This window comes from Pectinophora gossypiella, chromosome 8 (genome assembly GCF_024362695.1).
Source record: "Pectinophora gossypiella chromosome 8, ilPecGoss1.1, whole genome shotgun sequence".
Lineage (NCBI taxonomy): Eukaryota > Metazoa > Arthropoda > Insecta > Lepidoptera > Gelechiidae > Pectinophora > Pectinophora gossypiella.
The window spans coordinates 17,072,902-17,187,009 of NC_065411.1; the positions used below are offsets into that span (position 1 = coordinate 17,072,902).

At 37.0% G+C, this 114,108-nt stretch overlaps 4 protein-coding genes and 1 long non-coding RNA gene across 5 annotated transcripts; 4 read left to right on the plus strand and 1 right to left on the minus strand.

The window, feature by feature from the left end:
• The first annotated feature begins 14,945 nt into the window (after nt 1-14,945).
• On the plus strand, nt 14,946-60,603 carry LOC126369165 (uncharacterized). The gene is made up of 22 exons (XM_050013460.1): nt 14,946-15,060; nt 29,865-30,000; nt 31,480-31,682; nt 46,663-46,826; nt 47,248-47,385; nt 47,672-47,874; nt 47,970-48,105; nt 48,319-48,411; nt 48,497-48,718; nt 48,965-49,065; nt 49,207-49,375; nt 49,581-49,744; nt 53,495-53,700; nt 54,893-55,056; nt 55,170-55,307; nt 55,525-55,727; nt 56,254-56,389; nt 56,480-56,575; nt 57,094-57,315; nt 58,110-58,210; nt 59,443-59,611; nt 60,153-60,603. The coding sequence occupies exons 3-22, from the start codon at nt 31,480-31,482 to the stop codon at nt 60,317-60,319; spliced, it is 3,195 nt and encodes a 1,064-aa protein (XP_049869417.1). The 5' UTR covers nt 14,946-15,060; nt 29,865-30,000; the 3' UTR covers nt 60,320-60,603.
• Nucleotides 15,061-24,033, plus strand: LOC126369230 (cytochrome P450 9e2-like). Its single transcript, XM_050013568.1, has 11 exons — nt 15,061-15,201; nt 19,860-20,062; nt 20,450-20,613; nt 21,282-21,419; nt 21,538-21,740; nt 21,847-21,982; nt 22,102-22,194; nt 22,313-22,534; nt 22,864-22,964; nt 23,046-23,214; nt 23,422-24,033. Exons 2-11 carry the CDS (start codon nt 19,860-19,862, stop codon nt 23,586-23,588), a joined length of 1,596 nt encoding a protein of 531 aa, XP_049869525.1. The 5' UTR covers nt 15,061-15,201; the 3' UTR covers nt 23,589-24,033.
• Nucleotides 60,604-69,167: 8,564 nt separating the features above from the next.
• On the plus strand, nt 69,168-87,011 carry LOC126369166 (uncharacterized). Its single transcript, XM_050013461.1, has 21 exons — nt 69,168-69,291; nt 70,350-70,552; nt 70,734-70,897; nt 71,011-71,148; nt 71,606-71,808; nt 72,124-72,259; nt 72,353-72,448; nt 73,231-73,452; nt 74,004-74,104; nt 74,193-74,361; nt 74,569-74,732; nt 76,634-76,836; nt 78,097-78,260; nt 78,432-78,569; nt 78,657-78,859; nt 79,314-79,449; nt 82,662-82,757; nt 85,544-85,765; nt 85,992-86,092; nt 86,366-86,534; nt 86,739-87,011. Exons 2-21 carry the CDS (start codon nt 70,353-70,355, stop codon nt 86,903-86,905), a joined length of 3,192 nt encoding a protein of 1,063 aa, XP_049869418.1. The 5' UTR covers nt 69,168-69,291; nt 70,350-70,352; the 3' UTR covers nt 86,906-87,011.
• A 2,193-nt stretch (nt 87,012-89,204) lies between these two features.
• Nucleotides 89,205-89,970, plus strand: LOC126369304 (uncharacterized). The gene is made up of 3 exons (XR_007566683.1): nt 89,205-89,273; nt 89,377-89,501; nt 89,866-89,970. It is a non-coding gene; the product is annotated as an uncharacterized LOC126369304 (long non-coding RNA).
• A 1,780-nt stretch (nt 89,971-91,750) lies between these two features.
• Nucleotides 91,751-113,848, minus strand: LOC126369247 (DNA-binding protein D-ETS-4-like). Its single transcript, XM_050013592.1, has 2 exons — nt 112,875-113,848; nt 91,751-94,251 (listed from the first exon to the last, which is right to left on the minus strand). The coding sequence occupies exons 1-2, from the start codon at nt 113,789-113,791 to the stop codon at nt 94,014-94,016; spliced, it is 1,155 nt and encodes a 384-aa protein (XP_049869549.1). The 5' UTR covers nt 113,792-113,848; the 3' UTR covers nt 91,751-94,013.
• Between the last annotated feature and the right edge of the window lie 260 nt (nt 113,849-114,108).

Sequence of the window (114,108 nt, forward strand, 5' to 3'; positions counted from 1 at the left end):
TGGATTTATGCTATTATCCTGATTCCAAACAACAATCCACAGTTTGGGTCTTCCAAAACGAGTCAAAGCCGACTAAAGTTGTTCGCTCTCGAAGCACTTCAAAGAAGATGGTGGCTACCTTCGTGGAGAAAATCGGTCATGTTGCGACAATTGCACTTGAAGATCGTAGGACGGTTAATGCGGATTGGTATACCACAATTTGTTTACCACAAGTCATCGCCGAACTTCGAAAATCTAACCCAAAGCCACGCATGATGATGCGCAGGAGTGCAGGATGCTGCACCATGACAATGCAAGCTCACACACCGCTCGTCAAACGATTATTTGAAGCAGGAAAACGTAGAAATTCTTGACCATCCTCCATACAGTCCTGACCTAAGCTCCAATGATTTCTTTACATTTCCTAAAATTAAAAAAGAAACTCTTCGCGGTCAAAGGTTCCAGTGTGGTGAAGAAGCGGCCAACGCTTTCAAGTCAGCCATTTTGAACACCTCTACTTTGGAGTGGAATAAATGTTAAATAATACCTGGTTCGAGCAAATGGAAAAGTGTATTAAACTTCGTGGTAAATACTCTGAAAAACAATAAGGGGAATTATTGAGGAATTAGAAATTATTGAGGAATTAAAAAGATTTGACCCTTCCAGAGACTTGACTCGACTTAGAGCCACGTATGCTTGTCCTAATTCAAACAATTTTGAGCCCAAATATACTACTGCATGGTCGACTGTGCTGCCCTGCATATGTTATGTTATGTTAGTGTGCTCTGTTTTCCGCATTTAGACTCTAAGGTGGCCCAATATGCGTGTAATTGTTGACTACGTAAGCCAACCTATCTCCTTCCAGAAGCTCAGAAGCCTCCTGGGGATTTCACAGGCTTCGCGGAGCGACCCCATTCCTTTGAGGATTTTTACCCGTTGTGCTGACACTCCCGTGCATTCCAGGATTACATGGGGGGCAGTTTCTTCTGCGTCCAGACAGCCTCTGCAAAGTGGGCTGTCCGTTATCCCTAAGTTAAATAGGTGCTTGTTGAGTGGGCAGTGACCCGTTATACTGCCCACTACTATTCGGAGGTCATTGCGGTTTAAGCTAAGCAGTCGGCGAGTGAATTGGATATCATAGACATGATATCCTTCGACTGTCTGCATGTGGGCAGCTCTGCTCATCTGTCGTTGTGTAGTTGCTGGGTATAGTCCCGTACCCACGAGCGTAACTGACTGAAAGGTATCGGCAGGATTGGTTCGGGTCCATATACCCTGGTGTCTGATCCTCTCCTTGCCAGTTCGTCAGGTTGTACGCTATTATTTATATTTTATGATACTTTATTTCTGGCACTTCAGTATTTTAATAGCTATTTTTATAAATCAATTGAAGTAATAAGTAATTTAAGGAGGTATTAAGAATAATTATTTGTCTCTTACGTCTTTTTACCCATGTAAGATATTACAAAAACTTACTTTAAAGAATCTTTGGTGAACTGACATAATCAATCGATCACTTTTTAGGCAATTTTCACATAATGAAAGCAGATGTGTAAAAGTCGTTACAGTAACTTTTACTCCGCTAACATTACAGTATTATTATATTTAAAGAAATATTGTCGTTCTCGTATGCATTGTCGTAAGAGCTGTAAGTAATTTTGCTTCCAAATAATATTTTAACCAGATGGCGGTTAAGTAAATTTGCTTTACTGTAAACTGAAGTCATTTTTACGTAAGCGCCACTATATCCTAAAATAGCAATCCAACTGTTATGATATGTATTGCTGGACATAGAAAATTAAAAAACAATGTAACCTTTCATTGACATCATCTAAATTGGATAATTGGGTAAAAAGTTATGATAAAAAAACGAAAAAATGAAACTTTAAACGGCTTTTTCTCGAAATGGCCTTTTGGCGCTTACGTAATTTTGCCTTTCCAGTGACGATATGTTTTTATCCCTTTCAGTATATTTAAAATGCAGGAGCGTAGCTACCGCCATATCTGCCGCTAATATCAATTATATGGGGTTTCCTACTTAAGTGGGTTTCCTACTTTAGACGTATCGTCGAATTTTGTTTCTTCGAAAACCTTTCATCGACCTCACCATACCATGGGGCCCCCTAACGTGCATATAAGTCAAACTTAAACAGAACTTTCTATTTTTTCTTTTTTTTTTCCATTTCTTTTGTGAGAAATCTTTACGCTTCCTAAGGGCCCCCGCGCAAAGTCACGCTACGCTTTTGATAAAGTGCCTACTCACATTATCAATTAATAATATAACAACCTATAAATAACTTAAGTATATCAGTGAACTTGACCGTATTATTGTAAACATGACTCGTATCATCACAATAGATAGTATGAAATGTATTATGCTGTAGGTATCTATTTTCCTGATAATTATCTACTTAGGAATGATTCGTGATATTATACATTTATAGGAACTATTTAATAATATAATAGTTACATTTCCATTGTGGTCAGAATATGATATAAGACGTTCGACGAAATTAAAACGCAAAGGTTTCACAGTTTCCGAATCAGCCGTCATTGGAACAACAAATTGCCGGATCAGGGGTGGGGGAGCCCTACCGAGTAAGACGTTGTATTTTTCTTAAATCAAAAATCTAAATATATAAAAGGAGAAACTGACTAACTGACATATCAACGCACAGCCTAAACGGCTAAACGTAGGCACTTGAAATTTGGAAGGGACGTAGCTTAGGTACCGTAGAGGTGCACTAAGAAAGGAATTACCGGAATTCCTACGGGAACGGGAATTAGCGGGAAAAATCCTTCCACGCGGACAAAGTCGCAGGCAAAAGCTAGTAGTTCATAAAAAAATAAACTTATTTTTAAAAGTATATTTTGCCTGATGTGTAGATTTTGTGAACTTAGGGAGTGTAGAGTTGGAAGCTGGCTCCAAGTGAGATCTGATAACTTTTTGACATTGCGATCGATATGATCTAGTCTTGGCTATATTTAACACGAAAATGTTTTTCGTGGGATTTAATTGATCACATTTGTCGTTTCCTTAGTTTAATTTTCCATGGTGACTCCCAATTATTATTAGTCTGACGCTGTCAAATGTGATGAAATAAATCAGCTGTAAGTATTTTTTTATAAATAAATCTTCTTCTCTTCCTAAGCCTTGTCCCGCTTATACAGGGTCGGCTCTCCTTATCCTATTTCTATAGGTTGCTCGATTTTTTTATAAATAAATCACTGTATTAATTACAAAGTGCAGTCAGTGTAGTGAATGTAAGTCACGGATACGTATAGAGCTGTGAAATAACGATCCTCTTCAGCGATATGGGTTCGTTAGCAGCCTCTTATCTCCCAGCGCCGACTGTAATCAATTTGCTGCTTCCAACTACAACATTTCAATTCGTATCAAATTTGAAGTGCTCAAATAAAACAATCTTCTGTAATATTACGTCACGTCGAAAAAAATATGTAGAACAGAATAGAATAGAATAGAATAGAAACTTTATTTGCGTCAAAATAAGGTGACAAGTGGGTATTAGAGGTAAGTACAATACATCGAAATATATATATGTGTCGAAATATCGGGAGTCTCATATCCCCATTTAAACGCGATAAGAACCCGTTATTTTGTGCTTCAATTATGATAATAACCGCGTAAACTTAAAAATTAGAAAGGAAAGAATCTCTCATTCTGCTTATTAACGTTCTGGTTATGTATTTATTTAACATAAACAGACGAGTACGTCCCAGTGCTGATCTCAATCAACCGGAGGGGGTATGTCGCATACTCCACCACCCTGGTCAACTAAAGGTATTGTAGAGGCATTTGGGTTAGCAGCCCGGGACCATCGGCTTAACGTGTGTACGTGTTCCGAAGCACGGAATCATCTTTCTTTATCGGACAACCAGGTGATTCAGCCGGCAATGACCTTGACAAACAATGGACAGTCTCAAGAAATGATTTTCGACAATGTCTCCATCAGGAATCGAACCCGGGCCCCCAGATCGTGAGCTCAATATCATTATTTATTTACTTACAAACTACACACTATTAAAACAGGCAGATATCACCCAAATCAGTAGTGTAGCACTAACTAGAATTAGATTCCACTTGGATTGAAGGTAATGTGTTAAAAGCAATGATTTTCGGATTAATTTTTGGATCATAAATCACAAGGATGACATCGTGAGTAAACCCACATTCTGACTTGAGGTGTTTGACCTAACCTGTATTGGGCTGGTTTTCCCTTCGCGGATTGAAAGGTCAGGCAGGCGGCCGCTTTTTTAAAAAAATCGGGTCTGTCAAAATCTTCAGGCTGGGTAAGGGACCTCGTAACAGCGGTAGAAGCCTTGGTTGATGGAAATTAACAAACCTGACTGATGATTAATGAAAAAAAAGCTCCCCCTTTTACCTGCTTGCTCTTATTGATTCAAAGCGAGTATAATACCAATACAATGGATAGTACGTGGAACAAATTCCTTGTCTCGAATTCATATCCAAATGAGGGCTTCGATTAAAAATAGCTGTATTTGTCGAAGATAACGCAAAGCCTCCACTGCCGTTCCCGTCACAAGCCTGAAGATTGGTACAAGGTGTAAGCTCAAGCTGATCTTCTGCTATCACGTGGGTTGTGACGTGAATTACCAACGGGATTTTTGTGATATATCCCCAACGGGACTCGAATCCGGGGTCTGGACCACAGAGACCATTATTTTTGACGTTATTGCTGCTTATATTGTTAACGTTTAATTATTATGAGTCCCCGGAAGAAATAGCGTGTCTATTATCTATGCCAACCGCGTAGATTGGTGGCAGTTTGCTGAAGATCGTGAAACGTGGAGAGATGAAGGGGAGGCTTTGGCCAGAAATCAGAATCATTTATTCAACGTAATTATCATGGATAAACTTGTTGAAGGTCAATGTAACATTTTTGAATTTACGTCATTTCGCAAGATTTTATGGCTGAGGAGAAGAAATGACAAGAAACTGCAACAGCAACACATCTTTTAAAAACCAATGAGGGTATACATTATTAATAACTAGAGGAACACATTAAATACCAGACATTTTTATCATTTTTTGACTTGCATGCGATGCGGTTGTCACACCGCCAGACGCGGTCCGCTGTGGGCTGCCTACCTCTTGGTACTGTCCCATTGCATCATGTAGTAGCCATACCTACTTCATCATCATCAGCCGTACGACGCCCACTGCTGGGCATAGGCCTCCCCCAAGGATCTCCACGACGATCGGTCCTGCGCTGCCCGCATCCAGCGGCTTCCCGCAACCTTCACCAGATCGTCGGTCCACCTTGTCCATACCTACTTACCTATCAGGTATGCGTCAGCCTTTATTATTTGTCAATTATTTCTATTCTCCGTGTTGCTATGCTCCCTCCTATGTCTTCCACAACCGCCTGGCTTTAGGCGCGTCGCGCTGAAGTTGATAAATGACACAAGCGTAATCCCGTCGTAATCTCCGCCGATGCGTCGCGCAATTTTTCACCTTTTTCTATCTTTTAATCCTGCGTCACGCGTAATGAACGCTAGTTGACTTGCTAATGAAGTTTATCCAGGGAATACCTAATGCCTGCTGTACCTTGGAGGCTCAGTTTAGCAAGTAATCTTTTAATATCGCTACTTTTTACCTGACTACGTGGAAGCAAAAAGGAAGGTTTTGTGTTTGACCGTTATGTAGGTATGTATGTGTGTATGCACGTCTGTTCCAACCTAACTTCTAAACCACCAGTCAGAATTTATCTACTGAGATGTACTAGAACCGTCTTGATTGTCCGGTGGTTATAGGCTATGTGACATTACGCTAAATTCAATGTAGCGCCCTCTAGAAACATTTTTTTTTTATTCAATTGGTTTTGTATTGGGTATCAAATGAAAGGACTCGATAATTACGTTGAACTGATAAAATAACTGCTCTAGACATGTTCCGAATAGGTTTTATCTAAAAATCTTGCTTAAAACAAGTTATCTTAATGAATAAGACCCCAAAAAATATATAAAATAAAGTAAAAGAATAAGTATGAAACAATAAAATAGGCATATTTCTCTAAAATCCTTACGAATAGTGATGTTTACAAGATACCGGTGGTCGTATGCCGTGTAAGCCAACTCTTAGAATAGACTGGCCTTATACGACCAGAATCTTTTTTCTTGTTTCATACTGTTTAGAGAGTGATTTTTCCGCAGTCGGGTTTTTTTAGCCTTTAAACTTTTATTTTTTCCTATTTTTGGACTGAGTATTTTCCTCAATTAATTATAATTTAGCTATTTAATTGGAACGCTACAGGTGCTTAGTGAACTTTTTTTAGCAATTAATCAGATGAGCTATATTTGTATTTAATTTTATACACGAATATTTGTAATTTGTGGTTTAGTTTGTAATAAAGAACTCAAGCGCCTAATAAAATTACAATAGCAACTCGCAGTTACACATTTTTATTAATAAAACATCAGGCGCTTTACACGAACGACTAGTCTAACTAGCGGTGCGACTGTCCAAACTCTCGCTAATGAGAAGGCAGCTATCAATCTAATTTGCCAACACTCAGTTGGAGACTGCGGTCAACTTTAACTAGTAAACTTCACTAACAGGGTTGCTTGTACGAAACTTCCCTCGCCTCCAGCGGTTAAAAGGGCGTACCACGGCGTTATTTGGCGTAGCAACCCTGATCGATTTATATTGTACAGTAAAAAGTAGGACAAAAATGACATAATTATGTAAGGAAAACAATTTGGACAAAATTATTCGTGTGGGCTGGGTAGTATGCTCTCCAGCGAAGCCACTTTAAATAGTTGTTTTCTTTCTAATTATAGCACGTACGTATAAAATCTTTTCACGTACACTATGTACGTAGTACGTACATCAATCTATACTTCAATTTACACGAAGAAAACATCTTGAAGTATGCAAACTGAGTGGCTCCGCTGGGGAGTATGCTCTCCAGCGAAGCCACTTTAATTTGTTGTTTTCTTTCTAATTATAGCACGTACACATAAAATCTTTTCACGTACACTATATACATGGTACGTACAGTAATCTATATCGATTTCAACTGAATTGGAGGTGGTGGCCCCGCGACAGAGCATCACACAATTATTCAAGGAAAAAGTACGAACGTTTGTTTCTCTCCCAAAAATGGTCAGTTAGGTGTTAAAAGGTTAGAATTGTCTCTCTGATTCTGAACGGATTCTGAATTTCTTTTGTAATTATATGATTTTATTTTGGTGCAATAAAGTATATTTGAATCACTGAGTTTTCATAAGCTGTGGCAATTATAATGAGGAAAATAGACAGATCGGCCCAATTTATTTTTTATTTTTTTCGGAGAACATGTAGCTTGTCACTAGTTCGAACCTAGCCATAGAGGCAGCCAATCAGCTCGCGACACCAAACACTTCAGGTCCCCGATATCGACCCCGCCGGCGTGGTCGACGATTTCCCTCATTCAGCGCTTATCGCTATCAACCCACTAGGGTCGATTAATTCTTTCAAATATTTTTCCTCTCAGACGACGCCCTGAGCCGAGGTACGCGCCCAACTGGACACCCTCAGGCCTGTTGTCTTAAACGTTGTACCGGGTGAGAGCCTTCAGCGCTCCCCATTTGTCCGGCCAAGTAGTTAATGCCATCTGCGGCAAATCTACAATAAGTCACGTCAAAAAAAAAACTAGTTCGAATCCCGGGCTACCATTAAATCCGTCTGTCTTCAAAGTTTTTGTTATGCTAAGTTATTATCTGAAGGAAAACACCATCGTGAGTCAAGCTGGACCTGTGTAAAACGGAATATACTAGAGATATGTTGTTGATCGCAGCAAAATTATAGACGGAATTTGCCTTTGGACGATCTTTATACTAAATACATTTCTGCTACTATTTGAGGCAGGTGAGGTATACACTTGCAGCGAGATTATATTATAAATAAAAAAAATATTTTTTATTTTTAAACTACAGTTTATCTCCTCTTTCCTATTATTTTGACGTGACTGATTATAGGTTTGCCGCAGATGGCATTAACTATTTGGCCGGACAAATCGCGATCGCTGCAGGCCCTCACCCGGTACAACGGGCCTGGGGGGGCCCAGTTGGGCGCGAACCTCTGCTCAGGGCGTCATCTGAGAGGAAAAATATTTCAAACAATTAATCGACCCTCGAGGGTCGATAGCGATAAGCGCTGATGAAGGGAAATCGCCGACCATGCCGGCGGGGTCGGTGTCGGGGAACACGTACAGCACACTTCTACTCGTCGCACGCACTTTTTGACACTTTACTTATGACAAATCTGCTCATAGTAAACAGAAAAAAATATTGCTGATTACAGATTAAGCCAGGGAAAAAAATGAAATATTATTATATTTTTTTCCCCTGGCTTAACACGAACCTTCATGTACATCGGCAGAAGGGAACGCATGCGCTTGGCAACTTCCGTCTTTAATTTCTCTAAAGTGTTGATGATGCTACTTTTCATCATCATCATCAATTTAAGAGCCACGCTCTTGTCGGTGCAGCATTTTCCTACTTTTTAGGAAAAAAAAGGGCAGTGGTTTCCCTCTTGCCTTCCGCCCCGTAGTACTCTGTCTGACGCAAGTGGGATGGCGCCCAGAGTAGTCTATTACAAAGCCATACTAGCACTCCTATCCTCTGCCTTTGAATAGTACTGACAGTTACTGCTGCCCTCTGTCAGGTTCCAGGTTACAGTCCCTGTGACTTGCCCTGCATTGCCGTACCGATGGCTCCCATCTTCGCCTCTGCAACCGTTGAGGTCTTCACCCGTATCCCTGGGCAAGGGTTTTACGTTATACCCCGTAGGTCTGGGTCCCTATTCGAACTCAGCCACCATCTCACTCCGGCCTACTGAAGTAAGAGGCGCCCACCCCCGCGGCAAGGACCCGCCGAACAGGAATTGCCCCAGTGGAGGGCAGAGAAGATGACTGTCCCCCCTGGGACCGGGTTAATGGTGTTGTATGGAACCAAGACCAAAGCCTAAATGATGATGCTATTTTTACTTATCATTAATTGCGAGTTTTCGTTGGTTTGTAGATAAACTATCAGTTAAGTCTGGATGCCTGCTACTGCTGAATCATTGTCAATAATGTAAATATGAATACTCATACTCATCGTGAATCAACATTAATACGTCTGATATCGGTTACAATCAACTGTTTCAATTCTATAAGTATTGTACCTAGTTATTGGGTATTTATTAAAATTTTCATGTATACAGGGTGTTAGTACATCGTAACGAATACTGAGGGGGATGATTCAGACCATGATTTTGACTTAATATCCAGTGGAATTTTCCGTCGCAAAATTCATTAAATGTTTGTGTCTTTTTTTTAATTATTTCAATACTTTACTTTTGCGATGGAATATTCCACTTGATATTAACCCAGAATAATGAGCTGAATCATCCCTCTCAATATTCGGTGCAATGTCACTAACACCCTGTATACATACATTGTTTTAAGTTTACGCGGTTATTATCATAATTAAAACACATAATAACGGGTTCTTACCGCGTTTAAAATAGAGATATGCGACTTCCGATATTTCGACACTATTGCAAGTGTCAGTCATCCTGTGATCATGGCACTCGCAACAGTGTCGAAATATCGGGAGTCTCATATCCCTATTTTAAACGCGGTAAGAACCCGTTATTATGTGTTTTTACCCTGTATTTACAGTCCTCTTTGATTTGTCCCGCGCTTTCGATCTCGTCGATCACGAGCTCATCTCAGCAAAGCTAGACCATTATGGCGTGCGAGGTGTGGGGCTTGATATCATCAAATCCTTCCTGACAAATCGGTACCAAGCAACGCAGGTCGGAAGCTTATGCTCTGAGGAGGGCGCTATAGGAAACAGATCGGTCCCCCAAGGCTCCAATGTTGGTAACACGGTTTTTGACATACTAATGAATGATTTGCCTTTTCATTCTTCATTCGCAGAGTTTGTGATGTATGCTGATGACATTTGTGCCATAGTTAAGGCACCTGACGAGCAAACATTGCACAAAAATGTTTTATATGTTTTGCGCAGACTATCCGGCTGGTTTTCAGCAAATGGTATGCAGCTAAATGTCGAAAAGACGAATTTGATCAAATTCTCGCTGAGATCGTGTACTGAGCTGGTTGTCACAGCAGGCAATGTTGAAATAAAATCGACTGAATGTGCTCGATTTGTTGGCTTCACCTTGGATAGAGGACTGCAGTGGGCGAGTCATATTGACACATTATGCTCCAAATTGAACTCGGCTTACTACGCCATCTCTCGACTCTCGCGCACACTTTCAAAGTGTAATTTACTTACCACTTATTATGGGTACTTTCATTCCCATCTATCGTATGGAATCGACTTGTGGGGACTCGCGGCTGACAGGGACCGTCCGTTTATTTTGCAAAAGAAAGCGGTTCGGATGATGTCCCGCGTGCCCCCGGATGAGCCAGCTCGACAGCTATTCATAGATCTGGGCATAATGACCGTCCCGTCACTGTTTGTGTTTGTGGTGGCCAAATATGTGCGGAGAAATATGTCGGAGTTTATTGTCGCGCCTCGGCAGTCTGACAGGAGAGGATGTCAACTTGTAACCCCAATACATAGGCTGGAACGCACTGCTCACTCATTGCGTGTTATGGGGCCGCGCATCTACAATAAGTTACCGAAGGATCTGAAGGATGTACCTACTGATGCAAGTTTCATTGGTAAATTAAAAGTGCTACTCACACGAAAAGCTTACTATAGCGTTAAGGAGTTCATTGATGAATGAATAGTGAAGTGTTCTGATCTAGTTCTTATTAAATATTAACTACTTATTGTTACACAAAATATCTTGAATTAAGTATATAATTTAAATTGTTTTTTTTTTATAAAATAATGATGTTCAACTAAACTTAATGTTAATAATGTATGATAGACAAATAATGACAATGTATGATAAATACAAATAAATATATGAATATGAATATGAATACTATTCTCTCCAAAGAAGTTCTAGCGGCACTACTACTACTCTAATGCTTAGTCGTGTCTATACTTATAATATGTCTGGACTATGGTTATTATTTATTATGGATTTATTATTAATATTTAACTACCTATATGTGAGGTAAGTATTATCTCATTTCTTGTTAAGTCATTGCTTATTGTTTTGAAGCAATGTGGTGTAATCATTCTCCCTTATCTGTACTCGGAATTGAGCAGAACAGTAACAATAATTGTAATAATAATAAAAACACTGACAATTGACAATTATTTTTGTCTTATAAAACATAAACTCATGACTATAACCCAATGGATTAGTCAGAGGTACACCCATCGTCAGATGAACTAAGAAATACAGATTTTACATAAATAAGTTGTTACTCAGCCGACGTCTTAGTGACAGTGGAGTAGTGTTGAATAAATCAACATCCAACTCTTTTGATAACTTATTGAATCTGCTACCCGCTCGCCATAGGAAAGAATTATGACGATAATTACTAGAAGCAGATGGAAGAGAAAAAGGCGTTGGAAACCGCAGTGACCTAGCAGGTACCATAATATTAATAGCCAATGGAAGTTCAGAGCAGTCTATAGACGATGAGGCAATTTTGAGGAGAAAAACTAAGTCTGCAATTTCCCATCGAGTGCTTAGCGGCAACAGATGGTATTTTTTACATAGGGAAATATAATTAACAGAGTCATAGTGATCACGCATTTTAAAACACAAGTATTTAAGAAACCTTTTTTGAATACGTTCTATTCGGTTGATATAACAATCGTAACGGGGGTTCCAAACTTGAGACGCATATTCTAAATTACTGCGCACATAGGTACAATATAGTATTTTAAAAGTTTGGCGTTTTTAAAGCCCTTACAATTTCTCATAATTAACCCGAGCGCCTTAGATGCTTTGTTTACTATATGATCTATGTGAGCATCAAAGACTAACTTAGAGTCGTGAACGACACCAAGGTCTCGCACAGCGGATTCCCTAGGAATAGATTGGTTACCAAGTTTATAATTAAACATAATTTAATTACGTTTACGGCTGAAAGTGATGACATTACATTTTGCAGGGTTAAGGTCCAAGCAATTTGCCATGCAATACTCATAGCCTTCGGAGGTCACACTGCAGTGCTCTGGCGTCATCTATGGACGAGATGGTGGCAAAGATTTTCATGTCATCAGCGAAGCACAACAGACGGGAAGTCCAAAAGCAAAACTCGATGTCATTAACAAAAATAAGAAATAGCAATGGTCCAAGCAATGAGCCCTGCGGGACTCCACTAGGGACAGGAACCCAACTAGATATGTAATTATTTGTTACTACTGCTTGAGAGCGGTTGTCTATATAAGAGGAGAACCATCTGAGGAGATCGCCGCTTATACCAATTTTATAAAGCTTTTGTAGCAGCATAAAATGCGGAATTTTATCAAACGCTTTTCTGTAGTCGGTGTACACTACATCGACTTGCCGGCCATGATCCATTGCGTTTCCGTTAAGCAGATCTCTATAAACAAAATAATTTTATCTATTTACATTATTTATTTAGAGATACCTTCATAATTATCTTTCATTTTCTTTATTTCACAATGTAAAGAGACATGGCGTAAAGATTTCACAAGGTGGGTGTCGTCCGATAAAGTAAAGTTATGTATTCACTACAGTCGCACCCCGGACACTTCATAAAAAACACCTCGTTTTACACAGACACTACACATTGACGTTATCGTACACGCGCATCTGTGTGTGTAACGTGTGACGCCCATACGGATGAAGTCTAAAGAAAGACCGAGGGGGTGAGGTAAACCTAGCTCAGCCGCTGGTGGGGAGAGGAGAGTTGCCGTTCTGTACGTTTTAAACTTACTACGTACTATTCCTTCAAAAACACGTCAGTCTAAAGAGGCATTGCCCTCTGCACTTTTTCAAGATGTGAAATCTTTTTCACATCAAAAGTGTTTTTATTGTGAAATATGTTTTTCCTGTTATCGTGATTCCAGCCTCTACAATACAATATGATTGTTATCAAACCAAACAACTACCTGCACCAATAAATTATTTGATATAATAATATGGTAACAAGAGTCGCCCCTATTATATGGGACTTAAGTATAAGTGGTGAGAAGGGAGCATATACATAAGTGTAATGCTATATTATGCTTAAAATTAAAAAAGCAAATTTTATTTTATTTTCAAAAAAATAATTTAAACTTTGATATATAATTTATCCGTTTATGTGAAATTCAGCCTGATGTGATATATTGTATCTGGTATTGAATTGGCTCAAATCGGAGCAGACAGTGCGTGAAGGAAAGAAAGAAAAAAAAACAATAAATCCTAAATTAACAAGAAAAATATTATTGTTTGGTGCAACTAACAACGTGTGTATACTCATATGCGCACATTCACACCACACGCACATAAACCACATACACTTCCACACTACCTACTTATTTTTTTAATACTTTAATACCGTAGTGTTTAATTAGTCTATAAGTACATAGATTGTGAAGGCACTATCTCCCAAGACACAGCTTCGCCTAGTTTGGGAGACAGGGTTTCAATGCATAATGTAAAAACTTATTTCAATGAACGTAATTATTACGTTATTATATTTGTATTGATTTATCCACATATCATGTGTATTTAATATTTCTCACAATACTTCGTTCACAAGATCGTCCACTTTGCGGTCAACTTCAGTGTTTTGAGTCGTCCTAAGTGTATATTTTGTCAGATAAATTATGAAAACGGCGACCGAGGAAAAATTACAATGAAAAATGTTTATCTCCATAATCTTTGATATTTTCAACTGCACTATAATTTAAACTTACAAGGCAATAAAAAACTACTATGTATTTATGCAAAGTATAAGGTCGACTTCCTGGAAGATTTATGACTAAACAGGAAAATAAATTTTTACTTAAGTAATAAGTATCTACCGAGTTGCACCTTAACAGTTCTTGATGTTGCATAAGGTCACATTCACTTTTTTTTGTTAAATAAAACTGAAGTCTCCCGAAATATCAAATAGGTAGATCTTCGTTTTATTTAAAACATCATAGAAAAGAAGCTACAAGGAAAGAGAGGAAGGGGAAGACCAAGAAGAGCATACGTGAAACAGATTAAAGAGAAAGTGAACATCGTGTCTTGTAAGGAAATGAAGGAATTGGCCTTTGATAGAAAAGAATGGAGAACGCTACACCGACAAGAGCGTGGCTCTTAAATTAGTGATGATGAGACTTCGAGCATCGGTAGTCAATCTCATTACCGTTAACGCAAAAATATCCTAGAATCTTTAGTATTTTTGCAAATATCCAATAGAGCTTATGTAAGTTGGCCACATACATAAGTTCTAACTGGATATTTCTAGGTATTTTGCGCGCGCTCCTATGCGCCTCTCCTACTCATTAAACTTACAAGACCGAAAATCCAAACCACATTGTTTACTATTGTCTGGAAAATTCGGTGATTATATTAAAGGATATCAGAAGGTAAGTATACAGGGTGTTAGTATCATCGTAACGAATACTCAGGCGGATGATTCAGACCATGATTCTGAGTTAATATCAAGTGAAATTTTCCGTCGCAAATTTCATATTTTTTATTTTTAAATTATTTTCAGTTTTATACTTTTGCGACGGAAAATTCCACTTGATATCAACTCGGAATCATGGTCTCAATCATCCCTCAAAATTTTCGTTACGATGTCACTAACAACCTGTATAGGTAAAACATAATTTTGCCTTTCAATATACCGTAGGATCTATTGAAAATACTTTTACTTACTAGCAAATTTTTTGACTATCATTTGCCTATTAAATATAAATAATACAACATAGAATTAAAAGAACAAGCTCTTATTTATATAAACACAATAGGATTTTAAAAAGCCCGCAATAATTTAGGACAAAAATTAAAAATAATTTGCCCGAAATTAAAACTGAGATATCTAGTTTGACAAGCGAAATATCTGATGGTAGCACGTGATAACCACTGCATATAAGAACCGGTCGAATATTATAATATTAAGCTATTGTGACTCGTCTGTCAAGGACTGTAGTAATATCATTTAAAACATCAAATACATAGTGTCAGTGTAGTCCAGTCCACGCCGCCGGGCGGTCGTGTTCGGTAAAACCAGCGTTGGTGTCTGACGCAACAAGTAGCGACATACTTTTTTTTTAATTTACATAACGTATTTTTTTACTGATTTGGCCAGCTGACTGTTATACACAGTGAGTTGGTTTTTTTTTTTTTTTGTTATGTTATTGTTCAGTTGATGTTTTAATAAGATATGGAATATTTCTAAATAATTAAAAGAATCTTCATTTAATTATTTATCTGCCTACCTTATCTACCCTAACATATTATTTTTTTTTTTATTTGGGTCAACAAAGAGTATTCACAATAAGAACTTACAAAAAAGGAATTGTGTAACATGATAATGGTTATCTTACGATAAAAATCTAATTCTATACAGCGTTATAAATGTATTATATACCTAAAAGCTACATAGATATAATATAATATGTTTTATTTTTCTTTGATGGTTTTTATTGTCTATTGTTATGTGTTATAATAGCCCTTTGAAAAGTACACCGCTGCACTTTTCTCCGGGTTTACCTCGATTCTCCATTTGCGAAACCACTTGCCCGAGGCATTGGCCGCGCGTTGGAGAATTCCGGTCATCATAACTCAACAACGGCACAAAGAATATAATAGATGGCTGTATCATCCGCGAATAAAGCTAGTTCGGTATTAGAGGGTTTATTGTCTCTCTTTAAGTTCAAATGTTCATACTTCCCCTCTGTAGCCTTTACGGAGAGGGGAGGGTAGTGACCTGTAATACGGGTTCCAAACCCAACACCGACACTTTCTCTCAAAAGTTACCTATGCCAAATTAGTTAAATGTAATTATTATAATAAAATTGACCAAAATAAAACAGCAGTGGTGTAAAAACAAATATGAGCTTATGTCAAATATCAATCTAAAACAATGTATAAATAGCAATCTTCTACAGCCAACCCTGAATGGTGTAAATGGCGATGCCCCGTGCTTTGTACATAATATCTTCTAAAGGCATGTATTTAACGCGGCGACAAACTAATGTGATTTAGGGTTTTACGAATAATTAAAATGGGTAGCAAAAATAATAGGTTGGCAGATAGATAGATAGATAAAATACTACAGCTACAATGAAGTAGCATTTTAAGCATAAAATAGCAGCTTTATATTAAGTTATGAGGTTTATTTAAATTTAAATTGGCAGCGATTTTTTTGTGTAGCAACTGAATTTATTGTTAGGCGACAACTTGACGGGGGATAAAATATAAAAAATAGGCTTTTATAACTTATAAAATGAGATCGTTTATAAAATTAAATAGGGTGTTAAAAAATATGCACAAGATCATATAAAACATACTATGTGCGACATTTTATGAGGTCTAAATAAAGCAAATTTTGTCATGCAAAAAAATATTATTGGTTTATAATAATACTTGTATGGCTACGGTTACCTATCTTAAGTTCGATTTTTTTTTCTGCCGAATTTAATTTTATTTTTTTTCATTTCATTTCCACAGCTTTTCGACTATTTTCGTTTCGGTTTTTTTCACTTCGCCGAAATCACATTAACCTAAGTTTCGTTTGACTTAATAACAATTCGTTATTTTTCGTTACTCCGACGTTTCATTTGTACGAAAAACTATTTTCCGAAGTTGGGGTTGGCCGAAATACATTTTGTCCAAAATATCATGATGCCGAACATTTACACTACTGTTAATAAACCTTCAAAATCATTGACCTTAAAAGGTCTTCACCGCCGCCTCGCGGCCCTTCGGGCAGGTCAGGTCACAAGCAACCCCCGTAACCTATATTTGCAGTGTCGGGGTGCCGCGAATTTCCGTGCTCGCTTCGCTCGCACCTGTTACCGCAGTCGTCTCGAAGCAGCTTTCGGGCCTCGATCACACAAGCGAGCTCCATAGAAAAAAATAAAAATATATTTTCAAAATTACATAACATAGTATTCGGTAAATTGTCGTTTTGATGCAGTAAAAATATGTCAAATAGATCATATAGGGAATGAAAAAAACTTCAAAAGAAACTTCGGCCAATAGTAAAAATTGTTTTTAAAAATAGTTGAAACATTGTTCGGTATAATGACACTTATGTGAAAATATTACAAGTAAACAATAACAAGCAATCGTTTCATCTCGTGACAACCGCCCGCCGCTTGCCATTGGCTAATAAAACCCTACACCAACCCCCGCGCCGCGGCCCGCACACTGCTAAGTGTGCGCGGTTGTCGCCGTTTTCATTAAATTTTGATTCACAAATAAAAAAAATAGAATCCAAATACTTAATTACAGTACCCGTTTTATTTTTTTAGGTGCTTGCAAATCGCAGCCCAAAAGTGTATTTTTATATGAAAGCCTATATTTGCCAATAAAATATTTTTGGTTCTCCTGTGTTAATATTAGTCGCCAAGACATTATTTATAATACCTCACCTATAATTTCATTGGCCCTGTTAAAGTTTTTGCTACCTTAAAGTAGCAGCCATTATTGAGTTTTTATAAATCCTTGCATTTCGAAGCTCATCTAATATAATTGTCGCAATAATATTTAATCGCTGCCAAGTAATTATTTCTAACAAAACAGTTAGTCGCTCTTTAAGTTTTTAGGCGCCTCGACAATAATAAGCCTCTTCTAAATATATAAAAGGAGAAACTGACTGACTGACTGACTTTTTTTTACTGACATATCAACGCACAGCCTAAACGGCAAAATGTAGGCACTTGAAATTTGGAAGGGACGTAGCTTAAGTACCGTAGAGGTGCACCGAGAAAGGAATTTCCGAAATTTCCACGGAAACGGGAATTAGCGGGAAAATCCTTTTGTATGAAAAATCTAAACCACTCAAGTTAGACGCTTGAAATTTAGCATGCAGGTACCTTAGTAAACCTAAAGCTTAGTTGCAACAGGATATTGCAAAATTCCCACGGGAACGGGAGTTAGCAGGAAAAAACATTTGTATGACAAAATCTAAACCGCGTAAGATACGAGTAGATGTTTTCAATCTAGCATGCATACTTTAGTAAATATAAAGTTTAGTAATGGCTGTATTTTGAAAAAAATTTTGTATCGAAAAAATAAGTTAGATGCTTGAAATTTGACATGCACTCCCACACACACAAAGATCTCTATTTTACAACACGCCACGCGGACGAAGTCGCGGGCAAAAGCTAGTAGTAAATAAATCAGCATAAACTTATAATAATAAAATATAAACACACATTATCCGCCAACAACCTAACACTAGCGTACCTATAATCATGCAGGAAAACCACTCGTTGAATAGTAGTTTAGGTATCGCAGCTATTTTTTACAAATTTTGTATCCTTTGTAGTGACATAAAATAATCATCTCAATAAAACCATCATACGTAACAGAATACAAGCTATGTACAAGCTAAACACTAGATAATTATATTGTACTGTATAATTCACACGTTTTTATAAGGGGACACCCCGCTGAAACAAAATAATATTATCAAAAACATAATACATAAAATGATAAAAAACAAAAAAAAAACCTACTGTCGGAAAAACGTCGCTTATGGAAGTCCACAGAAAAATCTGTGCAATGAGAATATAAATCACTTGGTACTTGACTTGATGTTATTGTTTTGTTTTAGCGGGGCGTCCCCTCATAAAAAACGTGTGAATTATACAATACAATATAAATATCTAGTGTTTATCTTTTTTATAGATATATGGCTTGTATTCTGTTACATATGATGGTGTTATTAATTCATAATATATTAGTTACTAAAACAGCCTATCGCCCATTAGAAAAGTCCACCAGTTCAGAGGATATCTCTTATTTATGGAATATTTGTGACATAAAAAGGATTAACGGCTGTTTTTTAAATAAAAATATTTCATTCATTTTTATCTCTATCAATTGATATAACTAATAAAAGTCATTACAACACCTTGGATACTGTTTATGAAATTGCTACCTTAGCTATAAGGCCGCCTTTTGTATGTTGGTTTAATTTGTATTCCTGTGTTATATATTGCTTATGTGCAATAATTGCCTCAATTATTGAGGGCTGTATTTTATGACTATATAAAATACATATGCATGCAATAGATTATATTTTTATTTTGTGACAAACATAGCTGGCTTTATAACTACATTTTGCCTACTCCTCTGGGATACAGGCGTGTTTCTATGTTGTTATATTGTGATATCTGTGGTAGGTATAAGAACGTTGCAGTGCGAATGGTGTAATTGAAGAATTGACCTAAAGTTACTATGATTGAGCGAGTCCTTGATACGTTGGGAATTAGGTCGTGTAGGCTAAGTGACGTCACATAAACACACGTCAGGAATATGAGAGTCCCGATTACACAACCTCGTAAACCTCATCATCATCATCAGCCGTACGACGCCCACTGCTGGGCATAGGCCTCCCCCGCGTAAACCTCAAACAATGTCTAAATATGCAAACTGATTACTAGTATTTTCATAAAAGGCGAGATACATAGAAAGTTGATAAAATTGGATTGATTGTCAATGCTGCTACAAACCTTCTTCACTGCAAGATAGCATATAATGAAAAAAATACCTTTATTGACCATATTGGCGAAATAAAGTTACACGAGATAATTTGGATTAAAATCATTTATTTGAACATCACAATTTAAAAACAACAAACATTTTTAATGCCTTTTCGAATGCGTCACATCCAGCCAAAATTGCCAACAGGCTAGCAGCGTTTCCCCTCTGAATGACTAAACTGACTTCGGCAAAAATAGTTGCCAGATCAAAATAGCAATGAAAGACAAAGTTAATAAGGTCAATTTTAACCCAGATTGAATTCCAGATGATCCTGTACCTGATATGGGGCGCGGTGCTGGTGGTGGCGGTGCTACTATATTTCCGTCAAGCGTACACGCACTTCAAGAAGCGAGGAGTCAAGACCGACTCCATAGTGCCTTTCTTCGGGTCCATGTTACCAACCTTAATTTTTAAAGAACATTTGGCTGAAAACATCAACAGACTGTATAAAGCATTTCCAAATGAGAGGTATTTTTTATTGTTCTGATCGATAGTTCACAATTCATTCATTTCGATAGTTACAGTACTTAACACAATAGCTGCAAGATTTTTCGAAAAACACACATCATTCGTTTTTTAGTGTTTTCTACAAATTGATTTCATTCCATTCTTTTTTCAATCCATTCCAATTCATTTCTGCTTACCAGCAACTTGCACTTTGCTCAGTCAATGACAATGAATATCAAGTTCAGCGAAACCCTATAAGAAATAAGCGTAATCATACTGCATTCCACAACAATGGTAATCTTGTATCTATTCAAAATAAATAAAATAAATTGACACAAGATGAATAAAACAAAACGCATTGATAAAGTGCAATTTCAGCAGCGAATACAATGTTCTGTTGGTTTACAGATTTGTTGGCAGATTCGAGTTCACCAAGCCAATATTGATTGTTCGAGACCTGGAGTTAGTCAAGAAAATAACCATCAAAGACTTTGAACACTTCCTCGACCATCGAGTTTTCATTGATGACAAAAAAGACCCGCTGTTTGGAAGGAACCTTCTCTCTTTAAAAGGTATCAAGTTAATTAAAACCGCTATAGTTTAGTTAAATAAAGACTTATTACAACATTATACGTCCCAGTGCCACCTACGGTTATTTTAATTATTCCAACAAAATCACTTTTGATAAAAAATTCATCACTCTGATACACAGGGTGTTAGTGACATCGTAAAGAAAACTTTGGGGGATGATTAAGACCATGATTCTGAGTTGCTATAAAATTGAATTCTCTGTCGAAAAAGTATGGAACTGAAGATAACTAAAAAATACATTAAAATTGTTATAAACTTTGCGACAGAAAATTCCATTTGAGAAGAACTCAGACTCACGTAACGATGTCACTAACACCCTGAAGACTATATGATAACTGAAATGAAAGTTTTCTTGTTCTATAACGAAAGTATGCCGGTTGCTCCCTTTATAGTGACACCACCCATGGGGTGAAGCATCTAAACATCCGACTGTGAACAGCACGGTTGAAACTCCACCTATAAATGTAGTCATACGATCAAATAAATCCCTTTCAACGTTGCTGTGCCCTACAGGGTCCATGTTATATTTCCTATACCTATGTAGCACCCCATTATATTACATGGAATGCAATAAATAATTGAGAATTAAATTGAAATAAACAAATATCGATTGAATGTACACAACGAGATAATAAATATTTCACCTCAGGTCAAGAATGGAAGGACATGCGGTCGACCTTGAGTCCAGCGTTCACCAGCTCCAAGATGAAGCTGATGCTGCCCTTCATGGTGGAAGTCGGAGACCAGATGGTGTTCAACCTCAAAAAAAGTATAAAAGAAAGTAAAAGTAAGTACTGATATTTCTTGGAAATTACGAATGAGACATTTTTTTTAAATATACTCTTGGATATACGTAGCCCTACTGCATTTTCACTTCCTGCTGTTATTTTTTTTCTATTCCCCAGCTCCACACCTGGACGTGGATGCAAAGGATCTGACAACTCGCTTCGCCAATGACGTCATCGCCACATGTGCGTTTGGTCTAAAGGTGAACTCCCACTCGGAAAGAGACAATCAGTTCTATGCACAGGGACTGATCGCCTCTACCTTCAAGTTTAAACAACTAGTATTGGTCTTCTTATCTTCTGCGTTCCCTAAGTTTATGAAAGTGAGTATCTAAATATTTATTAGTTCATACTGCAGCTAAGTTGTAGCGATAACAAAGGTACTGGACGATATAGATTAATTTATTTATCATTCTTTGTCATTAACAGTATTTCAACCTGAAACTGTTCTCGGAGAAAACAAGCAACTTTTTCATAAGTTTAGTGATGGACACGATGAAGGACCGTGATGCGCGTAACATTCTGAGACCAGACATGATCCAACTACTCATTGAAGCTAAGAAAGGTAAGAAAACTAGACTTGCAAGTGATTATCATAAGAGACCATGAAATATTAAATTGATAATGTCGAAGGGCAATGAGAAAACAGAAATATTAAAATAATGTATATTTTGTGATAAATAGGAAAGGTGTCCCACGAAGAAAATGCTGTCGACCCTGACGCAGGCTTCGCCACGGTTGACGAATCTGATGTCGGCAAGAAAGATGTCAATAAAAGTAAGACAACCATTCTTAAAATGATGTATATAAAATTTAGCTAATATATCTTTGTGATGATCTGTTTAATATGCTGAACTCCTCCGAATCCTAAAAGCCTTTTTTATTTTCTTTCCAGTGTGGTCAGATACAGACCTGGTGGCTCAAGCCATATTGTTCTTCGTTGCTGGCTTTGAGACTGTCTCTTCTGCACTGACCTTCCTTCTGTACGAGCTGGCTGTCAACCCTGATGTACAGGATAAACTTGCAAAAGAGATCAAAGAATTCCATGCTAAAAATGGAGGGAAATTTGACTACAATGATATTCAGCGTATGACGTACATGGACATGGTGGTTTCTGGTAAGATCCATTACGGTTGAGACAACAGAGATTTAAATATTTTGATTCAGTAATGTTATTCTCTTCACATTATATTTTTAATGTTTAATCTTTACCTAGTATTTTGAAACAAACTTTTATTCGCAAAATGAAGCACATGCGTCTTGTGTTATTTTTACTTAATGAGCTACATGCCACCGCATACATTGGTGGCAGTAGACGACCGTGAAGAGTAGGCATATGAACGCCAAGCTCTTGACCAATAGAATACGAGTAGGACTTGATAGGAGATGGATGTTCAGTTCAAGGTTACAACACTTTAAAATCATAAAGTAAACGATTCGTTACAGAACTTTTAAGAATGTGGGTTCCTACTATCGTTTTGGACCGCCTCTGCATTAAGGACTACAACCTGGGGAAACCGAACGATGAGGCCAAAGAAGATTTCATTGTAAGTTTATATTCAACGACTGATCGATGTCGTTTCGTATATAATTTCTGTCAGCTTATGCCCGTATACTTCTGTGCGCAGATTCGCAAAGGCGAAGGTCTCCAGATTCCGGCGATGGCGATCCAACGCGACCCTGAGTACTTCCCCAACCCTGACAAGTTCGACCCTGAGAGATTCTCAGAGGAAAACAAGCACAACATCAAGCCGTTCTCTTACTCGCCTTTCGGACTCGGCCCGAGGAACTGCATCGGTAAGATGGTTATTATAATTAGTCAGCATAAATAAATTAATTTATCAATTACAACTTCAAAATTTCTATAAATACAAAAAAATAACAAGTCTAGCGTAGAATTTCACAAAATAACAATATAAGAATCTTTTGAGTCAAAATAGTGACTGAAACAATACTTCAATTCCATTGCAGACACATTTATGTGTATTTTTAAATATTCTTCAGGGTCACGGTTCGCACTGTGTGAAGTGAAGGTGATGGTATACCAGCTGCTGCTCCACATGGAGCTTTCTCCAGGTCCCAAAACGCCCATCCCTGTGAAACTGGCCACAGATTCCTTCAACCTCAGGATAAAAGGTGGCCATTGGCTGAGGTTCAAAATTAGAGAATAAAAAAAAACAAAATAAATATAATGCATCTATAGAAGACTGGAGACAAGCAAAAATACCAAAGTAGAGACTATTATGTTCACGATAAACGAGTGTCGACTGTAATATTAGTAGTACTTGTATTATGTAATATATAATAATTATACCTTTGACTCATTGGTTTCAGCCCATGCCGGCAATACTAAAAGCCTATTTAAAAACACTAAAATACTTAATAACTGATTTATTTTATGTGTCTAGGATTTTTTTTAAACTTAAGCTAAAACTGTAAAACATATAAGATTATTCCTAAGAGATAATTATTATAAAACTCAAATGACTAGCAAAAATATGAATATTATTTATTAATAATATGAATATTATAATATATATAAGTAGCAGTTTTACTTATGTTTGTTATTAAAAAAAATACAAAATGCTTTGTATTTCTATGACCCTGTTGTAAATATTTGTGCTCTACGTATTTCATTTGTATACATTATTATTTTTGTAAATATTATAATTCGTATGCGCATGGATTGAGTGAATATACGTACTATTTTATAGAAATGTAAGCTAAAAATATATTTTTCTTTATTTTTCCCTCTTAATCCATGAACATAAATATAGCGAGTTAAGTTTAAATACTTACTATTTATTTTGATTTATACGTAAGTACGTACACTTGCACGTATATCAATCACGTTATAAACAAGATTCTATTCACAAGAACTTAAAGCTACTTGTTATACGTATTTATTAGGTACATAATATCTTTCGACAGAACTAACAAGCATCAATAGTTCAAGTGGTTCATGTACGCATTCGGGTATAGCAACTCAAAACCATGGTGTAAATCATCCCTCATATTTAATAATATAATAGCTACATTTCCATTGTGGTCAGAAATTTTATAAGATACGAGTATTCGACCAAATTAATTTTGGATTTGTCAGTTTCTGAATCAGCCGTCATTGGAACAACCAAACTGTCCGAAGGGGTGGGGTTGCCCTACCGAGTAAGACGTTGTATTTTTCTTAAATCGAAAATAGTTCATAAAAAATTAACTTATTTTTAAAAGTATGCAAATAGTTACCCAAGGCCTTTTTATTTTTTGAACGTGACTATATTTTGCCTAATGTGTAAAGTTTGTGATCTTAGAGTTTGTATAATTAGGGAGTGTAGAGTTGGAAGCTGGCTCCAAGTGAGATCTGATAACTTTTTGACATTGCGATCGATATGATCTAGTTTTGGCTATATTTTATCATCATCATCATCACCAGCCCATTAACGTCCCCACTGCTGGGGCACGGGCCTTCCCTATGGATGGATAGGGAGATAGAGTACCGTACCGATGGCTCCCGTTTTCGCCTCTGCAACCGTTGAGGTCTTTATCCGTATCCCTGGACAAGGGTTTTACGTAATACCCCGTAGGTCTGAGTCCCTATTCGAACTCAGCCACCATCTCACTCCGGCCTACAGAAGTAAGAGGCGCCCACCCCCGCGGCAAGGACGCGCCGAACAGGAATTGCCCCAGTGGAGGGCAGAGAAGATGACTGTCCCCCCTGGGACCGGGTTTATGGTCTTGTATGGAACCAAGACCAAAGCCTAAATGATGATGCTATTTTTACTTATCATTAATTGCGAATTCTCGTTGGTTTGTAGATAAACTATCAGTTAAGTCTGGATGCCTGCTACTGCTGAATCATTGTCAATAATGTAAATATGAATACTCATACTCATCATGAATCAACATAATACGTCTGATATCGGTTACAATCAACTGTTTCAATTCTATAAATATTGTACCTACTTATTGGATATTTATTATTATTTTCATGTATACAGGGTGTTAGTACATCGTAACGAATACTGAGGGGGATGATTCAGACCATGATTCTGAGTTAATATTCAGTGGAATTGTCCGTCGCAAAATTCATGTAATTTTTGTGTTATTTTTTTAATTATTATCAATACCATACTTTTGCGACTATTGGGGCGGAAGGCAAGACCCTATTTTCCCCTAAAAAGTAGCATGGAAAATGCTACACTGACAAGAGCGTGGCCCTTAAATTACTGATGATGATCCCTATTTTAAACGCGGTAAGAACCCGTTATTACGTGTTTTAACCCTGTATTTACTATTCTCTCCAAAAAGGTTCTAGCGGCACGAGCCGTAGCCAAGTGCTACTACTACTCTACTACTTAGTCGTGTCTATACTTATAATATGTTTGGACTATGGTTATTATTTATTATGAGGTAAGTATTATCTCATTTCTTGTTAAGTCATTGCTTATTGTTTTGAAGCAATGTGGTGTAATCACTCTCTCTTATCTGTACTCGGAATTGGGCAGAACAGTAACAATAATTGTAGAAACACTGACAATTGACAATTATTATTGTCTTATAAAACATAAGCTCATGACTATAACCCAATGGATTAGTCAGAGGTACATCCATCGTCAGATGAACTGAGTACCCACACGCACATATACACACACCACACCACAGGCACGTTAAGCCGTTGGTCCTGGTTACTACTTACTGATGTAAGTATGTAGTTACGTTGCCGGGATTCGAACCGGTGCTCCCCGTTTGAATAGCAAGCCAGTGCACTACAGGATCACAGTGATTCAGTATGTACATGCATGGTTCACCGAGAGAAGGAAGGTTTTCTGGCCACGTCTTTCCCTCAGCGTTACAGATTCCGATGTGGTAGTAGTTTTACGGCTAGTTACATAATATGTAATTTAATTTTTTTTGACGTTCAAAAAGCGCTAACTTTGTAAGCCAGTTTTGAAAAAAAAATATTTTTGAATTTTTGAAAGAAATGAGTTATTACCAACCAGTGTGTAGTTTGACTCAAACTTAGATACATGTTTTCTTTACTACATATCAGCTAAGCGATTCTTTAAAAAGCAAGTTCATTTGCGAATCTTTAAAGACGAACTAATGACTATGTTTTCACAGTAAGCTGTCAAAACAGTTCGCCTTTTAAAGTACTATTTATATAGGTATATTGTTTATTTGTGTATGTATTTATAAATGTATTAATATTATGTAAGTACCTACTTATTCATTCCCTCTTGCCTTCCGCCCCGCAGTATTCTGTCAGACGCAATTGGGATGGCGCCCAGAGTAGTCTATTACAAAGCTCCTGTCCTCCGCCTCTGAATAGTACTGACAGTTACTGGTGCCCTCTGTCAGGTTCCAGATTGTCAGGTCCTATTTTTCTCTAAAAAAAGTAGCATGGAAAATGCTGCACCGACAAGAGCGTGGCTCTTAAATTGATGATAACGATTTATTCATTATTGCGCATGTATTTATTGATAAGTTGTATTTGTAATAGTAGTTACTAATAGTAATGGCGATATGGTTCATTATCTATCACGTTGGTCTAACAAAAAGCCCGGTGGAGTGTGGGTACTTAGTTCATCTTGTTATGGATGTACCTCTGACTACCCCAATTGGGATTTAGTCGTAAGCTTATGTAGTACTTTTCTTTAGATCACACGTCCATCGGCTGATTGCGATAATATTCAGTCGCATCCGCCACCACATATTTTTGACAATAAGCAAAACAGTCGATTAGACCACTCGTTCTTATCATAACATTTATAAGAACGATTATTTTATCATAATTCTGTTTCCGTTAAGCAAATCTCTATAAACAAAATAATTTTATCTATTTACATCATTTATTTAGTGATACTTTCATAATTATCTTTCATTTTCTTTATTTCACAATGTAAAGAGACATGGCGTAAAGATTTCACAAGGTGGGTGTCGTCCGATAAAGTAAAGTTATGTATTCACTACAGTCGCACCCCGGACACTTCATACAAAACACCTCGTTTTACACAGACACTACACATTGACGTTATCGTACACGCGCATCTGTGTGTGTAACGTGTGACGCCCATACGGATGAAGACTAAAGAAAGACCGAGGGGGTGAGGTAAACCTAGCTCAGTCGCTGGTGGGGAGAGGAGTTGCCGTTCTGTACGTTTTTCACTATAGTCAGAAATCATTTATTCTACGTAATTATCATGTATAAACTTGTTGAAGGTCAATAAGTAGTAGGTATACGTACGTACTATTCCTTCAATAAATACAATAAATACGTCAGTCTAAAGGGGCCTCTGCACTTTTTCAAGATGTGAAATCTTTTTGAATAATATGAAATATGTTTTTCCTGTTATCGTGATTCCAGCCTCTACAATACAATATGATTGTTATCAAACCAAACAACTACCTGCACCAATAAATTATTTGATAATAATAATATGGTAATAAGGGTCGCCCCTATTACATGGGACTTAAACATATTCAAATTCAAAATTATCTTTATTCAGTAGGTAACATAGTTACACTTTGAATCGTGAAGTCATAAGTGGTGAGGAGTGAGCATATACATATGTGTAATGCTATATTATGCTTAAAATTAAAAAAAGTCTATAAGGTCAATTTATTGAGATTTAATTCTGTAGCAAATTGAAATGTGTAAAGCGTAGTTTAAGCGTAGCGTATGGAGTAATGGCGATTACTCCACCGACAAGAGCGCAGCTCTTAAATAAAGAGAGAAAGCGTAGTTTGCAATATCCAACCCAAATAAGGGGTAATTTCTCAATAATCAGTTAGTGTCTATTTATAGAATAAAGACGTGTTCCAAGTTTGAATATTTTCAAAAAAAAATATTTAAACTTTGACATATAATTTATCCGTTTATGGGAAATTCAGCCTAATATATTGTATCTGGTATTGAGTTGGCTCAAATCGGAGCAGACAAGAAAGAAAAAATATAAGATTTATCCACAGATCATGTGTATTTATCACAATACTTCGTTCACAAGATCGTCCAATTTGCGGTCAACTTAAGTGTCTTGAGTCTTGAGTCGTCCTAAATATATTATTTTGTCTGTCAAATTATGAAAATGCCGACCGGGGTAAATTAAAATGACAAATTTTTATCTCCATAATCAAACCCAGTCACCTAAACTTTGATATTTTCTACTGCACTATAATTTAACTTACAAGGTAATAAAAATCTACTATGTATTTATGCAAAGTATAAGGTTGACTTCCTGGTAGATTTATGACTAAACAGGAAAATTAATTTACCTACCGAGTTACACCTTAACAGTTCTTACAGTAAGATCACGAGCACGTCACATAAACTGTTTTTGTTAAATAGAACTGAAGTCTCCCGAAATATCAAATTAGTAGATCCTCGTTTTATAAAAAAAAAACATCATGGAAAGGAAGCTACAAGGAAAGAGAGAAAAGGGAAGACCAAGAAGAGCATACGTGAAACAGATTAAAGAGAAGGTGAACATCGTGTCTTATAAGGAAGTGAAGGAATTGGCCTTTGATAGACAAGAATGGAGAATGCTTCACAGACAAGAGCGTGGATCTTAAATTAGTGATGATGAGATCTTCGAACATCGGCAGTCAATCTCATTACCGTTAACGCAAAAATATCCTAGAGTCTTTAGTATTTTTGCAAATATCCAATAGAGCTTATGTAAGTTGGCCACATACATAAATTCTAACTGTATATTTGCAAAAAGACAAAAGATTCTAGGTATTTTGCGCGCGCTCCTATGCGCCTCCCCTACTCATTAAACTTACAAGACCGAATGTCCTTTTAAAATCCAAACCACATTGTTTACTATTGTGTCTAGAAAACTCGGTGATTATATTATAGGATATCAGAAGGTAAGTATACAGAGTGTTAGTATCATCGTAACGAATACTCAGGGGGATGATTCAGACCATGATTCTGAGTTAATATCAAGTAAAATTTTCCGTCGCAAAATTCATGTTTTTTATATTTTTAAATTATTTTCAGTTCTATACTTTTGCGACGGAAAATTCCACTTCATATCAACTCAGAATCATGGTCTCAATAATCCCTCAAAGTTTTCGTTACGATGTCACTAACAACCTGTATAGGTAAAACATAATTTTGCTTTTCAATATACCGTAGGATCTATTGATAATATTTTTACTTACCAGCAAATTTTTTAACTATCATTAACATAGAATAATAGAACAAGATCTTTTCTATATAAACACTAGGATTTTAAAAAGCCCGCAATAATATAAGACAAAAATTCTAAATTATTTGCCCGAAATTAAAACTGAGATATCTAGTTTGTCAAGCGAATGCATCTGATGGTAGCACGTGATAACCACTGCATATAAGAACCGGTAGATTATTATAATATTAAGCTATTGTGACTCGACTGTCAAGGACTGTAGTAATATTATTTACAACATCAAATACATAGTGTCAGGTGTAGTCCTGTCCACGCCGCTGGGCGGTCGTGCTCGGTAAAACCAGTGTTGGTGTCTGACGCAACAAGTAGCGACATACTTTTTTTTACATAACGTGTTTTTTTTTCTGATTTGGCCAGCTGACTGTTATACACAGTGAGTTGTTTTTTTTTTTGTTGTGTTATTTCTTCAGTTTATGTTTTTAATGAAATATGGACTATTTCTAAATAATTAAATCTTCTTCTATCGTGTGGGTTGTGAGGTAAATTATCAACCTCATCAACAAATAAAATATAAAGTGAAAAAATAGCATTAAAAAAAAAAAAATAATGAAAAAATAATAAATGATAATAATAATATACCTACCTAATTTATCTACCCTAACATTTTATTTTATTTTTATTTCGGTCAACAAACAGTGTAACTATGAATTGTGTAACATTATAATGGTTATCTTATGATAAAAATCTAATTCTATACAGTGTTATAAATTTATTAAATACCTATCTACATAGAGATAATACAATATGTTTTATTTTTCTTTGGTTTTTATTGTCTGTTGTGATGTGTTATAATAGCCCTTTGAAAAGTACACCGCTGCACTTTTTTCCGGGTTTACCTCGATTCTCCATTTGCGAAACCACTTGCCCAAGGCATTGGCCGCGCGTTGGAGAATTCCGGTCATCATAACTCGACGACGGCATGAAGAATAGATGGCTGTACCATCCGCGAATAAAGCTATCAATCAATCAATCAAATTCAAAAATTCAAATGTAGTACAATGGGGTGTTACATAGGCATAGGAACTAAAACATGGACCCTGTAGGGCACAGCAACGTTGACTTCAAAAAGGGGAGCGCTGAAGGCTCTCACCCGGGATACATATTCATGCAGTACATTTAATTTTTATTTTAGACACCTTGCCTACTCCTCTGGGATACAGGCGTGTTTCTATGTTGTTATTTTGTGATATCTGTGGCAGGTATACGAACGTCGCAGTGCAAATGGTGCAATTGAAGAATTGACCATTTAAAGTTACTATGAGTGAGCGAGTCCTTGAAACGTTGGGAGTTAGGTCGTGTAGGCGAAGTGACGTCACATAAACACACGTGCGGGTACACGTGACTTCGTTTAAAAACCAATCAATCAAGAGTGTGTTAAGTGCGATTGAGTCACTTATGCAATTAAAACACAAAATACCAGGTTATTACCGCGTTAAATCAGGGATATGAGACTCCCGATTTTACACGGTAAGAACCCGGTATTGTGTTTCAATTCTGATAACAACCGCGTAAACCTCAAACAATGTATAAAATGGAAACTGATTACTAGTATTTTGATAAAAGGCGAGATACATACAAGGTTGATAAAATTGGATAAATTCATGCTGTTGATGAGGTTGGTACAGTCATGAGCAATATAATATACCCACTTAATAAAAAATATTTGAACATCACAATTTAAAAACATTTTAATGCCTCCTCGAATGCATCACAGCGAGCCAAAGTTGCCAACAGGCTAGCAGCGTTTCCCCTCTGAATGACTAAACTGACTTTGGCAAAAATAGTTGCTAGATCAAAATAACAATAGAAGACAAAGGTGATAACGTAAATTTTAACCCAGGTTGAATTCCAGATGATCCTGTACCTGATATGGGGCGCGGTGTTTGTCGTGGCGGTGTTACTATACTTCCGTCAAGCTTACGCGCACTTCAAGAAGCGAGGAGTCAAGACCGACTCCGTAGTGCCTTTCTTTGGGTCCATGTTACCAACCTTAACTGGTAAAGAACATTTGGCTGAAACCCTCGACAGATTGTATAAAGCATTTCCAAATGAGAGGTAATTTTTATTTTTCTGTTCGATAGATAAAAATTCATTATTTCGATAGTTACAGTACTTAACACAATAGCTGCAAGATTTTTCACATCATTAATTTTTTTAGTGTTTTCTACAAATTATTGTCATTTCAATCCTTTTCATTCTTGCACTTCGCTCAGTTAATGACAATGAATATCAAGTTCAGCGAAACCTTATAAGAAATAAGCGTAATCATATTGCATTCCACAACAATGGTAATCTTGTATCTATTCAAAATAAGTAAAAATTGACTCAAGATGAATAAAATAAAACGCCTAGAAAAAGTGTTTCAGCAGCGAATACAATGTATTGTTGGTTTGCAGATTTGTTGGCAGATTCGAGTTCACCAAGCCAATGTTGATCGTTCGAGACCTGGAGTTAGTCAAGAAAATAACCGTCAAAGACTTTGAACACTTCCTCGACCATCGAGTTTTCATTGATGAGAAAAAAGACCCGCTGTTTGGAAGGAACCTAATCTCTTTAAAAGGTATCAAGTTAATTAAAACCGCTATAGTTTAGTTAAATAAAGACTTATTACAACATGCTACGTCTCAGCTCCACCTACGGTTATTTTAATCATTCCAACAATATCACTATTGATAAAAAATACATCACTCTGATACACAGGGTGTTAGTGACATCGTAACGAAAACGTTGGGGGATGATTTACATCATGATTCTGAGTTGCTATAAAATTTAATTTTCTGTCGGAAAAGTATGGAACTGAAGATAATTAAAAAATACATTAAATTGTTATAAACTTTGCGACAGAAAATTCCATTTGAGAAGAACTCAGACTCACGTAACGATGTCACTAACACCCTATATTGAAGACTATATGATAACTGATAATGTATCGACTGAAATGAAAGGTTTCCTTGTTCTATGACGAAAGTATGCCGGTTGCTCCCTTTATAGTGACACCACCCATGGGGTGAAGCATCTAAACATCCGACTGTGAACAGCACGGTTGAAACTCCACCTATAAATGTAGTCATACGATCAAATAAACCCCCTTCAACGTTGCTGTGCCCTACAGGGTCCACGTTATAGTTCCTATACCTATGTAGCACCCCATTATACTACATTGAATGCAATAAATAATTGAAATAAACAAATATCCATTGAATGTACACTACGAGATAATAAATATTTCACCTCAGGTCAAGAATGGAAGGACATGCGGTCGACCTTGAGTCCAGCGTTCACCAGCTCCAAAATGAAGCTGATGCTGCCTTTCATGGTGGAAGTCGGAGACCAGATGGTTTTCAACCTCAAAAAAAGTATAAAAGAAAGTAAAAGTAAGTACTGATATTTCTTGTAACCAACGAATGAGATATATTTTCAAAATATACTCTTGGATATACGTAGCCCTACTGCATTTTCACTTCCTGCTGTTATTTTTTTTCTATTCCCCAGCTCCACACCTGGACGTGGATGCAAAGGATCTGACAACTCGCTTCGCCAATGACGTCATCGCCACATGTGCATTTGGTCTAAAAGTGGACTCCCATTCGGAAAGAGACAATCAGTTCTATGCACAGGGACTCATCGCCTCTACCTTCAAGTTTAAACAACTAGTATTGCTCTTCTTATCTTCTGCGTTCCCTAAGTTTATGAAAGTGAGTATCTAAATATTTATTAGCCCATAGTGCAGCTGAGTTATAGCGATAACAAAGTTACTGGACGATATAGATTTATTTATTTATCACTCTTTGTCAATAACAGTATTTCAACCTGAAACTATTCTCGGAGCAAACAAGCAACTTTTTCATAAGTTTGGTGATGGACACGATGAACGACCGTGATGCGCGTAACATTCTGAGACCAGACATGATCCAACTACTCATGGAAGCTAAGAAAGGTAAGAAAACTAGACTTTCAAGTGATTATCATAAGCGACTATGAAATATTAAATTCATAATGAAAACAGAAATATTAAAATAATGTATATTATGTGATAAATAGGAAAGGTGTCCCATGAAGAGAAGGCTGTCGACCCTGACGCAGGCTTCGCCACGGTCGACGAATCTGATGTTGGCAAGAAAGATGTCAATAAAAGTAAGACAACCATTCTTAAAATGATGTGTATACAATTTAGCTGATATAATTATCTAAAAACCTTTTTTTATTTTCTTTCCAGTGTGGTCAGATACAGACCTGGTGGCTCAAGCCATATTATTCTTCATTGCTGGCTTTGAGACTGTCTCTTCTGCACTGACCTTCCTTCTGTACGAGCTGGCTGTCAACCCTGATGTCCAGGATAAACTGGCAAAAGAGATCAAAGAATTCCATGCTACGAATGGAGGGAAATTTGACTACAATGATATTCAGCGTATGACTTACATGGACATGGTGGTTTCTGGTAAGATCTATTACGGTTGTAAGACAACAGAGATTTCAATATTTTGATTCAGTAATGTTATTCTCTTTACATTATATTTTTAATGTCGCATACCTAGTATTTTGAAACAAACTTTTTTTCGCAAAATGATGTTGATGATCTAAATTAAGTACATGCGTCTTGTGTTATTTTTACTTAATGAGCTATATGCCACCGCATACATTGGTGGCAGTAGACGACCGTGAAGAGTAGGAATATGAACGCCAGGCTCTTGACCAGTAGAATAGGAGTAGGTCTTGATAGGAGATGGACGTTAAGTTCAAGATTACAACACTTTAAAATCATAAAGTAAACGATTCGTTACAGAACTTCTAAGAATGTGGGCTCCTGCTATCATTATGGACCGCCTCTGCATTAAGGACTACAACCTGGGGAAACCGAACGATGAGGCCAAAGAAGATTTCATTGTAAGTTCTTATTCTACGACTGATTGACGGCTATACAGGTTATGAGAAGCTGCAGTAGTTTTAGGCGGATCAGACGTTCGTTATGTAACAATTGACGATTCAAAGTGTAACTATGTTACCTACTGAATAAAGACATTTTTGAATTTGAATTTGAATCAATGTCATTTCGTGTCTAATTTCTCCAGCTAATGTCCGTATACTTTTGTGCGCAGATTCGCAAAGGCGAAGGTCTCCAGATTCCGACGATGGCGATCCAACGCGACCCAGAGTACTTCCCCAACCCCGACAAGTTCGACCCTGAGAGATTCTCAGAGGAAAACAAGCACAACATCAAGCCGTTCTCTTACTCGCCTTTCGGACTCGGCCCGAGGAACTGCATCGGTAAGATGGTTATCATAATTAGTTAGTATAAATAAATTTTAAACTTAAAAATTTCTAAAAATATAGAAATATTGACAAGTCTAGCATAGAAATTCATAAGATAAAAATAATATAAGCATCTTTTGAGTCATAAGAGTGACTGAAACAATACTTCAATCCCATTGCAGATACATTTATGTGGGATGGAAATAAAAGCTTGGCAATTCAGCTCCGACACAGTTTATTTTATTATTGTTCCATACACTATATTTCCATCCCGGACAAGCCCCCAAAAGTTGCGGAATGGGAACAAAATCTTGGCAAATCAGCTCCACACAGTTTATTATATTAATTTACATTAACAATTATAATTCTTTCGCCATTCCGGGAAAAAGTGAAAAGTCACACCACTCATAGACCAATCTAGAGTATTCCATAGACAAATAAAATGATCATAGACCCCTTTCTTCAGGTATACATTCGTTTCGTGGAATTTTAAAATCCTACATTTATGTGTATTTAAATTTTCTTCAGGGTCACGGTTCGCGCTGTGTGAAGTGAAGGTGATGGTATACCAGCTGCTGCTCCACATGGAGGTTTCTCCAGGTCCCAAAACGCCCATCCCTGTGAAACTGGCCACAGATTCCTTCAACCTCAGGATAAAAGGTGGCCATTGGCTGAGGTTCAAAATTAGAGAATAAAAAAAAACAAAACAAAATAGAAATAATGCATGTATAGAAGACTGGAGACAAGCAAAAATACCAAAGCAGAGACAACTATTTTCACAATAAACGAGTGTCGACTGTAATATTAGTAGTACTTGTAATATGTAATATATATAATAATTATACCTTTAAATCATTGGTTTTAGCCCATGCCTTGGCAATACTAAAAGCTACTTAAAAACTCTAAAATACTTAATAACTAATTTATTTTATGTGTCTAGGATTTTTTACACTTAAGCTAAAACTGTAAAACATATAAGTTTTTCCTAAGAGATAATTATTAAAAAACTCAAATGACTGGCAAAAATATGAATATTATTAATAATATTATGAATATTATAATATATAAGTAGCAGTTTTACTTATGTTTGTTATTAAAAAAAATACTAAATGCTTTGTATTTCTATGACCCTGTTGTAAATATTTGTGCTCTACGTATTTCATTTGTATACATTATTATTTTTGTAAATATTATAATTCGTATGCGCATGGATTGAGTGAATATACGTACTATTTTATAGAAATGTAAGCTAAAAATATATTTTTCTTTATTTGTCCCTTTTAATTGATGAACATAAATATACCGATTTAAGTTTAAATACTATTTATTTAAAAAAATATATAATATATTTAGTACTATTTTAAGTACTATTTATTTTGATTTATACGTAAGTACGTACACTTGCACGTATAAACAAGATTCTATTCACAAGAACTTAAAGCTACTTATATATTTATTACATATCTTTGGACAGAACTAACAAGCATCAATAGTTCAAGTGGTTCATGTACGCATTCGGGTATAGCAACTCAAAACCATGGTCTGAACCATCCCTCAAAGTTTCCGTTATGTCACTAATACGGGTATATTTTTATACGATTCATCGTATCGATCATCGAATGTCACTACTTCGTCCCGAAGGACGTAATATACAATCCTGACGACCTGGTTGCTCTAGCCATAGAAGCGGCCAATCAGCACGCGACAACGAAAACTTTAGAAACCCGATACCCCGTTGGCGTGGTCGACGATTTCTTCATTCAGCGTTCTTAAGTCGATTAAATCCTTCAAATATAATCCTCTCAGACGACGCCCTGAGCCGAGGTCCGGGCCCAACTGGGCACCCTCAGGCCTGTTTTCCTAAATTTTGAACTGGATGAAAGCCCTCAGCGCTGTCCAGTCAAGTAGTTAACGCCATCTGAGGTAAAACTAACTCAGACGCTGGTGGGTAGCGCAGAGTTGCCATTCTATACGTACTATTATTCCTTATTCTATGCCTCTCACGTCACACTCACTTGCACGTGTTTATAATGTCAATGTGTAGTGTCTATGTAAATCGAGGTTTTATGAAGTGTCCAGGGTGTGCAAAAGCACACCACACACCAGAAGGTCTAAGTACCCTATACGATGTTGAGCTTCTATGCCCAGCAGTTCCGAATTTTTGACTGCGCGTTGCTTGAGCAGCAAACTTTATCTTTTTGTCACACAGTATCATGGTTACGTACGATATTATGTTTATCTGTAAGTGTAACAGAAAATGCAAGTTGTAATCTGTATTATTTTACTTATAAATGCGATAGTAAATCTGTCACTGAACAGCCTAAAACGCATGGAGATAACTACTGAATATAAATACTGGACGAATATCCCCTGTAAAAATAGAGTAATATCACTTACAAATTGGTATTAGTATCAGTAATAATCTGACTGTGTGACACGATCGTGGTCTGTAATTCTTCACACTTACGTAAAGACAAGTTTTTTTTTTATATTTGGGCACAAGCAGACGATAAATACGCAGTGAATTGATATCACTTACTATTTTTTTGTGGACTTTTCATAGTTTGTTTATTATTTTATTTCTTATTGATATTGTTTACAATTATGTATCTATAGTATAGTCTATTATAAAGAGAAAATTAAATCTAAAAACCTTTTTCGGTACGAACCCGTATCTCTTGTCAAGCCGGGACAAGTGTGTTAACCATTACACCACCGGATACTCATCCAGTTCATGAGACGATCTATATCGTCATTAAGTCGACGCAGCAGCAGGTTCCAGTCCGGTTAAAGTCAGATTTTAGGGACAAATATAAATAACGCAAACCTAAATAGAAACCTTTTATATACCTCCCACTGCTGGGAACAGGCCTGACCTCAATCGTACTCCACTACATCCTGCCTGGGTTCTTTCAGGCATATTGTCCTAAAATGATCGAGTGGGGAATGGTCTGATATATAAAAAAAACTAAATAAAAAAGCAATAACAGGTTTATACCTTCAACGTAGACATAAGAGACCATAAATACATACATAAACTCACGTCTATTTCTCGCCGGGGTAAGCAGAGATTATGGAATTCCATTTGCCGATGCAAACTAACCTTGCAATGCAAACTAAACCTTATCTAATGACACCTCTGATTAGGTGAATTGAGATCCCAATTTTCTAGACAAGTACTAAATGTTGAACGAGGAAAATACTATACAAAAAATTAACTACATAATTAAACTAGGTGACTTTGAATTTTTCAACTTCACTGCAATTTATTACCTTCAATGTAAAAACAATAATTATTTACTTAAGTATTAAACACACGTCAGAGATCAAAGCATCAACGGCCATACATTATCCTAACAGGAAAATTTACTTATTACCCCGACTTACACCTTAACGCTTATTATCGTATAAGCTGCAACTCAAATGTGAATTAAAAAAGTAACAAAGAAATAATTAAACCAATAATTCAACGTCATTATCGAGCCCACAAAAAGCCTGACAAGTAGGGGCGAATTTGCAATCCTAGGGTTAAAAAAGGCCATACTTATTGAATCAAGTCACTCCATTCCATCTACGGACAACTAGAAGTCGGCAGGCATTTCATCATTATCTTGTGGATAGACCACCAATACGCAGTAAACATTTTGCCGCTTACTTTTTGATGCGAACAGCAAAGGACTGGAACTGTTTGCAGCCGTCTGTTTTTCCAATTTAAGGCCAGAGTGAAGAGGCATTTGCTAAGTAAGCGTGATCCACTGTAGACCACATCGTCACTTACCATTGGATGAGATTGTGGTCAAACGCGAGACTTGATTATTTAAAAATCTTCATCTGAAAAGCAATATAGCAATTGAACATAAAAAATAGAATAGAATAGAAAAAGTTTATTATAAAAGGACGCCACACACAAAAAAGACAACAACATCATATCAAATTTCCACTAAAACAATTACAAAAAAGCAAGACGGATGTTTGTCGAAATGACCATAAGGTGGTGCTGGACGTCCTGAGATAAAAGAGCCTCACTCAGCACAAGTCGCGGCGTGAACCACGACGCTAATAATATGTGGACCCTGTTGGGTGACGCACGAACATCGTATTTCATAAACATGTGTTAATGGCGTATATATTCAAATAACATGCCATGCCAACTTCAAAATAGCTATATTGCTTTTTAAATGAATTGCTTCAATGCCGCCCTAGATGTTTACTATATTTACAACTTTATTGAAATTGATTCTGCCTATCATATATGATCCGGTGTGGTGCGACCCGCCATTATCCTGTAATAAAAAAAAAGTTATTTCTTTGTATTATCAGAGTCTTTGATGTCTTTTATCCATCTTAGGATTTCGTATCAACAGTGGCTGCAAGTTGTCTTTGATTACTTGTGGCTCTGCCCACCCCATTTGGGATTACGGGCGTGAGTTTATGTATGTATGTATGTATGTTTTATGTCATGATTATCACCCGTAATATCCGGTCTACAATCAGGTGATTTGACCCTGCCAGATATTGCGGGCGTGAATAGCATTTATTTCTATTAGAAGCAAAAATGCAAATAATTATTAAAATGATTACCTGCCTATATCTTACATAAGCATAATGATAGTATAATAATTTCACACCCTAAAAACACAAGATAACCGCAGTATATAAGCAACGGTCGAATAATACAGGGTGTTAGTGACATCGTAACGAAAAAAAAAATGGAACGCCTATTTTATTGTACTAAAAACGATGGTGGGTGTTTTTCTTGTCGCAAATGTTTAATTAAGATTTTCAATTTTTACTGTGCCGCAATGTAAGTCGAACAACGCGCCACACAGACGCTAAACTTACGCGCGGCTACGTTACGCGTGTGAGATACGATGTTGATATCTAGGTAGGAGTTTTCATTCTCTTGTATTTAGATGCTTAGTAGTGGTTCAACGTTTAAAAATGTTGTTTGTTGAAGTAGAACACCTAATGCCACGATTTTTCACGCACGGTACCTACCTACCAGTTATTAAAACGTTCCTAACTTATTAACAATAAAAACTCTACTCTTGCCTTACCTTAATTGTTATTCCTTCGGATGAAGTACCTAGGTAGGTACCCTAGAACATGTCACGTCACGTAGGTATGCAACATCGCGTTTCCTCCGCGGTAGGTAGGTATCACACGCACTCACAAACACAACACCTTGCTCTTTAATAAACATCAACAATCTTCCATACTTTTGCGCAGTAAATGGTCTATGATCTCATCATAGTCGACACTACTCATTTACAGAATGAAACAAACACTCACAAACACGAAAAAAATATCCTCGAAAAACATCACGCGATTCGGGTCAAGCTTAGTATTCGACTGAGCGGAAGCGCGCGGCGGCGGCGTTAGCGCAAAGCATCAAAGCCGCCGACTAAGGGCGCCGACGACGCACTGGCCGCGGCCGAGTCGAGCCGACGACTAGAGAGAGAGAGAGAGAGTATGTTTATGGTGCAAGTGACAGAGAAAGAAATAGTATCTGTTCGTATGCCTACTTTATTGGCGAGCGTTGCCCTTGACCCGTGCGCCGGCTATTCACCTGCGCATAGCTGAAGTTGTAGATACGTTATTATTATTATTGATGACATTGATAAAATTTAATAATTAGTAATTTTTATTTGTTTGTTTTAAATGTGCGTTCTATGCAGCTTAAAACACAATATGGGACTGAAAAAAATCTATTTTTTTTATGAATTTGGCGACAGGAAACTTCACTTGATACCTATCAACTCAAAGAAATACCTAGTATCTGTTCGTAATGCCTACTTTATTGGCGCGCGTTGCCCTTGATCCGTGAGGCTATTCACGTTCGAGTATCCATCAAGACAGATCAAACAAGCCCTAACTCGGAGGTCTTGCGTCCCAGGATCCTTTAATTATGTCTTAGAACCTTCTTGACCTATGTGGTCCAGTGGTTGAGCGATGGGATGCGGAGGGTCCGGGTTCGTATTCCGGTGGCGACATATCACAAAAATCTGTTTATAAGGCCTTTGGTTGGGACGTTACAGGCTGATCACCTGATTGTCCGAAAGTAAAATGATCCGTGCTTCGGAAGGTACGTTAAGTCGTTGCTCCCGTCTACTAGGTACTTATGTAAGCACGTAGCCGTTACATGAATATTGTACACAGAACAGGATAGGTTTAATTAGTTCTTTACTGATGATTTAACAATGAGATTTAAAACTACGAATAACTTAGTACTTAGTACCTCGGTACGGTACCAACATGTAACAAGAAAAATAAGATCACTCCACTCGGACAATTTTTTTCTTTGAACATGCCGACATTGCCTACGCGGCGGAGTTGCCGAACTATCGATAGGTAGATTATCAATTGTTGAACTTGAAAATTGTCTAAACTATCGAAAGTAGTGATAGTACATTTAGATCGATACTAGCGATAGTACCGATAGGTCTTGCTTTGTAACAATAATGGGTATTGATCTAAAAGATTTATTTATTTATTTATTTTCGATTTTTGTGTAGCGAGGTTTTGCGTAGGTACTTACATACTAAGTTGGTGGATGGTTGACATAGTAGGTAACTAATTACCTAATCTGTGGTGGTTGTGTTAGTTGGTTGTTAGTTATTCTAATGACAACAAAGAATACAATTATTTACTGTTTCAACTGTTTTAGGTAGATAATGGCCCTGATTCCTATGAGTAAATGAATGAATAACCCGGTCGAATCAAAAAGGTATCTCGCTGGTAACTTAATTCTGTCGGTTGTTTTAGATTTCTGCTTAAAATTGACGTGTATTCCATAAATTTTATGCCTGTTGATTATCCGTCCATTTAAGAATAAGAATAAAATAAATTTATAATTTACGATAGACAGAGAAAGAAATAGGATCGGTTCGTAGTGCCTACTTTGTAGGCCGCGCCGCCGCCGCGCCGCCGGCGTGCGGTGCGGGGCGCGCGGAGCGGGGCGTGCGGAGCGGGGCGCGCGGCGCGGTGCGTGTGGCCGTTGACCCGTTCGAGCAGCTCTGCCGTGTCATACGAATCTCTGCTATCTCAAAAAATGCTGTTTTGAGTAAATCGCCTTTAAAGTTTTTTTCAGTTAATCGTCTGTATAGTTCGTATTAAGTGAAATATCTGTCATCAAAATATCAGAAAATATTCTAAAATGTACTCTGAATAACAGGCACTTTTGATTTTTTTCTTTATTATAATAGTTTTTATTTCAATCGAGTTTAAGAGTTGTGCATGACCACTCTTCCATAGAAATGTGGTCACGCGGTCTGTGCTATATTAAGTTAGCAGAGTTTGGCACATGCAGCCGGTTTGTTATTATAACTTTAATCCATCTATGCTAATTATTAGTTGTAAGAGATGATCGTTACAAGCTTTCTATAAATACTGCTTTTTGGGGTAGCCCGGGTTGAGTAGACTAAGTGAAATACAAGGAAAATATTTATATTAAGTACTTAGTTTAATATTGATATCTACAAAATTGGAAATATTAATGTACAAGTTGGGAATTCCTTTTTTTCTACCCTGACATACATTTTTTGCTTCGTACACATTCATCAATCAGCTATCAAGAGCTCAGAATTATGTAATTTTATAATTTTAAATAAAATAATCTAAAATATAATGAATGTTTAGAAAAAATATTTATGAAATATATAATTATGTTCAAACTTCTTCTCAATAGAATGAAAAAAATGGTATTCCAACAGCATAAAAATGTTTTAGGCATAACCTTCAGGAATCCTCCTCACAATTTTCATCACTCTATAATCATCGGCACACATGCACCACCCCTTACTCAAAACATCTGTTGAACCCTTACTAAATTCAACCATCCTCAAGGCCAGCACACCACACCCCCTTGGAAACACCTTCCAGTAGTTCGTCGCAAAATAAAATAATGTTTTTGTGGCCAAGAGTCTCCATTGTCGTACCTTCCGACGACTTATTTACTCTTTCTCCACACAATCTGCTAGACTGCATAACTCCCCTCTCCCGAAAACTTGTCTGCTATACAAGCACGAATTGTACCAGACACGATGGAAGTTTGCACCGGCTCGAAACATACTCCCTACGCTTTTTGCAGCCACAAGCGTAGAAGAGTCAATCAAGACGATCATTGCTGAAAATGGATCTCCACTCTCAACAAGAATGGATCCTGTGAAGTTTGTACTTCAGAGTAGGAATTTAGTTTTCTATTGCGAGGGACAACCCTCGAAGAAAGTAGAAAATAAAACTATAAAAACTGGCCTCCTCCGCCTGCTTCGCCTCAGTATCATATTTCACCCTTGACACAAACGTCTCAATGAACAGAACCAACGTTCTTGAAAATAGCAATCCCCACAGCTAGCCTGGGCATGCTAATAGCCTCCTGCACATCCACAGCAAAAATCTCGTCAACAGTAGGTACCTTCATTATTTAGATCGCCCTCTAAACATCTATGGGACTTATTCCACCTATGAAACCCGTAGATATTCAGAAGATGGTGTTAAAATTGAAAGTACTGCCAAAAAGCTTTTAGCTTAGGATCATATTTACATACTATGGATGTGGAAACCAACCGTAAAGGATTATTTTTCGAGAAAGGCCACTGCAGGCTGAAAAGTCCATAATACAGCATCAGCATTCTGTCTCTGTCTTGAACAACCCTTGCAATCACAAGAAATGGCTTTGAATTGTGACAATTATTATACCTCACAAAAGAAAAATATAATTCTTGGCTATGATGAGATCAATCAACTCGTCCTCACTTGTGACTGCAGAATACACAAAGCTCTGGAACCAGGGTACACCCTCATGGCAACTGATACAGTTCCCGGTTGCACAGCGAACTCTTGAATTCTCGAGAGTAAAAGTGATTGACGATCTGACAGAGTATCACAAAAATCGACAACACAGACCATCAGTCCATAAAACCTGAATCCGTTTCGCGACAAACCACAAAAACCGCTTCCAAGGGGGTATAATATACATAGAACCCTTGAAGAAGCCGAACCCAGCAAAGGTTCAACAAATGTTTTACAAAAAATCGCATTCGGCGAACGAGAATCATCTAGGAACAAAAGCAATAAACAAAATAACCCTGTGCTCATGAACTATTTACGATTTTGATGCTGCAATTGATGACCAAAACTAAAAATAATATTAATAGCGATGATGTTATCGCTTGCTCAGTTATGAAAACCCAGGGTTACATCCATTGCAATTCTTTATTCAACAAGAAAAGTCACAAGACCTTATCATCCTCATCACATTTGAGTATGCTTTCTCACAACAAACAGTTTTCCAGCCTGGTATTGTATCCTCCCATTGATGGTTCTTGCAAAACTCAATCCTTTGACCAACGGTTCCAGGTAGTATCACTGTTCTAAAGAAGTTTCCCATTCTTATTAAAACCAAAAAATATTTCCCCTTTATGCCTGGTTCAAAGCATTTTGGGTCCTCGACTTCTCTCTCAGATTCAGGAAGTGTTTCCTCCCTGGGCGCCGGGTTTGCAAGTACAAAGAATGTCGGGAATCGCTAGGATTGCCTTCGTCGTAGTCACGCCTATCTATTGTAACTTTTAGTTAGAGGAGTTAGGCGTGACCCACATGCAAAAAAATCAAGTTAGCAGACTTTGTCAACCTCTATATCTCAAAAAGTATCAATAAATTTTAAAATGTTTTTACTGAACTATGTAAAGCATAGGATATAAACCCCTTTTGCACTGGTTATTCGTAACTCGACTATTTTAAGATAGCAGACTTGTGCGTGACACGGCAGAGCTGTTGTCTCCATTACATCGAAAATTTTCGATAATTTGTCATTATTGTTTTTTTTATTGAAATTTGGGTTCTATGCAGCTAAAAGCACAATATGGAATTGAAAATAATTAAAAACAAAACTCAAAATTTCATGAATTTTGCGACGGAAAATTCCACTAGATATTAACTCAGAATCATGGTCTGAATCATCCCTTTCAGTATTCGTTACGATGTCACTAACACCCGGTATAATGTGTCTTTGTCGTCAAGAACTACAATTTTACTGTGCTACTAACGTGTAACGTCATTTTAAAAATTGATATTTTTCAGTGTTAATCCGTTGTCGGACTATGTAATTTTGATCATACCCGTTATAAACGTGTTTTAGAGCCTCACATAACGAAGCAACATTTTTTTTTTTACATAACAACGTGTTTTTGTTTGTTTGGACCACCAGTTAACACAATACGCAGTGAGTTCATTTTGGTTCTTACTATTTTTTGTGATTTTTGATAATCATTCATCATCTGTCCCACTGCCAAATGAATCAAATTTTATTTAACAATGCGTTGACAATGGTGTTGACTCCAGCTGACACTAGCTCCTATTTTTAAGTTATACCTGGCATTCTTTTCTCCGCCGAAAAGGCAAGGGACAGATGATGACAGCTGTTAATTTTGAAAAGAATGAGTGAATGAAACAATAACCCGGACGACTCAAATAGGCATCTTACATAAAATAATATTCGTCTTCTAGAATGGACACCAATGTTTACCGTGCTATCACTTTACTTATTTTTTCTACTCCTCTACTTTAATCTGGCATTTAAATAACCAAAAAGTCTAATATAAGTACATACATAATTAAACTCTTTGAAAAAGTGTACGCTCTATGGCCTATAAAAGCATTGTTTACAAAGTGTAACTGTACTATAATGTCGCCAAAAAAGCATTGTTGTTGTTTTTTTTTTTTGACCTGGAAACTGGCACCTTTACTTTGTTTGGTGCCATAGATATACTATAAAAAAAAAGTATACATTTGCCGCCATTTTCCCGCGCGTTGGAAAATAATTTATATAAATAAAATTTTACTTTGTATAATTTTTGTTTCATTTAAAATTATGTCGTCGTAGAAAAAGTATTGTATGCAACGTTGTATAACTAGGTCAAAAAATGCTCGTGGCGTCTCTTATTGCGATGTTCGCCAAGGCTCACATCGCAACTCACGCCACTCGCATTTTTTGACCCTTCTTATACAACTGTTGCATAAAATACTATAATAAAATACGAACACAATTATGGCAGAACCATAATTTACCAGAAAATATAATACTGGAATTTTTTAGATCTGATAAACTACAACAAAGTAACTATCTGTGGTCCATTGTACAATAGATAGTCATTTTGGAGTGATCATAATCCCTTAGTAACCGATGATTTACGACTTTTTATGGATGATAAGCGGAATATTTTAAAATAAAATCAAAATGTGGATATAATTATTAAACCTGCTTGGTTACAAGCCTGAAAATATATTGCTTTTTATCATTGATGCTAAATTGCTGTTCATTTGCTGGAGTGGCATTAGTGACAGTTTAAACCAAAATAATAATAGAAAGATGATTTACCTTTCTATGCCCCTGTTAACCCAGATGTATCTTCCAGGCCATGTTGTTTCTGATATGGGGAGCGGTGTTGCTGGTGGCAGTGTTACTCTACTTCCGTCAAACGTACGCGCATTTTGAGAAGCAAGGAGTCAAGAACGAGCCCGTGGTACCTTTTCTCGGATCCATGTTTAAAACCATAACTCGACAAGAACACATGGCTGAAACCATCGAAAAATGCTATTTCGCATATCCAAAAGAGAGGTAAAGATTACTGTATTACCAGAGGTCATTCTGAAATCGAAAGGGACCTCACTTGATCAGACGCATAATCTTGTGTCCGAAACTACAATAAGTACCTAACTCAAGAAGAATAAAACTCATAGAAACAGTGATATTTTGGTAGCGACTATTACATACTCTGTTGTTGTACAGATTTGTTGGCAGATTCGAGTTCACCAAGCCATTATTGATGATTCGAGACCTGGAGCTGATCAAGAAAATAACCATCAAGGACTTCGAGCACTTTCTCGACCATCGCGTCTTCATTGATGAGAATAAAGACCCGCTGTTTGGAAGGAATCTTCTTTCTTTGAGAGGTACTAAATAAAAATAAATAGGTAAGTAACAAAATAAAATCTAATAAACAAAACAAATTCTTCCTTTCTAAATAAGATATCTTGCAATAGTAATTTAAACGCTACATCTGCTCTATGAGAATCTTTAACCGCGCCTTCTCCGATGTTTGTTCGTCGATGAAGCTTGTCAGGATGATCGTACCCATATCACACTACAGTGTTACTGGCATTTCTAGCATTATTTACAGTTATACCTTCATCAACCAACTACATTTTTAATAACAATGACATCATGTTCCATAGTTTATCATTACTTTTGGTCTGATTTGATCGGAATTAATTCACTGGATACTGCGGAGGTCCGTGTTGCTCTAAGCACTATACACATTTATTTATTACATTAAGAAAGATAGAGAAATCATACTAAAATATTTCCCCTTAGGTCAAGAATGGAAGGACATGCGTTTGACCTTGAGTCCAGCGTTCACCAGCTCCAAGATGAAGTTGATGCTGCCCTTCATGATGGAAGTCGGAGACCAGATGGTGTTCAACCTTAAGAAGAATATCAAAGAAGGAAAAAGTAAGTAATGATTTTGTGGAACTTTTGAACTTTGTTTCAAACATAACATAAGCAGCCTATATAGCCTCCCTCAATCAACTGGAGGGCGTATGGAGCATACTCCACCACGCTGCTTTACTGCGGGTTGGTGAAGGTGTTTGTATGGCTAATTGCTGGATCCAGTAGCTTAACTTGCCCTCCAAAGCACGGAATGATCTTCCTTATTTGGACAGTCTCAGAAAGCGATTCAAATGTTTATTTTAATTCGAGTATCTGTTGGGTATTAATATTTTTGTCACCTTCCCAGCTCCATACCTCGACGTGGATGCAAAGGATCTGACCAGTCGTTTTGCTAACGATGTTATCGCCACATGTGCATTCGGTCTGAAAGTAGACTCTCACACGGAGCGGGACAATCAGTTTTACGCGCAGGGACTCAAAGCCTCTTCCTTCAAGTTTAAACAGCTGATATTGTTCTTTATGTCGTCTGCTTTCCCTAAACTTACGAAAGTGAGTATCCTAGTATACTATAACAGTCTTATGTTACAGGTATAACAAAATGAATGGCAATGATTAATTAATTTCCTCATGTGTGTTGACAATAGTTTTTCGACATGAAACTGTTCTCGGAGCAAACAAGCTACTTCTTTAAGAGCCTGGTGATGGACACGATGAAGGATCGTGAAGCTCGTAACATTCTGAGACCAGACTTGATCCATCTGCTCATGGAAGCTAAAAAAGGTGAGTCAAAAAGTCTAAATAGTGAATACAATAGAAAAACCCATGAAATACTATAGCAATAATTCTAACGACGATGAGAAAACACCACAGGACCTGTCAATGTTTCAAGTAAAGTATCGAACCCTGTCCAAAGGGGATAACGCTAGGAAGATGATGGGTAATGATGTCGATAATAAGAAGAGAAAAAATATTAAAATACAATTTGTTAAACAGGAAAAATCTCCCACGAAGACAAGACTGTTGACCGCGACGCAGGCTTCGCCACTGTTGAAGAATCTGATGTTGGCAAGAAAGACGTCAATAAATGTAAGGCATCTGTTTTTCAATATTATTATCTAAGTATCGTATAATCTGTTTTAGCTGCTCAAAAACTTTATTATTTTCTTTCCAGTGTGGTCCGATACAGACCTGGTGGCTCAAGCCATATTGTTCTTCATCGCTGGCTTTGAGACTGTTTCTTCTGCCTTAACCTTCCTTTTGTACGAACTAGCTATTAACCCTGATGTCCAAGATAAACTAGTGCAAGAAATCAAAGAATTTCACGCTAAAAATGGAGGAAAATTAGACTACAGCGATATTCAGCATATGACATACATGGACATGGTGGTTTCAGGTAAGAGGCACATTTCAAGAACTGTTAAAGATTGGTAATTTTATTTCCCTGTTACATACCTTTGGAGATTGAAATAAATCTCATGTCAAGATTTATGTTAGTTTTGTAACTTTTGTTAAAAGATGTTGATGATTCAAGTAATATGCATGATATATACTACTTACTACTACTACTTGTGCAGAATGTTTTGTATTTTATAATAAATTATCGCAGTCTACAATTTTGGGTCTAAACATATCGTTTCAGAACTTCTGAGGCTGTGGGCTCCTGGTATCGCACTGGACCGCATCTGTATCAAGGACTATAACCTGGGAAAACCTAATGACGAGGCTACACAAGATTACGTCGTAAGTTTTTTCTTTTTTTTTCATATCCATGTAATTGTATTGCTTATCAAAATAACTACTAACGTTTGATAGAGGCTGTCTGTCCGATGATATTATGTATCCATAGTTTTTACCAAGCTAATGATATACCTTTGTGTCCAGATTCGTAAAGGCGAAGGTATTCAGATCCCAGTATTCGCGATTCATCGTGACCCACAGTACTTCGCCAACCCTATGAAGTTTGATCCTGAGAGATTCTCAGAGGAAAATAAGCGCAATATCAAGCCGTTCACTTACATGCCTTTTGGACTTGGCCCCAGGAATTGCATCGGTAAGATTATTATAACAACTAAGTAGTCAGTATAAAGTACATTATTATTTTACAGAAAAAAACTACAAATATGATCAAAACTAGCTTTCAGTAGAAGATTAAAACTACAAAACATTTGAATCATAACGGTGACTGTACCCTAATTGATTGTATTGCAGGCACAAATTAAGTTTTAAATTGTACTTACTTTTATATTTTTTCTCAGGCTCACGATTCGCGTTGTGTGAAGTGAAGGTGATGGTATACCAGCTGCTTCTCAATATGGAGCTATCTCCAGGTCCCAAGACCCCCATCCCAGTGAAACTGTCCACAGACACCTTCAACCTCAAGATGCAGGGTGGACATTTGTTGAGGTTCAAAATTAGAGAATAAAAAATAAGCAAAAAAACTTTTTTAGGCGGACGAGATCATCGATGTATTTTCTATAAATGTGATGTTTGACGTTAATATCAATTAAATCTGCGGTCGTAATTTAATGTCATGCACTATCATGACATACGACTATATTCCCTATTGGCGTAGTCAGAGGAGCGTACATCGCAATATTTTATTCCTGTAATTTTCTTATTCACCGAAAAGGGAAGAGATGGACGATTGACATGCGACTGTTTTAATGCGACGAATAGGTGCCGAGACAAACCTCTGTGGTTTAACGGCATCATTCAAACTATGTATTTATATTAAGGATATAAAGAAAATAAATAAAAAAAAAAAAAAACATAAGTATGCTCTTGTCTGACGGGATTGTCAACTCACTCGCTATACTAAACCTTCCTAAACATAAAATTTTACAGTACACTAGTTTATGAATTCTACAACACTCGAACACTAATTTGAAAAATTGACATATTGTGTACTTTTAATTTTTAGGTATAACTTATAATAAAATTAGGTGGTTTCAGCCAGAATCAGTACTAATTAATTAACTATAAAAATGTAGTAAGTATAGACGGTATAACATTATTTAAATGTGAATTATATTTGTATATTTGTGCGCATGTGGTTTGAGTGAAGTTGCGTAAATACTATGTTATAATGAAATACTGCTTTTTATTTTCCCTAATTAACTACCACAAGATCTAACTATCAGTGGTTTTAGATTGATTCCATGATTATTACCTACTACAATACGCACAGCTGTCAAGACATTTTGTCCAATGATGATGACGATTATTATGTAGGTGATGGACTCATATCCTGTCACCATGTTGTTAACAACCTCCTTAGTCCAATGTTAGAGCTTTGAGCTCACAATCCGGAAGTCCTGGATTCGATTCTCAGTAGGGACACGTCTAACAAACAGTCACTTTGTGAAACTGTCCCTAGTTCGTCCTGGCAACCTGAATTCACTTGATTGTTCTAAAAATAACATGATTCCGTGCATACTATGTATGATGATGCACTACAATTGTTAACCACTTAAAAATGTAAGTACGTGATGACATCAGCAATTTATACTACTCGTGTCGTATACCTTATATAACTGCAACCACCATCGCCATTGATAGTACCGGAGAAAAAAAACTGTCTAGGAATAGAAAAGGACCAAAAATGTAACCCTTGAAACGCACGCACTTTTATTGTCTTTTAAACTGTCAATATTACATGTGGTAGGTTAGGCACCAAGAAATTCCACTCACTATGGTGCTGACCTACCACTTTCGTATTATTTTTTACCAGCATAGTTATTATAATTCCCAGCGCTAACGATGCTTTCAGTTTTATTTTCCGTAAAGTTTCTTTTATTGCGCATCCTAAAAAGTGCGTCAACGCTACAGTTACTTTAAGTAGCGCAACATATTGCAACATAATTACACTCAGTATCTATCTTAAAGCTTTCAGAAAATGTTTTAATATTTATTGAGTTTTACATTTTTTCAACAATATTTTTTTAATTATCAGGTGTTGTTTTTAGATATTTGGAAAGGTTACTCAACTAAATGTAACTCTAGTGTACACGTATCAGTATATAAACTCCGCACGAGTACCATGTTGTGTTATTGCGAATCGTCTGTCAAAGACTAAAGCAATATAGTCCTTACTAGCATCATTGTAAACACAAATTAATTCAGTGCATCTTTGTCCACATCTGTGAGCGGTCGTGGTTGACATGCTAAAATAGTTTTTTTTAACATAATTACGTATTTTTGTTCTGCCTGCTGAGGAGTAATACGCAGTAAGTTTATTTTATTTATTTTTGTTGTGTCCTTGAAAACCAGTTTTGTGTGTGATATTAATATCCTAATAAAATTCTAAAACATACATTCATAAATAATTTTATATTATTATTACGTTAAAATTACACATAACATAATCACACGACTCTATCAATTTGGGTAGTCACAGGTACATCTATCGCAAGATGAACTAGTTACCCAAACCTCACCGTATTTTCTATTGCAATTTTACACAACTCTTAATTCAACAAAGATTCTCAGTAAACAAAGATATTCAAATGTAAACAAAATATCTCAATGACGTCTGCATGTTTTTCTGCAGCTTTTTGTACGTTTATAATCTTTATTAAGATAGAGGTCAACAGAAGATAACTTGTAGCCAGACTTTGTTAAATTAGTTTTACAGTTCTACCCACCTCGACAATTGTCATAATCGGTTACGAGCTTAAGTGCGCCTTAAAATTAGTCGCGTTGTTATAGCGCTGCTTCCGCGCAACAGTCGAGCTGTAAAATAAATCCATACAAATTGTGACTACATTTATCTTGTAGCGCCACCGCAACTGATTTCCAAGCGCTCGTGTCCACATAAATGTAAAAATATTATTCACCAATAAGTTAAAACTGGCGTAAAATCAAAACAGGAAACCAGTCATATAAATGTGTGTAATGGCTTCAACCATACATCAATACGCTCATCTAACACAAAAGGTATAGCAAAGCCAGACACATGATACTATTGTTCAAATTGTACCATGTCATACTTTGACGTACCATTATGTATGATATTTACTTGTTGCATAGTAAATATTATATATATCAATCAATATAGCTTTGCTTACTATGTATAAATGATTATGTGTAAATTGATCAATAAAATAATAACAAATGATTTCCAATACCTATTTATTTACTTTTTTATTTTAAGACATCATTTTTATTTTAAGACTTGGTAACGTTTATCTTACATTTTATTTTCTTTATGTTATAATGTAGATAACAATATTGGACTAATTCAGAATATAACGACCCAATATTAATCCTTGAGAAACACGTACTTTGACGACAGATCTCAGTTGAGTCCATTTAGCTGGCCTTTTGAATACATTTTGTTTTATTATTTTATTTTTTTTTACTCGAGTTTTATGATTTAAAAAAAATGTCTTATATTTTTTCTTAATTTTTAAGTCGAGTTTAATGATTTTAAAAAAATGACATATATTTCTAAATAGGTTATAATTATCCAGAGATTTTAAAATCCGCTCTAAGAAAGTTTTAATTCTAAAAATCTTACTCTGTTAGTTTTTTCTTACATGCAAACATAATCTCATTATCTTTAATGGGGTGGGCTGTACCAAAAAAAATTAAAAAAGAACAAAAAAGTCATACGATGGATATTAAGGTATGAGTTGTATGGAGTCAGGTGATGAGTCCATTGTCCGTATTATGGTCCAACATGTTAATTGGGACGCAATCCATCTGTTTTAACGACGTATCTACCCTAAATGCGATCTACATAAAAAAATACTTCCAACACAAGTTTTTTCTAAGAAAAGCTGTGCTAATCCAGTTGGTAGAACGCTTGTCTCTCACTTTGAGGTCGCAGGTTCGAATCCAGCACAGGCTAAATCAATGTGTCGAATTTGTTTTTGAATTCATGTTTGGATCATAAATGAGTATCACGTACTCAGTGGTAAAGGAAAACATCGTGAAGAAACCCACATTCCCGAGAAATGCATTTTCGCAGGTATGGGACCTAACCTGTATCGGGCTAGTTTTCCCTCCGCGGCGCGGGTTGGAAGGTCAGACAGGCAGTCGCTTCTGTAAAATCTAAGACCTGTCAAATTACCAGGTTAGGTAAGCAAACCCTGTGAAAAATGGGATAATGGTAGAAAGATAACATAAGTTTCTTTTAAGTCACTATTAACCCCACCTCGTCATCCAGGCCATGCTGCTGTTCCTGATATGGGGTGCGGTGCTGCTAGGAGCGCTGATGCTCTACTTCCGCCAAGTGTACTCACACTTCAAGAAGCGAGGAGTGAAGACTGAACCAGTGGTGCCCTTCTTCGGGAACATGTTAAGAATCATAATGCGCAAGGAACATATGGCCGTTAGCCTCAATACATGCTATAAATCATTTTCAGAAGAAAGGTAAAATATATTAGCTTTAGCAAAGCGGTATGTGAATTCATGAGTGCAAAATCAACGATGTCAAGATACTTAGGATTGTTAGCACGACTGATGCATTTTTTCATAGATACATACATACATAAACTCACGCCGATTTCCCACCGGGGTAAGCAGAGACTATAGAATTCCATTTGCTTCGATCCTGACACACTTCTCTTGCTTCCTCCACATTCATCAATCGCTTCATACACGCACGCCGGTTCAGAGTAGATCGTATTGAACCTTTTTTTAAGGACATCTCCAATTTGATCATCGTAAGTCCTTCTCGGTCTTCCTCTGCCAGCCCTACCATCAACTTTCGCTTTATATACCGCTTTTGCAATTCTATTATCCTTCATCCGCTCAACGTGTCTAAACCAACCTAACATTCCCTTCTCAATCCTAGTCACTATATCGTCTTTTACACCACATCTCTGTCTTATCACACTGTTTCTCACTCTATCACTTAACTTCACACCGCAGATGCTACGCAAAGACCTCATTTCTACGGCATCGATCCTACTTTCATGCTTCTTCTGCCTTACCCAACATACGTTTTTCATAGATCGTTTCTATTAAACGTCGATAATCAACCTGACCAACTCTGCTATCAGGGTTATTATTAAACAGCTAGACGCCCTTTATATGGCTCATGTTTTGACTAATTACCTACTTAATTACTTACTTTAATAGTAACAGTCTATTAGACATTAAAATAATCATGTGTGAAAATTGTTTACTAACAGAATATAGAACATTGGGTTATATCTGGATACTATTACTTACGATTTACAACATAATTGTAAGATTATTCAAGTGGGGTACAGTGTGATACATCATCATCATCAGCCCATTAACGTCCCCACTGCTGGGGCACGGGCCTTCCCTATGGATGGATAGGGAGATCGGGCCTTAAACCATCACGCGGGCCCAGTGCGGATTGGTGGTTATTAACGACTGCTAATGCAGCCGGGACCAACGGCTTAACGTGCCTTCCGAAGCACGGAGGAGCTCGAGATGAAAACTTTTTTTTTGTGGTCACCCATCCTATGACCGGCCTTTGCGAAAGTTGCTTTACTTCAACAATCGCAGGCCGAGCGCGTTAACCGCTGTGCCACCGAGATCCTCAGTGTGATACAAATGGGACTTATTATAAAGATCTGTTGTTATGCAGGTTTGTAGGCAGATTCGAGTTCACGAAGCCGCTGGTCATAGTACGAGACTTGGAGCTGATAAAGAAAATAACCATTAAAGACTTCGAACACTTTCTGGATCACCGCGTCTTCATCGATGAGCATAAAGACCCGCTTTTTGGAAGGAATCTTTTCTCATTGAAAGGTATTTAAAAAATTGAGAATTTATAGCAATCAATATGGAATCACTCTAAAATCAAATCTTTTATATTGTTATAGATTTTTAATAGCCCGAATTTAAGAATTGTTACTCCTCAGGGCAAGAATGGAAGGACATGCGATCGACTTTGAGTCCAGCGTTCACCAGCTCCAAAATGAAGCTGATGCTGCCTTTCATGATGGAAGTCGGCGACCACATGGTGCTCAACCTTAAGAAGAATATCAAAGAAAGTAATAGTAAGTAGTATTCCTTCTTTAAAACTGCGCATTATGAACTAGCAATTTATTATTAAGTACATAATGGAGACTCTTGTTCATTTTTATCAAATCCTTTAATTATTAATTTAATATGTAGATGTTCAAAGAAACTCTGTAAATATTTACTTAGAGACATTGTCGCTTTGATAATGTGTGACAAGATTGTATGCCTAATATATTTTCTTAATTTACCCAGCTGCATATCTGGACTTGGATGCAAAAGACTTGACCACTCGCTTCGCCAATGACGTCATCGCCACATGTGCGTTTGGTCTCAAGGTGGACTCCCAAGCCGACCGGGACAATCAGTTCTATGCGCAGGGCCTCATCGCATCTACTTTCAAGTTCAAACAGCTGCTCTTGTTCTTCTTGTCTTCTGCGTTTCCAAGTGTTGCAAAAGTAAGCCCCTGCATCATTTTTAAGAATAATACCATTAATACTTTTTCATATTAAATTGCTTCCTCGGAAACAACAAGGCGTTACCGCAAAGCAAAATATCATGTTACCGCTATTCAAAGGACTGTGAAGGTTAATGAATAAAGTACTTATCAAATCAGGAAATCGGTCCACAAGTACCAAGAAAAGATTCTATAATAAACCAGAATCTAGTACTTAAAAGATATGACGTTGTTGATATCATTTGGCCTATTCCGTACGTTTAATGGGAGTTAAGGCCATAGATAGGTCAAATCCTCATAATTGGCGCAACGACTAGCTTTTTTTTTTTTCGTAGCAGAACATAGTACAACACAATAAAAAACAAAACCTAATTCACGTCAGAAAAATTACTTAAGCAAAAAATTGTATTCATTCAAACTCTGTATCTTATGGTTTATGCCTTGCGGATCTACCCACACAAAAATAAATTACGAGCATTAGTTAATTCTGCGTATTTAATTGACTAATATGTTCTCTTTGTCAATAGCGACTAAACATAAAGCTATTCTCGGAACAAACAACAAATTTCTTCATATCTTTGGTGATGCAGACGATGCAAGATAGGGAAGCACATAACATACTGAGACCAGACATGATCCATCTGCTTATGGAAGCTAAAAAAGGTGAGTTATGGAGCCTAGACTAGATGACCCGACTGTTGAAAATAAAAATGAAGTAATTCAAATAACAGTAAACATATTGTTGGTTAACAGGCAAGCTAGCACACGAAGATAAAACAGCTGCAGATCCTGATGCAGGCTTCGCTACAGTCGAAGAATCTGCTGTTGGCAAGAAGGATATCAATAGAGGTAATTTTATGTGTAACGGATAAATTTATTTTTTATTAACAACTTTTCCTTTGTTAATATACTTAATATTCTCAAGATTTGTTATCAATAAGCACTTAATTGTTGATATTGATAAAGTTCACGCATAAACAAAATGTTTCCCCTTCTTATCAAACAAAGATACTCATTATGTTATCATTTTGATAACATTCACTGTTCAAATAATTGAAGTGAGTTGCAAAAATGATTTATTTACTCTCAATGTTATGGCATGTACTTTACCTGTGTGAATATTTACGATTATTTTGATTAATATCAAAGGATTTTTATTGTGTTTTGACGCTTTGTTTATCAATAAACAATATTATCTACGTTGATAACAATAATTTAAATGATATTGTGAAATTCTGTATCCATGCCTAAACTTTGAATGCCTGAGAGATACAAGACTAAACATAATTTTGAAATTATATTTCAAATGTCAAACAGAATGTCTATTTACCAAACCTCTGACTTTAATTTCATCATTTTCTTTTCAGTGTGGTCTGATACAGACCTAGTGGCTCAAGCCATCTTGTTCTTTATCGCTGGTTTCGAGACTGTGTCGTCTACTATAACCTTCCTTCTGTTCGAGCTGGCTGTTAACCCTGATGTCCAAGATAAACTGGTACAAGAAATCAAAGAGTTCCACGCCAAGAACGGAGGAAAATTCGACTATAACGACATTCAGCGTATGACGTATATGGATATGGTAGTTTCAGGTAAAATAATTTGACAGAAGTGTACACTTTAAAACCTCAACATGATTCTCTCTCATTCTTCATATATTTTATTGATACAGTCTTACACTTTTATAACTATACCTAGATCGGAATATCTTCTCATCCAAAATACCTCAGTGTCTCAAGACGAAAGTCTTTGACCAGTGCGTGTTGCCAGTGATGACCTACGGCAGTGAGACGTGGCCGCTTACTATGGGTCTCGTGAGGAGGCTCGGTGTCGCTCAGCGGGCAATGGAGAGAGCTATGCTTGGTATTTCCCTGCTTGATCGAATCAGAAATGAGGAGATCCGCAGGAGAACTAAAGTCACCGAAATAGCTCGGAGAATTGCAAAGCTGAAGTGGCAGTGGGCAGGACACATGGCGAGGAGAACCGATGGCCGCTGGGGCGGAAGGGTTCTGGAGTGGCGGCCGCGTGTCGGGCGACGCTCAGTGGGTAGGCCCGCTACTAGGTGGACCGACGATCTGGTGAAGGTCGCGGGAAGCCGCTGGATGCGGGCAGCGCAGGGCCGATCGTCGTGGAGATCCTTGGGGGAGGCCTATGCCCAGCAGTGGGCGTCGTACGGCTGATGATGATGATGACCTATATCGTTATTCAAATGTGTGTTTGATTTCATGGACATTGATGGTCGTTGCATGTCTTTTTCTGCCAATCCATTTATTACTATTATCCTTTTTACGACTTTTATAATGATTGAGCTATCATTCTTAATTTAATTCAGCCCTTATGTGTAACATCTGTCAATCCACAATACTGACAAGATATTGTATTCCAGAACTTCTCAGACTTTGGTCTCCCGGCATTGCCCTAGACCGACTATGCATCAAGGACTACAACCTGGGTAAACCTAATGACAAGGCAGCAGAAGATTTCATTGTAAGTTGTCATACATTTTCACAATAAAAATTACTGATTGAAGTAACAAAAACCATTACAGAAGAAAATAAGACGTTAATAAAACACATAATTGATTAAAATAATTAATGAGACACAATTTGACATATTATGTCAACTTGTGTCTCTTCTCACTTCAGTAGGGATACGGGCTTGAGTTGATGTACTCGTATGTAAATCAATTATTACGGGATACGATTTAACATTTATGTGTACCACAGCATAAGACTACTGACTAGCAACTACAAGCAGCAAGTATCTACTGACAGTCGATGTGTAAATTGCTACTTTTTAAATTTTTCTGTTATAATATAGCTCAGAACAGAAATAGTGTATCAATTAGATCTATGCTGTGTTTTGTAATTTTAATGGAATAATTTGAAGTCGCGCTACTAACGTGACTTATGCCGAAACAAAAACATCAGGACAAACCTATTTTTACCTGACTGAGACAAAGCAAAAGAGATTATACAATTATGTTTGACCGCCATATATGTATGTGTATATGTTTGTATATGTTTATGCACGTTTGTTCCAACATCTAAACCACTATGACAATTGAGGTGTCACTAGAAGCGCCTTAATTGGTGGTTATAGGCTAAGTGAGGTCACGCTAAATTCAACGTAGCGACCTCTAGAGGTCATAGTTTTTTACAATAATATCCTGCTGCATATCAAATACATACATAAACATACATAAACTGCCTATATACGTCCCACTGCCACGCCTCCCCTCAATCAACCGGAGGGGGTATGGAGCATACTCCACCACGCTGCTCCACTGCGGGTTGGTGGAGGTGTTTTTACGGCTAATAGCCGGGACCAACGGCTTAACGTGCCCTCCGAAGCACGGAATCATCTTACTTTTTCAGACAATCAGGTGATTCAAGCCTGAAAAGTCCTTACCAAACAAAGGACAGTCTCACAAAGTGATTTCGACAATGTCCCCATCGGGAATCGAACCCGGACCTCCAGATCGTGAGCCTAACGCTCTAACCACTAGACCACGGAGGCTGTTCATATAAAAGCATATCATGCATATCAAATAAAAGGGCTTAATTAATTGCTCAATTTTTTATATATTACTAGCTTTTATCTGCGGGTTTGCTTGTATTTACTCACCAATACGGTCAGAAATGTTCCGGATAGGTTTTATCTCCATCGTTTGAAAACGAATTAAAAAAATAAAAACTATAATATACCTTTCTGCCCAGATCCGCAAAGGTGAAGGTCTCCAGATCCCAATGTGGGCAATCCATCGCGACCCACAGTACTTCCCCAACCCTGAGAAATTTGACCCCGAAAGATTTTCAGAGGAAAACAAGCACAAAATCAAGCCATTCACTTACTTGCCATTTGGACTTGGCCCGAGAAATTGCATTGGTAAGAATATGAGGAACTTTAACCAATATGATATCACAGAGTACCTAATTACTAATTATATCCACAACGAATCAATAAAACAATTTCAAAATCTACCCAGAAATCAACTTAGAATTCACGTTGTGTCACTATCTGAATAAGCTTTTCAAGTTGATCTTGAATCTTGCATAGAACAAACTATTCATTAAACTCAAATACTATGTAAACATCAGCAGGTACTCTAAAAATGACAATTTGTATTAACAACTTGGTAATTGTCCCCAATAAAGACAACTGGAGGGCAATTGACAATGGCAGTGAAACGATTTAGGTTAGTGGTTTGACGGTCAAGATCAATTTAGTCAAGACCTGTTCTGCTAAAAATACTTTTTAACATCATCTTCCTAATACCTCATACGTCTACTGAGGCACTTCAAACTTTAACATACCGTGCTATGAAGAGCATTTTGTTGTAACTTTAAATCGTGTCTAAAAGTCCTGACTTGACTTGATTAAGAGATTGCATACAACACTTTGAATAGTTCTTTTTTATTACCTGCAGGCTCACGTTTCGCGCTGTGTGAAGTGAAAGTGATGATTTATCAGCTGCTGCTGCACATGGAAGTGGCTCCAGGACCCAAGACTCGTATTCCTCTGGAGCTGGAGACAGAGTCCTTCAACATCCGGATGAAAGGCGGACACTGGCTGAGATTTAAAATTAGAGAGTAACAAAAATAATCAGATGATATAGGAAATGTAAAGAAGTATTCAAAATATAAAATAAATAGATAAATCAAGTTTTTATTAAGTTTAAAAATACTTTTTTAGAAATTAAGTTATTTTCTTAAATAATTATTAAATTATATCAAAATATTAAATAGAATTGGTGAAGACGAAAAAATGTTGCTATTAAAGTAGAGCCAATGAATTCTGGTGTTTCTGTGATTCCTTTGTTATATAAATTATATTAATATATAACATTATGTTTAAGAATAAAGAAAGCATAACGACTATTTTCCTCTTTCCATTTTTCGCGATCCTGTGGGTACTCCGGCCAGTCCCTCCGGCAAGCGTCCAACTCGTCACGCCATCTCTTTGCCCAGCAGTGGGATCTTGTAGGCTAGATTAGATTAGATTATGACTATTTTGTGTTAATTACTTACAAGTACGCTATATTACAAAAAATATGTAAATCAAGTACCTATTAAAAATCAATAAATATTTAAATATTTTTTTGATCCAAGAAAGTGTGGATGGGTTGTGTGAAGAAGGATAATGTGTGTGAAAGGTGTGAGTGCTGAGATAATGACTGACAGAGATGGATGGAAAAGGAATACATGTTGTACCGACCGCACTTAGAGTGGGTAAGGGCAAAAGGATGTTTAAATATTCTTTCTCATACTATTTAACCACCCCATACCAATAATAATTATAACAATAAAATAAAAGAGTACGTCTTGAGGAAACGTACAATCGTACATATTTACATAACTCCACTTTAAATATAAATAATATCATTCATTACTTATCGTCCTCCGTACGGCGTCCGTGGGGCAGTGGTTGAGCGTTGGGCTCACGATCCGAGGGTCTACTCCGGGTTACTTACTGATGTAAGTAAGTAGTGAAGTAAGTAAGGGAGTAAGTGAGGAGCTTGGTGGCGCAGCGGTAAACGCGCTCGGTCTGCGATTGTTGAAGTTAAGCAACTTCCGCAAAGGTCATAGGATGGGTGACCACAAAAAAAAGTTTTCATCTCGAACTCCTCCGTGCTTCGGCAGGCACGTTAAGGCGTTGGTCCCGGCTGCATTAGCAGTCGTTAATAACCATCAATCCGCACTGGGCCCGCGTGATGGTTTAAGGCCTGATCTACCTATCCAACCATAGGGAAGGCTCGTACCCCAGCAGTGGGGACGTTAGCAGCGATGGTGATGGTGGATGTAAGTAAGTAGTCGTTACATGAGTCATTTTAAGGGCCTTTGATGGTTCAATAATAACCCTGAATCTCAATACTAGCCAGGGTTGATGAGGTTTGGATGAACTCACAACCCACACGATAGAAGAAGATTACTTATCGTCGATAAATTTTTAACTTAAAACTATGTATCTACCACATGAAGTAGATTGTTTTGCATAAACTAAGAACACAAAAGGACCTAACATTAAACCCATTATTGTATAAGTTATGTACTTACGCCGTAATTGTCATATATATTAGTCACAATACCGTAACCTTATAAATGTAAAATATTTTAATATAATATGTGATGTGGTCGTACTTTATAAATAAATAAATAAACCCTTAGGAAAACAAATAATAACTAGAGGACTCACAAGTACATTATTTAACAAAGAAAAAAGAGACTGACTAACAACTTGGGTGTAGTTTGCGAATCTACTACCTTCAGAGCCGATAGTGCCCGTGATCACAACTAGACCTTTTTTTGATGTGACTAATTTAGGTTGAATGTGTTAGACGGAAATTAAACTAAATACGATTTTGAAATCACTGTTTACTTTAATGAGGTTTTCCACTAGATTTGACAAGATTAATATAACAACAACTGAAAACGACCCGGTGAACACAAAAAACAAATTAACAAGAGAGAAAGAAATATGGCGACACCGGAAAAGGTAGTAGGTAGTGCCAACCAAAAATACATTTAATCATAGAGGCGGGCGGGCGCTCGGATTGGCCGTCCGCTGCGTGTTTGTAAATGTGCGTTATTTAAAAGTACAGGTGCCACATCCTCCCCCTTCAAGTCTCCAGACCGTCCCGGTCGCGACTTGGGTCTACCCTTCTTACGTGACACCACCGGCGCGGTATCACCCGAGTAAGGAGTGAGAAGACTGGTATGATATTTGCCTCGAAGAGAACCCTCAGCATCCTCCAACTCGTAGGTAGTAGCCGAAACCACTCTACGCACCCGAAAAGGTCCGATACGACGTGGGCTGAACTTCTTCGTGACTCCTTTTGCAGCATCGCTTAAAGCGTGATTAGTGACAAGGACACGATCACCCACCTGGAAACGAATACCCTCTCGACGACTCTGGTCGGCGGTTTCCTTGCGGAGGTCTTGTTGATGCTCTTGCCTAAAACGTACCTCTTTCAAAGTCTCTACAAATCTTCGCAAATATGGAGTGATTTGCGGGACGAAATTTTCCTTCTCTACAATGGAGCGGATATCGTTAATAACATCGTAGGGAGAACGCAGTTCCCTAGCGAAAGTTAAATAAGCGGCCGTATGACCGGTGCATTGATTATATGTAGTGTTAAGTGCGAACCTAACAGCACTTAAATGTTGAGGCCAATCTCGGTGGTCAGAATTCACGATAATCGCCAGCATAGCCTTCAGGTCTCTGTTTTTACGCTCAGCAGGGTTGGCCTGGGGATGGTAAAATGGCGTCAAGTTTTGTGCGATCCCTAAAGCAAACATGCATTTCTGCATCACGGCGGACACAAATTGAGTCCCGTTATCCGAGATAATACGACGCGGAAGTCCGTATCTTAGGAAAAACTCTTCAATAAGGACGCGTGCACAAGCCTCTGCAGTCGCCTCCTGTAACGCATACAGCTCGACCCAGCGCGTTGATACATCCTCCACCAGAAAGATCCACCTCTCTCCTCGACTTCCCTCCGGAAGTGGACCAAAAAGGTCCATAGCCAATACCTCAAACCGTTGGTGTAACACAGGCGTTTGCAGCAAACCAGCTGGTTTCTGGTTGCTCGGCTTGAAAGCCTGGCAAAGGTCACAAGACTTCAAATACTGCATCACATACTGCCGCATCTGGGGAAAGAAATAACGCTCCTTGATCTTTTTAAGAGTCCTATCTACACCCAGATGACCAGCTGTAGGCGCATCGTGGAGTTGCTTCATAAGCTCCTCTCGCATCGACTGCGGAACCACTAACTGCGGCTCCTCTGAGTCACCATCGGGATCTACCCGATATAACACCCCCTGGGAAACATAATAGCCTCTATCAGTCCAGCGCGTAAAACCCTGATCCTCTTCCTCGAAGTCCTTCAAGATCCTCGCGATCTCCGGATCCTCCAACTGAGCAGCACGGATTTCAACAGGCCCGCGGTGAGGTAAGTCTACTGAAACAGGACAAATGGAACAGGTCTCCCGCTCTTCCGAAAACTCTCCGACTGGTCGACTAAGTGTGTCTGCAACGACATTAACACGCCCAGGTGTGTATTCTAGTTTTAAGTTATATGACTGAATTTTCATAGCCCATCGAGCAAGACGTCCACTCGGTGTCTTTATCGACAGAAGCCATTTTAATGGCTGGTGGTCAGTACCAATAATTACAGGCGAACCCTCTACATAACCCCGGAAGCGCTCTAAAGCCCAGATCACGGCTAACGCTTCACGCTCTGTCGTGCTATAGTTGCGTTCAGCACTTGTGAGTAGCCGACTGGCATATTCTATGGGTCGTTCTGTAGTGGGGCTGTCTCCTTGCATAAGCACTGCTCCGAGTGCATGAGAGCTAGCATCCGTTCGAAGGATAAATGGTCGACTAAAATCAGGTTGTTGAAGAATTGGCGCGGAGGCTAACCGACCTCTGAGTTCCTCAAAAGCTCGAACTTGCGGATCTTCCCATACCCAACACTGATTCTTTCGAGTCAACATCGTCAACGGTTGAGCTATCTTAGAAAACTCTGGAATGAATTTCCGAAACCAAGAGCAACTCTGTAAAAATGTCCTCAACTCCTTGAGATTTCTTGGCGGATCCCTACACAACACGGCGGATACCTTGTCGGGGTCAGGTTCAATGCCCTTTTCCGAGACGACATGCCCGAGGTAAGTTACCTTATCTCTCGCAAAGACGCATTTCTCTCTGTTCACTCGCAAGCCGAACAGGCGAAGTCGATCAAGGACACGTCGAAGATCCTCCAAGTGTGACTGTAGGTCAGATGAGATGACAAGTAAATCGTCCAAATAGGCGAACACGCACACCTGCATACCTGTTCTAAACCTATCAATAAGGCGTTGAAAAGTCGCTGGCGAGTTTTTTAAGCCAAACGGCATCCGACGAAACTGAAACGTTCCAAAAGGAGTAGTAAACGCAGTTTTATGTCGATCCTCTGCAGCGACAGCCACCTGCCAATAACCTGCACGAAGATCTAGCGTGGACATCACGCAAGCACCTGAAGCAGGCGCTACCACTGACGAAGACAACAACTCGTCAATGAGCGGAAGAGGATATTTATCGGTCCGAGTCACGGCGTTCAACCGGCGATAATCCACGCAGAAACGGATTTCTCCGTTCTTCTTGGGAACCAAGACAACCGGCGAGGCCCACTCTGACTCAGCCTCCTCAATAACTCCTTCTTCCAGCATTTTGTCAAGTTCAGCACGAACGATTTCCTTTTTAGCTGGTGATAGCCTGTACGGCGGCACGGCGACTGGAGCGCTGTCACCCGTATCGATACGGTGTACTGCATACTCAGTAGGCGCTCCCCCTGGAGCGAAGACATCTGCGTACTCATCGAGTACCTTAGAAATCATCTTCCTTTCCGACGTCGTCAACATCGTACCTTCATCCTCACGCAGACTTAAAGATGACACAGCCTCCACGTGGTTAACTTCAAAGCTGAAAGGGAAAGAAACGCCCTTGAGCCTATCCAAAGTATACCTACCATGCTGGAGGTCAAGTATCATACCAGTTCTGTATAGAAAATTGGTCCCTAACAGGGTATCCGTGGCACCAGGCAACACCACAAATTCGGTGGGCACCACTACACCATTCAATTGAACATCAGCTGTAGCAATCTCTACTAACTGGTCAATTATAGCTCCATTAGCTAACTTAATTTCTAAGTTCTTACTACTAAATGTGTGTCCGTTTTCACAAAGAACCTTTTTTAACGATTCACTCGCGACAGATATTTTCGCACCAGTATCGACAAGCACTTTACCAACTGCACCATGCACTTTAATTTCTACCATTGGCCGTGGTTGTGAGTCCAAAGACTTTAAATCCACAGTTTGGAACGATGTTGTCCACGTCGTCGGCGCTGGATGCTGAGCCGTCGCCTTACACGTAGTACAGTTAGCTCTGATGACGCCAGGTGCACCGCACCCAAAGCATACCAAGGCGGGGGATGGTGACTTCACCTCGACGTTGCTCTCGCTGTGCTCTCTAGAAGACCTCTTAGCCAGTTTCGGGCAAGCAGACCGTTCGTGTCCAACTTTCTTACAATATTTACACCGGGGCTGTCCCTTGGCATGACTCGTAGAAGTAGATGGAGAAGAAGATCCGAAGGTAGATGAGGTAGTTGCACCAGGAGCTGAAGAAGACGCGGTTGGCGCACGTGTATGGGAGCGCACCCGTCCCTCATCAAATAAATCCTCGACAGCGCGAACCTTCTCTAAGAGCTCAGCGAACGAAGAGAACGATGACCTTGGCACTCTTTCCCGTATACGACGACTAAGGATACCATAGACCATATCAATCTGCACTGGGTTCTCTGGCAGTGTATTCGGAGGCAGCTGTGCTATCAAGGCTCTAGCTTTCGTTATAAAAATATCTGTTGGTTCTTCTCCCTGGACGCGAGCAAAGATTTCTTTATATATCTTATGTGGGGGAAGGCGAACTCCATAAGTTTGTGTCAGTAAGTACAGAGCCTCAGTCCAAGTAGCAACTGAAGATTTCACGCCTTTCCACCATGTCGCTGCTAAATCTGTTAAAAGCATTGGTAATCCTCTTAATGCTATGTCGTCGTCCATCAGTACACAGTCTTTGTAAATGCATATAGCATCGATGAATGCACCCACATCAGAATCCCGTTTTCCATCAAATCTGGCGGTACATCCTGCAAAATTACTTGTAGAAGATGGTTTCATCATCGATATCATTCGATTAAACTGTTCATCTGTCATTGCAAACATCGGTTGTGGTACAGGAAACCCTGGAAAACCAGGTATAGGCGGCGACTCCTGTGGAGCAGGCGAAATGTTCTCTGAAGGCGTGGTCACGCCCCCATGCGCATCCTCTGGCTGCTGTGTCACAGTATCAATACGCCCCAAACTATTGGCCCTAGACCGTGTCAACACCATTTTTCTTGTTTATTTTATGAATTACACAACAACAAAAGTTTATAAACAATCCCGTCTTATCACAAAATACTATACTAGTCTTTATCACTGATAAGATTCCGGATGTAAAAAATATAAAGTTTATAATAATGAGAATCACTCAAATAAAGTTCACAAAATATGGGAATCACCCAACAATTAAAATGTCTCTTCTTATCACAAACCTCTGTTTTCACTGATAAGATTCTATTTGGAAAATAGAACATGTAGAAAGTTATTTAAAATATTCACTAATTAAGAGTTCAATATTATTTTGTTATCACAAAAGTTTGCAACTTTATCACTGATAATTGAGGTTGTTTATTTTAAAATGTTCACCAATATTTAATTGTAAATGTTTTAATTGTCCTGATATTATCACAAAAGTATTATCTTTATCACTGATAACAACAGAGCTTTATAATGTTCATTAATAAAAAAGTATTTAAATTGTCCCAATATTATCACAAAAGTATTATCCTTACAACTGATAACAATCTTTATCACTGATAACAACGGAGCGTTATAATGTTCATTAAATAAAAGATTATTTAAATGTCCCAATATTATCACAAAAGTATTATCTTTATCACTGATAACAACGGAGCGTTATAATTAATTAATTGTATAAATTATTAAGCGTTATAATGTTCATCAATATTATATTGATTATTGAAAATAGTCCTAATATTACCACAAAATATCTAACTTTATCACTGGTAGGTATAGAACTTTATAATGTTCATCAATATTATATTGATTATTGAAAATAGCCCTAATATTACCACAAAATATCTAACTTTATCACTGGTAGGTATAGAACTTTATAATGTTCACCGATGGGTTCAATGTTCTCAAAATGATTCTATAGTCCAAATTATACAGATATCACTGCAGAACTTTTCCAGAGTTCAGTCTTAGGTAAGATGTCAAATCAATAGTAAAAGTAAGTAAGGTCACTTCCCTTGTATGCCGGCTAATGTAAACCACGGGGCGCGCGGCGCTCGGCGCACGCTCAGCCTCGGCCCTTAGCGTTCGCAGGCAAGCGTTACAAATGCTCAGCCTCGGGGAATTCCCGTCAGGCGAACAAATGACAATGACAACCGACGTTCCGCCCGCCAGCCAGCTCTTCAGCCGCGGCGGTCAGGCGAAACCAGGAACGTCTAACACACTCACACACAAAGTACAACGCGGCGGATGCGTGATCAGTTCAGATCACCAGAATCCCAAGCACGTGTTTCACTGTTCAACACTTCACAAAGTTCAACTTTCATTCGAACTCGTTTGTTCGTGCCGAACGTTGGGCAGCCAAATTTAGGTTGAATGTGTTAGACGGAAATTAAACTAAATACGATTTTGAAATCACTGTTTACTTTAATGAGGTTTTCCACTAGATTTGACAAGATTAATATAACAACAACTGAAAACGACCCGGTGAACACAAAAAACAAATTAACAAGAGAGAAAGAAATATGGCGACACCGGAAAAGGTAGTAGGTAGTGCCAACCAAAAATACATTTAATCATAGAGGCGGGCGGGCGCTCGGATTGGCCGTCCGCTGCGTGTTTGTAAATGTGCGTTATTTAAAAGTACAGGTGCCACACTAATTATGAATGAAAGAAAGAAAGAAAGAAAATATTTATTTCCATATTGGACGCCACATTTACAAACTTACATTACAGAAATAAAAAAAATAAACAATATAATGACAGTAAACTGTACCATTACATTAAAAACTTCTACATTTTACTGGGTTTCAAAAATTAAATAACACTCCTGTGTAGTCGTTATCATTACAAAGATACTTGCTATTGAAATTAACGTAGGCGTCAATTTTGATAATTTCTGAAGTGTTGATATGTTTGCTATTTAAATTAGGAAGGCGCTGACCTGACGTCGATATTTTGTTAATCAGTAAAGAGGGAGAAATACCATAAGAGATGTGGTGGAACATTCCTATGACACAACGACTGTGCCAGTAATATCATTTGGACGGCCTCCGTGGTCCAGTGGTTTGAGCGTTGGGCTCACGATCCGGAGGACCCGGGTTGGAATCCCTGTGGGGACATGTCACAAAAATCACTTTGTGATCCCTAGTTTGGCTAGGACATTACAGACTGATCACTTCGTTGTCCGAAAGTAAGATGGTCCGTGCTTCGGAAGGCACGTTAAGCCGTTGGTCTCGGTTACTACTTACTAATGTAAGTATGTAGTCGTTACATGAGCCATGTCTGGGGCCTTTGGCGGCTCAGTAATAACCCTGACACCAGGATGATTGATGAGGTTGGTATTCCACCTCACAACCCTTACGATAAGAAGAAGTATAACTTTTAAATTGTTCACGTATGCCCACTCAGACTGACCCTCATAAAACAAGTGGAGATATCAACCGTATATAAACAATAAGTGAGTACTTAACACTGATACGGTTAACGAGTACAAAACGTCTGCCTAAATTATTCATAATTATATTATTTATTTATATTAGATACACCGTTGTCTCTTGGGTCAGTCCTTTGACGTCTATACTTATGGACGGTTGTGGTCAAATATTTTACTGTGATTAAATATTTTATAGCTACTTAATTTTTTTTACTGCTTTGATCAGCTGGTTGTTATACGCAGTAAGTAAATATATTTACATTTTTTTTGTATTTGGAAACATTAAACGCCTGTTTGTGTATTTTTGTTATAATGTTCTACTTGGTGGATCTAGTTTTACAAACGGTCCGATTCTTATAATAAAAAAATCAAGTTAAAAAAGATCTTCAAAAAAAGTAATCAAAGATAAAAAGATAAAGATTTTTATTGTGCATTTTAGGTACAGTTATAGATGATAGTTGCAGTTAAATCTGAATTCAAAATTTCATTTTTATCTTACTCAATGCAAAACAAGCTCATACGAATTATTAAAGTAAAATTGAACTATTTTACTTTTTTATTTAAGATACTTAATACATTGACTTAGAAATTGGAGTGGAGTACATCCTAAATTTTCGATAGATCCATATTTTAACGTGGTTAGAACCCAGCATAATGTGTTTTAATTTGCGAAATCAGGAATCAGAATCATTTATTCAACGTATTTAATTATTTATTTATTTATTTTCGGAAAACCAACAGCTACTTTAAACAATATATACATATAAAAATACATACGATGCAGGGGAGCCAATTATATGATATCATGGATATATATATATATATTATCATGGATAAATTTGTTGAAGGTATTTCAAATTACGAATGGTAAATTTTTAAATTTACGTCAGTTCGCAAGATGTTACGTCTGAGGAGAAGAAATAACAAGAAACTGCAAAAGCAACACATCTTTTAAAACAATGAGGGTATACAAGTGTTATTTAATAACTAGAGAAACACATTTAATACCAGACATTTTTATCATTTAGGTAATCATTAATCTTATAATCAATAATTCATAGAAGGAAAGCTAGAAGGAAAGAGAGGAAGGGGAAGACCAAGAAGAGCTTACATGGAACAGATTAAAGAAAAGGTTAACGTCGTGTCTTATAGGGAAGTCAAGGAATTGGCCTTTGATAGACTGGAATGGAAAATGCTACACCGACAAGAGCGTGGCTCTTAAATTGATGATGATGAATCTTATAATAAATAGTTATCTTTATTTTTTGTGACTGTCATGTTTTAGCTTATCATCTTCCAGATCATGCTGTTCCTGATATGGAGCGTGGTGCTACTTGTGGCACTGGCGCTGTACTTCCGCCAATTGTACTCATTCTTCCACAAACGAGGAGTCAAGAATGAACTCGTCATGCCCTTCTTTGGTGACATGTTCAAAGTCGTACTGCACATGGAGCATACTGCTGAAAGTATCAGTAAAACGTATAAAAGATTTCCAGAGGAAAGGTACCAAGATATTATAACAATGTTAATATATAATGTAACTGCGATTATTAAGATTTTTTGTTTTCTGTTTATCAGAATTTGTAAAACCCGATTATTATGATATTGAAAGCCAACGGAATAAGACGAAAATGAAGATTGAGGTGATGCTATGGATTAACAAATGTATGGTCTTTCTGCGCAGGTTCGTTGGCAGATTCGAGTTCATTAGGCCTTTGCTAGTAGTGCGAGACATAGAGCTGATCAAAAAAATATCCATTAAGGACTTCGAGCACTTCTTAGATCACCGCGTCTTCATCGACAGCGACAACGACCCGCTGTTTGGAAGGAATCTCTTCTCATTAAGAGGTAGGAACTCAAAATTATCTCAACAAACTAAAACAAAATTAAAACTCCTGACCCCTTCTTTATAGATCCTCAATAGTTTGACTAGGAAAAAATAAAGAAATATTTCTCCTCAGGTCAAGAATGGAAGGATATGCGATCGACTTTGAGTCCAGCGTTCACCAGCTCCAAGATGAAGCTGATGCTGCCCTTCATGGCGGAAGTCGGAGACCAGCTGGTGCATACTCTTAAAGATAGTATTAAAAAGAGTAATAGTAAGTAGCTGCTTTATTTAACAGTAAGTTGAACAACGAACAAAACAGGCAATAATTATAATGTAGACTCGTTTATTTACAATTTTTTTATTTGGACCTATGAAATGTAGATATACCTTTAGGTAGGGTTTTTTGTTTCTGAAAAGTGATGGTACACCTAGTTTAGCTACTGTTACATCAATTTTGTACATATTACTTATTTGAGATCGCGCCTATTTCTCATTGGGATAGGCAGAGATCACGAAATTGCACTTACTACGGTACTGACACGCCCCTTGATTACACTTCTTCCACTTTCATAAAAATCTTCATGCAAGCTTGCTGATTTAGAGTACTTGTGAAATGGCCTTTCTTCAAAACATCCTGAAATAGATCGCGATAGGTATATTCTCGTAGACCACCCTCTTCTGATTCTACCACTAAAACTATGTACACGTTTGTTTCTTTTTTCATCTAGCGCCGTATCTGGACCTGGATACAAAGGACCTGTGTACCCGCTATGCCAACGACGTCATCGCCACATGTACATTTGGTCTGAAGGTGGACTCGCTCTCGGAACCTGATAACAATTTCTACAAGCAGGGCCTCATCGCCGCGACCTTCAAGTTCAAGCAGCTGCTCTTGTTTTTTTTGGGTTCTGCATTCCCTTGGATAGTGAAGGTGAGGGTGTGAACATTATTCATATTTTTCTAGATAAAGGTCAAAAAGCAAGGAAAGTAGTGAATTTGTCGCTGTAATCTGATATCTTTATATAACGTGCGAACCGTGTCATCAGCACTTGGCAGTTGCGTGCATAATATTTAATAATAATTCTTTGGTGATCAATAAGCGTCAAGTGCATTTGTATCAAAAGATAAAAACTATTAACATAAATTCCTTTCTAATATATTTATTACTATTAATATATTTGATACTTTTGATGGTATTTATTGGTAATAACCAAATACACTAGAAATATTTCTTCCTTCTTAACAGAGACTTAACATAAAGCTATTCTCGGAGCAAACAAGCAGCTTCTTCAAAAATCTGGTGCTACAGACGATGGAAGATAGGGAGACACGAAATATACTGAGACCAGACATGATCCACCTGCTCATGGAAGCTAAGAAAGGTGACACATGGAAGCTAGTAAAAAAACTATTGATGACTCAAATGATGATGATGTAGAGCTAAACGTTAGATAACATAATTTGATGCTTAACAGGAAAATTGACCCACGAAGACAAAGCCGCTGCCGACCCTGATGCAGGCTTTGCTACAGTCGAGGAGTCTTCCGTCGGCAAGAAGGAGGTAAATAAAGGTAACACAATCACAAACTTGCTATACATACTCTTGCGGGCCTTTCTATTAGCGACGAAATACTTTTGTTTGATACAAATATTGCCCTTGGTTGAAATACTCATAAATGAAATATTTTCCGTTTTCTAGTTACTTATACAAAAGATTAAACTTTATGATAGCGTGTTGATAATATTGTAATGGATATACATTGCCATTTGAGTAGCACTTTGAGTGTCATCAAACAATAATATTGGCTTTTTACAACTTTACGTATGCATGTTGTTGAAATTAGATAGTGGAAAATTATCGATATTGTTGTCTCTCCTAGTTTATCTGTCATTTATATTTACATTTTAGTAACTTGGTACCAAATATGCTTCAAAACTACTAATGGAGCCAAGGAATGGTTTCACTTCTAACTTGCCGGGGACAGATCCGATTTTGATGTATTTTTTTCCTTTGTAGTTTTTTATATAAATTTAAATTAAAAATATCTTGAGTGGGAAAATTAAATATTTCGATCATATAAAAAATATTTTTTTTTTTCTTTTTTTTATATGATCGAAATATTTATTTGACAACAAACAATGGATTTAAATTACTTTTCGGGTTCTGAACAGAGTCAGCTTAAATTGTTTTTGCGTCTGAAAGTCCAACCTTTAAAAAGCTGTATCTTTTGAACCATATTTGAAACTTGGTTGAAATTTATTATAGCGGATATTATATCAAGTAATAAAAAACTGAAAATTAAAAAATAAGGGGGCATACATGTAACGTTTACACTTATAATTTTATTTCTAGTGTGGTCAGATACGGACTTAGTAGCCCAAGCTATATTGTTCTTCATCGGTGGCTTCGAGACAGCAGCATCTGCTATAACCTTCCTTCTGTACGAGCTGGCAGTCAACCCTGATGTGCAGGATAAACTAGTGCAAGAGATCAAAGACTTTGATTCGAAGAATGAAGGAAAATTGGACTATAATGATATTCAGCGTATGACGTATATGGATATGGTGGTTTCAGGTAAAATAATTCAACCTCAACATGATTCTCTCTCATTCTCCATATATTTTATTGAGACATTCGTACACTTTTATACTATAGTTATATTTATCATTATTTAAATGTGTGTTTAATTTCATGGACATTGATGGTCGTTGCATGTCTTCTTATGCCGATCTATTTATTACTATTATCATTACCACTTCAATAATGATTGAACAATCATTCTTAATTTCATCCAGCTCTTACGTGTAACACCTTTCGCTAAGTAGTTAGTGTCATCTGAGACAAACCAAGTCAGAAAAAAACAGGCACGTTAGGTATGCATTGCTTTTTTGATTATGGTATTATTACTTGTTAGGACAAAACTCATACGTGGACTTGGTACCACAGTAAATAAATACACCCACATATACCCTCGCCTATGAACAGCACAGCAAGTATTGTACTTATTCTATCAATCAAAATACTTGTCACAGTTTACTTTCATTTCATCATTTCTGAATGTGTCGTGTGTTTAATGTGCATCTAAATCTTCCTCTATCAACCCTTCGATTACTATTTTATTACAGAAAATCTAAGATTATGGACTCCAGCTGTTATGATGGACCGCATCTGCACCAAGGACTGCAACTTGGGCAAACCTAATGACAAGGCTACAGAAGATTATATTGTAAGTACTCTTATACGCCTCCAAATGTAGGGTTGTTTCTGAACTAATCTACAACTTTTGACAGCTAATTGTGTTCCTTTTTATCCAGATCCACAAGGGCGAGGGTCTGATGATCCCAGTATGGTCAATCCAACGTGACCCACAGTACTTCCCCGACCCTGAGAAGTTCGACCCTGAGAGATTCTCAGAGGAAAACAAGCACAAAATCAAGCCGTTCACTTACATGCCCTTTGGACTCGGTCCAAGAAATTGCATCGGTATGGCTTATTTTAAATCTTATTTAAAAAGTAATTTAAGACTTTTGAAGTGATAATCAAGTAAAAAGCCTAGAATGTACTAATAAGTTCCTTATTAAAACAGGATGCATTGCGCCACATAAAAAAGATCTCATTTGCAGAATACTTTTTTTGCATAACAGTGTATTATTTGTAAAAAAAAAAATTGTCCTTATTGATTTACCTCAGGCTCACGCTTCGCCCTGTGTAAAGTGAAAGTGTTGGTATACCAGCTGCTGCGTCACATGGAGGTGGTTCCAGGACCCAAGACTCGCATCCCTGTGCAACTGGATCCGGAGACATTCAACCTTAGGATGAAGGGTGGACACTGGCTGAGATTTAAAGTTAGGCAGTAACAGAAATAAGTGGAGAGAAGAGTAAAATATAACATTAAGACGAATATATTGACCTTGGCGTCAGAGAACTTTCCTTTTCATTGGCCAAATAATCATTATGACATAGAATCCTGAAGTTTCGACCGTAATCTGCAAGTACAACGAATTTTTTTTTTAAATCTTTTCCCTATTCTTCAGAGTAGTTTTCTTCTCTACATTCTGCCAGCAGTACCTACTCAACATATCAAATGTAATGAGATAATGATACATACATACATACATACATAAACTCACGCCCGTAATCCCTAATGGGGTGGGCAGAGCCACAAGTAATCAAAGACAACTTGCAGCCACTGTTGATACGAATTCCAAAGATGGATATGATGAACCTTATGGTGATAAGGGATCAGCCTATCGCCCATAACATTAGTCCATCATGTTAGAGGACATAATGATAATAAATATTATTTACTTACATAAACAAATATAATGTTAATGTTTTCCGAACAAAAAGATCACTAGCTTTCTATTCGTAGGAGATGAATGTCATATATGTAAATTTTGTGTAAAAGTTGAATAATCTAGTTTAAGAATGATTTTAATAATTTATTTAATTATTAATGTGTAATTGTCAATAATTATTATATTAAATAATAAAAACATATTTTTATTTATACCTCATTTACCTTTTTTGTATTCATTGTCTAAATATTGTTTAAAACTTATTATAGTGACGTAAATGATAGAAGTATTCGTTACGTCACTTTTATACCGTGTATATCTTTTGAATGAGAAAGGTACTAGATTTTTTAGAGGTATCAAATAGTAGCGGATAGGTAGTTTAACTAACAATAGTGCAATTTCAACATAAGTAATTGGTCCCGCCATTTTGACGCTTTGACCAATCAGTATTGAGGCGACAGATATGACGAACTCAGATACAACATTATTACTTATAAAAAAAAATACAATTAAAAATGTATCAATACTCCAATGGACCTACATATTATGATGCACCTAATGCAGCTATCCTGCAGCAATGAACTGCGCCTGTTAGCGATCACTAAGTTAGTTCTGAACAAGACTTGACACGAAGCAGCGCTGTTGACTTTGAACAAAGTTTTTATTTTGTGAGAATTTATCAGTTGATTACCCAGTTTTAAAAGTTTTCATATCATGTATCGCTTGAATAACATGATTACATAACAGAATATTAATAAGTGTTACAATTTGTTACATAATACATCGTGTTTGTGTTTATTTTGAGTAAGCTGACGTAAAAACAAGGTGAGTTATAAAACTATGCCAGTGTAACGTAAACTAGACCTTGGAGAAAGATAACTCATATCAAATTATACATATACAATCATAATCCGTTATTACTCAGCTGAAAGATAATTCAAATCAAGAAAAAAAAGCCATTTCCCTAATCTTTTGTTTCAACTTCTATCTTTATTTCACATTGTTTTCGATGAGATAACTTGTATATTAATAAATATTGCACAAGTATTTATCATTTTGAATTTATTATAAAAGTAAATGCTACATCGACTTGGTATCTTACACTCTATAGCGTTCACAGACGTAAGTATTCAATTGTCCTTCTATTCCTTGTACGGTTTAAAGGTGAACAACGAGATTAGAGCAGCTTGTAGCAGTGTCACCAAAACATCTGAATATTGGAGTTTTCGAAGCTATACATTTGGTTGGTAAACATGTCTCACTCTCGGCTCGAGGTTTAAGCGTAAATATTGTAAAAAATGCCTTCCTTACATGTTTCTTCCCTCCACAGTTTGGTGAACCAACACCAATCTTATCCAGATTTTACCTCGTTTCGACGCCTATATCACACTATCGCTCTCAGAGCTACAAACCTTTGTGTTGTCCTGTGTACTAAATAAATATATATATATTTCCAGATCATGTTACTCCTGATCTGGGTTGTGGTGCTGGTGGTAGCACTGATGCTATACTTGCGACATGTGTACTCCTACTTCGATCGAAAAGGAGTCGCCACTGACAACGTGTCTCCTTTCTTCACATCTACGCTGAAGATCATCTTTCGCATAGAACACTTCACTGACATTATCAACAAGAGCTACTCGGCTTATCGGGGAGAGAGGTAGGAAGCGTTTTCTCTGCAAAAACAGAAGCATTTGATTCGAAATTCAAAGTAGAAACTTTTGGCATGCAGTGTAATTACTAGAAGCTTATTAAAGTCAACCAGTAGGATTTAGTCTTTCTTCTGTAGAAATCGGTTTCAGTTAAATTATAGTTATTATATAGATTATGCAAAAAGAACAGACATGGGGTATAGTCAAGCAAATTATAGAAGAAAATTGTCAAAATTACAAAACCATAGGTATTTTAATATCTATCCGACTGGTATAACACTCTAGGAGCACTTGCTATGAAAACGAAAAAATCCTCGCGTATCAAAACAGCTCTTCTACCTAACGTAAGTACTTTATTAATGACGCGAACTACGCGGAGTGTGATGGAATTCAATTGGATAATTTTGACTATGACCATGAGTATACCAAAGTCAAGCGAGGTCAGGTACTATTGTTTATTCATTCATGTACATTATTCATCACTAATTTCAGAGCTACGCTCTTGTCGTTGTAGCATTCCTCTCCATGCTACTTTTTAGGTTAAAATAGGGCAGTGGTTTCCCTCTCGCCTTCCGCTCCGCAGTAATCTGTCTGACGCGAGTGGGATGGCGCCCAGAGTAGTCTATTTCAAAGCCGTACTAGGACTCCTGTCCTTCGTCTCTGAATAGTACTTAATCATAATCATAATCAATAATTTATTTGCAAGAACACAAAGTTAAAGATCTTGTACAGTGACTGTTGCCCTCTGTCAGGTTCCAGGTTATAGTCCCCATGACTTGCCCCTTCCGTCCTGAATTGCCGTATAGATGACGCCCACCCCCGCCTCTATAACCATTGAGATCTTCACCCGTATCCCTGGGCAAGGATTCTACGTTATGCCCCGTAGGTATAATTCATTTCCAAAAGCAGCAATCTATAACAAACCTCTCTGCTGAATATCATAATCACTTTAAACAGTAGCATAGTAGATAAGGCTACCATAAGTTTTCGCACTATTATCAGGCAGACTTTCTTTAATTTTTCAGTATCGTGTTAGAATAGCAATGCTAAGAAATCACATAAACAAAGATCAGAGTGACCCTCTTACAGCGGCTTGTGGTTAGACCGCGACAAAGAAAAAGAGAGACCAAAGTTGTTTGATATACCAGCACCGGGCACAGCACATTTTTCTGAATGAGATTCTTTCCTTATATTGGAAGCTTTCCATACATCAGTTAACTCTATTCTTGTACTCTTGTTTTATAATATTGTATATTTGCCTTCATCAGATTCGTGGGCAAATTCGAGTTCTTAAAGCCTGTGCTGTTATTGAGAGATCTAGAGCTAATCAAGAAAGTTACTGTTAAAGACTTCGAACATTTTCTCGACCACACCACCACGGTAGACCCCAACCAGGACCCGGTATTCGGCAGAAACCTCTTTTCTTTGAAAGGTACCAACTTGAATTTATAATGTAAAAACCTGTTAACAAACTGCAATACATCTACAAAAATTAAGCAAAATTATTGGGACCTAGGTTAATTGTGGAGGATTTCATTGCCAAGAAAGCACACGGTTCCCGTTGCGTGTCTTTATTGGATTGACTGACCTCAATTGCTTTTAGGTCAAGAATGGAAGGACATGCGGTCGACCTTGAGCCCAGCGTTCACCAGCTCCAAGATGAAGTTGATGCTGCCCTTCATGGTGGAAGTCGGAGACCAGATGGTGTTTAATCTTAAGAAGAGTATTAAAGAGAATAACAGTAAGTTAGTAATTATCCTACTTTTAATTTAAGCATCACCATCCGGTCTAGTAGTGTCTCTAAATCACCAGTCGCTTCTTTTCTCAGATCCATTCCTGGATGTAGATGCAAAAGACCTGACGACTCGCTTCGCCAATGACGTCATCGCCACATGTGCGTTCGGTTTGAAGGTAGACTCCCACGCAGACAAGGACAACGAGTTCTACAAGCAGGGTCTCATGACTACAACCTTCAAGATATCACAGCTGATCTTCTTCTTGCTGTCGGTTGCATTGCCTAAGCTGGGAAAAGTGAGCATTTGAATTAATTATCACTTTCAAGGACACAGACCACACTGAAGAATAATATTGATGTATAATAATATGTTACTACATTGCAAGATAATATCATAATAATAAAAACACTTTATTGCACACAAATTCATAAAACATTATATCATGTTTGAAATATAGACTGCGCTATGAAAGAAGACCACAGATTTTAATGGAACTAATTGACAAGTCATAAAAATTCTCTGCAGAATCTGCGACGCTAGCGCCGCTGCCGTGGGACTTCTTTCGTGGAGCGTACTATATTTTAATAAAATAATGCACACCCATTATTTTTTAAACAAAAATTTCTGTTCCTAAAACTTTTCAAATCAATTTTTTCACAAATAATTACAAACAATCCAGTATCATTCGCTCAAATATATTCTTTATGAAAAACTAATGATACCTAACAAATGTTATTCTTCATTGACAGTTGTTCAAAATAAAGCTTTTTACGGAAAAAACACGCAACTTCTTTGAGAATCTGGTGACACAGACAATGGAGGATCGGGAGAAGCGCAACATTATCAGACCAGACATGATCCACCTCCTCATGGAAGCTAAGAAAGGTAAGACATTGAACCTGTTGTAAGTCATAGTAACAAACGAGACCAGACGCCCTAAGATGACAGCCCGGACCGGATACTTCGTACAAAAATATCGTTTATTCATAATTGTTCATTCTACGCCAAGATGCATTCGCTTCAAAGAGCTCCCTCTAGCGGTCGCTTACGTACGAATATAATCCGTTTGAATTTAATACTATAATCGTCAGGAGGGAGGTAATGTAGACGACAGGTCGACATGGCAATTCTCTAGTGACGTGACGTTTTCAATATCGATATATTTTTATTATGTATGTAACAAAATGTGAATAAAATAATACCACGTTTTCATTTAAGTTAATATTTATTCATCTGAATCATCTAAAGTTAATTTTATTTCTAAAATATTATTCTTAGTTTTCAATAATTTCTTAGCAAGTATATGTAAAATATACTTGCAAAATCAAAATTATAAATATAATTTTGATATAAAGAAATCTAATCTAAATATTTATGGTCAATCAAAATTATAAATATAGCAAGTATATGTAAAATATACTTGCTATATGTAAAATATACTTGCTATATTTATAATTTTGATTGACCATAAATATTTAGATTAGATTTCTTTTAAATCTATTGTTTTTCTGTTGTGTAAATGTTAATTTCTAATTCAATAAATTATGTGAGCGAGATTATAATCGATCGTGCGACACTAAGACTAAGACTAAGACGCCGCGGGGACTGTGCGGGTGTGCGGGGCAACCCCCCCTCCGCGGCTCACCTCATGCCCCGATTGCCATGTCGACCTGTCGTCAACAGTAGGATGCATTTCCTCTGCAAAATTCAGAAGCAGTTCAACCTAAATTTAAAATAGACACTTTTGGTTAGTAGCATAATTTGCAGATCGTAGAAGTTTCAAAGTCAACCATTCATCATCATCATAGGACTCTTACATGTGTTTCATGATGACTATCATTGTCGCGAAGTGATGCAAAATTGCAGCGATGTAAAGTGAACTGGTACGGTTAATTCTTACATCGGTAGAAATCAGTTTCTGTTAAATGTAATTATTATATTATCATATAGTTTATCCAAAAAGGACAGGCAAAATGTAGAAGAAGAAAATCATCATCGTTCAAAAAATTCACATACTGTGGTATTTATTTGTATAGACCATTTTCTGACTGACAAAAGACTGTCTTTGAAGCATAAATCCATGAGTCATGAATGATAATAATACTGACAGGTGTATTAAGGCTCTTGAAAAAATGATTAGACCTCTGAAAATGGCAGGATGTACGTTCATAGTAGAATGTAAAGAAGGGATAAGAAAAAAGTTAATAATGTAAGGTGAAGTACCTTCCCTTCCCAATGTTGGACAAAGGTAGTTTGACATTGCTGACCTACCTGCTTACTATGAACACTTGGAGCAGATCCATCAAAATAAATTACACTGTTCAAATAAATGAACTTTTTTATTACGCCTCTAATTAAATTAGTTATACCTTCTCTTTTAATAAATCATCTTTGCTTAATATCCTTAATTGCCTTTAGAAATTAATGAAGCTTTATATGAAATAAGTGGAAGCAGATACTTCAGGAGTTAATAATAACGGTTAATAATAATATTCAAAATCAACCTTCAACCTTTCTTTATGAAATATAATACTTACCACAATAATTTCTACTACGTAAAAAATGTTAAAAATTACTCGCCTATTTTTAATGTATTTTTTACGAACAATAGGTAGGTGTTTGCGATGCGATGACCTTCATACAACCGTATCTGGTCAATAACCTGATAAAGACGAAGCTCATAATAAAATATCCTTGATAAATGACTAAATAGTGACAAGCGAAAATTACAAAGCTATCAGACAGATTATAAAAAATAATCATTGGGTTAAAATAGTGTACAAAATACAGTCAGATAAAAGATAATTCTATATGTAATGTTTTGTACCAAATATTATTTTTATCGTTATCTACTATCCTAAGGTTGCTAGCCCAAGTGTATCCGCAAGCGCACGTAAATGATGGTGTATCTATTTGGGCGATAAGCTGATATTGTGACCTTACTTTTTTTTTAACGTGACTTATTGTAGATTTGCCGCAGATGGCATTAACTACTTGGCCGGACAAATGGGGAGCGCTGAAGGCTCTCACCCGGTACAACGTTTAAAACAATAGGCCTGAGGGTGCCCAGTTGGATGCGAACCTCGGCTCAGGGCGTCGTCTGAGAGGAAAAATATTAGAAAGAATTAATCGACCCTAGTGGGTCGATAGTGATAAGCGCTGATGGAGGGAAATCGTCGACCACGCCGGCGGGGTCGGTATCGGGGTCCTGAAGTGTTTGGTGTCTCGAGCTGATTGGCTGCCTCTATGGCTGTGACCATACGGCTAATCATGTCCATCTTTGAAAGAATATCAGAGCGAGCTGCTGGTTATTTTGATGGCGTTTCCATCCCGTTTTATAAAACGATGATACTTTGTATTATTTTCATAATCAGTTGTCTTAGCCAATTAGCAAACGATTACGAAAAACCACAGTGATAGAGATTATCACTTTCAGGGACACAGAAGAATAACATTAATCTATAACATGTTGCGATTTTGCTAGATAATATCAATCACAATTGCAATCGTTTGCAACTCGACTGAACCTCCAGCTCTTACATTGATTCTGTACTTCATTACTCTTGTTCTAACTTAGGGTAGTATTAATAAACTAATCTCAGCTTTGAGACTGCCCTCAAGATCATGGCAATGTGACAGTTCTTATATGAAAACAGGAACTTGAGCATGGTCTTGAGGGCAGTCTCAGCTGAGATTAGTTTATTGATACCACCCTAAGTGTATAGCAGTTATGACATTGACCTGTCCATCGAGCTAGATACGTCAAGGCCACGGGTTTGCCGATCAGATCGTGTAGTCTAATAGCAAACCGGTGGGGCGTAACCATAGTAACCACGATCTCGAGCGAGCTGGTGGGGCGTAACCATGGTAACAACGATCTCGAACGAGCTAGTGGGGCGTAACCATGGTAACAACGATCTCGAGCGAGCTGGTGGGGCGTAACCATGGTAACAACGATCTCGAACGAGTTGGTGGGGCGTAATCATGGTAACCACGATTTCGAGGTGGTGTAATAGCGTCAATTTTCCCAATCTCGAAGTGACCGTGACGCATCTAACCCAGTGGACATGGTAATGTAAACTACTGATGTTAAACAGGCAAGCTGACCCACGATGAGAAGGCGTCTGCCGACCCTGACGCAGGCTTCGCTACCGTCGAAGAATCTGCTGTCGGAAAAAAGGAGATCAACAGAGGTAACGCAGATAAATTTACATACATAACATAAGCTCACAACTATATCCCAAATTGGGTAGGAAAATGGAATGAATGCATCGCAAGATGCACTAAGTACTCACACCTAACCGAGCTTTCTATTAGACCAACGTGATCCATCGAGTGTGGTCGTGGTGTGTGGGGGTGGTTTTTGTTGGATGATTTACGTACCAGTACCACAGCTGAGCACAGGCTTCAGTCAACTAAAGAGAGTATAGAGCATGCTCCAACACACAGCTCTATTGCGGGCTGGTGGAGGTGTTTGGGCTAGAAGCTAATTTGGCTAGATTTTCTTAAGGGACTTCTACACGATGCTAAAATTACAATTTTGGTCATAAAAACATGATCATTACTTAGCAAATATCTCTTTACAATAAGTTGCTTACATAAAATGCACAGCTGAGATGTAGCGTCAAACTTATCCATACAGTCAGTTAGTACCAGACTGCAGCGAAGCAAAGGAGAGGGTTATGTCTTTGACCGCTATGTATATATGTATGTGTGTATGCACGTCTGTTCCAACCTAACTTCTAAACCACTTGTCAGAATTTAACAAATGAGGTTTCACTAAAAGCGTCTTGATTGTCCGGTGGTTACAGGCTATGTGACGTTAGGCTAAATTCAATGTGGCGCCCTCTAGAAGATATTAACCGAGGACGAAAAAAGATTTTTTTTTTTCAAATGGTCTTATGTTGAGTATCAAATGGAAGAGCTCGATTTGCACATTTCAAATATGTACATATTACTAGCTTTTACTTGCAGGTTTCCTTGTATTTACTCGAACTAGATTACTCTTTCTGACTTTCAAATGGTTTGTTATTGTTATGTTTGTAACCTACTTGTACTGTTGTCCCAAATAAACGTATTATATATCTATCTATCTATCTATAATTACATAAAATTGATAACTTGACTGCTCAGACATGTTCCGGATAAGTTTTATCTCCAAATCATACATAAACACGCATCGGAAGCACGTTATCTTAATAAGTGAGACCCCAAAATACCCAGTTAAAAAAATAATATAAAAAAAAAAACCCGGCTACGGGAAAATCCACGGCTGCCTTCTAAACATCACTATTCGGAAGAATTTCAGTGAAATATACCTATTTTCTTGTTTCATTTTTAGAACGTGTTTTTTCCGTAGTCAGGTTTTAGTTTTTAAATTTAAATATATAATAATAATGGTGCTAATTCCTGTAAATACCATCTAATTTTATTTTAAGTTATATCTGTCCTTTTCTTATCCGCCGAAAAGGAAAGGGACGGGTAATCGACAAGCATAAAATTTATGGAACACACGTCAATTTTAAGCACAAATCTAAACCAACCGTCTAAAAATTTTACGTCAGTCAATAACCCGACACATTAATTTACTCATTCTTCCTAAAATTAAGAGCTGTGAATCATCCGTCCCTTTCCTTTTCGACGGATACGAAAATGACGGATATAACCTAAAATAAAATTAGGCGGTGTCTGCAGGAATCGGGGCCAATGTATACTTTGATACCTATTGATGTAATAACATCATCAACTTTGTGTGATCACGGATAAACAATGTAGGTTTATCCTCTTCAAAAAAACGCAGATAAAACTGACATATAAATTAATGTCCATTATGTTATCGTTGCGATAACGCTGTTTACTCTATATAATTGGCATGTAACTACTTACCTACTAAATGTTATTTTTATATCTCGTATTATCTTAACTTCTTTGCGGGTAAAGTCCTATACTTTACCCATCTCGATTGGCTTATAGACACATCCATGAAGGAAAGTAAAATCCGCCTCATGGATTATGGCCTGTACAACATAATGGACTACTGAAAGACCTGTGCCCTGTTTATCAATACTTACAAGCCCTGTATTACAACAATTTTTCGCGTAAAAATTTTCATTATTAAAAGAATGTGTTTATCAAAACTACACATGTAAATTACATGTTACAATTATCTATATTTATTTCACAAGTCTGTTTATCAATACTTACAAGCCCTATATTACAACAATTTTTCGCGTAAAAATTTTCATTATTACAAGAATGTGTTTATCAAAACTACACATGTAAATTACATGTTACAATTATCTATATTTATTTCACAAGTATATTTTACGATCCCTCTACTATTTTTGATAAACGTAATTATACGTACTTGTAGCTTGTGAACGTGTAGGCTTGATAAACACGGCACTGGGTGCTTCAAAAGGCCACATCCAAAAAAAACAAATCATCTGAAAAAGCAATATTGCTATTTGATATTGCGTGCTTACTTTTATACGTGCAAATGTCAATTGCAATATGGCTTCTTTAGATGAATTGCTTCGATATGGCCTTTTTAACACCTGAGATATTTCACAAATATCTCCATTATATGGTGGAGATTGGATATTAAAAATATATTTGGGCTTTACGACCTTAAGAGAGTCGTTATTAGTTACGTGGTAGTGCCGCTGTAATTTGTCTTTTAGTAACTTATGGTTCTGCTCACGTCTATAGAGATTTATATGTCAAACGAACATATAAATCAAAGAACAGGACGGAGGAAACAAGGAAGGACGTAATATGCAGCGCTTATACCTATCGGAAACATGATCCTCTTTGACAACACCCTGGACCCTGAGCCGAGATTCGCGCCCACCACCGGACTGTTATCTTAAACTATGCACCGGGAAACCCTTGCAGTCCAAACAAATCTACAAAAAAAATACCACTAGCCTAATCCAACCATATTTAAGAATAAGAATAATGTTCCGTGTTCTTCCAGTGTGGTCAGACACAGATCTTATTGCCCAAGCGGTGTTGTTCTTCGTGGCTGGATTTGAGACAGTCTCGTCAGCCATGACCTTCCTGCTTTACGAGCTGGCTGTAAACCCTGACGTCCAGGAGAGGCTGGCTCAGGAGATTAGGGAGACAGCGGCCAGGAATGCTGGGAAGTTTGACTACAACGACATACAGCGTATGACTTACATGGATATGGTGGTTTCGGGTGAGTCTGACTTGAATTCGTTTCGTTGAGCCAAGTCAGAGGACTCTGGAGACTCAATAATAACCCTGACATGGAGAATGGTGAGGATTTCTTCTAAATTTAGTTCCTTTTGCAAATGTAAATATCTTTATATGTGCTCCATTTTGTTCCATGGAAAGCCGAAGACTTCAAAATAGTACCTATATCATACTAACAAATTACATTAACTAAATATGTATCTTTCCAGAGGTCTTAAGGCTGTGGCCCCCAGCTGTCGCCACTGACCGTTTGTGTGTCAAGAACTATAACATGGGCAAACCCAACGACAAAGCCACTCAAGATTTCATCGTAAGTCAATGTTTATGATACCAATTCAACCAAAGATCATCATCATCAGCGTTTTCGTCCATTTGGTGGTCTATAACCTAACCTAACCTGAAATCGCATTTATGATTTATCTCTATTCTCTTTTTGTTCTAGTATTTATTCAATATAAACTCGAATATAATATAAGTCCAATAAATATGCAGCCAGAATTCGACCCTACAACTATTGAAATTAAAAGCCCGCATTTCTGACCATCACGAGTCCTCACTCAAAAGCTAAATGCCATGATTCCAGCTCCGCAAAGGCGAAGGTCTCCAGATACCGATGTGGGCTATCCATCGTGACCCAGAGTACTTCCCCAACCCTGATAAGTTCGACCCTGAGAGATTCTCAGAGGAAAATAAGCATAACATCAAGCCGTTCACGTACTTTCCATTTGGACTTGGCCCGAGAAATTGCATTGGTAAGATTTGAATTCATAAACTCGCGCCCGGAATCCCTAAAATAATGGGCTGAACCACAAATATTGTAGACTTAGAGTACTTTGAAAAATAATGCTGTCAATATGCAATAATCTGTTGTTTTTAATGTCATTCATAATTTTAACAACGTAGTCATTTAAAGGAACTCTTAGTTTGAAACTGATCAAAGTTTACACCAATTCCAGGCTCACGGTTCGCGCTGTGTGAAGTGAAGGTGATGATATACCAGCTGCTGCTCCACATGGAGGTGACTCCAGGACCCAAGACCACGATTCCAGCGCAGCTAGATCCAGCCTCCTTCAACCTCAGGCTAAAAGGGGGACATTGGCTGAGGTTCAAAATTAGGGAATAAACTGAAGAAAATATCAATTGGAGACAATATTTCTTTCTCACCAGGACAACATTGATGCTTTTGTATTTCTGTGATTCATTATTTTTTTAATAAAGGCGCAAGTTTATTAATTGTATTAGTCTACACTTATTAACAAATAAGCGCCATCTAAGTTACAGATGCGGAACTTCTTGGATAAAATATTTCCTTGAAAACTCTATGCTGGTTTATTCGCTTACTTTGTGCTTTATGTTATCATAGTTCTTGCTGAATGAACAAGATGGCGTTTGTAATCATATTTTGTAATATACTTAGTTAAAATATGTATAGTTATTGTAATATTAAGTATTTATTGTACATCAATGTATTAAATATTAAACAAAGAGATTGCATATATTTAAAGCATATGTAAATAAGATAAACAAATATCAAAAAGTCAGGGTCTAGCTAAATAAAACTATTATTTACTTCAATTAATAATTTAATTATAAAAGCGGTAAAAAAATATTCAATAACAACAAAAATGCTGCGAGAATAATCTACCATTCAAAATTCAAATTGAAAAATTTCTTTATTTAGTAGGTAACATAATTACACTTTGAATCGTCATGTTTTACATAACCATCGCCTCATCCGTCTAAAACTACTACAGCTTCTCACAACCTGTACAGCCGTGATATATCTACTATACTAGATGAAGTAGCATGATTTTACTAAGTATTGAGTTGTTACGTGACCATCAACATTTTATGTGTAAAAGTTATTTAAGTAGCTCTAACAACATAATCTTAATTCAATCCATTCGATCTACGCCACGATACAAAAACGATTAACTACGGTGAACCTACTTAGTTAACGATAACGCGATTCTCAATCAGCGTCAAATGTAGCATACTGAGAATAGTTTTTCTTAATCACATTACAAAGACTTTTTTTATAAGTATATTGGCCCCGATTCCTGCAGACACCGCCTAATTTTATTTTAAGTTATATCCGTCATTTTCATATCCGTCGAAAAGGAAAGGGACGGATGATTCACAGCTCTTAATTTTAGTAAGAATGAGTAAATGAATGAATAACCCGGGCGAATCAAAAGGTACGTCGCTGGTATGCAATCCGTTTGACGTGCTGTCTACTTAACTGTGTCGGGTTATTGACTGATGTAAAATTTTTAGACGGTTGGTTTAGATTTGTGCTTAAAATTGACGTGTGTTCCATAAATTTTATGCTTGTCGATTACCCGTCCTTTTCCTTTTCGGCGGATAAGAAAATGACAGATATAACTTAAAATAAAATTAGATGGTATTTACAGGAATTAGCACCAATATCAGTATCGGGCACTAAATTGGATGACGTCATACACAACATAATAAGTTCAGTCATGAGCAATATAATGTACCCACTTTAGGACTCTGTCGCACTAACATATTTGACATTTAGTGAGAATTACAGTTCAATTTGTCAAAAAAGTTAATGTGACATGGTACCAAAGTGTATACATATTAATGCTCGTGACCGTACGTATGTTATTTTCTTCTTTCAAAGCGACGATGTCTTAGATAAAATATGCATTTTACTCAAAACTGATCCCGGTAGCCGTTGGCACCGGTTACTACTTACTGATGTACGTAGTTGTTACTTGAGTCGCGTCAGGGGCCTTTGACGGCTCAGTAATAATCCTGACACCAGGGTTGATGAGGTTGGTCATCCTCCTCTCCACCCACACGATAAGAAGAGACTCAAAACTGATGGTATAATTACCCTATGATAACTATCATTCATCATTATTTACTGCTACTGCTAGTAGTCGTATAACGACCTCCGTGGTCCAGTGGTTGAGCGTGGGGCTCACGATCCGGAGGTCCCGGGTTCGAATCCCGGTGGGGACATTCCACAAAAATTACTTTGTGATCCCTAGTTTGGTTAGGACATTACAGGCTGATCACCTGATTGTCCGAAAGTAAGATGATCCGTGCTTCGGAAGGCACGTTAAGCCATTCCCGGTTACTTTAGTGATGTAAGTATGTAGTCGTTACATGAGCCATGTCAGGGGCCTTTGGCGGCTCAATAGTAACCCTGACACCAGGGTTAATGAGGTTGGTAATCACCTCACAACCCACACGATAGAAGAAGAAGTAGTCGTATGATGTGACATGTGGCGCTACCCTAGCTCCATAGTTATTGACAAAACACACTTACAATGTAGTTTCAAACAACGTTTCTTTTTAAGCTGATGGCCTTGTCGCCAAAGCTAAATAAATTTAAAAAAAAAGTAGTTTCAAACCACACACAAATAATAGTGAAGTGAGGGTAGTTATATCCACAACATACTCGTAGTGACAATCGTTCGCCTCCACAGTCGCAGATACGCGGCCAAAACGTTGAAAAAGTAATTATGAATTGTTTATTTTATTAAACTATTATAAATCGAGTATGTGTAACGTGTGTGAATCGAGCAACGGAATTTTAAACACAGGTGTTGAATCCCTCAGGAGACGAATATAAACATGCGGGTGACCCTGAGCCCAGCGTCCACTAGTTGAAAGATAAGACAGGTGATGCCGTTCATGGTGGAAGTCGGGGACCAGATGTTGATCAACCTTAAGAAGAAACTTCAGTAAGTACATATTCTGTGCAACTTGACGGGAATTAAAATGTAGATACAGGTGACATCTGATAAAGATGTAAAGGCCCGAGATGATGATGATGATGAACCGTGGAGGGCACAGAAAAAATAGAGAGGGGATAAACAAAAGTTACTAAATCTACCAAATCTATCAACTTCTACTAAAACTATCAAATCTGTGTTCTATGAATCAAAATTATTTTCTCCAGTTGTAACCAACCCGATTTAAAACCATTGATGCATAATAAGTTAAGTCGAAGAGCCGTGGTAGCCCAGTTGATAGAACGCTTGACTCTAACTTTGAGCTCGCAGGCTCGAATCCCAGCATAGGCTTAAACCAATGATTTGTCCTCAGGATAACGGTTCGCGTTGTGTGAAGGGAAGGCGATGATATACTAATTGCTGTATCACGTGGACGTGAGTCCAGGACCAAAGACCCTCATCCCCGCCGGACCCTGGATTAAAGAGTGAGTAACTCCAATGCAAATTTTGTTACTCAAATACTTTTTAAACACACAATAAATGCCTGAAATATTAAGATAACTTTTTTGGTAGTCAAATAATTTGTATTAATATTAGTCTTATCAATGCGTGTGCATGTGAGTCACGCATGTAATATCCATTGGGTTATACAGGGTCTATACCCGGCTTAATACACGTGTGATTTAAACAGCGCCATCTGTAATATGGCAGAAAAACCTTTTTGTGTGAAGACACGCACGATATCACCTCGTAATGTTCAAAACAAATCTGTTATACGTCGTTGGCGTAATAGTTCCTATTCAATTTCTATAGATGGCGCACTGTGTGACACTTAATTTAAAGTATTCCTGAAAGCTTCAGTTAAAAACCTTTGAAATATTTATAACAAAAAGAAATAATACTTTGGCCAGCACTTTTTCAATATGTTACAAAGGGAAACCTCATCACTGTTTATCATAGATGTGGAGTGGGTATAATGATATTGAATTTAGGCTATTTATTAAGTCGTGCCCCATATTAGGTACTAGTGATATGTCATACCATAAAATACCTACCATGAGGAATGATTTCATCAGTTTTCTTTAGAAATTCCACATTTATTTACGTAATTACAGGCGTAATTAATTTAATGTCTTCGGGTTTTCCACTTGTGTCAGTCTACGCGTAAAATAGGTATAAAAATAAACCAAATATTACACCTACTACCGATATCTGAACTGAAACACTGAAGCACATAATAACGGGTTCTTACCGCGTTTAAATGGGGATATGTGCTTTAATTATGATAAAAACCGCGTAAACTTAAAACAATGTATGAAACACTGAAGTCAGTAAAACTAGGTTTTAAGAGTTGACACCATAGGCAACCGTCTTTCAGCGCTTATCTTTCATAATATGAGTCCATCGTTATAAAAATCATGGAAATCGGACCAAAAGAGGGGGTTTCCTTGCATCAGATGAGGTAGGTCTTATTTTTATACCATACCCATACAGTTGGGGTAAGCAACAATGGAATTCCACTTACTACGATCCTGACACTAATCCACTCTCATCAAAGTCTTCATGCATACTCGCCGTTTTAGAGTACTCTTGACATGTCATTTCTTCAAAAAATTCTGGATTTTATCGCGGTAAAAACGCGGTAAAAATTTTATCGCGGGAAAATTCTGGATTTTATACGTCTAGACCTTCCTTTTCCAAGTTTAATTTTTATATTAAGTCTTATTATGGTCGATTTGTAATGATAAAAAAAAGTTTTTGCCCTCAGAAGCCCACCAGGTCATCAGAAGCGATAGGATGCAATCCTTCACTCAACTTTCATGACTTTTACGTTTCGCTTTTCATCACTATTGACTGTAAATTGTAGTTCCTCTTATATTTTTAGGTTTATAGTGTCTATAGAGATCAAATCCCTTCTTCTATGGTTCAGACCACATCTGCCCATTACTGTGTATACGTCTCCTCTTACTCTTGCGACCTCATCAGATCCTGCATCTCTAATTATTTTACTAGTATTCTAGTTCAGAATTCATAATTATTTATTCAACTTAATTATCATAGATGAACTTGTTGAAGGTCAGTTTAATATTTTTGAGGAGAAGAATTTGCAAGAAACTGCAACAGCTACACATCTTTTAAATCAATTTGGGTATACATTACAAGTTATTCAATAGTTATATTAACTAGAGTTTTTTCAGCTGATATTTACTTCTTGACTTGAATAGAGCTTTAGTTTAAGTTCACGAATAAAACAATCATTTTTAGATTCACATTCATAAATCGTATAATTCTCTTGTTGTTTCACATAATTTCAGAAATATTACAATAATTGCGTTTGATTGCACATTACAACAGGATCTTATATCTAGGGAAAGAAATACGAAGTCACCTCTATATACCTCTACAGACTTTGATGTACAATGATGATGATGTACATGACATTGATGACAATTTCTATACAGAAACAGCAATGTGTAGAGGAAAGCAGTCTGTAGAGGCAGGTAGAGGTGTTATTATGAGAACAATGTCAACACTTATACTCTACAGTACTGGTAATATGCACCTTGTAACATTAAAAATGTAAATACGGGGACTTGACGAAACACAGAGCTCCATGGAAAAGTAAAAAGTTACAGGAATCTAACAACCACGACAAGTACCACATAGTTTCATTATCTAAAGAATTCAAAGACTCAATCAATGTAAACTTTGATTTTTGTCATAGTGACTAATTGTGATAACACACAAGTTTACGTATATCTTTAGTTTCTTAAACCTACAAACGTGTGAAGAGAGTTGATGGTTGTTTTACAAAATATAAAAGAATGTTCAAATATATGGAGCAATGTGTTTGCTGCCCCCTCTATTTAGCGCGGGGTTGTGACTCACATAGGTAACAATTTTTCTGTTTAAGGTAAACACTATGATTCTTGACGTCAATGTTATGAATCAGGAAAAAATACAAGCAACAGTAAAAACAGGAAAGAAAAAAGGACTCTTATAATATAGAAAAAATATTATGACATTTGCATAACGTAGAATAGTTGTAGTGAAATGGTAGTAGTTGTTTAAATAACAGTAGACTAGCTAGTCACAACTCCGCGTCTTTATATTTAATATACTTGTTCGTCAAATAATATTCTCGTTGCATTGTAAGACACAGTCTTTGTACTGATTGATTGGAAGTAGGTAAATAATAAAATCTTAAATAGTGGTAACTAGATTAGGCTAGAAATAATTCAAGTAATTTGTGATAAAACGTAACTACAAGTAACTGTGAAAGTAATCTTACTGTAAATCTTAAATATAGAGATGGTAAAAGAAAGATAGACTATAATACAGAAACGAGAAACACAATGATTCATAATTTATCTTACATCACAGCAATCGCCTGAGAGTCCAACTTAATGCTACATTATAATAAAATTGTCAAAAAATTACATTTTATTGTAACCTTATAACATATCTCTTTTGTCGAAACTAATCTTTGGCCTGCAGATCTTTTTTCTTGTCACTTTTATTGCACATTAAATTTGCGCCAATTTATCTTAATAATAACATTTTAACTAACACTGAGATGAGATTTTAAATAACAATGAAGAATTTGTCGACTCTAACCCACCACGTGAGCACGCGGACGTGGCAAATGAAATGAACTGAGAACGATGACGGTCTAAACACGAGGAAGAAAATTAAGTACATCAATTATACTTGAAACAGTATGGCATCTTCGACTTACCTAGACTTACTAACTTTGCAACTTATCTATAACTTACAGACATTAACATAAATAAAATCGGAATGTTCTTATTTGTTCAACTATTACTAATGTTCACTCTCATAAAAATGGTAACAACAATGAAAACATCAAAAATATTTTATCAAAAATTCGTAGTTCTACACCACGAGAGTCTCGTCGAGGGTAAAAACGATTCATAAAAAAATATGTACTTAAGAAATAATATGGACACTTCAACAAGGGTTTACAACCTTTAATTGACGGGACATGCCACAGAACATGTACGACAACCATCGATAAGTACTACCGAGCCAACACTGAGCCTATCCCTAGTCACACTCATAACATCCCAGACACCTAGCTAGCCGACGAGTCCTGCTATCGCCGCAATGCTCCGTATTGCACATTACACCATGTCCAAAATACTTGATTTAAGTAACTAAATACTATTCTACTAGTATATCATTGGCAATATGTATATCTTGTTACACCCTGTTAATGTTGCCAAATGTGAGCAATAAATACATTGAATATCAACAAAATAGTCACGGTGATAATATTTTTTTCAGTTCAGTTTTGGCACTTCACCTTGAGCAACGTCTAATCACCTGGAGTCAGCGATAGCTTTCAGGACCTCAAATCGTTACATCTAACATACCCTCTTCAGAATCGACATCATATTCCAAACATTAACTATCTACTAATTAACCTATCTTCGTTACATTCGCACTCGTTACCAACCGTCTTATGAGCGAGATTTCAACAGACTATAATTATTTAAACTAGGAGTACATTTCGTAGCTATCTAATTCTGATTTGACTTTGATGAAGTTGGGGTTGTCGGTCTTGAAGTCGGGGCCCTTGACGCCGAACTGGTAGACGAGGCGCGCGGTGGGCACGGACACCAGCACGTTCTGCCGGTAGTGGTACCGCATGGCTCTGCTGAACTTCTCGAAGGTCATGTTGTCGTTCTGCTTCAGCTTGCCCCACAGCTTGGCTACTTCGTCTGGTTTCACAAACCTGGAAACAAGGAGAAAGAAATTAAATATTTGATACATATAACCGGGTAAAAAATATGTTGAGAATATCACCCTAAAAGATGAAATGAAATGAAAATGAAAATTTTACAATAAAGCCTTAATTACTGATGGATTGAAGATCACGATGTAAATAGGGATTTAAAGGAATGTTACGTGTTAATAATTATATTATGCTATTGCAGTGTCATACTCATAGTAGTACAACTATTCTAGGAAGGGGTCTAAGAAATACTATTGATGCACGATTGACGACCTAATGACAGCTTTGTTCGTTACAATGTATGCGTTGTCGTTGTAGAGTAAACGACTGTGGCCTTGCATGCTGCACTGCGGTCGACATTTCGCTGACTTCATGGCTCTCATACTTGCGAAAATATACAAACTTAATTTTAACGGCTTCTTTTCTTACATTTCTTTGCAATACCATTTCTACTTAGATCATTAGACAATTGTACGATATTGTATAACTAAGGTCACTTTCAGTTACGATTGCTTTTTCTAAGACAATTTATTTTCTTATGGCTATTGCTTCAGTCGCAAGGTCTGCATGCTCACAGTCAGGCGAGGTCGCCTCGCGAACTAACTGTACCGCTTCAGTTCCAATTATAATAATTTCTATAAGTTTTGAATATTTCGTCAGAGAAACATCTAACCTTTCCAATCAATCAACTAATTTTAGAACTTTGTCATCTTTAATAATTCCTGTCTTAATTGTCTCCAGAATTTTTACAATAGCTCGTCTGAAATGAATTACGTTCAACAAAAGTAAAAAATGGCTTATAATGATAGTCTCATCAAATCACGTTTACAATTCTAAAACTGTATAGAATGCTGCTATACTAGTACTTGTAGGCAAAAACAGCAGCTAGCATACCATACCACTCCCGACCATCGGATCGCGAGTTATATCGACATAAAATTACTGCAAACAAGTCAAGTTCACCAAGACACTAATAATACGACTCGTCATGTAATTAAGTACTCATTAAGTGAATTCTCAGCCTTAGTTGGAGCATAAACATAACATAAACTATACATACAATGTTGGTATATAGGTACACTGTAACTAAACACATAACGATGTTGACTGGTGTAACTTCTATGCACTTATGTTGGCTATAAAATTGAACTGGTGACTGTGAAACCTTAAAAGGCTGGTTAGGTAATGTGTTAATAATAATAAAAAACTGTATTTAGTTTAATATTGATTGTTATTCGAGAAGTATTATCAACTTCAGAAGTTCTTATTTTCGCAGCACACGAAGTCGAAAAGTATTCAACAATTTCAATTACTGATTTGGCAACTACGGACACAGCATTTAGTCTCTCGTGTTCACCAAAGGATCAAATTCAAACTTTAATTGCAAGCAAAGCAAGTTGCGCTAACGAGTGCAGTACCATCGGTGTCAAGTTCTCAACAGTGTCCAGATAATTGTGATCAGAGTCAAGGATGTCTTGTCCGACGATTATCGACAAACGTGACAGACGGACGAACAATATAAATATAAAACGCATATAACGTAGAGTATGGCTAGATGCGTTGAGAGCTCATATTGACCGTGGCCTGAGATTATCTTTAGTATATTTATCGATATGCTTTATCTGGTTTTTGTATACCTAAGGTGAAGACTCCGCAAAACTGCGATACAGCAACAGAGCATAGTTTTTACACAAATTGATTGGCCTTGATTGGATGCCCTTGAAAATGACTAGAGATGATGACTTTATCTTTCGATAACTATGTAACAATTATGCCATCCAAGAACTAGTTGACACTTCTAGCATTAACAAAACGAGATGCGTTAGAAAGGTACAGTTATTTGTAACTACAGACGACGTGAATCTTATCGCTAAAGACTGATACTTTGAGCCTTCAGTTTCTGTTTATTGCCAGTTAATACAACATCTAGCCGTGGCATTGGCAACGTGGCGTGCAGCGTGTCGTTTTTTCTCGGCGGTCGTCTGCGATAATTGCGTTTTTACAGTCGTCGGCCGGCGCGCGCGCATCCTGATCGATTGCCACACGGCTTCAATGGCCATCGCCGCTCAATAGATCGTTTGTTTCCGATTGCTCAGCTCACGTGCTCAATATACAATGCTTTATGCAAATGTTTCATGAAATTGTAGTTCAGTTGTAAATATTTCCGATGAAGTTATCAGAAAGAATCGACACGTTTGGAATTTACAAATGTCTTTGTTTGCTTTCTTATTTTAAGTTGTTGTTAAATATAGGAGTGTTTTTCTAAGCAATGTTTGTACATTTGTTCTTGCAAAATGGTCGAGAAGTTTCATTATAAAACTAATAATAATATTTGAAGTGGTACTTGTTGTTCACGGTCACAAGACAAAGTTATCGTTTCATTATGATCTTTTATGAAATCGAACGATCACATGACAATTGGACTTTGTCTTCTCAACTGAGCAGAGCAGTCAAGACGTATATGACCCCAAAGTTCACAACTAGATCACTTAACATAAACAGGTCCTAAACCGACAAAACATAAGAATCCTTGACAAAAAAGAGACAAAATGTCGTGAATCCTGTTGTGTTAATGTAACATTAACCTTAGTGCGTGGTGATTCATTCGAATTTGGATGCCTGGTGCGTGCGAGGCTGGTGCGTGGCCTTGCGTGGTATCACCATCAGGTGGGCCAAGGATCTGACCCTACGTGACAGGAGTACCACATCACCACCGACTATAGAGTTCACATTCCTCACATTTCTTGGCAAAAGCTTTCTCTGCTGCAATTATTTGTTACTCTCAATTCTCAATAATTTATTTTTCTCTGTTCGATTTTTAAAATAATTCGCGGGGTACCAAAAAATGCTAATGAAAATCAATAAACATAATGAAAATCTGATGTCTTTATCATCGTAACTGTTCTAGCTATCATAGCTAGAACTGTCCAGCAATAAATGGGTAATACCATAACAGCTGCAAATTACCTTTTCTGACGACGTGTGACTCTGCCCAAAGTTATAAAGATGTCTCTTTAATATCAAAGTGAACTTACAAAGTTACTTTATGACACCTAGATAAACCATATTCCATATACATTAGTATATTCATTGTAATGTTGGAATAACTATTTACATAAGTACATTAGGTGTGGGTAGCATAATGGATTGTGTATGCACCTTGCACGCACAAACGTATTTTATATTTTTTAAAGCAGTGACGTCATTCCTTGATGGTGATGACCAGATCCATTTAGTAGCAATAACTTAATTATTAGTAATTATTTAGACACAAATTAGATACACATCCATCACACATAATATTAATGAGAATTAAATGACTTTTCGTAAACGGTACTGTAACTTTAATCTTCATTTTAAATGAATAATGTTATTATATTTTTATTACTTGGAATATACAGCAAGAAATTACATAGAATACATAAAATTAAACTCGGATTTGTAACTATTAGTCATGAATATTACTTAAAAGATTTGTGACAATGCATGATAATATTTATTATTAAATGTAATGATCAAAATGATAATAAATTATTTAGTTGTTGCATGGTACGTTTCACAATTTATGGATCTCCTACCCTAGGGATCGATGGAAGCAGATGTTATCGCAATAAGATAATAAATTAATTCAGAGAAGTGTTAATTTCATAAAGTATAAACAAACTAATAATAATTTCTCATTTAAAAATATTAGCTTCATTTTGCACTAGTTGCTACCCTACACTGAATGTTATCGTTGAATATAACGTTTAAGCCCTTTTCATCATCATCATCACATTAGCATTATCTCTCCCCCCCCCCCCTCCCCGTGTAAGGGATTTTCTCCTTTCTCCTTTTATATAATAAAAATAAAATAAAAAAAAAATAATTGTTTATTGTCATAGAAAAGATCGACACAACATTGGGTGCTACAGCTAGGACACACAAATGCTACAGAAGTATAACCCTGCTACCTGAACTAGGAGACCTGTATCTCAGGGAGCAGTGTTCAGCAATTACATCTTTTATAACATCAGTTTAGGCAGACCATTGTTAAACTGAATTTATTTGACAATAAACTGTGCTTAAATAAGAACAAATAAACATGCATTTTGTATGTAAATTGGGTTTGTGTGTGTGTGTGTGTAATTGAAATATACTAAGTATTTTTTTGGATAACGTAGTATTTCTTAAAGTCTTGTTTAAGTTTTAAACCTATTTCTCATTCAAGGCATAAGTTAAGTACCAATTAAACAATGTCATGACTACAAGTATAAATAGGCACGCTTGCTAGGTCGTTCCTCGGCATTGATCATCGATGATCTGGAATCATCGCGGTCTCAGCCGCTGTCAATGATCTGCCGTGCACTGAATATCGATTGGGGATCATGACCCCCTCGTCATACGATGTGATGATTGTGGTGTCATCAAACGGATTACCATTGGCTGTTATAGTTAACGGTGCTTTTACAAAATAGTGGAAGTGGATAAATTGACTTTATTATGTTACAACTCTACCTTTATGTAGTTATGACATATTAAATATAAAAAAATTAGATAACATTTCTTTTTAGGATTATTTTATTTTATAAAAAATTAAATTATATATAACCATCAGTATTGGCCAAAAAATCATAAATGCCAACATTGCCTACAGTAAAAAGTTTTTACTTAAAACACGATTATTTTCATGACTATAGGTACAATGATAATCGTACAATCCTAGCATCCACAGTCTAGAAAGATAAGTGGATATGTGCGCAAAAACGCGGTCATTTTCTTCAATAATTAAGTATATTATACTTTTTATATTTTTTTTATGTTCCTAGGTTTCACAGTCCACAAAGATGAGTAGGTAAAGTACATACATGTACATATAGATGGCAAAGTACACGACCTCGTTACAGTCCATTTGTAAGCAACCGGTGGCGATGACATAAGTGGCGGCTTATCAAGAGGTTCGCCTTGTCCAGCGATGGAGTTATTATTATTATTATTACACCAATCTGCTCGTACATTTGCATGTTAGTATGTGTTGATGTTGTATATACAGGCTGTATACTGACAGTTGCTTGTTATTAAAGAGAGCTCATCAAAAGTGTCATTTTTAACTACATAATGGTACATAGAGTATTCATAGATTTATTAGGCTGCACCTACAACGATGAAGTTGTACCTAATTTTCTGATTGATTCTGATATCACATGTTGTATCTAATGGATTCTGATATCACATGTTCAGAAAACGAGACCTCTCATACCAAACCTGTTAAAAACGTGCATACTCGTATATAAAGTAAAAGAAACACCAACATAAGGCCTTACAAAAAACTTGTTTACGAAAGTTGGCACGTTTCGCGATCCGGGCACGGGGGCCGCGGGGGACACAGGGGGCATAGAGGGGCGGGGTTGAGCGCGCGGGGGGGTGTTATGGTTGCAACAGGTTCGCTGTAGCTATACACATTACACTACACATACATTATGTATGTGGGTATGTCTGTGCGTCACTGACAGGTCAACGCAAACAAACACTTTAAAAAACGATTTCCTTTTTTTTGAAACCTGTCTGTGGCTGGAGATATAAAAAAAAATTGGCTCGGACTTATTGGCTGAACGAACCAAGCGTCTCTCCAAACAACAATTGCTAGGAGTTTAATTCCACATGAAGACATTTTGTTGACTTTTGACTACATTCATATTATGCGGCTTCTTATTTGACTTTTGAAACATTATTTATGTATAAAAATACTAATAAAGAATATACAAATTTAATTTTATAAGTTATACGTATCGGAGCGACTTGGGGGAGGTCTTTACCCTGTAGTGGGATTAAGTGGGCTGGTAAGCTAGCTAGGCTAAGTTATAAGTAGTTCGGTGCTTTTCCATGGCGACTGTATATAAAATATTACTTTTTCCTGTTTTTAATAATGGATCAGATACAGAATCATAGCAGAAGTATTTATTAATTTTCTAAAACTGTGACATCGACAGACACACAAAACTTCAAACAATTACACAATGATTACACATATTCACACAAACATTCACACTCACCAATTTGCAGCAGGTTTGTTTCTTTCTTTCTTTGCAGTTAAATGCTAGTTATTATTATAATTATTCTAATTAATCTTTATATTTCACTTTCCGCTTTATAAAATTTAATTTGTCAAACTTTGTAATTGGCTAGTATAAGATTTTTAACATCGCAACTTTAATTAAGATTATTATAAACTGTAAAGTTTGCAATAAACGATTAAATAAATAAAAATTAACGTCCTAAAGCCGAGATTTCCTTAATATAAATCATCGTTACTTTACCTAACTGAAGTTATAAAAACTTGTTTAGTTAGAAAGCAGGTGTTGAAATGTTCCAGTTTGTTATCAGTCAACAGTTTCTCTATCTACAACTACAAAGATAAAGGGAATTGCAGTTCTTTGTCTAACTACTTTCTAAGTTGAAATGTTGAAAGAGAGTAACTATAAAGTTACATTATGTATTATCCATTGAGCATTTATAAATCCTTTCAGATGTTATTTGTTAGTTAAGAATCCATTTGTTATAATGTTACATGCAATTTCAATTAATTCAGATGTAACATAATTATACACCGCATAATTAAATAAACAGTAGGTATGCATTTATTAACTTTTAAGTGAAGCTTTAGTTCTAACTTTGTAAATAGGTATTTAGTTTTAACTTCTGTGTATCCCAACAAGAAATAGGCGGGTTCTTACGTATACGTACATGTTACGAACCAAAATCACGTTATCTAAAAAAGATACTGTTTTTGTGACCGGTTTGGTTTCATAGGTAAATATCTAATGATGACGATAATCTACCACCTGTGGTTGTTGCCATAGTGACTAGTTTTAATACCTTTATCAACAAATGACCACTGTTCTTGATTTGCGAACCGCAAATGCTAAAAAATTGAATTTGAATTTTGAATCATCTTTTCATTGCCATATATCACGTGACCAAAAGGAGTTTTATACGTTTATATTTTAAATCTGATTTGTTTGTGAAGCAAGTTTTGTACATTATAATTCATACTGGGTGCGAGTTTAGTGTTCACGAGGTTCGAACAGCTCGTGTTGACATGGTGTTTCACAACTTTTGGCAAAAACTTCGCAGTTCACGTGACTTCAATACCTTATTGTACCTACAACCTCCAATTTGACTAACCCTCTAACGAATTCGTTAAATAATCTATTAATATGCATTGCTTATTAGGTCCCACACAACATATTTAAAATACCCGACCTTGACCGTTTGACTGTATAAGAAGCAAAAGAAAACATTACAAGTATAGGTACACAGAAGTACATAAAAGGTATTCATTTAAACAGATTTTATTGATGTATTGTTTGTTAATTTGCAAAAACAGTTTAAATAATGACGAGTACAGTTAAACCAGCAATGTCCTTGATAGATACGGGTACCAAAATTACACAATAATTCAAGGTCATATTACGATTTATAACAATGACAATACATATTAGTAGGTACAAAGTTTCTTTTTATAAACGTATAAAATGTAAACAATGGGATTATTGAACTTTCATTTAAGAACCAAGTTTTGTTAACATGTCATGAAGTGTTGTACATTAATTAACATAAATTAACAAGTATTATCACCACTATACCTGATCAAAAACTCCCGCGCAAGATTTCTACAGAATTAATATAATGCATGTAAATATAAGCAAATTTTATTCACTAGTGTTAAAATACGTTTGATATGCACCTTTTGTATATTAATGGCGGTTTGGAGTTACGTTTATGACGTGCTATGACGTCAGCAAGAGACGGTGGTTCTACGATTCTGCCATACACAAAACGTCTACGAAATCTGAATTTGAGAACAAAATCTGTATTAGTTTAGCTACATACTTACTATGTTAACTGTGTATATAACTATATAGTTATATAACTATATATATAGGTATACTGTGTATAGTTATATGACTATATAATTCATACGTCCATGGCGTCCATGTATTACTAAGATGCTGGAGATACCTAGGACCAATACCAATTTTGGCTTTCACTCATTTTCCGTCCGTGCAGCCATGCTCTGGAATAGGCTGCCGAGGGTAGTTCAGGAGAGTTCCTCTTACCTAATTTTTAAGAAGAGAGTCAAAGAGCACTTTTTATCCATAGAGTATTCGTAGTCTAAGTATATTGTTATATATATAATAGGTATGTATGTAGGTATAGTATATTTTATATGTGTATATATTTATAGAGGTTTAGTTTGTGTATATATATTTTTTAAACGGTTTTATATGTAGATATAATTATTATAATGTATTTAATATATTGCACCTCTTTTTATTCTTCCGCAGTTACTCTAATACTACCTCTAGGTTGGCTGGAAGAGATCTCTCTTAGAGATAAGTCCACCCTTGTAAACGTCCATTTCTTGTTTGTGCTGTAACTAGTTGTTAAGTGCAATAAAGTATATTTATTATATACACAGTTAACTCGATAGATGCTTGGATATCCAAGCAACAATAACAATCATTGCATCACACTGCTAGAGTTGTCAATTCTCCGTACTACTATCATAATCGTGATGTAAAAAAATCATTAATCGGTGCAATTTTATTACGGCAAAAAATTATTGTAATTGTAACTGTAGTAAAATAGTAATAGAGTACTACTACAGTTATATTTTCAGGATATATTACATGAAGCAATATTCTTTTAGGACAACAACATCTGATATCGAACAAATACATAGATTGCAAAGAGTTAAGCCCTGCAGAGAAACAGAACGAAATACTAACACTAGAAATAGGAAAACTTCACGCAACATCATGATCTGCCTAGTCAAATTGACTGTAGTAAAGTTTTTTTTAAACGAGTGGTTATTTCTAAAGCTTATTGTGTATTCAATAGGTATTTTACGTAACAATAAAATCTAGAAAGGAATCGTCTGCCTGATCAATATACGAAACGAGACAATGATTGGTGAACTGAGCAGTGACTGTAGCATTATTTAATCTGTGGTTCCGGCTGGCGTGGGCAAGCGCATTCTTGGCAGAGATCGGCGCATAAAACTTGCGCGTGAGTTCACAAGACTGTAGAACTGATAATGTTTGACTTTTGTGATGAGAGATGTTTCTTTGAAACAATACCATTTCGGTACAATACTGAAATATAAAGGCGACCCTGAAAATCTACTTGAAAGTCATTGGTCTGATGTGATAATATATTATACATATACAAATTAACTACAAGACACACACTCTCTCTCTCTCTCTCTCTCTCCTTGGCATTTATTAACTACAAGACACGATTATTAATATAGACTTTTCTCCCAATTAAATATGAGTCACTTTTTGCAAATAACCTTTGTGAGCGATCCCTTCAAAAGTTTATTATTACCAACAAAAGTCTGTAATTAAATCAATAACTTGTTCAGCATAATGCCTTGCACAATCTAATTGTAAGAGTTCTTCCTCCGTATCATTATTTAATGTCCACCGAAAGGCTTTCGCATCTCTTGTCTTTTTTTCCTTGACCTATTTTTGCACACTCGCAGCGCCAAAACCTCCATGTTATAAGGTCCTGACGGAGCTTTCTTTTTACGAAATTTTCTTTTTTCCATAAAAGATATTTTGGAAGAAAGTAACTTTTTCGGTGTCTCGTTTTACTACACGTTATATAAATTGACAATACATTTTATAAGATTGTTCGAAGAAATAATATTTAAGTGATACCTAATGTTTTTAGACAAGCGTTTCTCTCGATGCATGCGTAGGTAAAAATAGGTACACTCGAGAAGAAAGTTTCTTTAATACGGACATCTGTTTTTTTTTATTTAACGGTTCGTTGGCATTTAATTTTCCATGTCAACATTGTCATTTAAAAATATTATAAGTGATGTAGGTAGGTATACAGTAACAGTTAAATTTGAATTAGGAAAACTTATTATAGATTCGCCACGAATATAATTTAGCGGTTTTTTTTTCTAATCATTCACGCCAAATTCAGATTTAGTGATAAATTCTGATAAGTCGGTGTTTACAATTTTTTCCACGTTTTCCTCAGTGCCTCTCTGTCTAGCATACGGCGAAGAGCGGGAGAGAGATAGCTTGATCAGTGCAAACGGTATTTATACGGTGACCCGTATCTTGTACAGACATAGAGACGCGTTTACTTGCAGTTTTTGTATTTATTTTTTCATGAAATTATATTAATAGTTTCTAGACATCAATTTAGAGACCCAAAGAAACCAGATAGCAGCATCATCATTATAATTTAGTTTCTTTATCGTTTTCTTTTCAGTGTTGACAGAGACTTTCTAGGAATTGTTTTTGGTTGGAATGCATATCGAATGAATTGGGTTAAAAACAAGATTCGTCACACATAAACATGGATTACATTCAAATACGTGTTATATGTATAACACGCTTACAAGCGTAATATTGAGTCACCTCTGATGATAACCCTTCAATATAATATTTCTGATAAGATAATCAAACATGTGCTATCAAAATTCTGACGAAGTGTAATTATGTGTCTATAGATTTCTCCTACATGCGTGTTATGATATATTAATGTTGATATATGTAATGTTATCAATGCGAACACAACTTTATTCTCGTTTCATTAATGCTGGCACGAGTGGCGTCACATGGCCGTGTCGCAGGCACTGCGCGAAACCGTAACATCTGATAATTTGATGTAATTACATGTGTAATCAGATTAATTAAAAAATATACATCGGAAAACGTCTAGGAATATCTGATCCTATCTATGAAATAAATTAAAGCTAAGTAACAAGAAAAAAAGAAAGATGCCCAGATAAGATGGCGCGATTATTTTATTTATTGATACATTTATTGTCATGGAAACATAATGATCTTAATTTTGGAGGGACTAGACAGAGCTCGTACGGGACCGCGACTTGTGGAAAGACACAAGTGAGCCTTTACCCAGCAGTGGGATCAAAATCTAGTAATAATAATACCTAATAAGATGATTATTTCAAATTAGAGTCTGATAATTTTACTCTACTTTGAATTTAGATAGAATAGTAATTGGTTCTAAATTTCGTCACTGGCAACGGTAACCGTAATTTCGTACGTCAAAATCGTCTACCGCAATTATTCATCGTTGTACCACAATGACGTGCAGCATTCCAGCATTTCCAGCTGACTAAAAAATACTTAGTCATTTTAGCTGGAGTCTTGTTAGAGTAGCTGAAGTATAAAATGATTTTCCAATTAAAATAAATTCTACTAGTCGTTCTCGTAAAGCCGTATAGAGTAGCCAAGCTCCAGCACACGTCACACGTCGCAATGTGTGAGAGGGTGTGCACACACACACGTGTGTAGCAGTATGCGTGTGCGCCACGCAGTGTGTGTAGGTGCGCGGGGGAATCCCATCGTGCAAATAGTAGACGAATGATTAAAGCTGTGTTTATCAGTTTCGCAGACGGCCGTGAACTATAAGGCAACTCGTTTTAACACATTAATAATCCTGTTAATAGCCCACATGCATTTTTGATTCTTTTTAGTGTATACCATTATAAGAATTTTTGAAAATATCAACTTTATATTTCCAATGATGTATCAGTATAACGCTTGAAGTAAATGCGCAGTAGAATAAAATTATCGTAATTCAAGTATTTCTGATAATTATAGTTGGTTTAGAATTACATCTATAAAGTTAATTTGTAAAAATTGTTGTGTAAAAATACTTATACCTACCTACCAGGTGAGATTGTGTTCGAACGCAAAAGTAGCTGGTAAACGTCACTTCTAGGTGGAAGCGAAAAAAAAGAAAAAAGCAAAAAAAAAACAACATTTTATAAAAACTTAGGTAATCATTCCGCGAGCTTTTAAGTAATCAGATATAACGTGGGAGTAGTTTTTACATTTGTCTTTGACTAGGATATTACGAACAAGGTTCTTTTTTAAAACTTCAGTGTATAATTATAATCTGTTAACAGTTTTTTTCAGTTTATAAGACTCTAAATGAATTCATGTTAGGTTATTGGGCTCTATTTATGTGTCACAGGATTCAAATTAAATTCGTGTTGTATTCCAATTAGGCGATTTTTATATTGGTCTCGTGTTGGAATTACGTTACACTCATGTTGGAATTCTATCTTCAAATAGACTGCCTTAATTTACGACTACTAACAAAATAAATATACACAATTTGTTACCATCTCGTCCCACGTCTCACCTAAAAATACAACATATGCCGCTTTCCAACAATCTTCCTTATCACGCAAGTTTTATATACAAGCTATCCCTATTAGGGTAGACAGAGGCACAAATAGGCTAGATTCCAACTAGTCAAATCAGTTACTTTTTATTAAGCGTCAAAACACGAAATTACTATGGAACTTGTATTAAAAAGCACACTATGACGTCATAGAAAAACGTGTTAAAATGTCGGACTTATTATTACGTTTTTCTTGATTAAAATTCATATATAAGTTAAATAGAAAAAAGAAAATGTCTGTCGTTAATTTGAGATCTGTCTTTATTTAGTAATCAGAATTTCATAATTTATCTTGAACCTAGTACACGACCCAATTGTACGTCGTCAAGAGAGATCTGTGAGGGGGTGGGGGGTTAAAAAGGCTACATTAATGCAATTCATCTGAAAAAGGAACGTTCCAATTTGACATTTGCACATAATTATAATAAACTTTTTACACGAATTGCTTTGATATGGCCCCTTGTTATGTAAGAACTATCTTAGAACTATTTCGTTCTAAACTAAAGTACAACTACAAACCCAGCGCTTGCACCTGGAAATGACAGTTTACCAGCTAGTTTTGCGTTCGAACACAAATCTCACCTGGTAAGTGAAGATGTGGCCCAAGGTACGCTTACCTGGTAAATGCCTATTCACTATAGTTTCGAGGAAGAGTGAGCAGTAGTAGCTCATCGCCCATCATGTTGGAGTTGACACACTTTACATATGCGGCCTACTTAATGCCGTCTGAGAAAGCTACAATAAGTCACGTCAAAAATAATTGCTCATACAAGTACGTATGGATGTTAGTGACACCGTAATGACTGATTCAGACCATGATTCTGAGTTGATATCAAATTCATGAAATTTTTAGTGTTTTTTTTTATTATTTTCAGTTTCAATAAAATGCCACTTGATTTTAACTCATAGTCTAATTCATCTCTCAAAGTTTTCCTTACGATGTCAATAACACCCTGTATACAAACATTGAGTCCCAATGCTATTTCATTAGAAACATATCGCAGACGTTACGAGTATTTCTCTAAGACATAATCGTGCTTAAAATCAGACCCTGCGGCTTTTGTTCTAATTAAACAGTACCTTAATTTGTAATTAATGAATGAATGGCAATACTACGGCAAAGTTCTTTTTAATAAATGCCGTTAAATTTCATACCATTTATGATTCTCCATCAAATTGTTAAGAATAAAGAACTTTCCGGTATTCAGTATCATTACGTACCCTTTTCCTTTTTTCAATTTGTCCACCATTCTAATCCAAAATGACGAATCTCAGTTTCTAGAAAATAGGACACGTTTTCCATTAATCGATCGGAATCGTCTAGAGATATTTATATACTTAAAATTTCAAAAGAAAAATCTTATGTGTAAACTACAATAGATTGCTATAGTAAGAGATTTCGCAATTGTCAGCCGAGCGAAGTAATAAATACAAATGAATGTTATCAAAATAAATCAGTTTTATTGCTTCGAACTAGGGATGCATACTAATATTAAATCAAATCAATTTATTTACGAGAACACATAAAATACAAAAAGATGGTAAAATAATTTACATAACAATGTTGTGCAAAATAAATAAAGAAAAAAATAGATATCTTATTTGTAGAAGCGAGAATGTTGTAGAAATCGACTAGGAATTAGAAAGTATATAACGTAGACGTCGCTCTGAGTACCTAATGAATCTATAGATATGAAAAAATGTCACCTGCAAGTTATTTCTCAGCTGTGCTCACCCTTGTAGTTATTACAGGCGTGACTTAATACGTGTATTTATTCGTAAAGGTCAGATACAATGGTAAATAAATATGTAGAGAATGTTGATACTGTAATCCCTCCTGTATTGACACGTGTAGCCTGTACTCGTGGCGGTATCTCGCTTATATAAGGCAAAAAAATGTAGATAGCTAGTAAAATATAGCCTCCAGAAATAATGAACTAACTAACTAATTAGGCAAGCATTGTCTGCCCACGAGCAAACGCTAAACACGACAAAAACAAAAGGAGCTAAGAAAAATCCAACAAAGACAGTTGAGGCACCTCGCCACGGCACCCGGAAGGAGGGGACTTACTAATCAATATAATAGAGCCACTATGAAAAAAAAATGTATAAGTATATACGCACACAGCCTCCGTACACTCAACTCTGGGGCTTATGTACCCTATATAAGGTATATAACGGCACGCGTAAACGGTAGCACGAGGCTGCCCTAGTTATAAATAGATTTTCACGAAAAAGAAATGTTACAGGGACTTTGGTGCAAGCCCGCACAGAGCAGCCGCGGAGCGAGAACGCCAGATAAAATATATTCAAGTGAATTATTATCAATAACACGATAAGTACACCTACACAGGGAGTTTTTAATAAAAATACGCACTTAAACATTATTTTTTACCATTATAAGTGCCGCTGAAATTGCGGAAAATAATATTAATAGCACAATGCCTTCATGTCAAGTGGATTAACCCATAACGTAAATATAGACTTTTTATCACGTACTTTGTTTGTCCTGTATATGTTGTAGGTATAAGTGTATATAATAAATTATATATTATTGTTTTATGCGTTAATTAATTCTTGTATGTAATAATAGCGTACTAATTGGGCCGGCAAGTGAGCACGTAAACAAATGACTGTTTGGCGGCAAGGTCAAATGATTACGCTTATCTGCGGAACCCACCGCGCCTTATTGACCTCTCATTATTTTTTACACCCTAAACCGTAAAAAGTGCTCAATATTTTATGTCGCTCTAAATGGCAGACTACTCGATAACGTTAATGACTTTACATCAGTACCACCTAAACATTACGTTATAAAACAAATGAACTGTTCAAACCTGCGTAGGAAAATGAAAGAAAAAGTCTAAAAAGTCTCTTTGTTCTACAAGAAAATAAATACAAAACGATAAACATAAAACTCTAAAACCCGTCAACAATTAAAGAAGCATCTGAACATTCCCAACAACAAGAATCGACCGCCGTCTCTGTGTCAGAAACTACTCGTGTTCTAATTTCTCTGGACCACACTCACAGACGCAATTAAGTCGCGTACACGAGCTGTGGGAGGGGGGGCTTGCACGAGCCGACCCCCCGGGGGGAGAAAAAATGCGCGTGGAGCGAGAGAAAAAGAAAAACGCGGGAAGCGGAAACAAGTTCCCGCGACACGTGACTCGAGCTTCCCGGGCCCGTCGCCATGGCAACGCTAGGGCTGCCACGCGCCGACGCCTCACTCCACCACCTACTGTACGCTACGCATGGATTGTTTATCGTATGTTAGTACTATTGTTGCGCTATCCTACATTGCTAGTGTGGTTATGTTACATTTATATATCAATGTAGAAGCTTTAAGTGTGATTAGTTAGTTAAACTATTTTATTAAATAGTACTTATTCAAATAGGAGAATGACGTGGCTAATGAACTTTAAGTAACTATTATTACAACTACAGCCTCCATCCCACACGCGTTTAATACCTCGACCTTTCAACGTTAATTTATTTTTCATGAGAACAAAGAAAAATTTTATTAAATACTTTCACGGCACGGCCTTAAAAGATAAAAATATTTTTCTCAAGAAAAAAATAGCGATTGGAAAAAAGTTCTGTTCCACGTGTAACCGAAACGAAGGCGGGTAAAGTAACCGGAAGTGAGCGCGGCCTTGGGGTGCGTAGCAACGTGCCGAGCAAGAAAAAGAAAAAAAGAAAAATCTATAGTGCAGGGGCGTGCCGCCCTAGACGAGCCCTGCTGCCAGCTCCCAGCGCCCGGCTGCGTGCTACAGCCTTACATTATGTAATGCTGGCTTAAACTGATTGATATAATTACTACAAATTACACTCGTTCTTTTTCCCTATCGCCTTTGGAAGATTATCAACGAGTTTACTAAAGCATACTATAATCATAGCTACCTTTTTACGTTACGAGTAAATAATAGACTTTGTATATGTACATATCGGTTCATAGATTAGCTAGGTAAATTGTGGAGTAAGTACAGGGAGATATTTGTGTAAAGACATCATAGAAACCACGTAACTTGCCTTTTGGAAAAACCATATCAGTGTGATTTTCTTCAACAAAACCTCGATTTCTTTCGATTGATTTCAACCCCGAGTAAAAACTGAGACTACCTGGATTGAAACTCGTCTAGTCTAGTGCAAGGTTTTCTTAACAAAAACTTTTTTAAAAAGATTTTTTTAAGAACCTTACGTGGTTTTCACTTACGTATATGTTTATACGAACATTAAATCAAGATTTTTGAACATCAAAGACTCGTGTGGGTAATTGTACAAAAACCTACAATGGACTGTCTCGAACACGCGGTTGATGTTATGTATTTAAATTATTTCCGCACAATTTGTTATATGGTGAGTGATTGTTAATTATAATACAGACTAATTGTGTGATTTTATACCTAATTTATTAACTAAGAAGGGAAATGTGAATCGACCGAAACCAGGAATGTGTGTCAGGATCCTTAGCAAGTGGAAATTAGTGGTCTCTGCCTACCTCCCTGGGAAACAGAAGCGATCTTATACGATGGAGTATATAGAAGAAGCTCAATGGGAGCCATAGTAATGTAATGAACTAACATTTTAAGTTATATGATTTGTAACATTAAAAAAAAATCATTTAAAAGGTCATCTAGTCTTGAGTTAGCGAATTTCAACAAGTATTACAGAGTAGCAGGATGACGATAATTCGATGCTTCCGTCGATTAAATTTAAACTGAGACATATACCTACTCATCGACCCCATAGTTACAGAGATCCACACAAAAAACTTAAAATCGTGAGAATGCAAAAACCTTTTGGTGCAAAAATTCATAACAACAAATACAAAATCAGGTTTTGAAAACATAAGTACATCAAGTAAATACAAAGGTGTCTCGATTGAAAATATATATAACTACGTCGATAATTATAAAACACCATAATATGATAATAAACTTTTGTGGATAATTTTTGTTATGTAACTTTGCAAGAGTTGCGATAAGTATGTTTATATACAAAGACATATTTCTCGGAATATAAGAACCAATATGAAACCGGTTAGCGGAGGCGCCGCGGCGCGCTCGGCGACATAAAAACTGTATAGAATATAATAATCTATAATATGTAAACTACAACAATGTTCAGCACCCATAATGGTACCTGCACACGTAACTTCAGCCACTTATCTACCCGTCACCTGGATACCCGCCAACCAGACAATACTTCCCAATAACGTCTAAAACCAAGTTTATAACTTTTTGAATGGCTGAACTTGTAACGCTATCTTCGCCAACTCCGCGATCACCTGCGGTGGGTTAATTTAAATCTTATTGCTTATGAATACGAGGTATAGCTGGTGAACAATGAGTTGTGCCGCAGACGTGTGAACGATTAAACAAGGCCGAGCAGCCGGCAAGGTTAAGGCGAGTGATAAAAAACACAAGTTATGGCTCCAGCGGATTACCAAGTGAATCTCAGTACGACGAAACAACACTCCAAATTCGTCACATTCAGCTTTTTGTAAGTGACTTCTCCAAGGTTTTTTAATGACAAAAATTACGGATTTGTGTTCAGTGAATTATTACATTCGGTTGGTGGCACCTGATATGATAATATATAATATCGTTATTTGCATTACTGGTCAAGTGATTTGACCTTCGAATGAGACTTGTCCAATTCCTCTAAACTGACTTCGAATGTCAGTTGGCTTTGTTTGAGTGCAATAAAAATGACAAAGATAACATCAACAGATGTACCGATTACTGGAAATGATTGAAAATAATTTTATTCATAAATAGACCTTTGCCCATCGAGTTGTAGTCATCATTGGCCGAGCATTAGACGATAAAACGAGTAATAAAGGTCGGTTCACACAATCTGCATAGGTACAGCGACTGGTACCGGTCCACAATGACCCTGCAATGAGCTAATTACACGCGCGTCGCCTCCAATGATACCAACAGCTCGATTCAAACTTAATGTTTATTTAATTGCCCCCGAGCCGCGTCACACGTCGTCTGTGTACACATCAATCACACTCCTTCACACAAACCGGACCATCCATATCGGACAACACATTGTTTACATACAGCACACATGCCATAGATGCGAACATGTTAATCAAACCTGCGCGCGCTTCAATATTTGACGCTGTAACTATTATTAACCAACGTATACAACTATTACCTACACGGCGACTAGAACCTGTTGCCCACCTCAGTTGTCAATAGGTTAGCTGTAAAACAGTTTATTACTGCAAGTGCCACTCCACGTGCCTGCTACGTGATAAATAATGCATATACGAGCGAGATGCAGCCAATAAACGAGTCACGACAGCGCAGTTTTTGCAACACCCTCTTTGTTACCTGGAGGATAAGACTTATTAACTAAAGAAACAAATTGTGAACACTTACCTAAATTTCCCCTGTGAGTGGTCCTCCCATTTGATTATTCGTGGACAATACTCCGGATCCAGTAACAGGTTTCTAAGGAACTCCGGCACGGAGACACTTCGGGGACGCTTGCAGATCTTCTTGCCACTACCCTTCGGTCGTCCTGGAGGTCTCTTGAACATTTTCCTTTTGTCGTCCTCATCGCCAGACTTGCTGCCGTCGCTGCCGTAGCAGTACTCAGGGGAGGCGGTCTCTGATGAGCGGAACACATCCTCGGCGTCGTCACTGGAGTCGCACGCTGCTGTTAGGATGCTGTTCTCATTTACTGGTTTGTAATCTGCCGCGTACAGTCTGTTTTTGTGATCCAAAGAGTCTAAGTCTAGCACTGTTTGTACTGCATCCTGTGAATATGTTTCACTCTCTGCGTATCTAAGTACTGTGGATTGTCTGTACATCTCCTCTGTGAGTTGGTTCTGTAGTTTGTCGAATATGCTATCTCCTATTCTTCTGGTCAAGGCTGGGTCGACGCTGGGATGCGCGAGTCTCTGCACCAACTCTTCCCTCCTCATCCCTCTCAACATGTTGCCACTGATTCTGAAGTTGTAGTACGCGACATCTAGTTCTGTAAATCCCATGGACTGTGTGGTGTCAAGGATCCAGGCGGCGGTGTCGTCCTCGTTCCAGTTGCCGATCATCTTGTATCGCCAGTCCTCGCGGTGGCACTCGCGAGAGGTGACGAGGTTGTGGTACACATTGACACTGCCATCAATCTCCGGTTCGGTATAGGGATCGTAAGTCGGATTGGAGTAGTAGTTTCCGTAGATATAGGAAGCGGTGCCTTTTTTGAAGACTTGGAAGTCATCGAGGCGTGCGGGTGCCGGCGGGGCGGGGTACAGCTCGCACATGTTGGGGTCGTACGGACGCGCGTAATCGATCATGGTGCGACGCGGACGGGCGGCGCGGTCGGCGGCTCGCGGCGGAATGACTCGCTGGCTCGCGCGCCCCGCTTAATATCATTCACGCGACCAGTTCTTGTTTGTTTACAAGAGATGCGTTTGCTATCTTGGCAACTGCGTAGCCGCGCCACCGTCGTCGCCCGCCATGCCGCCCGCACTATCTGCGGTTTTTCTTTTCGAATCAGATTAGGGAGTCCGCTTTAGTGATAACGTGAAATGTTTTTGTTTACGTTCTCGTATTGTTACCTATACAGACCATATTCAAATCCAACAAATACATTCATGACGACATAATTAAA

What these genes read in the sequence shown, in the direction of transcription:
- LOC126369230 (XM_050013568.1), top strand. Translation starts at nt 19,860, where the DNA reads ATGATCCTGTACCTGATATGGGGCGCGGTGCTGGTGGTGGCGGTGCTA. An exon ending in GAACCTTCTCTCTTTAAAAG is followed by an intron (nt 20,614 to 21,281) that starts GTATCAAGTTAA and finishes ATTTCACCTCAG; the next exon opens with GTCAAGAATGGAAGGACATG. An exon ending in CAAGAAAGATGTCAATAAAA is followed by an intron (nt 22,195 to 22,312) that starts GTAAGACAACCA and finishes TTTTCTTTCCAG; the next exon opens with TGTGGTCAGATACAGACCTG.
- LOC126369165 (XM_050013460.1), top strand. Translation starts at nt 31,480, where the DNA reads ATGATCCTGTACCTGATATGGGGCGCGGTGTTTGTCGTGGCGGTGTTA. An exon ending in AAAGCATTTCCAAATGAGAG is followed by an intron (nt 31,683 to 46,662) that starts GTAATTTTTATT and finishes GTTGTTGTACAG; the next exon opens with ATTTGTTGGCAGATTCGAGT. An exon ending in TGGCCCGAGAAATTGCATTG is followed by an intron (nt 59,612 to 60,152) that starts GTAAGAATATGA and finishes TATTACCTGCAG; the next exon opens with GCTCACGTTTCGCGCTGTGT.
- LOC126369166 (XM_050013461.1), top strand. Translation starts at nt 70,353, where the DNA reads ATGCTGTTCCTGATATGGAGCGTGGTGCTACTTGTGGCACTGGCGCTG. An exon ending in CGGTCCAAGAAATTGCATCG is followed by an intron (nt 74,362 to 74,568) that starts GTATGGCTTATT and finishes GATTTACCTCAG; the next exon opens with GCTCACGCTTCGCCCTGTGT. An exon ending in CATGGATATGGTGGTTTCGG is followed by an intron (nt 85,766 to 85,991) that starts GTGAGTCTGACT and finishes GTATCTTTCCAG; the next exon opens with AGGTCTTAAGGCTGTGGCCC.
- LOC126369247 (XM_050013592.1), bottom strand. Translation starts at nt 113,791, where the DNA reads ATGATCGATTACGCGCGTCCGTACGACCCCAACATGTGCGAGCTGTAC. An exon ending in CACTCACAGGGGAAATTTAG is followed by an intron (nt 94,252 to 112,874) that starts GTAAGTGTTCAC and finishes CCTTGTTTCCAG; the next exon opens with GTTTGTGAAACCAGACGAAG.